The sequence below is a fragment of the Squalius cephalus genome (assembly GCF_949319135.1).
Source record: "Squalius cephalus genome assembly, chromosome: 17".
In the NCBI taxonomy this organism is placed as follows: Eukaryota; Metazoa; Chordata; class Actinopteri; order Cypriniformes; family Leuciscidae; genus Squalius; species Squalius cephalus.
This window is the reverse complement of record NC_137138.1, coordinates 22306310-22444376: the sequence shown is the minus strand read 5'-3', so window position 1 is coordinate 22444376 and position 138067 is coordinate 22306310. Positions and strand designations below refer to the sequence as shown.

The 138067-nt window shown below is 40.0% G+C and overlaps 5 protein-coding genes across 8 annotated transcripts; 2 read left to right on the top strand and 3 right to left on the bottom strand.

Moving 5' to 3' along the window:
* Positions 1-40343: 40343 nt before the first annotated feature.
* Positions 40344-50672, bottom strand: LOC307174509 (multidrug and toxin extrusion protein 1-like; the record flags this gene model as incomplete). Its single annotated transcript, XM_079898376.1, has 17 exons — positions 50626-50672; positions 49627-49728; positions 49476-49544; positions 49252-49400; positions 48944-48986; positions 48014-48058; positions 47739-47836; positions 47539-47636; positions 47143-47256; positions 46937-47004; positions 42641-42761; positions 42366-42441; positions 42082-42151; positions 41767-41899; positions 41380-41474; positions 40671-40749; positions 40344-40561 (listed from the first exon to the last, which is right to left on the bottom strand). Exons 2-17 carry the CDS (start codon positions 49711-49713, stop codon positions 40344-40346), a joined length of 1563 nt encoding a protein of 520 aa, XP_079754502.1. The 5' UTR covers positions 49714-49728; positions 50626-50672.
* Positions 50673-51463: 791 nt separating this feature from the next.
* On the bottom strand, positions 51464-55943 carry med31 (mediator complex subunit 31). Its single transcript, XM_079898790.1, has 4 exons — positions 55463-55943; positions 55140-55214; positions 54823-54919; positions 51464-54246 (listed from the first exon to the last, which is right to left on the bottom strand). Exons 1-4 carry the CDS (start codon positions 55482-55484, stop codon positions 54024-54026), a joined length of 417 nt encoding a protein of 138 aa, XP_079754916.1. The 5' UTR covers positions 55485-55943; the 3' UTR covers positions 51464-54023.
* Positions 55944-56935: 992 nt separating this feature from the next.
* slc13a5a (solute carrier family 13 member 5a) lies at positions 56936-87250 on the bottom strand. Its single transcript, XM_079898773.1, has 12 exons — positions 86964-87250; positions 74290-74418; positions 72430-72566; positions 72165-72352; positions 67167-67344; positions 66943-67065; positions 66631-66843; positions 65427-65533; positions 65000-65121; positions 62740-62901; positions 58506-58643; positions 56936-58291 (listed from the first exon to the last, which is right to left on the bottom strand). Exons 1-12 carry the CDS (start codon positions 87069-87071, stop codon positions 58166-58168), a joined length of 1731 nt encoding a protein of 576 aa, XP_079754899.1. The 5' UTR covers positions 87072-87250; the 3' UTR covers positions 56936-58165.
* A 5031-nt stretch (positions 87251-92281) lies between these two features.
* serpinf2a (serpin peptidase inhibitor, clade F (alpha-2 antiplasmin, pigment epithelium derived factor), member 2a) lies at positions 92282-102496 on the top strand. 4 transcript variants are annotated; one of them, XM_079898774.1, is made up of 9 exons: positions 92282-92413; positions 92745-92983; positions 93891-93962; positions 94095-94287; positions 94415-94558; positions 94718-94906; positions 100649-100791; positions 100911-101115; positions 101281-102496. In XM_079898774.1, the coding sequence occupies exons 3-9, from the start codon at positions 93906-93908 to the stop codon at positions 101724-101726; spliced, it is 1377 nt and encodes a 458-aa protein (XP_079754900.1). In that variant the 5' UTR covers positions 92282-92413; positions 92745-92983; positions 93891-93905; the 3' UTR covers positions 101727-102496. The 4 variants fall into 4 exon arrangements, with proteins under 4 accessions (XP_079754900.1, XP_079754902.1, XP_079754901.1 ...); XM_079898776.1 differs by having other exon boundaries at positions 92323-92413; positions 94718-94831; XM_079898775.1 differs by having other exon boundaries at positions 92335-92413; positions 92857-92983.
* Positions 102497-102581: 85 nt separating this feature from the next.
* On the top strand, positions 102582-114146 carry serpinf1 (serpin peptidase inhibitor, clade F (alpha-2 antiplasmin, pigment epithelium derived factor), member 1). The gene is made up of 9 exons (XM_079898782.1): positions 102582-102720; positions 104256-104319; positions 104398-104587; positions 104698-104853; positions 105470-105673; positions 105985-106124; positions 110558-110768; positions 110886-112420; positions 113491-114146. The coding sequence occupies exons 2-8, from the start codon at positions 104257-104259 to the stop codon at positions 111149-111151; spliced, it is 1230 nt and encodes a 409-aa protein (XP_079754908.1). The 5' UTR covers positions 102582-102720; position 104256; the 3' UTR covers positions 111152-112420; positions 113491-114146.
* The last annotated feature ends 23921 nt before the right edge of the window (positions 114147-138067 follow it).

The window sequence follows — 138067 nt, the reverse complement described above, 5'->3', positions numbered from 1 at the left end:
CGGTAATTCGAAAATACTACAGGTTTTCTACTAATACAAAGCTTAATGCTAAATCCTGAAGTATCCCTTTAATTTTGTATTTATTGTCAACGCATTGCAGCAGCTAGCAGAACTAGAGCGGTCTTACTAGCGTGCTCATTGGCTGCCCTGCAGCAACTGCAGCAGCCTACCGCTGAGCCCTGCGTGATATCATGCCCAAGGAGGGCGCTTCGCGCCCTCAAGCGTCAAAGCCCGCCAGAATGGGTGTGGCTTAGCGTATAAAGGACGGGCTCGGGGGCTGCTTACTTGATTTTCATCTCTTCAGCGAAGCTTTCCGCATCGCTGGATCTTCTGAGAGAAGCCGACGCCGTCTGACTCAAGCGACAAAGCACGCCCAGAACAGTGCCTGAAGAAGCCGGATGATTCTCGCCGCCTTCAGCCATCCGTGCCTGCTACGCTATCCACCGTCATATCCTTTTACTGCCTGTGTGTGTTCGCCACTGCGACACACACTCTCTCTTCTTCTAAAAGAGAAATTTCCTTCGAGGCGTTGTTTCAAATGCCTCACACGTCGGTGGAGACCGTCACATCCTCTGCGCTTCCTGTCTGGTCCGTTACCATCCAGAAGCTGCACTCGCTAAGGGCGGCTGCCCTGAATGTGACGAGATGGATCTCCCCACTCTGCGGGCTCGACTGGCTATTTCGCCTATTACGACCCCTCTTCCCGCTCTCTCTCCCTCCGTTGAGCCGCGCAAACTGCACCGTTCACAAGGGATGTCAGAACGGACGGTCTCGGGGCTAGCTTTCTTTATGTTACAAGAAAGCTACCCCGCCCTTGCGCCCCATTCGTGTGCGTCACTCACCGGCGAAAGGAGAAAAGAGTGTTTTAGTCCCGCCGAGGCCGGACCAACCTCCAATTCTTACGCATTTCTCAGTCCCCTCTTAAGTTCAGGCGGCTGGAAATATCAATATTGCAGTAAATTAGTCTGTTATAATACATGCACGCCTGCAAGCAAACGCCAACACAAAACGTGATGACGCTCTCTGACGCTCTCTGGCTATTCGCCTATTACGACCTCTCTCCCGCTCTCTCTCCCTTTGTTGAGCCACGCAAACTGCGCCGTTCACAAGGGATGTCAGAGCGGACGGTCTCGAGCAAAGTTCAGGCGGCTGGAAATATCAATATTGCAGTAAATGAGCCTGTTATAATACATGCACGCCTGCAAACAAACGCCAACACAAAACATGATGACGCTCTCTGCACGATAACTGAAAGCTTATGTGTTTTCCCCCTGTGGTTCAGTTGTGAAATCTTAGGCTTTCGCGCCAGAGACCCGTGTTTGAATCCTTATGAGCGTTTAAACATATGAGCCCACGCCGACCCTGCGCCCCCGCGTGGCTCACTTTTTACAGAGATTGACTTTTCTCTTGTGTTTATCCACAGTCTCTAATATTTCCCCAGCTCAAGCTGGAAGTCACATAAATGTAGCGCGTGTGCCTGCTGTCATGCACGCACCCCTGCACTTAAGCACTGTCCCCACAGTCACAAGTGTCTCTCTTCTGTGCAGCCACGGCGCTACCATTGGGCCCGGGTGGGCCTGGGCCCACCCATTTTAGGTCCGGGCCCACCCATTTTCTTCTATGGTTTTGTACGTTTCTTTGGATCTATTTGCGATCCATTCCATTCTAAACAAACAACGCAGTTTACATGCTTCGTCCTTGTTACATTATTCATTAAGATAATAATTAATAACGCATAATTGAACTTGATATATGTTGCAATTTGCACCAAATGCAACACTGCACTCCCTTGTGAAGTCGATTGGATGAACGGTTCTCGAAATAATCAAAATGCAAACAGACAGACAGACACATAAAGATTCCTGCCTTTATTAGAGAGAAGAATATGTTCAGCACCCTCTCTCCGAAGCTTTGAATATTCGATGTTCAAAAAATGGTATTCGGACCAGCCCTAGGGGCGGCACAATTGTTTTTCGCCTAGAGCGGCAGAAGTGCACTCGCCGGCCCTGGTTGCAGATATGTTTTACTATGCATGCACAAACAAATGCCTTTCAACATATGCGTGCAAAATTCAGAATAAAATGAATGTGTAGCAATTTGTACAAATAGAGAGTCTGAATGCCTACTAAATGTGTTGTAGCCATTAAATAAGCTCATTTAGTTTCATATTTGTTAAAATATTATAATGTTATTTTTTCATCTATGTTGATTATGAAAAGTGAACTGCACGAGTAAGATAGCTGCGCAATATATCGAGAGATGTGGGTCAGACATGATTTTGACCACTTTTTGTTTTGTAGAAAGCCTTTTTTTAAGTGAATTTCGTTTTGTATAAATTGTATCTTAATTTTAATAATTTAAAATTATTTAGCAAATAGGCTATAGCAGAGACAATATAATCATGGAGGCGCCCACGCGGTCACTTGCATTGCTCGTGAAGGAGCGCATCTCATCCTAACTTAACGAAACTCAGCGTATGCCTCACAGACATTAAATATATCTTAAGAAAGCTTGAAATGTCTTTTTAACAATTTAAAACGAAAAGAAATAGGCTACTCTCTGATTATGTAATCCATGATGTGCATTTCTCTCTATAGGCACGTTCACTATACGGATCGTCAACTTCATCTTTACAGCTGTTGTTGCTGTTAATAAACTAAAAATAATAGGCTTATAATTTTATTAAACAATAAATTAAATGAAATTGTAATTGTATTAAAAAAGCAACAAAAAAATACGGTTTAAGTTGTTTTATTTTTTTTAAACCTATGCTAACTATAGGCTACGCATTAAATTCAGGTAGGCTAGTGAGTCGCTGTCCTCAGTGCCTCAGAAAAGCGCTGAAACGGAGATGAAGGGGAACCCGTTTTTTTTTTTTTTTGGCTTATTTTAACTGGCCCATCAAGTTTTCTGGAGGCCCACCTACAATCAAAATCCTGGCGTCGCTAGTGCTTCTGTGGCTCAGTGGTGGAATCTGAGACTTTCGCGCCAGAGACCCGAGTTCGACTCTCACCGGCTATGTCATAAGACCTGTGGCTGCCTGCGAGCCAGGGCCGTTTGAAGGAATTTGGGGGCCCCAAGCAAAATGGACATGGTCATGGACATGGACCCCCCCCCCGACTTCGTGATAATCTTAAATAGATTATCACGGTGGAATAGTTAGTATAGCATGCTATGCCACTTTCATCAAAACCTATTACAGAGCTATAGCTATAGCAATGTCATGTCATTAAATACGATAAACAGTGATTCTGGAACAGATCTACGTCTTCCTTATCCCGTTAAAAAACATATTACAGTATGTAACCATATTCCGTCCGTTCCAAAAAAAAGTTGCACTAACTGTTCGTTAAAAGCAGCATTTGCCATCAGGCAGGTAGCTAACATAAACATATTTTTGCTAGCCTACCTGCTGCAAAATTACACCAGTACAAGACAAGTAGAGCTATTTTATCCAGTGTAATTTATCACTTACTAATATCTTGTTTTTTCTTATCCTACTCTTCCTTTCTCTTCTTTCTTTTCTGGCTTCCTGAAGCATAATTCCGCTTCATGATGACTGCCAGAGGAGGTTTTGTATTTTTCCGGCAGCAGAGATCACGTGGTTGGCTGGCTGCTGTCAGCGACTACTGAGGGGGGCCCCCTTGAGGGGGATTCCGATAACAGTGTCATTGCACTTTACTGCATTGACTATCAAAGGGTCGCTCACACAGTTTGTCGTTGCATTTTATTCTTAACCAGTTGTTGTCTTGGTGCCCCAGGCCAGCTCGGGGCCCCAAGCAATTGCTTGGTTTGCTTGCCTTGTCGCGACGGGCCTGCCGCGAGCACTCACGCTTACTGACAAACACACCATGCCAGCGCTACACACGCGCCACAGGCTTTTTCACATGAAGCGCTCCCCATCCAAGCTGACCGGGACGTTACATGCAAACTGGCCTGCCGCCGTTCTCAGCACGCCGCTGTATACAAGCACCGAGAGCGCACTCACAGCGCCAATGCCTCAGACTCAGGTTCACGAGCCCACACTGTGCGGCGATCGGTACCAAGAGACCATTCTACCCCTAGCCATGCACGCAGAGGCGTGGGAGGCTATTCCGGGAGTGTATCTCGCTGGATTATTACAATTAATGGCAAAAAGAATGTTTGGAAATGTAAACTGATATTTCCTACTGACACACTACAGCAAAAGGTATAAATAACTGACTTAAAACCATTTTTGGGGACATTTTTGGGGTGGGGATATTAACATGCCTAAGACTTTTGCACAGTACTGTATATCAATACACCGTCCTCCTGTTTGGCCTGTCCCTAGCACCCTGTACATTTACGAAGTGCATGGACGTGGCTCTCACTCCCCTCAGAAGCCAGGGCATGCAAATATTGAATTACTTGGACGATTGGCTGATTCTAGCGCAGTCAGAGATAGAATTGATATCTCACAGAACACGGCTTCTCAGCCACCTGGAAAGTTTGGGTCTCACAGTCAACTGGACCAAGAGCTCATTACTGCCCAGCCAGACAACCTCTTTTCTGGGGATAGATCTGGACTCTGTGTCTATGACGGCCCGCCTGTCGACGCAGCGTACGCGCCGTTTTCGACACCTGGCCGCTTCATTCCGGACGGGCAGCCTTGTTCCCCTGAAAACTTTTCAAAGAATGCTAGGCTGCATGGCTTCAGCCGCAGCGGTGCTTCAGCTGGGTTTGCTGCGTATGCGCCTGCTACAGCGCTGGCTGAGTGCACGAGTACCACACTGAGCTTGGGCTTCCGGCGGTCTGCGTATCAGAGTGACTCAGAGCTGCATCTCAGCTCTGGAGCTCTGGACAGCGGCCGAGTGGTACCAGTCGGGGGTAACGATGGGAGCTATCTCGTACCGAAAGGTTATCTCGACAGATGCCTGCAACCTAGGTTGGGGTGCCCTGTTCGAGGGCAGACCGGTCTTTGGCCAGTGGTCAGACCAGGAGAAATGCCTTCACATAAACCGTCTGGAGATGATGGCGGTCGAGAATGTGCTGAGGCACTTCCTCCCACACCTACGGGGCTACCACGTGCTGGTCCGCATGGACAATATGTCAGTGGTAGCCTACGTGAACCGTCAGGGCGGTATCAGATCCAGAAATCTCAATGCTCTGGCAGAACACCTCCTCGTTTGGGCTCAGCACTCCCTGCTCTCGCTGAGGGCCGCGCATGTGCCTGGACGCCTAAACGACGGTCCAGACAGACTGTCCAGGGACAATGTTCACCTGGGAGAATGGTCCCTGCATCCTCAGACAGTCCAGCTGCTGTGGCGCCGTTTCGGCAAAGCGAAAGTCGACCTGTTTGCGTCGAAAGACAACGCTCATTGCCCACGGTTCTTTTCAAAAAACGAGGACGCGCTGGCCCAAGCGTGGCCCAGTTGCCCGCTGTACGCTTTCCCCCCGATCTCGCTGTTACCTCAGGTAATCAGGGGAGTCAGAGAGGCGGGCCATTCGGTGCTCCTCGTGGCCCTGCGATGGGAGAACCAAGCCTGGTTCCCAGAGCTGATGCAGCTGACCGATCTAGCCCCATGGCCAATACCGGTGAGAAGGGATCTCCTCTCTCAAGTCGGCGGTTCAATTTGGCATCCTCATCCAGAGCTCTGTCTCTGCATGCATGGATAATCAACGGTTACCCGTTGTCCTGCCAGAAGGGGTGGTGAACACGATCACGCAGTCTAGAGCTCCCTCCACGAGAAGGCTCTATGCGTCGAAATGGTCTGTGTTTACTAACTGGTGCGCGGGGAAAGACCTGGACCCACAAACCTGTGGGGTCTCTGAGGTACTTGTTTTCCTTCAAGAGCTGCTGGAAAAAGGCAGGTCCCCTTCCACGCTCAAAGTTTACGTTGCGGCCATTGCGGCGTTCGCTGAGTCGACGCACGGCTAGGCAATAGGAAGGAACGAACTCGTCATCCGCTTCCTTAGAGGAGCCAGGAGGATGAATCCCCCGCGACCCCCGTCGGTTCCTATTTGGGATCTTTCTGTGGTCCTAGAGGCCTTGAAAGCACATCCCTTTGACCTGTTACAGACCGTGGATCTGAAATACCTCTTGCTCAAAACTGCTTTTCTGATAGCCCTGTCATCAGTTAAGCGCGTGGGTGACTTACACACGTTATCTGTTAACGCCGCGTGTCTTGAGTTTGGGCCTAATGACTCTAAAGTCATCCTCAAGCCGAGACATGGTTATGTCCCCAAAGTGCTCGGCACTCCTTTCAGAGCGCAGGTTATTACGTTATTTACATCACGCGTTCCGCCACCTTCAGGCGCTCGGAGCAGCTCTTCGCTTCGTTCGGTGGACGCACTAAGGGTCTCGCCACCTCGAAACAGAGTCTGTCCAGGTGGATTGTTGACGCTATCGCGGCAGCATATGCGTCTAAAGACCTGCAGTGCCCTTTGTCCGTTAGGGCTCATTCCACTAGAGGCATGGCCTCTTCGTGGGCTTGGTCCAGCGGGATTTCTATTCACAACATTTGTACAGCGGCAGGCTGGGCCTCCCCCTCTACATTTGTTAGGTTCTACAACCTAGAAGTTGCGAGTATGTTCTGCTCAGGTTCGATCACGCGCAGGCTGCTCTCACGCTAAATTTAGCTCCCCTGGCTGAACTACACTGTGAGGATAGTTATCCACGTGTCAGTATGGACCGGCTGTGCCGCTCTGTATTCTTTGCCACATGTTACTGTGTGCTTATGTACATGTACTGGCCCACTCAGTTTGGCCGTCTTATTCCCACTGATCTGTGTCCCCCGGGTGCGCCCTTGGGACTATATGTGGTTGATGCTGGCGTGCACGGTGTTGACAAGGGGTTCCCGTAGCGTAAGCAACTTACGCAATACGAGAGAACCTCTCGTAAGAGAACGTACTCGGTTACTAACGTAACCTCGGTTCTCTCTAGAAGAGGGAACGAGTATTGCGTAATCTGCCGTGCCAGCCTCGAGCTGGTATCGCTTCAGTCGATGAAAACCAGGTAAGCAGCCCCCGAGCCCGTCCTTTATATGCTAAGTCACACCCATTCTGGCGGGCTTTGACGCGTGAGGGCGCATAGCGCCCTCATTGGGGCGTGACATCACGCAGGGCTCAGCGGTAGGCTGCTGCAGTTGCTGCAGGGCAGCCAATGAGCGCGCTAGTAAGCCCGCTCTAGGTCTGTTGCTGCAACGCGTTGACAATAAATACAAAATTAGGGATAATTTTTGGCTTCAATATCTCGAGAAAAGATGACTTTACCCGTAGCGTAAGCAACTTACGCAATACTCTTCTAGAGAGAACGTCTCGGTTACGTATGTAACCCTCGTTCCCTGAGTAGGGAACGGAGACGTTACGTCGGATGACGACGAATGGGGTTTCGCTTAGAAATCCTATCACCTTCGAGTATATAAAACGAGCCAATGGCAAAGAAATGCCATGGGTCTGCGGAATTTGCATAGCGTAACTCAGCCCCACGCAGGGGGTATATAAGGTAGTGCACGAGCAACATGCAGATATGTCTTCGCTGAGGAGCCGAGACTGAACTCAGGCGTTCCAGCGGTACAGCGGAAGTGGCAGGGAGACGTAACGTCTCCGTTCCCTACTCAGGGAACGAGGGTTACATACGTAACCGAGACGTTCCCTTTCGTTGTCACTCCGAGTTACGTCGGATGACGACGAATGGGGTTCCCAGTGTAATCACGCCACCTCTCGACTGTCTTCCAGTGCCCTGCGTAAGTCTGAGCTCCCTGTCGTGAGACTAGCACGGACGAAGGAGTCCTACTTAACACAGGAATACCAAGGTACACTGGGAAGCATATCCAGTGGAAATATGCAATCATGCCCAACCCGAAGGGGGGGACTTAGAATACACATATGACCCCGAAGGGCTGCATACGGAGTAACACTAGGGTGTCCAGCCGCAGGTGGAATATTTCAACCCCAGGGGTGGCAAGGTGGCTTGCCAAGGGAAAGACACATGCTCAAAGAGGCTTACAGTGGAATACACATGTGGGGGTCACCCAGAGGGGAACCATGCACATGGAGGCACCTAGCCAAGCGCGAAAGCTGCCGATGGCATAACTCTGGCGTTGACGTCGTCAGTGCTGGAGGAGACTCAGGGCTTATTAGGCTCACCTGAGGAGAATATCGCCCGTATCCCGTCCGTGGAGAGGAATGGCGAGCAAGCGAAGACACCTGAGCAGAATCTCTACCGGCTAGTTGAAGCGAGTACATGAGAAGAAACTGGCTCCACTCGGAGATTATAGAATCTCGCGAATGTGTTAGGTGTCGCCCAGCCTGCAGCTCTGAAGATGTCTGTTAGCGAGGCGCCATGCGCTAGAGCCCAAGAGGATGCCACACTCCGGGTGGAGTGGGCCGTCACACCAAGGGGGCATGGTCGACCTTGCTGCTGGTATGCCAAAGCAATGGCGTCCACTATCCAGTGAGACAACCTTTGCTTGGAGAGAGCCTTTCCCTTCAGCTTCCCACCATGACAGACAAAGAGCTGGTCTGAGGTCCTGAAACACTGCGTCCTGTCAACGTAAGCACGGAGTGCGCATACTGGACAGAGCAGTGCCAAGGCTGGGTCTGCCTCCTCCAAAGGCAGCGCTTGCAGGTTCACCACCTGGTCTCGAAAGGGTGTGGTGGGAACCTTGGGCACATATCCAGGCCGGGGTCTCAGGATCACGTGAGAGTTAGCCGGTCCGAATTCCAGGCACGCTTCGTCAACCGAAAATGCCTGCAGGTCCCCTACCCTCTTGATGGAGGCCAATGCAACCAGGAGCGCTGTCTTCATTGACAGGAACTTAAGCTCCACTGATTGCAGAGGCTCAAAGGGAGCACTCTGCAGGGCAGTTAAAACCACTGAGAGGTCCCAAGAGGGTACGAGGGGAGGACGAGGAGGATTCAGTCTCCTGGCTCCCCTCAGGAACCTGATGATCAGGTCGTGCTTTCCTAAGGACTTACCATCAACTGCGTCGTGATGTGCGGCAATGGCGGCAACATACACTTTCAGGGTGGAGGGAGACAGCCTTCGCTCCAACCCTTCTTGCAGGAAGGAAAGCACGACACTGATGGGGCATTTCGTGGGTTCTAGATTTTTAGAAGAACACCAGTTGACGAAGAGGTTCCACTTCAACGCATAAGCATGTCTCGTGGACAATGCTCTAGCGGAAGTGATGGTAGCCACCACCGCTGGTGGTAGGGTACTCGCATACTTGCGGAGGCCCCGCGGCCAGCTGTGCGCCAGTGCATCCGTGCCGAGCGTGCCCTCGGTCAGGGAAGCGTGCCCTCGGTCCATTGCACATTGCGCCCCAGCCCGTGGTGGAGGCATCTGTTGACACAACAACATGCCTGGACACTCGTTCCAAGGGCACTCCGGCCCGAAGAAAACTGAGGTTCGACCACGGGGTGAAGGTCTGACGGCAGGTCGGAATCACTGGGACTCGGAGCGTGCCGTGATGCCATGCCCACCTCGGGACTCGATCGCAAAGCCAAAGCTGAAGTGGTCTCATATGAAGCAACCCGAGCGGCGTGACTGCGGCTGCGGATGCCATATGCCCCAGGAGCCTCTGAAATAGTTTCAGTGGAACCACACTCTTGCCCTCGAACTGACGTAGGCAAGTCAGCAGTGACTGCGCGCGCTCGCTCGTAAGCTGCGCGCACATGGCGACCGAGACTCGGTCGCCATGTGCGCGCAGCTTACGAGCGAGCGCGCGCAGTCACTGCTGACTTGCCTTCATCTGCACTGGGCAGAGTTTGCTCTTCTCCCAGTTGACCCGAAGGCCCAGACGAGCTAGGTGCCGGAGCACTAGGTCCCTGTGTTCGCAAACCTGGTCTCGAGAGTGAGCTAGGATCAGCCAGTCGTCGAGATAGTTCAGGATGCGAACCCCGTGTTCCCGAAGGGGAACAAGGGCTGCCTCGACGACCTTCGTGAAGACACGAGGAGACAGGGCTAGCCCGAAAGGGAGAACCGCGTACTGGTATGCCTGCCCCTCGAAAGCAAACCGTAGAAACGGTCTGTGTCGAGGAAGAATGGAGACATGGAAGTAGGCGTCCTTCAGGTCGATCGCTGCAAACCAATCCTGCGGCCGTATGCACTCGAAAATGCGTTTGGCCGTGAGCATCTTGAACGGCATCCTGTGAAGGGAGCGGTTCAAAATGTGCAAGTCGAGGATTGGTCGTAACCCACCGGATTTCTTTGGTACAATGAAGTAGGGGCTGTAAAAGCCGGACCTCATTTCGGCTGGAGCGCACTGTCATCCGGACACTCTGTGTGCTCAGAGATGGGGGAGTGAGTTCTTTCTTTAACCACATTAGGGTGCTGCCCGTCGTGGGACGAGCAGCGGGGTGGGGAAAACCAAGGATACCGTCTCCTGGGAAGAACTCAACGCCATCTCTGAGCAGCCCGTCTCAGGAGCGCCGCTTGGCCTGGCGTTTAGCGGGGCACGGGGCGGGAGAGGGCTGTGGCGCCTTCCTACGGCGTCCTCCACGACGCGACCCGGATGGAGGCTGCTGCTGGGGCCGTGCGGGAGGGGCGGGAGCCGTAGAAGGGCGCCCTCGGCGGCGAGCAGACTGAGGCACCTGTGTCGACGGCTGGGTGGAGGCAGCAGCTGGCCGTCGGGGCAGGACGTGTTTGAGAGCCTCAGTCTGCTTCTGGGCGGTCGAGAACTGCTGGGCAAAGTCCTCAACCACCCCGCCGAAGAGGCCAGCCTGGGATATGGGAGTGTCGAGGAAACGGGTTCGCTCGGCCTCACGCATATCGGCCAGGTTGAGCCACAGATGTCTCTCCTGGACCACGCAAGTGGACATCACCTGACCCAGGGAGCGTGCGGTCACCTTTGTCGCTCGGAGAGCAAGGTCGGTGGCGGCACGCAGCTCATCAAAGAGTCTTGGGTCAGTCCTCCCCTCGTGCATGTCACGCAACATCTGGGCCTGGTAGAACTGGAGTGTCGCCATGGCATGCAGTGAGGAGGCCGCCAGCCCCGCAGCTCTATAGGCCTTCGCCACAAGGGTGGAGGAGAACCTATAGGGCTTTGGAGGGGTGCTTTGGGTCACCGCGAGAAGAAGCACTCTGAGGACACAGTTGCATCGCAACAGAGCGTTCAACCTGGGGAACCCCAGTGTACCCTTTGGCGGCCGCCTGATCGAGAGGAGGCAGGGCGGAGGAGGTCGCCGAGCGATCACGAGAAGACAATGGTGCCTTCCAGGACCTCGTGACCTCCTCATCCACATCCGGGAAGAAAGGCATTGGGGTCGCGCGCTGACGAGGATCAGCGGCGGCACCCAAAAACCAATCGTCCAGCCGCGAGCGCACCGGACCAGGTGGCGGGGACCACTCAAGCCCAATGGCCGCGGCTGCCCGGGAAAGCATGGCAGTCATCTCGGGATCAGACTCGGGCAATGCTGGCACACCCGAAGGTGGCAGCACAGCCGAATCCTCACTTCCCAAGGACTCTTGCCCACCCTGTGATGCAGCGATCGACATCGAATCTTCCTCTGGAGCGCCAAATGAGACCCGCGGCAAGTCAGAGGACTGTACTGCGGGCTCATTTGAAACACTCACGGGTTGCACGGCGCTAGAGGACGGTGTGGAGCGTGGAATAGTCGGCGCTTTGTCCCACACCGTAATCCTCAGGTCACACTGGCCGCCAGCCGAAGTACTAGCTCTCGCGGAGCCCGTAGATCGCGGTGCGGATGAGGGGACTCTACCATGAAGGTCATCGAGTCTCGACCGTAACCGTGCGATGGGCATGTTCCCGCAATGGGAACATGACTCATCCACAAACGCTGCCTTAGCGTGCTCAAAGCCCAGACACACAAGACAGCGATTGTGCCCATCAGAGTCAGAAATGAATAGACCGCAACCAGAAGTGCACGGGCGAGGCATCTTTAAAAAGACGTGCCGCGTGCAAGCTCTTTTAGAAAGGAGATTTCTCCACAAATGCTGAAGCGACCAGGGAGAGAACACACAAACACTGGCAAATCACTGCGCAGATAAGCAGGGAATGTGCACTCGCTGGAACTCGCTGTCACACCAACACTTGGAGAGAGGCTCGTCTTGAAGAGAATGAAGAGATGAACTCAGGATTGGCTGTGGAGTGAAGTACATCAACTTGGCTCCGAAGCGAAAACATATCTGCATGTTGCTCGCGCACTTCCTTATATACCCCCTGCGTGGGGCGGAGTTACGCTATGCAAATTCCGCAGACCCATGGCATTTCTTTGCCATTGGCTCGTTTTATATACTCGAAGGTGATAGGATTTCTAAGCGAAACCCCATTCGTCGTCATCCGACGTAACTCGGAGTGACAACGAAAGGGAACCGAGGTTACGTTAGTAACCGAGTATGTTTTAGCAATTGAGAAAAACTGTAACAGCTTGCAGACACTCATAAAAGTAAAGTTAGGAGGGGACTTTCATTGAGGACTGTTGCACTGCAGCTGTCTTCTAGCCAGGTTTCATTTAGAAGCATAAAATCCAGGTTGTTTGTGGTTATTAAGTCGTTGACTAGAAGTTATTTATTTTTAAGTGAGCGGATGTTTAAAAGTTTTGTTCCCACAGCAATCTTAGTTTGACGTGTAATAGGCACCAGATTAGTTGGGTTTGCTGTATGGCTATTGAAGGCCTTAGACTTTCTATCTTGTAATAGAACAGCAATTAATAAAATTGAATTTTATTAATATTATATAAATGTTTTATAAAGATATTAATAGCTCTATTATTCTTAATATGGGAACCTCTAAAAGATTTAGGATCCATCATGGCATACGCCAAGGCTGTCCAATCTCTCCCTTTCTGTTTTTATTAGTGGTTGAACTTCTTTCTATTCACGTTTAGAATAATAACATTCTGGGACTGAAAATATTTGATAGAGAAAACAAAATTTCTCAATTGGCAGATAACACTGCTTTATTTCTGAGAGATAAAAGTCCAGTTAAAACGGCCCTGGAATGTATCCAAATTTTCCAAATCCTCTGGTTTATTGTTAAATAAAACACGATTCTATGGATCTATTAGTTGAAAGCATACCTGTAAAGGACTCTGTTAAATACCTTGGCATTCATATTTCTAAAAATAAACACGTGAACAACAGAATTTTATGCCTAAAATAAAAAAAAACTAAAAATATTCTGAATAACGGGTTACAAAGGGATCTGACTTTGTTTGGGAGAGTTTTGCTTTCCAAAGCTGAGGGTCTTTCCAGATTTGTTTACCCATTCTCTCCCTTTATGTCAGTGATAAAACTTCCAAAGAAATTAATAAAAGCTTTCTCGACTTTATTTGGAAAATAAACCTTGCAAGTTAAAAAAGGACATTATATCAGGCAAAAGAGCTGATGGTGGCTTAGAGATGTTAGATTTTTTTTATACTAACAACTTAATTGGTTAAGAAACTGTCAAAGATATGAAAATTCATTATGGTTCTTTATTCCTCAGTCCATTTTCAAAAAGCTTATAGGCTTATCTTTTCTACTGAGATGTAACTATCTGCCTGGGAAATTACCAATTAAACTATCCAAATTTTAGTTTTAGTCCAAGTTTTTCTTGATTGCTTAAACATATAACCAGGCTTTTGAACTAAAATTTCAAAACCATAATGCCATTTATCAGAAAGCACACCCATTTTCCTAAACTATAAACACTATTCCCGTTTTGACATGAGTCAGATTTGCAATTTATAGGGTGGTTGTGTACACACACTGCCAACACAAATTTATGTTCAAATACCATGTAAAAGTGAATTTTGCATAATAGGTGCCCTTTAAGGTTCTACATAGAACCTTTTCTTCTAAGAGTGTATTGCAGGCATATCACAAACTGTGCTCTCGTGACTCATCAGAAACACTTTCACTCAATCAAATCATCTTAAAGAGTCACACAGTAAACTACTGCCTGGTGAAATATTAAAAAATAGAGGTCATACTGGGCATGTGGACATAAAATGGTTACATATTGTTCTTGGGCTAGGGTCTGGACTTCACTGACAAGATAATACTTAGTAAAATATGAACATAAGTCAAGAATTAAATAAATTAATACTATCTGATTCCTTATGTAATTATAATGTTTTAGTAGTTTAATAGTGAAATGTGTGATTAGATGAAAGAGGAGGCAGGGAAAAGTGCAGTGAGGGGAACTTGATGCATCTTCATTTAATGTTTATACAGGGAAAATGTGTTTGCTGCAGAAGATCCTCGTTAAACATGCGATTGAACAAATAAGACTAGAAATGTGCGTGAGAGTTAGTGCAATGATTATGTTGGTTTAAGTAAGTCAACATACTGAAATGCTATTTCAACTTATGTTGGCCTTAGAAAGCCAACATGCTGTTATATTATTTAAACGTTTTATCATAGTTATGTTTGTTTGATAAATAAATGCTATTTAAACGTATTATGTTGGCTGTCTGTCTGTCTGTTTTTCTGATATGCTGTATTGTCTTAAAAACCTTTAAACTTTACACTTTAAAAACACTTTTAACTTACTTCAAACTTCAAGTTTCAAACTTCAAAGTTTGTTTTGACTAACTTTTTATGAAGTTCATTTTGATCTTCTATTTTTAAGCCTTGGGTGTTTTATGCCTTAAACCAGCAATAAACAACAAACCAAGGTCCCTTAATATAAGTCAAACATAATCTAAACAGCTTCTTACGCCACACCAAGATCAAGCTGATGATACAAAAAGCAGACTGTAGTCATTAACATAAAAAAAAAAAAAAAAAAAAGATTACATAATCATACAAAAATTAACTTGAATCCTGAAAAAGTATGTGAAGAGAAATTTTGTCACTGCATTTCCCGATAACGTTGTATCTTAGCGTAAGGTATAACTTAATTAAAGGTATACCATTTCTATGCGTGTTCCCCGAACCATACCTTAGGAAGTAGCTTAAGACAGACCTTCTTATGTGCGACGTTACCAGGTGCTGTCCGTGGCGATGGTGCTGAATTGGCTGATATCGATGGCTCAAGAATCAATTATTCTCTCGTGCAGGGGCTGCTTCACTGCATTATGTGAGAAAGCGGTGCTCTTTATAAAAGAAGCACTTCAGAAATAGTTGAAATTTAATTTATTAGGAGAAAAAAGGAATCGCCGGTGCAGCACAGATGTCTTCTTATTCATTAAGTTATTTAAGGTGCATAACAATGACTAACGTTTCGATGTAAAGTTACATCTTCATCAGAGTCCTTGGAGAGAATGGGCAGTGAAGCCCTTAATAAGGATCATCAACAGGTGTGATTGTGCGTAAAGGGGGTGTTGGCCACCCAAAAATACACCCATCTAAACCAAGGTGCCACACTCACAAATCAGTCATTAAAGGGCAAGTGCCCACACACAGGTCAAAAAAGATTAAAAACAATGTAAGTAAGTAACAAGCATAAAATGTTCACAATACAATGGGAATAAAAGTATATTCATCTTACATACTGTATTTTTATATGCTTAAGTGTTTAGAGAAAGCATGTTAAGCTAAATTCTTCATTTAGACCTAGAGGTTCTAGAGTTTTGAGTGTATGTATCCAAAACGCTTCCCTGCATAGGAGTTTATTGATAATATCACCACCTCTGGGTGGGGGTGTGATTTTCTCAATTCCCCAAAACTTCAATGATGCAGGGGAACCATGATTGGCCTGCTTATAGTGCCTCACCATGGCATATGTTAAGTTCTGGGTACGAATTGCTGTTTTGTGTTCAGCTATCCTTAATTTAAGTTGACGTTTTGTTTGACCTATGTACACCAGTCCACAGGGACACTTTAGAAGGTATACTACATGAGTACTGTTACAATTGATAAATGCCAGTGTGGGGATGTGAAAAATCTTTCGCATTGGTCGAATTGGAGCATTGCGCACAGTTGCCACATTTATAGAAACCCAGGGGTGGGCTGGGGAGCCAAGTAGTCGAGGGTGGGGTAGTCATATCTGAGTGGACCAATCGGTCACGAATGTTACGGGCGCGTCTGAATATGAACCTGGGCGGCTCAGCGCAGATGTCTTTAAGTGTTGGGTCACTGTTAAGAACATGCCAATACTTGCTAATAATGTTTTTTATTCTTCCTGCTGCTGGAGTGTAGCCAGTGGAAAAAAATACTTTGGATGTCGTGTGTGGCTTAGGTTTTTTCTTTAACAATGAGGCGCGTTCTGTATTTAGAGCCCTATCCCATGCTTTAGTAATGTCAGATTTATCATAACCTCATTGTTCGAAAAGACGAGCTAGATAGGCTGCTTTTGACATAAATTCACTTATGGTACTACAATTTCTTCTGACTCGCAGGAACTGGCCCACTGGTATATTGCGAACCAGATGAGGCGATTGATTACTATCTGCTCTTAACAGGGTGTTCCTGCTGAGAGGTTTGCGGTAGATAGTGGATTGTAGGATATTATTTGCATCCTTAGAAATGGTAAGGTCTAAAAAATCAATGGACTGCTTGTTAAATTCCATTGTAAAAGACAAATAATCTGTAGTAGAATTTACATAAGTCAAAAAATTATTTAACTCATTAGGTGTGCCCTTCCATATTAATAGAACATCGTCTATGTATCTGCGCCAGAGTGATATTTTAGAATGGAATGGGTTATTTTCAGTATTCTGTATTTATTTTTCTTCCCATAGACCCATTGTCAGAATGAGAGTCGTAGATCAAAGTGCAAGCAAGCAGTTTATTGAAGACAGGTTGAAACAGGGATAATACTCAAAACACCACGTATAGCAGGCGGGCAGCCAGGATACAAATTCACAGGAGAGGATGAGTGATATGAATAAACCCAGCGTGGATGCCAAACTGGAACTGGATGAAGAGAACTCCAAACGATCTCCAGAAGTCTGGAACACAAACGAGATTGATCCTATTCCATTATTCCTAACTGCGGAAATAACTCCGTAAGGAAACTCAGACACCGGAACTGGGTAAGAGAGCACAAACAAGAGTGACAATAGTGACAAACAGACCCCCAGCAATAGAGTTCTCAACGGGCCTGAAAATTACAACCCGACCCGACCCGGCCCGTGGCTTTTAAAGCCCGGACCCGGTGTAACCCGACACATAAACATGAATTATCTGCCCGAACCCGACCCGCGGCCCGACGCCGCGTCAGTTTTTTTTTCTCTCATACACGTATTATCATGACCAGCAGACGGGAATTCAAATCAACCTTTAATGTTCACGCCTTTTAACAATACAAACAATACAAACAACTGAAACAATACACTTTAAATATATAAATAGGCTGTAGTAGCGACGGTGAATTCACCTGCGGCAAGTTTACTTCTCACCAACTCCATCTTCTTCTCCAGGCTAAAGGCGTGTACGCAGCGGCGTCAGGTCTGCCCCCGCCCCTCTCCATGATGCACGTTACACGCAGCAGCCAGACTTTCTTTACGGTGACCAGCAGCGATGATTAATAAATGTTTTTTTGTTTTTTTTACTGAGCGGAAAAGATTAAGCCCGAGGTCCGACCCGACCCGAGTCATTTGATTATATTTTCGACCCGAACCCGGCCCGAACCCGCGGGTCCCGTCGGGTTTGTCGGGCCGACCCGACCCGTTGAGAACTCTACCCAGCAATAATCACTCCCGCTAGACAAAGCAGCTAACAACAGAAGTAACTAGCTGCAGCTGCGGACTGATTAAGTGATCATCTGGTTACTAAGCAACAAACAAGCACTACACACTCAGAGCCCACACCCACAACAACCAACAGATACACAAAATGAACACATGGATCGATGAACCGTGACACCCATCACCAAACAGGGATATGAGGGTGCAAACGAGGACCCCATTGCTGTCCCCTGAAGTTGTAAATAGAATTTGTCATAGTATTTGAAAAAATTATTAGATAGAATGATCTCGACAAGATTTACAAGAAGTTCTGATGGGGGCAGGACATCAGTGGGGCGTTTGGTAAGGTAATACGATATGGCTTGTAGGCCTATATGGTGGGGTATGCATGTATAGAGACTTTGCACATCCAATGATACAAGGACATCATTGCTTTCACACTTCCAATTATCAATCAAATTTAAAACATCAGTTGTATCCCCAAGGATTTATTATGCATTTATTAGGACTCATGAGATATAATAAAAAATAATCCAAACTATAATAGCCTAAAATAGCCATGCCTACATATTTTAAAATTGTATCATATACTGCTGCCACAATAATCATTTCAAATGTTTACCTTTGTTAATTATTATTGCAGAGATGGGGTTTGGGGCTGGGTCCGTGGGACTGTTTCTGGGGATTCACTTTTTATTTTGCCTACCTTTTGTCTTCTGCATTCTCCTTACCATTGTCTCCTGTTCTTCCCTCAGACTCGTTCCCCAGAAACAGTCCCACGGACCCAGCCCCAAACCCCATCTCTTAATAATGAATAAAGGCTGGTTTCTAAAGTACTTCTTCCTGCCTCTATGTATTAATGCTCATGGGTAGCCTAAATGGGTTCCATTCAGACCTTAACATTAAGGGCCCTATTTTAACGATCTGAAATGCAAGTGTCAAAGCGCAAAGCGCAAGTAACTTTGTGGGCGGGTCTTGGCGCTGTTGCTATTTTCCCGGCGGGATAAATGACTCTTGCGCCAGGCGCAAATCTAAAATGGGTTGGTCTGAAGTAGCTTCATTATTCATAGGTGTGGTTTGGGCGTAACGTGAAATAAACCAATCAGAGCGTCATCTCACATTCCCTTTAAGAGCAGGCGCGCTTGTTCTAAAGCGGATTCCTATTATAACGGCGGATTTGCCAGACGCACGCGAGGAGCAGTTCACAGCCGAGGAGAGCAACGCTCTCGTCAGGGACGTTGGGGATGGAGAAACCCACCCAAATTAACTTCGGTTAAAAAGGCGTATGATAATTTGGGTAAATGTGTAAGCTAGATGTATGTTTTTATAATAAATTATCTATCTATCTATCTATCTATCTATCTATCTATCTATCTATCTATCTATCTATCGTAATAATGTATGATTTACAAAAATGAAAACTGCTGCTTCTGTGTAGATGAGAGAATCAAAGTGTATGCGCGTTGTGCACACGCTACATTGATTATGGCCAAGCATGCGCCCTTAAAATAGCATATGAATAACATGCGCAACGCGCCACTGACTTTAAACCATTTTTTCCTGGTTAGTGGCGCAACTGTTTTCTAAACCTGCAAAATAGCATGAAGGAACGTTTGCGCTGGAACACGCCTCATTTTTTGCGCTGAACCGCCCAGGGAGCGCAAGTTCATTCCCTAGTTTAGCGACGTGCTTCTGTGGAGGAAAAAACGCGCTTTGCGCGGGTGCAAAATAGGAATGATACATGCATCGGTGTACAAAGTCAATTGCGCTGGGTGCAAGATAGGGCCCTATGTATTTTATTGTAATGTGTCAACAAGATTCAACAAGACATTTTCACCTGGCTATACCCAATGTTTAGATCTGTTGTGGTATTTATGCAAATTAGCACATACGTAATTAGATTATGCACCATTTGTCCATGTTAACAAACCATTTAAAAAAACTTATAATACATTTTTTGTTTGTCTTGATGTAAGTAATCAACTCAGTAATTTTCATGGTGATATCTAAAGGTTACATTTTTTTTACCCTATTCACGTAAGAAAAAGAATGAATAGGCGTACAGTATGAATAGGCCATATTTGGGTCTTTTTAGAATCTTTCCCCTAATGGGATTCTTCTGGGCTTTTTTTCCCTTACTTTATTGAGGATACAAAATCAGTTGAGTTTGCTTCTGTTGCAATTTGTTCAAGTTTGACCCCCATTTTGGCTTAAAATGACTGGACTAATAGACTATTAAGCCTTTAATGGTTTGCCAGCTGATGTAACTTTGGATAATATAATTAAAAATCTAAAAACAATCAGTGTAATGACAATTTTATTCTTTGCATGAAAACACTTGAATTAGCGTAATTGAACACTGTCTGGGTGTATTAAAACTTCAGAATTATATTCGTATAGACCTGCAACAGTGATAAGGTAAAGCTAAGAGTGGTCCAGACCAACCTTAATAATAATAATAATAATAATAAATTTTATTTATAGGCGCCTTTCTGAGCACTCAAGGTCACCTCACAAAAATAATAAAACAGTACAGCAATAAATCAATACAATTTAACAACTATAGGTACAGTGCATAAAATCAAGGTACATAACAACTAGAACAAGATTAAGAAAGCAAGATCACGTGGGATATGCCAGTTTAAAAAGATATGTTTTCAGGTGAGATTTAAAAATAGAAAGTGAGTCAATGTTACGGATGTCTGGTGGAAGGGTGTTCCAGAGACAAGGGGCAGAGCGACTGAAGGCTCTGAACCCCATGGTGGTCAAACGAGCCGGAGGTACAGTGAGATGTATAGAAGAAGAAGACCTAAGAGTACGGGTGGGAGTGTTAATATGAAGAAGGTCGGTGAGGTACAAAGGAGCGAGGTTATGAATAGCCTTAAAGGTCAAAAGCAAAACCTTGAAATCAATGCGGTATTTAACTGGGAGCCAGTGAAGCTGCTGAAGGACAGGAGTAATATGATTAATAGAAGGTATTTTAGTGATGATTCATGCAGCAGAGTTCTGAACCAGTTGAAGTTTATGTATGGATTTGAGAGGGAGACCAACGAGAAGAGAATTACAATAATCAATACGGGATGTAACCAGTGTGTGAATGAGAATGGCTGTACTAGTGGGTAAGAGAGACGGTCGGAGGCGATTAATGGTACGTAAATGGAAGTATGCAGACCGAGTGACATTATTAATGTGAGCTTGAAATGAAAGTGTGCTATCTAGGATCACACCCAGACTCTTGACCTGAGGGGAGGGGGAAACTGTGGAGTTGTCGATGGTAAGAGAAAAACTGTCGGATTTAGTCAATGTGGATTTGGTGCCAATGCGGAGAACCTCGGTTTTGTCACTGTTAAGTTTGAGGAAGTTGCAAGAGAACCAGGATTTGATTTCCGTTAGGCAGTCAGAAAGGGAAGTGGGTGGGAGAGATGCGGTAGGTTTGGTAGACAAGTAGAGCTGGGTGTCATCCGCATAGCAGTGGAAATGAATGTTAAATTTATGAAAGATATGGCCAAGTGGAAGCAGATAAATGATGAACAGAAGGGGTCCCAGGACAGAGCCCTGGGGAACACCGGTAGTGACAGGGGATAGGTCTGATTTGAAATGTTTGAACTGAATAAACTGAGTGCGACCAGAGAGATATGATTTAAACCACTCCAAGGGTGTATCAGTAAAACCAATAGAGACTAATCTGTCAAAGAGAATGTTATGAGAAATGGTGTCGAAGGCAGCACTCAGATCAAGGAGGATAAGAATAGTTAGTTGTCCGGAATCAGCTGCCATAAGAAGATCATTAGAGATTTTTATCAGAGCTGTTTCTGTGCTATGGCAGGGACGGAAACCAGATTGAAATTGTTCATAAAGGTTATTGTCAGACATGTGGGCATGAACCTGAGATGCAATTGTTTTTTCTAGAATTTTAGAAAGAAAAGGTAAGTTAGAAATAGGACGAAAATTGTTGAAATTGTTGGGGTCGGCACCAGGTTTCTTAAGTATAGGAGTTATTGCAGCTGATTTTAAAGATGAGGGAACAATACCAGAGGTGAGAGAAGAGTGTATAATGTTAGTTATTCGGGAAGCGAGAGAGGGTAAGCAGGCTTTTACTAAGATGGTAGGAAGAGGGTCAAGCTGACAAGTAGTTTGTTTAGAATTTCTAATAGTGTCCACTATTTCAGCAGCAGAAGGAAGTGAAAAACTTGAAAATAAACGAGATAGAGGTGTCAAGAGAACTGGAAAAGACAGACTATGAGAGGTATTAGTAGTCAGTTGCTGATGAATCTTGTCTACTTTGGAATTAAAAAATGACATTAAAGAGTTACAATAAGCAGATGAGTATAGATGCGACGTAATAGAGTCCGGTGCTCGTAGTATGTTATTGACCGTGGAGAACAGGGTTCTGGTGTTACCTTTGCCTGAACTGATTATATCTGCATAATAGTTGGATTTAGCTGTAGAAAGAGAGTCCTTGTAGTGGAAAATATGTTTTTTGTACATTTCTTGGTGCACAACGAGACCAGTTTTTTTGTAAAGGCGTTCCAGGCGACGACCCTTTACCTTGAGCTTGCGTAGTTCAGGTGTAAACCATGGGGCAGAATGGGTGAAGGAAACAGTCCGGGTTTTTAAAGGAGCCAGAGAATTTAAAATGTTTTGTAGACCATCGTTGTAATGAGAAACCAGTTCATCAGGGTTGGAGAAACAGTTTATACTGGGAAGGCAGTCAATTTCAGTAAAGAGAGTGTTTAAATTAATGTCCTTAATGTTTCTGAATGAAATGACATGTGGCAGTTTTATTTTGGACAGTGTTAAGTTGACTTTAAAGGAAATTAACATGTGATCAGAAATGGGGAGGTCGGCCACAGTGCAAACATGAGGAGTTACACCAGTGCAGCAAACCAAGTCCAACACATGACCTTTGGAGTGAGTAGGAAAGTTAATATGTCCAAAACTATCCAGGCAAGATGTAAATTCCCTTGTGTATACATTAGTGGTATTGTCCATATGTATATTAAAATCCCCCAGAAGTATTACATTAGGGGAGAGTGAGCAGATAAATGTGAGAAAAGCAGCAAATTCATTTATAAAGTCAATATTAGGCTTGGGTGGACAATAAACAGTTGCCACTATAGTTGGAGTAGGGCCGTTCAGTTGTAGGGCGATGGATTCAAATGAACCATGATATGGTATAAAAATAGGTGAGATTTTCCACTTCTCGCGGTATATTATGGCGAGACCTCCCCCTCTACCTGAGTCACAGGGTTTACAGATGTAAGTAAACCCAGGGGGAGTAGATTCATTAAGCTGTGAAAAGTCATTATGTTGTTGCCATGTTTCAGTCAGACACATAAAATCAAACTTACGATCGCTCAGAAGATCCTGGAGGAGAGGACCCTTGCCGGTTAGAGAGCGGGTGTTGAACAGTCCGAAGCTGACATTGTTGTAGTCATGCTGAATGTTGGCGTTAGCCGACCTGGCTATGCTGGCTATAACACTGTGGTCAACTTTCCATGTGGGGTTCTTGGAAGGATGACGAGTAGAGGACCAGATGGATTGTATTGTTTTGGAGTCGTCAATGTGATAACTCCGTCGGGATCCACGGTGGATATACTTCCGACGGGTATGACGAGCATAATCCAGACATCGATACTGCGTCGTCAGTGGATCAGACAAGTGGAAGTTTAGCTGCAAAAGTTTAGCCGCGGTGTACTGAAGTATCGCTATAGTTGGAGCCAGGATGAAAAACTGGGCAGACCAGGAGAGGACAAACCATACAAGCATCCTGTTCATCCACATTGTTGCCGGCGCTGGTGGTAAGTCAGACAGCCAGGCAAAGAAAACAGCCAAGTGGGGAGCGGGACCCCCGGATGTAACGTTACAGGTAAATTCAGCTAGTCCACACAACTACACCGAATAGTCCAATATGGCACACCCGTATGGCAATGTGGCCAGATCAGATTACAACTTTCAACAGTCAGTTAAAACAGCGTAAGATCAAGCCAGAGTGCATCAGTTAAAAGAATAAGTTAAAAGGCCGGAGAGTACTGCCCTACAAAGGCGAAAGACCTTAAGTCGCTAGAGTGTGGAACTGAGAAAAATGACTTTAAAGATTTTTAGTTGTCCCGCCATATTAATTATAGGTAGGACACTGGAAATCTGGCAAATAGATGTTTAAGTAAAAAAATCTTGAGCTCAAACTTGACTTTTGACCACTATTTTAAAGTTACTGTACTCTGCCTTTGTATTGTCAGCAAAAAGTGAGAAGTCATGCCAAGGCAAAAGGCAGTAACTTCCACATTATCAATATTTAGTTGCTGATCACCATTTACAAAATCATTATAGTAACACCTGTATAAAATCTAGTGATCATGGCATTTATTTTGTATGATTTACAATTATTTATAGCCATCTACTTATTGCTATCCTGTGCTTTGGTTGCATTCTGATGGCATTATTAATACATTTGACATGACAAAATACCTCCATAGATATATTAGTCCAGCGTTGACTCGACCGCGTTTAGGGCGGGGCTGAAGGCGAAGTTTTGGCACTCTGCCAGCTAGTTTGCCAAGCTTTAATTCTTGGTTGTATTCATCTGATACGGCAATGTGTAACGTTTTTCTGTCAACTCTGCATAATCCTTCGCGATCGATATCGCACGTTTGTCGATGGAGCGGGTTCAGGCCATACTAAATGTTCTGACCGCAATTGTGCAGGACAAAGCTCTGAGGACATCAGAAGTTAGAGGGACTGATGGCAGCTGTACAAAGTACACAGGCTACACCATAATTTTAATTTTAATGGACATTAAAATAAAGGCAGATAACCGTACAGTCTGGTAGGTAACATTATCTGATAGAACACCGGCACAGTAACTTCATATTGACGCGCGGCTGAACAAAGGCAGTACCGTAACTCAATTTGAGCGTTCCAAAACAAAGCCAAAGAGCGGTAACTGGTGTTACGGTGGTCTGCCTTTGTTTCTCATGGGCTTTTGGAAGTTACTGTTAAGACAAATCATTATTTTCTCGAAAAAACAACGGAATTGATTCAAGATACTTATCCACATGATAAAGAAGGACTTGAATGTGCCAAAAATATAAATAACTCATTTTCGACCAAAAACAAAGTTACGGTCTTTTGCCTTTGCACGGCAGAGTAGCGGGAGCTAACCGCGCCAGCGTTCACTCAACATGCGCAGCCTGTGCAATCTGTATTCAACCTTCGTATGACTTGCAGAAGGTATACTTAACTAAGAACGTGTCGGGAAACACATATTAATGATAAGGTACAGCTTAAGGAACTCCGCCTGGGGACAACGCATCCCCTGCCGCTCCCAAGCCCGGAAAAAGGAGGAGGGTTGACCAGCTGCCCACTGGTCGTAAAACCTAGGCTCGAATCTGAATGGACAAAGCTCAAGTACGAAACCCGAAAAATGCTACCGCATCCGGGGCAGCCGAGGCGTCGACGTTGGTCACTTCCCAACCCCAGGACGTCGTATGCTACTAGAAGGGGAAGTCAATCACCACCTGGTCCACCGCTTTCGACCAAACGCCCCGTCTTTCTCGCCACATGGAACATCATAACCGGATATGCAGCGGGACCACGAGAACAGGTGGCTCAAGAATTGGCCAAGTACAACGTCGCCATTGCGGCCATCACAGAATTGAGATTAACTAATTTTGGGAACATGTCAGTCGCTGTCCCTCATCAGCGTATGAACTTCAAGCTCTATTTCTCCGGCAGGACCAAACATGTGGAAGGTTTCTTTTCTTCGTGGATAGCAGCCTTAATCGATATGTCGCCGGTTTTCAACCCATTTCTAGTCGAATTGCGGTGCTCTCAATCCATGGTATTATTATCTCGAACCTGGTAGTAGTCTATGACTGAAGTCAGCACAGATGCGGCAAAGGACGATTTCTATTGCCAACTTCAAGACACCTGGGATACATTACCTCGGTCTGACATTAATATACTCATGGGTGACCTAAATGCTCACACTGGACGTGACGACCATGCATGGCCTGGAGTACTAGGTCCTTTTGGTGTGGGCTCCATCAACGACAGTAAAACTCGTTTCCTCTCGTTTGCCGCAATGAATGACCTTTCGATCGGAAACACGCTCTTCCGTCACCCACTTCGACATCAATTAACATGGAGATCTGCCAATGGGAAGGATAGAGCTTGTATCGACTTTATAGCGATTTCCCATCGATTTAGATCCTCGTTACAGGATGTCAGAGTGATGCGTGGTGCGGACTGTGGCTCGGATCATTACATGGTACGCGGCAAAGTTCGCCTAAGACTGAAACGTCCTCCAACATCACCAAAGCATGGGAAGAAACCCAATGTCGCCCTTCTATGGGACCCTAAAGTCCATGAGGCCTTTCAAATTGACCTTCAAAACCACTTCAATGCCATCTCCATTGCGGATGAAAATGGCGATCCAGAAACATCAGTGGACAGAGCCATGAATGAGCTTACCGAATTGATCTCTGATTGTACATCGGCAGTGTGCCCACCATCAAAGCGCAGATCCAAGCCTTGGATCACTGGGGAAACATTGGCCCTCATTGAACAACGAAAGAAGAATAAGCTGGCTAACCAGGATGAATATCATCGCCTTCATAAGATCATACGAAAGAGGCTAAAGAAGGAATGTGCCACCTATTGGGAGGAACTTGCTGAGGAAATGGAAACAGCAGCTAACCGCAAAGAATTCCGTACCTTATATTCAACCATCCGGCGTTTAGCAGGGAAGAACAAGCCACTGGTCAATAATATCAAAGACTCAACGGGGAAATTCCTAAGATCAAATGAGGAATACCGATGGAAGGAGTACTTCCAAGACCTGCTCAACCATCCTGCTCCTCAAGGTCCGACGACAGATCCAGACCCAGTTGAGGATCTGAGCACCTATGTGGACGACCTAGAACCCTCTTTACCGGAACTACGAGTCGCCATTAAATCATTAAAGAACAACAAGGCTCCTGGAGTGGATAGCGTAGAGGCAGAGGTCTTGAAACATGGAAGAGAAGTTCTGGAAGGCCGCCTACACATGCTGCTAGGACTGATATGGAGGATTGAAGTTATTCCTACTGCTTGGAAACGGGCGACCATCATCCCGACTTTCAAGAAAGGGGACAAGTCTGAGTGCAAAAACTATCATGGCATCAGTCTCCTGTCGATCATTGGTAAGAAGTGTTTATGAAGATCATTCACCGTCGGATGCTCAAACGCCGTGAGGAAGCAGCTAGAGAAGAACAAGCGAGAATCTGGCCAGATCGCAGCTGTTGCGATCAGATCTTCTCTCTTCGCCAACACCTAGAAGAGAGGATCCGATGTGGCAAAAGAACAGTGATGGTTTTCATTGATTTCTCTGCAGCCTTCGACAGCGTGCACCGCCCAGCCTTATGGAACACACTACGAGCGGAAGGGTATCCTCCAAAGATCATATGCCTCCTCCAAAACACCTATGAGGGGTCTACCAGCCATGTACGAGTTCAAGGAGGAGTGACAAGCGACTTTCAAGTGAATTCGGGAGTTAGACAGGGCTGCATTCTCTCCCTCAGCCTGTTCAACATTGTCGTGGACTGCATCATGAGGCGGGTCTTCTTTGGACGACGCGGAGTGAGATTTGGAGCCTGGTTCGCCGAATATGCCACCGACCTTATGTATGCTGATGACAGTGTTTTTCTCACCGATGATGATGTTGAAGCCTCCACAATTATCCAGGATATCATCGAAGAAGCTACAAGATTTGGGCTTAAAATCAAAGCTGTCTAAACAGTTGTTATGATCTCAGACAACTCTCTGACAGTTGTATACCTCAATGGGATCCAGTTAGAACAAGTCGAGACATTAAAATATCTGGGGTCGACCATTCAAGGTAACAAGATTGCAGCATCAGTTGACATTACCCACCGAATCGGATCTGCAACTTCGGCCTTTGGTTCGACTTCCTGGTGCATCTGGAAGAAGAAGACTCTAACAACAGCAACGAAGGTCCGTCTATACCACACTCTGATCCTACCAATTATCCTATATGGAGCAGAAACTTGGGTACTCTTAAAGGCAGACGTGAGAAGACTGGAGGTATTCCAAATGCGCTGCCTCCGCCGGATTCTTGGAGTCACACTCCTCAACAAGATCTCGAACGAGGAAGTTCGCCGCCGCTGTTCTCACCAACTGGAAATCAACGTCTTGATCAAACGCGCCCGCCTCCGATGGTTTGGACATGTTTGCAGGATGGATGAGCACCGTCTTCCATACCGCACCCTATGGCGAACCAGGCCTGATGGCTGGAAAGTATTAAGAAATGCACCTAAGAAGACGTGGATCAAACAAGTGGAGATGGACCTAGCAGCGTATGGTATTTTACCCGATTATGCCAACAAGAATGTGGCTCAGGACAGGAAACGATGGAGAAAGATCGTGGAGTTCGTATGCGAAGGCTATTTCTGTTCAGCACCCACGGTTCCATATAACCTACGGCCACGTTAGGACTACGGAATCACGGGAGAGAAAAATAAAAATAAAAATACAGCTTAAGGTGTAACTTAAGAACGATGTAACGTTAAGAAGGTTTTGGGAAACGCAGCCCTGTTTTGACATTTTTTATTTAAAAGAAATATAACCTTTTCACCATTTTTATTCTGATTTATTCTTTGTTTAATATTTTACTTGCATCAAGAAAACAGCTAACAATATGTTCTCATCAAATATAAATGAATTATAGTGAACACTGGGGGAAACTAATCACACATCATTAGCTCAAGGAAAGTTTTAAAGTGTTCATTTCATTAGTTTGTTAGGCCATTAAACAGTCCATGTTCTCTTGGCTTTAAACAGTCCATGTTCTCTCAGCCTAACAACAGTTTATCCTGTGTGAGTGCAACAGTCCCTTGTTTGACAAGTTAATTGCAATTAATTAAGGCAGTCAGTGAAGGTATGATGGCAATTTGTGTCATTGCAGTCCTGCAATGCCATCTGAGACCTGTTTAAGTGAAAGTTCATTCAGTTTCTTTACTTGACTGGATAACAGATAAGTGAGGGCTGAGAGTAGTAAATTGACTACTCCATCCCAATAATTCATATTTGGTGTCCATGTGTGTATGGGGTGTCGGTTAATGTAATTTCTTGCATTTTGCACACATGTAGGAGTTCCAAAGTTTTCAGATATGAATCTCTAAATCGATCATAACTCCAGTAAACTATGGAGTGCCGCAAGGATCTGTGTTAGGCCCTCTATTATTCTCAATATATATGCTTCCACTTGGAAATATTATAAGGAAACATGGAATTAGTTTCCATTGTTATGCTGATGACACTCAAATATATATTTCATCACGGCCGGATGAAAACGCTAAATTATCCAAATTGACAGAGTGTGTTAAAGATATAAAAGATTGGATGACGCGCAATTTTCTTTTATTAAATCCAGACAAGACAGAGGTAATACTTATCGGTTAAAAAAAACGCCCACAAAACCTCTCACAATACAACTTTAACATAGTAGGATGTCCTGTTACTTTATCCTCTACAGTAAAAGACCTGGGTGTTATACTTGACTGCAACCTGTCTTTTGAAAATCATATTTCATATGTTACAAAAACAGCCTTTTTCCACCTTAGAAACATTGCTAAGCTACGTAATATGCTATCTGTTTCTGATGCAGAAAAGTTAGTTCATGCGTTCATGACCTCGAGACTAGATTACTGTAATGCTTTATTAGCTGGTTGTCCTGCATCCTCAATAAACAAGCTACAGTTAGTCCAAAATGCCACCGCTAGAGTTCTTACTAGATCAAAAATTTGACCATATAACACCAATTTTATCATCACTACATTGGTTACCTATAAAGTTCCGTATTAATTACAAGGTATTGCTACTGACTTATAAAGCCCTAAACAGCTTAGCTCCAGTCTATTTAACGGATCTTCTATCGCCCTATAATCCATCGTGCTCTTTAAGATCACTAAATTCGAGGCTTTTGGTCATACCTAGGATATCCAGATCAACCAAAGGAGGGAGATCATTTTCACATTTAGCTCCAAAACTCTGGAATAGCCTTCCTGATACTGTTCGTTGCTCAGACTCGCTCTCCCAGTTTAAAACTAAATTAAAGACGCATCTCTTCAGCCAGGCATTTATATAATATTTTTAATCTTACAGTTAAATCCGGTCTCTAGTTCATAAACGCCAGAGGAGAACTGGCCCCCGACTGAGCCTGGGTTCTCCCAAGGTTTTTTTTTCTCCATTAGGTCACCTGATGGAGTTTTTCGGTTCCTTGCCACTGTTGCCTTTGGCTTGCTCAGTTGGGGATACTTAATTTAATTAATCAATCAACAATACTATTGATCAGCATTACCAAACGTGGACGTTTTACACTAGAAACAAACACTGATGTACTATTTTATTTAATACTGTGAAGCTGCTTTGATACAATCTGTATTGTGAAAAGCGCTATATAAATAAAGTTGACTTGACTTGACTTGACTTGACTCTATGGTGGCCATCGTTGTCGAGCTCCAGATGGTTCCTCTACAGCACAGGTGTCAAACTCAATTCCTGGAGGGCCACAGCCCTACTGAGTTTTGTTCCAACCCTGCTTCAACACACACTCACCTGCAGTTTTCAAATAAGCCTGAAAGACTTGATTAGCTGATCAGGTGTGTTTAATTAGAGTTGAAGCTAAACTCTGCAGGGCTGTGGCCCTCCAGGAACTGAGTTTGACACCCCTGCTCTACAGGATTCCACTGCACAGTTAAGTGTTGTTCAGGTAAACGTTGCTCTTCAGCAGGTACGTTTTGTTCAGGTACGTTTTTTGTTCTTTAATGGGTGACTGTTGTTCAGGTAACGACATGTGCTAGTACATCTTGTTCCAATTTAGCTAGATGTGGCAACACCGTAGAGTTAAGCATTTGTTCTGACTGTTCTGATGATGTTTCACAGGTAACAGTTGTGGTGTGGTTTCCACTTCTATCTGGTTATGATTATTTTGTTGGGCCCTAAACTGGTAGGGCTTTACTTGGACATAGAACTCATCGTCACTTTCACTGTCATTCTCTAGCTCATGTTCCTCCCTTCTCTTGGAAGGTGAAGCTGCGTGTTTTTGTTGAGTTTTCGCTTCGGTGTAGTGTTTTGAGTCTGTGTAGTAACCAGAGGTAAGTGATCACAGGGGAGAAGATGATTTCGATGCAACACTCTTGCTCTGCCTTTGCCCTGTTCTGGCTTCACTTCATAGATTGGAGTATCCTCAGCAGCCTGGCCTATGACAATATGGACTTCATCCTCCCAGTAATTTCGAAGTTTCCCTGCAGAATAGTTGAATAGAATGACTGCTGCGCTTGACAGGGCGCATATAAGAACGAGAGAGAGAGAGTCCCAGCCGCACGCGCACTCTCACCGTCTTCAAACAACACGAGCGCTGTCTTGCTCTCTCTCCCTCGCCCATATTAATCAAAATCAATTGACACAATAGTAAAAGGTCGGAAGACCTAAGTTTCACGTGGAGCATTCGGAGATTTTCTTTCTATTTGAAAGTGTGGAATTCTGGAATTCTGCTAAAAAAAACAAAAACAAAATGTTGCCTTCTCTTCTCTGAAAAGCATTCCGCACATTCAGCTGACATAAACCACAATTTCAGTAAACGAAAAAACAGTGATGAAATGTTTTCTGTGTTGACACAAATCTAGTGCGATGTACTAAACTGCCGAGATAATCACACAACGCGTGCCGTAGGCTATACATTTACTATTACAGTTTTTTTCAATTGCTTAAGCACAATTTTGAAAACAGGGCCCGGTTTTTCAAATCTCTTCACACAATTAGCACAACACTACACCAAAGTAGCACAACACCTCAGATCATTTGCAAAATGGAACACTTTCATCAAAACTATACAATTGTCTTATAAAACCTTATTTTGTTGTCATAACATAAACACAACCATCATATGGTCTAATTCTGTTTGAATCAGTTAAACACTCCTGTGCTCAACCTAAAACACTTTAAGCATTTACACAGAGAGAATGTAAACACCACATGACACCAATTGTGCAGACCAATGAAAATATTTATTTATTTTCATGTACTCAAGTCAGCCAATACTGAACATTTCAACAAAACATTAACAAAACATTTTCCAGTTTTCATACAGTAATACCGAACATACCCTTGTACTGTAAGCTTACAGTAATACTGTTACATAAAAATACAAATCCAGTTCAATACTGAATAAAAAAATAAAATAAAAAATAAATCTCTCCGCCTAGCTGGATCTGGCCACAGGGGCTTGTCAACATCACAGGCTATATTTTCATTTGCAAGGCAACGTGGGAAGAATCTTTTGGAGTGACGAATTCACCTCCCTCAGTATTAGTCCGTGGTTTATTACATGGTCCACAATTGTTTCCAAAAACGAAAACGAATTTCGTTACACGGATTTGGTTGTCTTCCCTCTCCCTCTCCCTCTCCCTCTCCCTCTCCCTCTCCCTCTTCCTATCCCTCTCCCTCTCCCTCTCCCTCTTCCTATCCCTCTCCCTCTCCCTCCCTCTCCTCTGATACCGTCCATTTTTGTTGAAGACAGGTGAACTTACCTGTTGCCTTTTTATAGTGCATAAACCTGATTGGTGTGTCTACAATTAAGCACCAGTGTGTGTGCACTCCTGGTGAATGTGCTTAACCAATTGATTCATGGGTGTGTTCATTTGAAAGCCTTTGCTTTGAAATTGCAAGGAAATTACATCATGATAAATTTCTGTCAAATGTATACAAATGTGTTTAGTGTTTTGCAAATCACTGTGTGTAATGTTTTGCAAAAAGTGTGAAGCTGACCATGTGCTTACAATCGTGCAAATCTAGGCCGATGTTTTGCTCCATGAGTGTAAGGTTTTGCTAATTGTGGGAACGTTTTAATTTTAGTGTGTAAGCAATTGAAAAAAACTGTAATAAACTGCACTTCTACAACATTGTTAATGTTAATTTCAACATTTAGGCTACTAATAGCCTACATTATTGAAATCAAAAGTTGTACTTGTTAACATAGTTAATGCACTGTGAAGTAACATGAACAATGAACAGCTGTATTTTTATTAACTAAGATTAACAAAGATGAATAAATACAGTAACCAATGTATTGTTCATGGTTTGTTCATGTTGGTTATTAGCCTAATACATTAACTAATTTAAACAAATCAAACCATATCGTAAAGTGTTACAAACAAATAATTTACTCAGAACACCTCTTAAAATGAGAATGTAAGCAAGATTTAACCTTAATGAACTAGTATTTTCAGGTTATATGACTATGTGTAGAAAAATTACCTTGTAGAATGGGGGGTAAAATGTGTAGAAAAATCTACCGGATCTACCGCCAGCAGTCGATTTTGATATTCTAGGTATTATTAACTGGCCGGAATTTTGAGATCGCAATAGACGTGGAGGACTATAATGCGTTAAAGGTCCCGTTTTTCGTGTGTTTTTGAAGCTTTGATTGTGTTTACAGTGTGCAAAAACATGTGTTCATGTTTCGTGTGTAAAAAAACACAGTATTTTTCACACAATTTACTTATCTGTATACCGCTGTTTTCACTGTCCTAAGAACGGGCTGATGACTTCCTTGTTCTATGCAGGCCCTCCTTCAGAAATACGTAACGAGTTCTGATTGTGCCAGCGGTTCCTGTGTTGTGATCATAGACTGTAAAATGTTGTGATTCGACAGCAGCTTAGCGCATGTTGCCCAGAAAGGTCACGCCTCTTACCATAACGTGGAGATGCATGCGCATAAATTGTAACCATTGATCTCTAAGTACAGCGTCCCTGGGAAGGCCAAACAAAGGTGATTGGACTCCGGGATGAAAATAACAGCGTCTCGACGACATGGCGACAAACACACTCTATAAACGCAACTCTTCCTCTTCTCCGTGGGAGCGCAACAAGACCACGCCCCCTTTTTTGTGTATTCCTGTGGGCGGAGGTTAGTCAAAAAACTGTTCTAGTGATGTCATTAAATAAGGAAGTAGAGGGATGTAGTCCAAACCGGCCGTTCACTGTAGGCGACTTCTGTTAAATTAAATATCTCGCTTGGCATTGAACTTTGAGCTTTATAATTTTACAGACATTATTTATACTCTAACAACAACATTACACACTAACTAAAGTTTGAAACATGGGATCATGAAGAACGGGACCTTTAAGAGATCGCTCAAGTACTGCGGAGCTAAACCATTTAGTGCTTTGTAAGTAATCCACAATATTTTAAAATTTATGTGATGTTTAATAGGGAGCCAGTGCAGTTTTGACAGAACTGGGCTAATATGGTCATGCTTCCTGGTTCTGGTAAGAACTCGAGCTGGTGCGTTTTGGACCAGCTGCAGTTTGTTTATTAAGCGTGCAGGACAACCACCCAGTAGAGCATTACAATAATCCAGCCTTGAGGTCATGAACGGATGAACTAATTGTTCCGCATTTGTCATTGAGAGCATATGACGTAATTTAGATATATTTTTAAAATGGAAAAATGCGGTTTTACGTGACTTTCAAATGAAAGATTGGTATCAAAGAGCACACCCAGGTTCCTAACTGACGACGAAGACTTAACAGAGCAGCCATCAAGTGTTAGACAGTATTCTAGATTATTACGTGTGGGAGTTTTTTGTCCAATAATTAGAATCTCTGTTTTTTTCAGAATTTAGTAGTAGGAAATTACTAGTCATCTAATTTTTTATATCAGCTATACATTCCGTTAATTTTGTGAATTGGTAAGTTTCGTCAGGGCGTGAAGAAATATAGAGCTGAGTATCATCAGCATAACAGTGAAAACTAATGCCATGCTTCCTAATGATATCTCCTAATGGTAGCATGTACAGAGTGAACAGCAGCAGTCCTAGTACTGAGCCTTGTGGTACGCCATACTTAACTTGTGATTGATAAGACATCTCTTCATTTACTGCTACAAACTGATAACGGTCAGATAAGTATGATTTAAACCATGCTAATGCAATTCCACTCAATGCCAACATTATTTTCGAGTCTATTTAAAAGAATGTTGTGGTCGATAGTGTCAAATGCAGCACTTAGATCGAGTAACACTAATAGCGAGATACAGCCACGATCGGATGATAGGAGCAAATCATTTGTGACTCTGTTAGGGGTTAACAGTTTAGGACCCATGGACCAGATGTTTGAAAGAAGACCCGGAGTCAGAATTATAAAAAAATGAAGAAAAGTTTTACTGAAGATAGTTTGCAGTTTCATCAGCAGAAGTCAGCTTCAAGACTCACACAGGAGTTCGTAGGCCGCCCCGCTTACAGTTACAAAGATCACAGCAGTTATACCATTTCCAAGGTCTAAGCTACGTCATTGCTTACAGGTTGAATGATTCTCATTGGCTAAGAAACAGATAAACATAGTAATTTTCCACACATATACAGATAGACAGAAGCATATCTCCATAGATTATGTAGCTGACACTCGGACCCTGAAGTTAGGCACGTCATGACCTTCCAGGTCGCAGATTTGGGTGGCTGGGTGCCAGCTTGTCTCGAACAACAACTCAGTCAATCTCCGTCAATCTCCAATAATGCCAGTGGTTCCTTAATCTGTAAGCAAGAAGACTAACACACACACACACCGACACACATCTTTTCCAAGGTTGGATTTGGCCAGGCTCTAACTATAAACAGGAGTCTCGTCTCAAAACATCAAGATAACAAGTTCTTTCTCTCAGGATAGGACACTTTAGTCTAAATGGAAAATATAGGCTTTAACTGACAAATGGTCCCTTAAACTATAGACTTCAATGACCCCTATATGTTTTAACATGTTGAAGACCTTTCTCAAACACAAAGTCAAGTCAAGTCAAGTATATTTGTATAGCACTTTTCACAATACAGATTGTATCAAAGCAGCTTCACAGTATTAAATTAAAATAATACTGTGTATTACTGTGCATTTTAATATTAAATAAAAACAAAACATTTCATTTCTGGAAGCCGGGATAAATAGGCAAGCACTGTTACTGCATTCAGATATCAAATACAGACATTAAAGAATACATGAAAAGAACATTTCAGTAATCACACTGGTAACTTCTATAACAAAGTAAAATCTCCAGAGAAGTCATTCAACTCATTTGATATTTAGAAGGAAAAATATTGATTAATACCTTGATTATAATCACTCATTACATATACATTGAAGCAGCAGTGGATTCCAATCCACCCCCTTCAACTCTGATGAGAGCAGTCTCGGTACTATAGTACGGTCTAAATCCTGACTGGAAATCCTTGCAGATATCATTTCTTTCTAAAAAGGAACATAGTTGTGAGGATACTGCCTTTTCTAATATCTTTGACAGAAAAGGTAGATTCGAGATCGGCCTGTAATTGACTAATTCTGTATGATCAAGTTGCGTTTTTTTAACAAGCGGTTTAATCATAGCCAGCTTAAAAGTTTTTGGTGCATATTCTAGTGACAAAGATGAATTAATGATATTAATAAGAGGATCTATGACCTCTGAAAGCATCTCTTTCAGTAGCTTAGTCGGTATAGGGTCTAACATACATGTTGTCGATTTAGATGATTTAACGAGTTTAGTAAATTCTTCCTCTCCTATAGCAACGAATGAATCAAATTTTTCCTCAGGGAGACTACAATGCACTGCCTGATGCGATACTGTAGTAGACGGTTGCATAGTTATAATTTTCTCCCTGATATTATCAATCTTGTTAGAAAAGAAGTTCATAAAGTCATTACTGCTGTGCTGCTTGGATTTATTTCTCGTTAGTTTAGCCACAATTTCAAATAAATACCTAGGGTTTTGTTTATTTTCTTCTAATAGGTTTGAAAAATAAGCAGATCTAGCAGCTTTTAAGGCCTTTCTGTATGCAATCGAGCTCTCTTTCCATGAAATGCGAAATACCTCTAGTTTTGTTTTCTTTCAGCAACGCTCCATTTTTCTGGCTGCTCTCTTAAGGGCCCGAGTGTGCTCGTTGTACCACGGCGTTGGACTATTTTCTTTAATCTTCAAGCGCAAAGGAGCAACTGTGTCTAAAGTGCTGGAAAAGAGAGAGTTAAGAGTTTCTGTCGCAATATCTAGTTCTTCTAAGCTATCCGGGATGCTGAGATGATGAAACTGATCAGGAAGATTATTGACAAAGCAATCTTTAGTGGCAGAAGTGATAGGTCTAACATATTTGTTACACGGAGTCAGCTTTGCAGCCTTGGTTAAATGAAGTTTACACGAGACTAAATAATGATCTGAGATGTCATCGCTCTGCTGCAGAATTTCAATGGCATCAACATTTATTCCGTGTGATAATATTAGATCTAGAGTATGATTACGACAATGAGTAGGTCCTGACACGTGTTGTCTAACTCCAATAGAGTTCAGAATGTCTTTAAATGCCAATCCCAATGCATCTTTTTCATTATCTACATGTATATTAAAATCACCAACAATTAGGACTTTATCTGCAGCCAGTACTAACTCTGAAAGAAAATCAGCAAATTCTTTGATAAAGTCTGTATGGTGCCCTGTATACAGTAGCCAGCACAAATGTTAAACGTGATTTATCATTTACACTAGATAGTGTTACATTTAGCAACAACACTTCAAAAGAATTATATTTAAAACAAGAATTCTCAGTAATTCTGAAGATATTAATATAAATTACAGCAACACCTCCCCCTTTGTCTTTCAGAGGAGGTTCATGTTTATAACAGTAATCTTGCGGGGTGGACTCATTTAAAGTAATATAATTGTCTGGTTTTAGCCAGGTTTCTGTCAAACACAGCACATCTAGATTATAGTCTGTAATCATATCATTAACAATAAGTGCTTTTGAAGTAAGGGATCGAATATTCAGCAACCCGAGCTTTATCATTTGTTCATCCGTATTATATCTGTTTTTTATTTGTTGAACATCAATTCAATTTTTACCCTTGAATGGGTTTAGGAGTTTCTTGTATGTCCTAATTTGGGGAACAGACACAGTCTCTATATGATGATATCTAGGTGAAACAGGCTTTATGTGATGGGATTTATGTGACCTTGGTGACGTGAGACAGCTAGCAGACGGTCGGTTAAGCCAGTCTGTCTGCTTCCTGACCTGAGCCCCAGATTGTCATGTTTGAGTTCTAAGACTATGTCCCATATTACTAGAGAGAAGAGCAGCACCATCCCAGGAGGGATGAATACCATCTCTTTTCAACAGGTCAAGTCTGCCCCAAAAACTTTTCCAATTGTCTATTAATTCTCTAATTAGACAGCCAGCCATTAAAGGGGCATTCCACCCATTTGAACATTGTTTTTTATTTAAAGTGGGTCATATATATAGTCGAAATGTAAAATAAATTTTGAATTTGGTGCCTTCGTGACCGAGGAAAGACAAAAAATAACTTCAGGACGCATTTGTATGAAAGACAACAACTCCCACATTGCACAGCCCCGCAAGCCACTCCCACTAATCCAGAAAGCGCATATCTGCCTATAAGAGAAATCGCTCTTCCGTCTACAAGGCTAGCTACCACCAGAGCTTGAAATTCATTTCACATTCACACAAAATGTCTAGTTAGTTGGCGAACTCATTAGTGCATTACTCCTCGTTTGTATTTCTTTCGAAAAGGTGAATTATTGCATGGTACCTGGATGTTCAGTCAGAACATATGCGGTGCGAAACTAGGATAGTTCTCAACACAAACGTCCGTGTCCTCGTCTGATTCAGAGATTTCGTACAGGAGAAATTGTCATCGTTGAAATTCTTTGCCGCAGACGGACTCTATCTCTGTGTTCGTAGTTGCATCTTACAGTCTATGAGTTGCATAGTGAGATCACCGGCGCCACCAGTCCGCCCTAACTCGAGCCGGGCTCCTCGTCCGCGGCAGGCAGGTCTTCTGCCTCGGCTGCTCTTCGCTATAATGCGGCTTGTAAAGGTAGCCACAAACACCTGATTCAAGCATCAGACTTCCGAAATCCTCTTCTTCTATATCATATTGAGCACTCTCCTCCGCTATTGTCATTACTTTACATCTGTCTCCACAGCGCCTGTTAGCTTAGCTTCAAACAAGATGGAGGATATTGCTTTCAGTTTCAGAGATTAAAGTCCCACCCACTGATCTGTAATAGGTCTGTAGCGTGAGCGGGTCCCGCCCCCTGGGAAAGATGAGGAACTAGTGCTTGTAGTCTCAACAGAAATCCCCCCCTCTTACACTTCCTCCTACAATGACGCAAAATGACGATTTTTGCGTCATTGTAGGAGGAAGTGTAAAAGGTAAATAACGGATTTCTCCCGTCTCAGGGGAAAATGAGAGAGTGTTGCACGACCATTCAATAGTATGACTGGGTTTCTAACAATGCAAAGCTTAATGCAAATGGGTGGAGTGTCCCTTTAAGTGAATATAATCTACTAACTATCTCATCACAGCCAGCCATTAAGTGAATATAATCTACTAACTATCTCATCACTCCTGCGAACAGGAAGGGGGCCAAATTACAGTGCCTGACATCGTACTTGCAAGTTCACACACCTCTTTAATGTTAATTTTTGTGATCTCCGACTGGCGGAGTCTTAACATCATTAGTGCCGACGTGAATAATAATCTTAGAGAATTCACGATTAGCATTAGCCAGCACTTTTAAATTTGCTTTGATGTCAGGCACTCTGGCTCCTGGCAAACATGTGACTATGGTGGCTGGTGTCTCTATTTTCAGGTTCCGTGTAATAGAATCGCCAATAACTAGGGCACATTCAACAGGATTCACAGTGGGTGTTTCACTGAGTGGGGAGAATCTGTTTGATGTAATTGGAACGGAAGAGCGGTGTTTTATCCCGCGACTACAGCGTCACCCAATTGCCCTGCTGCATGGGCTCTACTTCAGCTGGAACCGAACAGTGTACAGAGTTCACTAAGCTAGTCGCATCCAAAGCAGTATCTAAAGCCCTTGCACTCTTACAATTAACCTCGATTAAAGTTTGGATGCGTGTCTCTAGTTCTGAAATCTTCCCCGTCAGCTTTACTATCTCCCTGCATTTATCACATGTAAATCCTGTGCTGACGGAGAAGGCTATGCTATACATGTTACATGAGGTGCAGGTGACAATAAGAGGAGATGACATGACTCACCGTGTTTGTTGACTGACCAGTTTTTTGATGAACTCTTAAAAGGCGTGAGAGAAAAAATAAAAAAATAAAATAAAGAGCACACGGAAGGCGCGAGCGCGCTAGAGAATAAATAAATAAATAAATAAAGAGTGCACGGATGACACGCTAACAGGCTAGCGAATTACTAGCGTGTTGTGCTAGCAATAACGATTTAGATTGAAGCTAGCAATGTCAGGTTAATATGTGATGTTGATTAAGTTATATGATTAAAACAGAAAGATACAAAGCTTACAGACACAAACTAATGCAACGCAGCAGCAGCAAGCAGGGTAGCAGCAGCAGGGTAGACAGGAGCAGATTATTTTCCTCTAAATAATCCTATAGGGGCCTATATTATACATAATGATATTTTCTTTTCTCTTTTTTCTGTAATATCAACTGTGTCAGCTGCTGACACTAGGGGCACACTCCTGGGCAGAACCCGGTGTCTGAGGCATGTGTACAAACACGCCATTCAACTCACACCTGATTCAACTCATCAGCTCATTAACCCATGTGATAATGAGCTGATGAGTTGAATCAGGTGTGTTTGATTAGGGAGACAAAGAAAACGCAGTGTTGGGGGTCCTCCAGGACAGGTTTGAGAACCACTGCTTTAAACATCCTTTAAAAGTTTTTACATTTTCAGAGCAGACGTTTCTCTGTGTTTACTGTCCAGTGAGCACCTTATTTAACACAATCCCTCCAGCTAGGATAAGCAGCATGAAGAAAACCGCTAGTCCTCGACGAACAACCAGCTGTTTGGTGGTCAAAACCGCCCCAACTGTGACCTTTTTGCCAGCGTCTGTTATTCCTTTTCCTCCTTTACTGAGTCCTTCCAGGTCTGTGCTGGCATCTGTCTGGCCTTCTTCAGTGTGCTGGGATTCTGTACAATAATCGGTCAACATAAGCGAAAGTCCATGATGAAAGAAACATGTTTTTGTTCATCATTATGTTCATCATTAAGGTCATCATATACCACAGACAGAAAGTACCTTCTGTGCAGCCCTTATTTTCCATAGCGTAAGATTCATCTTTGGTCTCAGGGGCTTGAACACCTGCTCTGATCAAGGCCTAAAAATAAGAAGATAAAGTCTAGAGTCATCTGTTCAATCATCTGTCCAAACAGACTATATGCTTTAAGTATTACAGTGCATCTCATCCTCATGGACTGCAGCAGATTTTCCAGTTCTTGCTGTGAGATGTTACTCCAAAGCATTTGCAAGTAACATACAGTATCTGGGGGACATACAGTTACACGTGGTTTGGCACTGCAAGGACAATCAGCTGTCCTCCCTGTAGCACTGACTTCTTACATTACAGTTTATTGCTCTGGTCAAGTCTGCAGTCTGCAGCAGGACTAAGGCATGTCCATGCAGGCTATCAGGCTGCTTCTTTTTTTTTTCCAGAGTCAGTAGAAAGGACTCTTCAGTGTCCTAAGTTATGGGAACTGTGACCTTAATTGTCTACTGCCTGTAAACTAGTGTCTTAAGGACTGTTCCACATGTGCATGTGCAATAATTGTTAATGGTTCAGTGAACAAGCATGAAAAACATTGTTCAAACCCTTTCCAATAAAGATCTGTAAAGCTTATTTGTATTTTACAAAATTATCTTTAAAATACAGTATCCTGAAAAAGGGACTTTTTTTATGCTGAGTTATACAGTATGTGTGTTTGTGTGTGGATGATGAAAAATGGCCCACCTCTTGAGTCGCTTTTTTCCAGTCTAGTTTGTAAATGAGGATGCTGAAGAACAATGACTGTAGGAAGACACACCCAAAAAACCCAATCCACAGACCTAACAACAGAGAGAAAAGATGTGAGTAGATTGATGGATGTGTTTAGTGTGGCACTTGAGTTTATTGGCTCTGTTACAGTAAAATAGTGTACAGCATTGAGCAGTTGTGTCATTACAAACAGCATCAGAACATACAGAAATCTGTTTTAAAGAAGCTGCATTCACATTTAGAAAAAAAATATTTTGTGTTCTAAAATTATCAGGGCAGCATTCAGTCTTACAAATCCCAGATTACTATTTTTAATATTTCAAAATTAGGGAATAGCTTTAATATAGCCAGCTACTTTCTTACCAATTATGCCCATATTGAAGGCAAACATCAGAGACACTCCAATTGGTAATCCCACAAAATAATGTCCCACAATGTTACAAAGAGCACCAAGCAGCTGCTTTCCTGCACCTCTGACAATGCCACCTGTAATAGCCTACAATCAAAACACATTTGGGTGATTATCAAAAGGAAAATATCAAGATATATACACAAAATGAGTGAAATACAAATAGCAGGCCACTTAAAATTAATAACTAAAAGTGTTACAAAAAGAAGCTTTATGTTTCTTTTTTTAATTCATGTATCTATAAAGAGGTTTAAAATCAATATACTTACAGAAGTGGCATCAAACAGATAAACAAAGCCATACATTATCATGACCTCTGAAACTCTGAGGAGAATTTCCCTGCAAGATATAGAGAGTTAATGAGACCAGTTATAATGTTATTCTCCATAATTTGATCCTGATTTGATGAAAACCGCTGACATAAAATACAAAAAAAAAAAAAAAAAACTGTACACAACATAATTCAACATTCACGTGTTAAATGCTGATGTTCTTTAGAATAAAAAAAAAATAACTATGCAGTGTTCAACAGTAACTTTCTCTGGTAACTTACTCATCTCTGCTAAAGATGTATCCAATAATGTTGTTAGTGCCTCCAATTATTGTTGCAATCACACAGGAAACAAGTACTACAGCAGCAAAGAAAAGAAACAGGTATTGATAGAAAATGACTGCAAAACGTAATATGAGTAACAATAATTATAGTGATTATCATTTCATGTTTCATTTAGACAATAATGGATTTAACACCCTGCTATCTTATATCAACAGGTTTCCAAAAAAAATTAGACATGTTAAACAACATAGACATCAGTTAAAGCTGTTGACATGACAACATACGTCCACAGGCTAAAGACACTTTGGCGGACAGCTTGGCTTGTTCCGTGTTTCCAGCTCCAAGAGCATTTCCCACCCTCACACTGGCTGCCACTGCAAATCCCAGTGGAAACTGAATCACAAAGAGAAAACAATGAGTTGTGTTCAAATGCTACCCAATGGATTCCATTAATTAATTGAGCTACTATTTGAGTCAACTCTATGAAAAAAATAAAAATAATAAATTATCTCAATTTACCCAGATTAATCCTAATACACCTCCATTCAAACAGTGGAGAAGTCACTTATGCTCACCAAGACTGCATTTATTTGAAATACAGAAAAATACAAAAATACAATAAAAACAGTAATACTGCACTGTAAAAAATATGAGCAGTAAGTAATGGCAACCTTTGTTTTTACATTGCAATTTTTTTTATAAGTTGCAAGATTCAACTGAATTTATTTAAGCCAGTTTAATATAATTTAAGTTGAAATGACTTGTACAATCAAGTTGACTTAAAAATGTAAGGCAGCAACTGAACTTAAGTTTTTAAGTTGAAATAGGTGGACTTTTTTTTACAGGGTGTGCAATATTATTGCAGTTTGAAAATGACATGTTCCTTTTCAAGGGGACTCAATGCTGTGTCAGAAAGTTGACGCTTTGGAAATGTATGTGTGGAATATCACTCCAATCTCATTGGCCAATCATAGTCTTGTGATAAATGATGGTGCATCCCGGAGGCTATAACTCCAGGACCAAACATTATCAGCTTCTGTGTCTTCTGTAAGTCTTCCTCTTTGTAAGTTTTGAGTGTTATTTGGTGTTGTTTGTCACTATTATTTAATTAACGACGAATAAGCAGCAGTTTAAGATCTGCGAGTTTCCCTGCCCGTGCTACATTACGGGAGGTGACACACTCTGTGAGCATTCACAGTCAGCTCTCGAGGGGGCTGATTGTGTTCATTGTGAAAGGCTACCGCTGAGAATGCTCCGCTCCCGTGTGGCTCTCTTTGAGGAAAGAGGCCAGGCACATGCCCAAACATGGGTATGGGGCGATGCTTAGGGTTGAAGAGACACTTGCAAGTTATCGCTCCTCTTGAGTCGGCATCGTCCTTAAAGGCTTTGACACTACCTGCAAAGCCATATAGAACTACATTGTTTTTGGTGGGTAAAGCCTATGTGGGATCAAGTCAGACAGTGGCATGTCTGCCCACAATGGCTTTACTGCAGATATGTCAGGCCAACCTGCTTAGGGACTTGGATGAAGGTGAGGGGAGGGGCCCGGATGCTAATAAAAAGCCGGGCTTGGCTACATATTTAGCTCTCTGCACCACCAAATAGACAGCCCACTCAATCGGCCATTCTATGGCAGCTATGGTGGCCATGCAGAGGCACTTATGGTTGAACCTCTTTGGAATAAAGGAAAGAGAAAAGTTCTTCCTCTTGGGTGCTCCGCTCTCCTGTCCTGGCCTCTGCTGCGACACTGTTAACACTGTTGTGTTCCAAAGGTATATCCCCCACCGAGTCCAGGTACTCGGGGTTGCTCCCAAAGAGCAGCCCCAGCCAAGCACAAGAGGAGAAGTGGCCCACACCAAGTTTAAGTGTGCGCACTACTTCTCTGTGTCTTCTGGTGTTTCGGGGAGAAGCTGTTTCCAGCTAGATCATTGCCCAGTCTCTGCCAGCAAACATTGCAGATCTGGGATGTTCGCTCCCTCCGAGGAGGGTATTGGAGAAGTATGTTTGGTTGTTCCCTGCCGGCAGGCCGTTTCAGGGCATTGGGCATATTACTCAGCCTTCAACAGAGGTTAACCTTGAGAGACTGAAAACCCTTTCAATTTATCTGGCAGCATGGCAACTTCTGCCAAATGTGTCTCCATGGGTCCTGCAAATTATAGAGAAAGGGTACTGAATTTGGTTTGGTTCTCCTCAATCCTGCTTTAACGAAGGACTTTCCACAGTGGTCAGCTCAGAGCAGGTGTTAGAGCACGAAGGAATGCATCCAACGTGATTACTTTGGGGCTTCTTCACAGGAGACCATTGTAGTGATGGCTCAAGACTAAGGCATTTTCCCAAGACCAAGGGGTTACATGCAGATGCGTTTGTACTCTAGTGATGTGGAAGAAGCCTTGGTTCTTGGTTCAAGGCCCTGTGCTGGGGGCATCCTGTCATGAGAAAACACTAACGACAGACACTTCCCTCACGGGCTGGAGTGCACATAAATTGCCTGGGATGATGGCTGTATTTCTAGCACTAAGATGCTGGATCCTGGATCTCAGAGGCCACCATGCCCTTGTCCACTCAGACAGCAACTTGATAGTCTCATACATAAATCACCAGAGGGTCTGCGGTTATGCCCTCTTGGTGCACCAGATCATCCTCTGGATCCAGGGCAAGCTGCTCTTGGTGAGTGCAGTTTATATCCCTGGGCACCTAAATTGGGGAGCAGACATCTTGTCGAGGCCGGGGCCCGGGGAATGGAGACTCCACCCAGAAATGGTGTAGTTGATTTGGAGGAGGTTCGGCCAGGCAGAAATGTATTTGTTTGCATCAGTAGAAACGATGCATTGTCTTCTCTGGTTCTTCCTTAAGCATCCAGTTCCGTTGGGGCTGGATGCCATGGTTCAGACGTGGCTGTGGCTACGTCTGTATGCATTTCCCCTGATTGCTCTGCTCCTGTGAGTTTTAGAGAGGGTTCGCCAGGACGGGGTTCATCTACTACAAGTAGCTCAGTTCTGGCTGGCCAGAGTGTGGTTTATGAACCTGATGTCTCTCCTGGACGGCTCTCCATTGGAGATTCCCATCCAGAGGGATCTTCTGTCTCAAGTACAATTTATCATCCCGACCGGAGATATGGAAATTGAGGGTTTGGCCCCTGGGGGGAATCAACTGTTGAACTCTGGTCTCTCAAATGGGAAACAAATTAGTTTTTGCAAGAGGCATCCAAAACCATACATTATACTCTAAAAAACACTGGGTTGTTTTCAACCCAAGGGTTGGGTAAATAAAGGGCAAATTGGGTGTTTATTTAACACAACATTATGGGTTGATTTAATCCAGCATTGATTCATTTTTACTATTAATTTTTACTTTTTTTTACTTCATACATGAATTAATGTCTACGGATTAACTTAAATCCTCTAAACTTTTTAAAAATACTCAATACAACCACTGGCTTGTATGATAATTCCTTTATTTTCAATCATATTTTACAGTATAGTATATTTTACATAATTTTTAATACATATTGCCAACATCTAAGCTCGTTTAACAAGTATTATAAGTAAACATTTATAAGTGTAATCGACCAGTCTCTGTTGTCCCGTTTCCACCGTAACGGCGCTGGATCTCGTGCCGGCATGTTCAGAGGGGGAACTTCTAACTTCAGACCGCCGTCCTGCCGAAATATGCGGCAACTGGCTCCATAACCTGGCCATAAACAAAAAGTGTACAGTTCAAACATATTTTAACATCATATCTATTTATATTCTGTATTATTTTGAATAAAATCATATAATTTTATGCAAGGCATCAGGTATTTCCATCACGCAAAAAGTCAGACGCGAGTCATGCGACACTAGGTGACTTACATCGCACCCCTATATATTGCTTTGCATAAAATTAAACAATATACCTTATTGACTTTTTCACAATAAGGAATAGATCAAATAAAATGTACACAAACCTGTTTTTACCGAAGACATGCACCATTTTGATGGAGCTGTACTGCTCTCTCCTGAAGAGGTCGCAAAAAGCCTGCGATAAATAACTCAATCCCTGGGTTGTTATGTCTGACCCAAGATCTGGGTAACACAAAAACTACCCAAATACTGAAAAAAGAACCCCCAAAAAATACCCAAAAGGCTCAACCCAGGATTTGGGGAGAAAAAAAATAACCCAAGATTTTTTTAGAGTGTAACCTTCATATCCTGTTAAGAATGACTTTGCTGTAAATGTACAGTCCCAGAAACCCAATGATGTGTGGGTAAAAACAATTCATTTTCGCATCACAGATGCGAAACAGCACGTGGTAAAAAAATAACCACGACCATCTTTGTTGATTCCAGCAGAACATTCCTATCAAATAAACAGATTTATATCCTTTAAAAGACTCACGATGAGACTTGAGGTAGAAAATAGGGACTTTAACATTACTTTTATCAACAATTTTTTTTCCTTCTGATTTTAAAAGTAGTTTTGGATAAAGATAGGGATAGAGTTTTTTTCCAGGGCAAAAGAGGCTGATTCAGGAACACATGCTACTATGCAGAATCAGGCCAAATCACACCATGTAAAACTGTTAGTACCAAACACATAACGCTGGCCAGTTCACAGACGACAGACTGAGCGCCCAGCTCAACCTCACTGATGAGTCCTGCAATAAAAGTAGGGAGGGAGGGAGGGAGGGAGGGAGGGGGGGCATAAAAATACACCAATATTCATCATATATGTCCAATATTGTTATGACATTAAAATAAAATCAATTAACTAAATACATTGATAGTTTGCAAACCTGCCAGGAATCCACCAATGTCATATGTCCACCACTCCACACAAAGCATAAGCATGCTGGGAAGAGCCAAGCAAATGAAGCCGCCCCATTCCTGCAGACAGTCACGAGACCAGCCTAATGGTGTGTGCGAGGCAGACAAATATCAGCAGGATATATGGGACAAATACAATTTCAGATAAAAAAAACAAAACATTAACAAGATAATTAAATACTTGAATTTAAGCCAATTTTATTGTATTACTTGAGCCGTATAACATGACACAGATTGAACATGAGGAAACTAGTCATGTGGACTGTTCAATAAAACTAATAAAATCAAACAGGTGTGCTGTCAGGCATTTTTAGGATGCAGAACGAGTAAACAGACCTCTGCAGAACTGAACAGCAGAGACTCACCATCCCAAGTGTCTTTATGCAGGCCCATACATTGGATGCACACATAGAGAACCACGGCCAAGGAATACTGGGAAATTGCATTTGCAGCAGCAGATCCTCTGTGAACAAATCAGGATAACACACAAATGTGAGCTGAATGCAGAAAACAAGAAAACATGGTCTCTAAATATGAGATAAACTGAATCCAAACAGGTTCTTACGCCACACCAAGATCAAGCAGATGAAGGAAGATGTAGTTTATTAAAGCGTTGAGGATGTTCCCTGCTACTCCTGTGATGACCTGAGGCCAAATAATACCCTAAACAAATATACAAACAAAAACCGACCCTCAGCCTCACAGCAATATATACTCAAACAGCAGAGCATGGTGCAAGCAAGGATCTTGATTACAGAGGAAAGCATAAAATCATTAAATGTCCAACTTAGATATGTCACAAATGCATAAATTTAAGAACTTCAACAAAATGGAGGTAACCTGATTCAGAAGATACAATCCCTGCAGCTGATACATAAATACAGCCTGAAGATAAAATAGGAAATAAGAAAAAGGTTGTTGGAAAATGGCAGGAAAACTGAAATAATAATAATAATAATAATAATGAAAGACTGTCATTATTTACTTGTGGAATTTAAGATATTCACTGAAAACCATATGTTTAATGTAGTATTAGCTTTGAATAGATGATGATAGAATTTTTTTTTTTTTTTATGAACTTTAAATGTCCCTTTAAATACATTTTAAATGTTTTTAAAGATGTTTCTTATGCTCACCAAGGCTGCATATTGTGAAATATTATTACTATTTAAAACAACTGTTTTGGTGATATATTTTAAAATTTAGTTTATTCCTGTGATGCAGAGCTAAAATTTCCGCATCATTACTCCAGTCTTTAGAGTCACATGATCCTTCAGAAATCATTCTAATACTGATTTGGTGCTCAAGAAACATTTCTTGTAATTATCAATGTAAATGGTGGTGCTACTTAATATTTTCGTGGAAACCATTATGCATTTTTAAAGAATTCTTTGATGAATAGAAATTTCAAAAGAGCAGCATTCATTTGAAATAGAAATCGTTTGTAACATTATAAATGTCTTTACTGTCATTGCAATCAATTTAATGTGTCCTCCTTGGTGAATAAAAGTGTTAATTTATTTAAAAAAAAAAAAAAAAAAAAAAAACAACAACAACAACCTTTCTGACCCCCAACTTTTAAAGGGTAGTCTACATACAAGATAGTTTAATACTAGTGTTAGATAAACTACAAGCTAGCAATATTCGAGATACGCTGAAAAAGCTACAAAAGCTTTTGAATGTTTGTCTAAGTGGTATACTGTTTATTTTTTATAAAGTTACAGTACTTGCAGTAAGATCCTTTTTGGTGTGCAAAAAGGTGTTACTCACAGGCAAAGCAGGCATGAATATTTTTACATAGAGTTGTGACAGACTGTTGAGAGAGAGAGAGAGAGAGAGAGAGAGAGAGAGAGAGAGAGAGAGAGAGAGAAACAATCACACACAGTTAAAGGAACTCCACATACACTGGCTTTAGGTCCATGCGACTGCCACATGTCTGAATTATATGACAAGTTATTACACAATACTATAATTTCCTTCTATCACAAAATGTTGACAACAGACTTTATCAGCACAGCAGACTCAGGTAAGTTTTGCTAAACAGAACCATAACTTAATGTGTGTTGAATGCGTCAGACCTGGCCACACTGGGACTCTGCCGGACAGCCAGCAGGATCGGCTCTGTGTTGATGAGAAGCGCCCAGCAGGGGAAACAGGCCAACAGGAGGATGAGAGTCCCTCTCTGCAGTATCACACCCACCCGCTTCAGATTATTACCCCCAAACGTCTGCAGGACACAATTCACTTCAAATGACACCTGAGCACAAATGACACTCACATTACTGAACATTGACTATTATACCTGAGAGATGAGTGTATCGCATGCAGACGCCAATCCAAATCCGATGGAGATGCCGGACACATTAATAACCTGTGAGCAAAAAGGACGTATTTATAAAGGTGATGGGTGTTTTAATGAATGCCACTATAATAAAGTTATTTTGTGAACTCACAGCAATAGCCAGAGCCACACCGGCCAGTTCAGTTTTCCCCAAGTGTCCACAGAACACAGTGCTGATGAAGCTGATCAGAAAGATCATCAGCTGAGATATAAACTGCATTAAGAGGGGAAACATTCAACAGTATATAATAACAGCTAAAGTTTTGCCAAATATCAGTTAAAATTCATTACATAGACTTAAATTGACTCTACACTGCATCTTTAAGGGATAGTTCACCCAAAAATGAAAATTCTGTCATAAGTACTCACTCTCATCTCGTTCCAAACCCGTAAGACTTTCGTTCATCTTCAGAACACAAGTGAAGATCTTTTTAAAGAAATCTGAGAGCTTTCTATCACTCCATTGACAGCTACGCAACTACCACTTTGACGCTTCAAAAAGTTCATAAAGAGCTCATAAAACTAATCCTTATTGAGTGGTTTAGTCCAAATTTTTTCTGAAGAGACTCAATCGCTTGATATAAAGAACAGATTTAATTTAGGCTTTTATTCACATTTAAACATTGATCAGAAACCATAAACAGAAATTCAATCTTGCTTGATGCAGGTTCGAACCTCTAGCACAGGGGTGGGGAACGTTGATCCTGGAGGGCCACTGTCCTGCAGAGTTTAGCTCCAACCCTGAAAAAAACATTCGGCTGCCTGCAATTTCAGTAATCCTGAAGACATTGATTAGCTTCAGGTGTGTTTGATTAGGGTTGGAGCTAAACTCTGCAGGACAATGGCCCTCCAGGATCAACGTTCCCCACCCCTGCTCTAGCAGAAGCTCAAACATGCTGCGTAACACATGAGAATGAATCTCATTTAAGAGGCTTGTTATATTTAAAAAAATAATTTATATATGTATATGTGTGTGTGTGTATGTGCTATTTGTTTGGCTCAACAAAGTTCTTATAAGGTGCAGTTTAAATAAAATACAGAATAATTAATCCAATTGATTTAGATCACACTGAGTAACACTTAAACTTAAAAGTCAATTTAATAAACTCACCACTGGTCCAGACAGTTTTAGCAGCTCTATAATTTCTTCTTTATAATTGACTGGCAAAAAACTTCTGAGTTTTCTTTTAAATTCAGTAACAATCCGTGAGCTTGAAGTCAACTGAGCATCATTGCTTCTCTCACAGTTTGAGTATTCATTTATCTGAGTTTCTGTGTTAATACTGTCCGTTTCCATTACTGAAGCAAGTCCCCTGTAATCACAAAGCATTAACTTTTACTTTGTTAAACATAGACCTAATACATCTGGATACAAAAAAATACATTAAATAAAAAAAATAAAAAATAAAATACCTTAAAGGACTTCTACAGGCAGACCTTTCAAGAAAAAACTGTCAGACATTAGCTTCTTCCTGTTGTAGTACAAAAGGTTATAACAGCAGTCACTGAATGTGCAGGTCAGGTTTCATTAGAGGGACACCAGAATCCCGACGAAGAACCCCAAAATAACAAGCACTGAACACTAAAAGCTCCCTCTGCGCTCGTAGCAGGCAATGCTGATAGTCGTGTGAGCAGGTAGTTACATTTGCATTATGAAAACCTTGCAGTGTAGATCCAGATAACATAAATTTTACTAAAGGACTTTTATATCTAGGACGCTTTTGTTTCTAGAGATCAAGCACTCATTTATTCACTGAAAAAATGGTAACATCTAACTGGTCTTATTCAAGTTATCATATTATTTAACATCACTGAACCAACATATATACATTCATTTCTACCAACAAAAATGTTTATATATGTTAAATCAGATAGAAATAGTTTTTTAAGGTAACAGTTTCAGGTTATCTCTTTTTACAGTGTAAGACATACAAGGAATGTACATTGAGGCACTTTTTTAGTAGTTCAATCATATGCTGTGTATATTTAGTTTTATAAATGTAATGGAAAAGGTGAACAACATATATAGTCAAATCAGAAGCAGTTTCCAGAGCTGATGTCAAGAGTCCAGGCTGGGACCAAAATTGAGTCATATTATAATTCAATTTATTGTTCCAAAAGGGTAAAGCTTAACTGTAATTGATGAAAAAAGGTCCTTAAATGATAATATATTCAGCATGGCTTCTGTGCTTCTTCTCAGCAGCCACTGGAGGTCTTACTTCCCCCCTCTTTCAAGTTTGTAAAAGGCCTTTTGTGTTGGATACACTCAAGAATGTGAGGTGCTTGTGGTCATTTAACATAATCCTGAGATGGTCCTGTGAATATTACTGATGTTCATATGTAAAATGTTAAGGAGTTCAGGGGACAAAGACTGTGTCAGATCATATTAAAGGGATAGTTCACCCAAAAATGAAATTCTGTCATTTACTCTCCCACAAGCTGTTCCAAACCTGAATGAGTTTCTTTCTTCAGCTGTATGCAAAAGAAGATATTTTGAAGAATGCGTGTAACCAAACATTTGATGGTCCCCACTGACTTAGTATTTATAAAATAATAAACACAACTGGAAACCTTCAAGTTTCAAAATGTAGGCTAACAATTTCAGCAGCTCTTCTTAATAACACTTTACATTAAGGTCCCATTTGTCAACATTATTAAATGCATTAGCTAACATGAACTAACAGTGAGGATTTTTTTTATTCACTTATTAATCTTATAACACTTCATAATAAGTACACAGTAATGAAGTACTTACAAATCATTAATAATCTATGAGCTTATAGTTAGGGCCTGAGCACCGATGGTGTGAGGACCCTCTTGGAATTGCTCCGTTTATTAATACATTGTAATCTCTACATTGTTAATATATCAGGCTATACACAAATAGTGAGTTCTTCATTCATTGTCACTGTAATTAAAACAATTATTATTGTTTAATTAGCTTGTAGTAGAGGAATTGTTCATTGGTTATTAGGAGTAAATAGTTCTCACTTTAGATTAAGTCACAGAAAATGTCATTAATTAAGTGCTTTAAACCAACCTTTATTAGACATTAATTGCATTTATCTTCAGTGTTCATTAAAATGTTTACAAATACACACACACACTTTACTTTAGGGTCCGAATCTCGCTATTATCTGGTTGCTTATTAGCATGCATATTACTAGGATATTGGCTGTTTATTAGTACTTATTAAGCACATATTAATGCCTTATTCTGCATGACCTTATTCTACATCCCTTAATCCTACCCAATGCCTAAACTAAACAACTACCTTACTAATTATTAATAAGGAGTAATTAGGAGTTTATTGAGGCAAAAGTCATAGTTGTTAATAGCAAAAATTGGACCCTATAAGTGTGACCATTTCTTTAAGGAACACTTAATAATAATAATGCAATTAATGCCTAATAAAGGTTGGTTCAAAGCACTTAATGAATGACATTTTCTCATTTTCCATGCCTTAATCTAAAAAGAGAACTATTTACAGTTAATAAGTTAACAAAACATAAACAAACATTATCTACCTTTACATATGAGCTAATTAAACAATAATAATTGTGTTAATTACAGTGACAATGAATGAAGAACTCACTATTTGTACATAGCCTATTATTAATATATTAACAATGTAGAGACTATTAACTATGAATTAACTATAAACTAATAGTTTGGAAATGATTTTTAAGAACTGTATAACTATATACTTATAGTTACCGCTAATCTTTGTAAAATACAATTCTTAATTGTTATTCATGTTAGTTCACAGTGCATTAACCAGTTAACAATGCACTTTTGATTTTAAAAACCTATTGGTAAATGGTGAAATTAACATTGACTAATAATATTATTAAATGCAGTAGAATTATTTTTCATTGTTATTTCATGTTAACTAATGTTAACTAAGTGTTACCGGTAATACTGTACAATAAATTTTCATTTGTTAACAGTTACCGTATTAACTAATATGAACTAACAATGAGCAACACATTTGTTACAGTATTTATTAATCTTTCTTACTGTTATGTAAAAAAAATAACAGTCATTCATTGTTTGCTCAAGTTAGTTTCAGTGCATTAACTAATTTGAACAAATACAAGTTTTTAATGTATTAGTAAATGTTGAGATTAACATGAACTAAAATGAATAAATGTTGTTGAAGTATTGTTCATCAATTCTTAGTAATGCAATGAAGTAATGCAAATCTTTATTTTGGATTTGGGTTTCTGATTTTGTCCAAAATGCATACATAAACATAATACAAATATTTATAAGATACAGCATGTGGCAGGTGGAGGTGGAGCTAGCAACTGTGAGACAAGACACACTGCTCGACAGCAATCTATTTCACTCTGCCCTTACCTTCTTTTGAAGCTATTTTATCTTTCTCTCCAGTCGTATATAAACAGATACAACATTAGGAATTTTGGAAAAAGCCCATTTGAAAATGACTTTTTACAAAAATGTTCCAGTGAAAGAGTAACTGGCAGCAGGAGCATGTTAACTGCCTCATTTGGAGGTGGTGTTGCCATGGGATGGAGCCTGTGGCTGCTGTTGCTGCTGCTGCTGCTGCTCCGCGAGCGCTTGCTGTAAGCGCGTGCGCTTCCGGGAGTAATGCTGCCAGTGTAGGATCTGCTGTTCATCTATGAACTTGGCACACTGCGCATTCACCAGCTCCTTTCGGAAGTGTTCATACTGCAACAGCTCTAACATGTGCAGACAATGAGGATATCTAAGGGGAAAAAGATTAAGATTTCTAATATGAGAAGAGTCTAATATGTCAATCACATAATCACCATGAGAGGAATTTTTTTTTTTTATTGAGAAACATCGCAGATGAGATCTGTTGAGGAAAGTTACATTTAAATGTAATGCATTACAATATTGCGTTACTTCCTAAAAAAGTAACAAATTACATGTAATGTTAAATTACTTGCGTTACTTTTTCCTCCATCTGACTCAGGCTCAATCTCTTCCAGCCTTTATAACATACAACTTCATTTTCTTTTAAAAACACATTTTAAATATTTTTATATTCTGACCACTTAGAATATGTCCTGATACCTACAGCTATACATAGCATTACAAAAGATCTCCTAACATTACAGGTTACATATCCGCTGTACAACACTTTTTATTAAAAGCTGAAAGTAGTGTTTTTTTTTATGTTTGTACTTTTCGTCTGTTCCCATGCATGCATGAGTGTCTACATCATGGAGAAGACGCATTACTTTAATCGTATATGTATGTATGTGTATATATATATATATATATTAGATTAGTAGAAAATGTACAGCATACGACTTACTTCAGGAATTTAGCATATTCTGGTTCTTTCCAGTAAAGTAGATACTTCAAGTAATTGACAAAAGGCTTCTCTCTCAGGTAACCTCTTTGAGCCAGAACTGCAGGATAAAAAGCAGGATGTTATATGACATATTTAAATGCACAACGCATGTGGAAAAAAGCATTTATAAGACCAATCTACGAAATTAAACCATAGAAACAAATTACTTTCGATTTAGTGATTCAAACTGCTATAGATGAACCAATAACTTAAATATCTGAATTACTGTAACAAAGTATTTAAAATAAGCTTGTAACAATGTCAACGTTTGTTCTTACAGTTCAGATAGTTTGGGTTCGCTAGACACTGAACAAACTCCAACTCCAGCTGGAAACGGTTTCTTGCCTGCTCCTCTGCGAAAGTATGATTTTTAAAATGTTATTATTATTCATAAGGTTATTTTATTATTATAAAAAATGCTTGAACGAAAATGCAACATATTTCGGTACAACCACCCCACGTATGAATTTATTTTCGCATAATGTAAATGGCATATAATACACAAGAGTATTGTCACAATCAGATCAAACTTGTTTGCAGTCGTGCGAAAGAATCTTAGTGAAATAACACGTTCATAGTCAACATCAACAAAATTACAAACCTGTTTCCATAATCCCAGCCATGACAGACGACGGGAGAGAAAACGATGTTGAAATATCTTGAAAATGTCTATATTTAAACGGATCTATAGAGAGATTCCTAAACCAAAATATGCCGTTTTTGTTTGGGAAGACCTACGGAGACGCCATATTTACCAGAAAACCAGTGCGTGTGTCGTAAAATTTTCCGTCGTTGTGCAAATGCGACAGTACGGTGTCATGACAACGGCCCTGCCAGTTTTTCAAATTTGCATACAGCTTTGAAGCTGCAAGTAGGGAGAAAAACATGTAATGGCTATCGTGGATGAATATAAACATTAAAGCTACATTACAGACATGCCTAGACATCAAGTTAAACTGCTAACTCTTAGTTAACCATTAATATATCCTGTCAAACAAAGTGGCGAAGATGTCACTACTAGTCACAGATTGGATAAAATAATGTAATTTGTGTAGCGTATAATCAGAGAATGTCTAATAGGAAGAGAATTGGCACTCTCTGCTTACTTCCGGTTTCTGGACTGGCTGCAGTAACACGTCTCTGTCCATGCGGGGGCGCTCGCAGGCGAGTGCAGAATGAATGGAGGTCTATGGCGAAAAACCCTCAAAATCCACTTTTCTCAGGATATAATTTTTTGTCTAGTAATTTGAACGTTGTATTCGAAAGGAGATGCAAAGAAATTACACATTGCTTGGTGTTAGATTTTTTAGAGTCACTTATTTGGTTTAAAAAGTCTTTTAAAATGTCAATGACGTCAGAATGCTGACGTCATTAGCAGAATGCTAGCGTGTTATGGGCAACAACAACTCAACCTGTAAGAAATCGAAAAGAAATAAGTACTCGTTCATTCAACTTTCGACCTATAACCCATGTTGAACTTGCAAAACCTACAATAAAATCTGAGATTTCTCAACGGCAATCGGGTGAAAGAGACACATTTAGCCGTCTAGCCCCATTGACTCCCATTCAGTCTGCACTCGCCCGCGATCACCTCCAGTGGAACTCTAATGGAACTGCAACCAAGAAAGATACAATGGGGCTAATAGGAAGTGCCAAGGCTCTCCGTAGACGGGCTCTGGTATAATGGAATAATGGAATCATCGTGCGCATGCGCATTTACACTTTCATGACGTAATCGAAACCTACTACAGCGCATGCGTGTTCAAACGTGAACTACGCCAGAGCCCGTCTACATTCAAATTACTAGACAAAAAATTATATCCTGAGAAAAGTGGATTTTGATGGGTATACTGCCATAGACCTCCATTCATTCTGCACTCGTCCTGTGAGCGCCCTCATATGGAATCAGAGTGGAACTGCAACCAGTTCAGAAGCCGGAAGTGTAGTGAGAGTGAAACTTCTCGCCATATTAGACATTCTCTGACTACGCTATGTCTTACTGCATTGTTTATCCTCCAGCTCGCTTTTTTTGGGCTCCTGTGTTTGGAGATGTGAAATGCCGTAAAGCTTGGCGAACAGTGAATAAATTTTATTTTATTAACAAAGTAAAAGAAGTCTCTTTTAAAATAATACATAATGGCTATCCAGTAAAAGTATGCTACTGGAACGCTTTAAATTAGATATTGATAACTCTTGTAATTTCTGTAAAGGTGAAAAGGAAACTATTTAGAAAAAAAATCCCCCATTGCATACACAAGTTTAATTTTTTTCATTTGCATTGTATGGTCTGAAAACTGAATTATGAAGCATTACACGGACCTGAAATGTTCACCTATTTTTAACTTTCCTCTTGACAACAGATGTCACTAAATCTCATTTGAGCACATTTCTAAAATGGCAATGTTTTTTTCTAATTTTAATACTTCATCTGGTCATCACTCATCAATATCAATCCTTTAGGACTTTACCAGGCATTATAGATTCAATGTGATTACATTTAATGCAGTTCATTTTTGACCTACACAATTTGCATATTAAATATTTATTTGATGGGTAATGGGTAAAATAAGCTTTTTTTTTCAATACTCACAGAAATATAACATATTATAATAGCAAATATGTTTCAATTTCTACTGTTTCCTCATATAGGCCAAACAATCTGGATGAAACATCATAATCTTCTATTCTTAACTTGTTAAACATTTTCTGTCAATCCACTTTTTTTTTTAAAGTGACATATACCCCATTTTCCCCTACAACAATCATTGTTTATTTACGTAGATGTGTTCCTTTATAAATATCCCTAAAATGTCCTTAACATAATGTAAATTTGATAAAAAAAAAAAAAGAAAAAAAAAATCACAAAAGTATACTGATTTAAAACATTGGCTATATGCAGGTGAAGGAACAAACAGTGTATTTAAATGTATTAGTAGGAAATATGAAAAAAAACCAACAGTATTTTAATTTACATTATTAAATTTACATTGCAATAGTGAGTTTTAATGAATCCTAAACTGTACATAATCACACTATTCTGTCAAAACTGGCCTGCATGTGTGTACACAGTTGTCCACTGTTTAGATATTTGTGTTTAAATATCCACATAAATATTATATCATTTTATTATGAATTAAAAAAAAAAACTGAACTGCACAGTCACGGCACAAGTGATGACACACTATCATCTCCAGTGAAACCAGCCACTGGCTCTGACCCTGCCTGGCCTCCTCAGTTGGAAACATGGTGAGAATAGTGCTGAATGGTGCAGTTTGACAGCAGACAGAAGGAGGGGTTCAGTCTCTCACACATCTGTAGTGTTTGCCCAGCTGGGAAAGGTGTCTAAACTGAAGATAGCTCTGCCCCAGCTGTTTATGGCTAAGGTAATGCAGAGGATGCCGATGATATTCATGACAATCCCTGTCCTGGCCTGCGGATAAAAGCGAATATTTGGATAACCGACATTAATAGATCTACATTCATATCAATAATGTTTTTCCAATTTTATTTCTTCATTTCATTTAATCTAACTGACAAAGCATTCCATTTGCATCAGATATCGCTGTGCATTTTGGATTTAATCATTTACAGTTGTGTGACGGTTCATATTTAAAAAATTTTTTTTATTAATGGCTAACACTCACCATGTCAGACACTTTCAGGTATCCGTATGAGAAGACTATGGCGTTTGGAGGGGTGGCTACTGGCAGCATGAAGGCAAAAGACGCACTGAGGGTGCAGGGGATCATGACATACAGAGGGTTGATATGTATAGACTGGGACTGAAAAAACCAAAAAAAACAACAACACTGAGTAAGACCAGCTTATTTTACTGAGACATATGGAATTGAATTTAATGCTATGTATTTGGTCCCTTTGAAATATATTTGAATAATAATTAAATATAGGCCTATATATAGTAATAATGAGAAAATACATAGGTAGAATAGTTAAAATTATGTATTTAGCTGCACTCCGACCAGTCCGACACAGCAACATCGGCTCAACCAGTAGTTGGTCAGTAGCATTATTGCAGTAGGCCTAGTTATTTTTCAGATTTGTTTTTCTGAAGTTTTTCTGTGCATGTTATAGCTTCCTGTGTTTAGTTGTGATAGGAAACAAAACTTAACGAAACTTTGACTCAATTTAACCAATTTTCACAAAACGATTTTCTGTTTAAGCACTCGAAACGCCACACACTGGTGACCCCTGCTGGTCAGAATGCTGAACACCTTTTCACAGAAAACAAAACAAAACACCTTTTACAAACCAAATGCAAATGTTTTATTACAGTTTTTCTCGATTGCTTTAACACATTTCTTGAAACTATGCCTCGTATTCTCAAAACTGTAAACACAAATCCATAACGTCTCACCCAATTCCCCAAACATCCTATTTTCAGGTCAAAATGAAGCTCTACACTCAAAACCATTCACTCTTGCTGAAAAACCAAACTTTGCCCTCAGACAGGACACACAAGCCCTCAAAATCACACACACTACAACATAGTCTAAGACACTGGTGCAATAAATTCAAAACAACATTTCCAAAACTGGTAAGTTATGTTGCTTTATCTATCTATTGAAGGATCTGGTTGATGTGTGTTAAATTTTGACTCTTAGTGTTTCCACTTGGGTAATTGTGTGCTAACTGAGCTGAAGCTGTGCTGACTTGAGTGAACAATTTTGAGTGCTAGTGCTTTCTAAATGACAACATGGTCTAAGCAATGAGAAATGAAGGGATTTGTGTGTAGAGTTTTGCAGTGACAGTTCAACAAATCTGACTCATGTGTCAAAACAGGGAATAGTGTTTATAGTTTAGTGAAATGGGTGTGCTTTTTGATAAATGGCGTTATGGTTTTGAAATTTTAGTTCAAAAGCCTGTTTATAGTGTTTAAGCAATCGAGAAAAACTATTAAAGTGTAATCTATTAAATGCAATTAACAAATCGTTTAATGGCATTCAGTATTAAGTGTTTATAATGTGTTATTTCATTAAAGTCCCCCTGTAGTCAATCATGTTATCCCTTAAAATTACACTTTGATCACCAAAATGACATTTTTAAGCGTTTTTTTCTTTAAAAATTATTCATGCCCTAAAATAGCATGAATGTAACTCTACACTCCTGCCTCACTTTGTATATGTGGATCTATGAATATATTAAGCCCCGCAAATTAGCCCCGCCTCCACTCAATCACACCAGCTCAGAGATCCAATCATTGACGATCATACGTTAACGTGATTGGTTACAAGGTGTGATGTCAGAAACACCAGTGATTTCAAATTGCGTTTTTAAAACGCTCTTTAGTTCACTGCAGATTTAAGGACTCAGCAATGGTGTTGACTTATGGATTTACACATGGTTTGTCTAAACACCACAAAGACATATAAACAATACAAAAACCTTGATTTTCACCACAGGGGGACTTTAAATTGTAGGGATTGTTCTATGGAGAGCTTGGTTAATCTGGCCAATAAGAGACCAACTAAAACTCTTCCTTTTTATTATACAAATGTGTAATTGAAACCACTGAAATGTATCTATCACATCATTAATGTTTAGTTCCTGTTTCCTTGGTTGCCCTGGTTTCTGTATTACTGACCGGTTCGTCACCTATGCCTAGTCTCGAGTCTTCGTTATCTCTGTGAATTATATTGTTTATTAAAAAAAGCTGCAAAAATTTCTTCTTACCTGAATGTTACAGCACACTTTTAAATAGAACATTTAATTTACAATACAATAAAATCATTTCTTTATTGCCAAGTTTGCTCAAACAAACAAGGAATTTCTTCAGGGAACAGAAGCTTTCAATACGGCCTGTATAATCGGCCAATAGCAGACAGGCCGTTCAGGACATATATTTGAAAAGTCATTATTGTTGATATTTGTTATTGTATCAAAAAACCTACTTTCTACAGTGATATGGCTCTGAGCTCTCAAAGCTCAGTTGTGTTACAGGTAACAGAGGAGAATGAACAACGCTGGCACAAACAGAGGAGCATCTGCGTATCTGCCTTCAGCAACGAGTGAATTAGCGCCGAGTTGAAAGCCCTCGATCTTCCCCCAATGCCCGTTCTTTCTCGTTCTTCCTTTCTCTTTCTTTTTCTCAACCTGACAACAATGACACATCTCCATGGTTCTCCCATATGAGCCACTTCAGCTTACAAATCCCTCCATTCACAGGCTCTCTTGCATAGGCTAATTCATGAGAAGAGGGCAGGACGTGCCAACTGCACAGCAAGAGACAAGAAAGGTGAAACCCAGTGAGAGATTTATGGAGGAAGAAGCTGTGCTTATTAAAAGAAACCTTCACAATTACGCAACTTGTTCATTTGTGTCTGGTATAATACAAATAACAGATAAACAAATAAATCTTTCATTCCTTGTAAAATCCAACGTGAATGCAACATGAATTTTTTTGTTATATCTCACTATTGCAAAATCAACATGAAACATGTTGACAAACACTAATAATATATCAATTAGTGATTCAGATCTATACATTGGCCACTACGCCAGCTAAATAAATACAATTAAGTTGACATTAATGAATACACACACACAGCCATTCAAAATTTGGGGTCCGTAAGATTTTTTTATTATATATATATACAGTATAAAATGTAATTTTGTCCAGGCAATGCTGAATTTTCAGAAGCCATTACTCCAGTCAAAAGAACAGCATTTATTTGAAATAGAAGTTTTTGTAATTTTGTTTCAATCAAATGAATGTCCTTGCCAAATAAAAATATTAATTAATTACTAAAATCTTCCTGACCACCAACTCACTCAGATTGTTATTCTAATTATATAATTTGTAAAAAAAAATTTTTTTTAAAAAATGCTTAAAGGTCCATTGAAGTGCTTTGAAACACACAGCATTATTCAATGTGTAGACGTAATTTCCACTAAAACAAGAAGACAGGGGCGGGACATATCGAACAGCTCCTCCTCTTTTTAAATTAGCCAATAACGTTTTGTTTACATCACAGACAGCTGGGCCAGAGCCGCTGAGCTCGGTAAAGCTGCAGTTTCCTCCTAATCTCTAACAATTTCTCCTCCATATTGCTTTAAATAGCATTCTGTGCAGAATTCAAATGGGTCTGATATGTTCTTCTAGTCTGCACCGACTCGCGCGTATGATCCATCGTCTCTATGGACCGGAGCACACTGTGTGTGACTTCATTCACCCCAATGGAAAGCATAATTACACTGTCAGAATCGTTCCCTATCCCCTATAAAGTGCACTGTAGAAAAGGTAGTAAATGTTTGAACAACTGACCGATTTCAGCTGCAGCTTCAGCGTCTATTTATAGGGGACGGGACGCTTCAGATTCTAGAGAGCATTTGATTGGACAGCAAATCTGATGAGAAGCTGAAGTGCAGCGTGATGTCATCAAAACCATTGATCGACATGCGAGACTGTACGTTCTGAATGCTTAAATCTTCTAAATGCGAATTCTGTCACTGTTTTGGAGCACACTAGCTTATACATGACAGTAAGGCTAACATATTCATACTAAAAGACAAAAAAAAATTATATTTCATGGGGACTTTAAAACAATACTGACCAGTGATCTTAGACTTTTTGGACTAGACTGAATGTCAGTACTTAGTTATTGAAAAAAAGTTTACGGCTAAGAAAAATGAGAAAAAGTCTTAATGAAGTCCAAACTTCATTAAATTACACAATGTTGTGGTCAGAAGTTTTTTGTCAGACATTTCCATAAATGCCTGCAGACTTTCTTTCCATTTTATTGACTGCGTCCTGCGCACATTTCTGCGACCACAAAGGTGTACGAGGAGCATGCATTTATTTATTTGTGAGCTTCACAGTTTAAGAATATAAATCATGGTGAATATTAGATGCGTACGTACCATAGATGCGAGTATAGGCAGAAATAATGTTGCTGTGGCAACATTGCTGGTGCATTCAGTGAAGGTAGCTATCATCAGACACACGACAATGGCAATCGCCCAGGGAGGAATACTCTGAAGAGGCGACAACTGATCTCCAAGCCATTTTGACAGCCCTGAGACCTGAGCATTGACCAAGATAAAAGTAAACAAAAACAGAAGGCATGACAATTGAAGCTGACCTTTTATATGGTGTTTAATTAAGAACTGCAGATTATCTTTAGTCTTTCTCATGTCCTTTCATTAAAGCATTATGTGTTGGCTTTCAAGCAGCTCCCTGTTTAAACCACTAAGATGTGGGTGATATGACCAAAATCTTTTGATTTTCAACCACATTAAGGAACAACATCACAATAAAGAGATCCTGCCTGAAATCAGAGATGTTACTAATTGAAATAAAAGTCTCTTTAACAACTGGCGTTTTTTTTTTTTTTTTATCACCAAAGACAAATTGTTGTCTCTGTATTGATAGTGTACAAGAATTGAACACTCTTGCTTAGAACAAAAACATCATGTTAATCTCTGGTCACACTTTGTATTAGGTGTCTTTAACTACTACATTTACATTTAAATGTATTAATTTTGCCGACGCTTTTATCCAAAGTGACTTACAAATGAGGAATACAGCAAGCGATTCACCATAAAGAGGCAAATACAAGAAGTGCTCATAATACAAAGTTTCAGACATTGCTTAGAGTAGCATGAGCAAGAATAGGGAGGGATTAAAGGAAAGTGCAAGCATACATTTATTTTATGAGGTTAAAGGGATAGTTCACCCAAAAATGAAAATTACCCCATGATTTACTCACCCTCAAGCCATCCTAAGTGTATATGACTTTCTTCTTTCAGACGAACACAATAATAAAAAAAAAAAAGTAATTGCTCTTCCAAGCTTTATAATGTAGCGAATGGTGGTCCTGATTTTGAAGTCCAAAAAAAGTGCATCCATCCATCATAAAAGTAATCCATAAGTCTCCAGGGGGTTACTAAAGGCCTTCTGAAGCAAAGCGATGTGTTTTTGTAAGAAAAATATCCATATTTAAAACTTTATAAACTAAAATAACTAGCTTTCAACAGACGGCCTATGCAAGCCAACTTACGCCAAAAGAACCCCTGACACGATGTATGACGTAGGATGTAGGAGTAGCGTAAGCTTTGACGCCTCTTGCGGTTCAAACAATTAGGGCTGGGCAACAAACTCAAGCTCCTCTTCTATTAGATCGAAACCCTCCGACATTTCTCTATAAAAATTCTCGTTTTAGACTTCTAATTCATGACTGGTGTTTTGTTTTGCTCTATCCTCTGCACTTCTGCGTTCATCAGTATGTCATGCGTCAGGTCAGAAGTTACTCTTTCGCCATAAATCGATGCGTACGGCCGTCTGTCGGACGCTTCGTCTGTCGGCCGCCTGCATCGCTTTGCTTCAGAAGGCCTTTATTAACCCTCTGGAGCCATGCGGAGCACTTTTATGATGGATGGATGTACTTTTTTGGACTTCAAAATCTCATCCTCCCTTCACTCCCATTATAAAGCTGGGAAGAGCCAGGACATTGTTTTAATATAACTCTGATTGTATTCATCTGAAAAAAGAAAGTCATATACACCTAGGATGGCTTGAGGGTGAGAAAATCATGGGGTAATTTTCATTTTTGGGTGAACTATCCCTTTAAGTCAAGGAAGAGATGAGTTTTCAGCTGTCTTTTGAATATTGTCAGGGATTCTGCAATCCGGATGAATTACAGGAATTAATCACAGATTTTATCACTTGCAGGTATTTATTAAATAAGTATTAAAAAATAAATTAAAAAATTTAATAATTTTAAATAAACAAACATGTATATGTTCACAATAAATGCATTGTATCAAATTATTAATTTAAAATGTTAATAGTTAAAGACACTTAATATACAATGAGAACAAATCTAATAATTACTCTTGAACATCAGACCTTTTTTTTTTTTTTTTTTTTTTTTGTTAAGAATCACTAAGACTCACATTGAACAAAAGCAATATTCAAATATTTTAATAGAACAATACAGACCATACTATAAATACAACATACTAGCTAGATCTTCATTTTGGAAGAACATCATTATTGTCATATCGCCCAGCCCTAAATCTTGCTCTGTGGTAAAGCAATGAGGGCTATAAAAATATATCTGACTTGAATATACTCTCAATAAAATACACAAAGACAGATTTTGAAAAGCATTCGTTGTACCTCACTGCCTTTAGCCAGGGCAAAGCCTCCCCCCAGCAGCAGGACGATACTCCAGGGCATCTTCTTCTGTGTCACACTCCATGTCAGCAAAGCTGGAGTCCGGCTACTGTCTTGCTGGGGCACTGACATAGACCACAGTCATATTTATTCATATTATTTATTTATTTATTAACTTTTTTCATTGACATTTTTATAATAAAAAAACAACAATAAAACAACAACAACAACAACAACATCAACAAATTCTCAAAAGCACTCTACAAAAAAAGGGGGGTTTTCAGATAATGTGGAAAAACAAGATTTGTACAATGATTATGCTAATTGATACCAACAAATATTAATATATATATTATCTATATTATATATTAGATACACTATCTAGCTTAATAGTCAAACAAGACATCAGCTAAGCGGGTGTTAAACTGACCTGTGTCAAAGCTCTGTGCTCTCCAGAAGCACAAATGTGGAGGTTTAGAGGGGAAAACAAAAAGCAGGGCAGCTACAAACACCGCCACTGTGGCATCTGTCACAAACCTGCACAGAGGTGAGCCATGAGGTTGAACAAGGGGTTAGAGGTCATTACACAACAGATGATTTAAAAAAGTGTTTGTGTGCAGATTCTATTATGTTCTGTTCTTTTTTGGTTCAGACCTTTCACCCAGAGAGAATCTCAGTTCACAGTTTTAAATCCTTAAAATCTTAGTATGTGATCGTCATCAGGAAATGTACACAAATGTTGTTTGCAATGTGGGGCAACTCCATTCACATTTTTGCTGGACATTTGACCTACAAATAAAGGAACACGCCACAGCTGATAACAGGAGAACACGCTGTGTGTGTTAACCAATGGTTCAAATTGACAGCTGAAACTGACATTACTTGGGTTTAATGTTAGAGGTATTTTGCCCATAGACCTGAGGTCATTCTGGATATTAATGTTTTTCAACATTATGTCTATTTTGTCAAGTTTTTGTTCAGTTTGGAAGATCCTTAAAACTGGAAATTGTTTGGAGTTTGTTTACCCTCTAACGGTATCAGAGGACATTTCACAGTGCACAAAATATGTAATTGTGATTCATTACAATTAATGATAAGCAGGGTTTGATTGAAAATCAAGCCACATTGTAAAGTGATGTTACTTCGCAAAGGTATTATTATTTTACAATGTTCTGTAGAAAATGAGAATGTCGTTTTTGCAATTGTTGCCTCAACAAAAATAAGCATAGTTTTAACAGTAAGAGACTGTAAAAATGCCACAGTAAAAACCTGTTAATTGGTTAACAGTAAGTTTTTTCCTTAGCTTGTAAAAAAAAGCTACTTGTGATGAACTTTGATTCTACATCTGGCTTTTTCATTAACATCTCTTTACCATGTTTTGGTGGTTGTCAGTATATTATAAAGGTACAAAACAGATTTGACTACTTCAGTAGGTTGGTATTTAACATTACAAGTTAATACACAGATACACACACACACACACACACACACACACACACACACACACACACACACACACACACACACACACACACACACACACACACACACACACACACACACACACACACACACAACCTAACACCACTAAAATGGTTTCTGTGTCTTATCAATGATAGTGTTTTTATCCTTACTCTTTTTCAGCATTGAAAAAGTTTGTTGCCCAGCCATCCACAAAGCCTGGATCACGAGTGAACCAAAGCACCACCAGGAGGATGAAGAGGGCAAGGACACTCAGCTCCCCAAAGGTCATGGGCCCAAGACTCCGGTGCTCCTCTTTGATCACATTATAGGCAGCAATCTCCTTCTCTGTCTTCACCATCCCACAGCCCCATGTCTTTCTGAAGCTTCATTTACACAGTAAATGTTAGAATAACCTACTGTATATTATATGATAGCATAAGCATGATCCAGCTGAGTTTAATTCATTAGGTAATAACACTCACTTTACACCCAGAAACACAATCTGTAGCCACAGCCAGGCCAGTATGAGCATGATGATCATGTTGGGGAAGGCAAATCCAAACCATGATGCAAAGTTTATGATGTCAGGGTTGTCTGGGAATAGTCTGTAGGTCAAACAAATGTTGATTTAATATGCTTATTAAGAATGTAATATGGTACGTTTCCCTCATTCCTAGGGGAAAAAGCTCTAATGTGAGGTACCTACTGGTTCATCTGTCCCATAAGAACAAGGTTTGGTCCAGTGCCTGTGAGCGTGGCTGTCCCACCAATGCTGGCTGCGTAGCACACACATAGTGTCAGGCCTTTACACATCTTTAGTTTTTCTTCTGCATCTCGAGAATGCTGGTCGGATTCAATTGAAAGGCTGTGGCCATTCAGAACCACTGAGCACAATAAAACAGAAGTTTTGGGACATTTTATACAATTTGAAACCTTTACATCTCGCCTGTACAAAACATGAATATGCCATTAGACTGCGCTGAGAAACTTTACAATGTTACATATTTTTAAATGATACCAGTAAACTTCGGTAGCCCTAAAATATTACAAATAAAAACATTTTAGGGTTACACATGTAACCCCAGTTCCCTGAGAAAGCATGTGTGAATTAACGCCAAACTTATTGGTCGACGGCATGGAGCCTAAGACGTTCCCTTTCGAGGGTACTCAATGCTAAGTCAGTTGCTGCTATGGGAACGTTAATACCCACTATACGCCATGCTGACCAAAGCCTGCCTGTGTGCTGTGAAGGTCACCAAGCACAATATTGCCAGGCTTAAGCGCTGAAGGACTCGATGGGCCTTGACCCAGAGAAATCTAAATGTGTCAGCAACCAATTAGGACACATTAGTGACACTACAGCCTTGTTCCCTAGAAAGCTCAGTACAGGCACTAGGAAAAAGACCCATACCCTCCATGCTTAACCGTTAATGAAACGGGGACTCCTGCATTAGACCAGTGCGAGCCACAGCTACATAGGGATAGGAAGTCGCTCTCAGCAGTTCTACGTATAATCAATCTAGGCCTGAACCCAAGCCTAAGGGAGCTGCGAACTGAAGGGAGCTGGAGAGGCAACAGAGAATGGGTCGCTAACTGTGATATCCCACTACATTCTATCAGTCTGCTCTTATTTCTCACAGCCAACTGCTTAACACCTCCAGCTGTGCTGGAGAGAGGAACACCGAAGAGTGAAGGGGTCGCATCATCTCACCACAACCACTCTTTCAGACAAAGGCTTCCTTAATAGTTCACAGCTAACACCTCCAGTTATACCAGAGTAAGGTCAACTGAAAAGTCGCCGCTACCCCTCCTTCAGTAAGCAGCTACCTAAACAGTTCACTGCTAACACCTCCAGTTATTCTGGAGGGAGGACAACCATAAAAGCGTGGCACCTAAACGGTGGTCCTACTTCGTACAGTGAGATGTTCAAAGATGGCCGTTGTCATGGTCTTACAACCAAAGATACCCTTACAAAAAAAAAGTATACTTCAAGTTCATTTTATGAAGTATACTTGAGTAATGTTCAAGTATATTTTTAAGTATACTTTATGTAGTAAGTATACTAATGTCAATATGTACTAGTAGTAAACTTACTATTTTACTACCGCTTGGGACTAAATTGGCCCACTTGAAGTATATAAAAGTATATGTTTAAGTGTACTATAAGTGTAACAGTAGTAAACTTCAAGTGCACAACTAGTTTTCTTTTAATGTACTCTCAGTAAACTACTAGTTTGATAGTTTTATACTACAAGTTTTCTTTAAGTGAACTTAACATCATGCTTATAGTTTACCATTTATATATTATTTTTACTCTTTTAGTGTACTCTCAGTAAACTAATAGTTTAGTAGTTTTATACTACAAGTTTACTTAGAGTACACTAAAAGAGTAAAAATAATATATAAATGGTAAACTATAAACATGATGTTAAGTTCACTTAAAGAAAACTTGTAGTATAAAACTACTAAACTAGTAGTTTACTGAGAGTACATTAAAAGAAAACTTGTAGTTTAAAACTACTAAACTAGTAGCATTCTTTAAGTGAACTTAACATCATACTTATAGTTTACCATTTTCACACCAATCATAAACGTTTGAGGAGGAATTTACACGATACCGGCAGCGCAGCGACGCTGAACGAGATTTATAAATCACAGTACTCTTAGCTTTTTGCTATAACTATTGTGCCTTTTAAACTCCCAGTTATAGCAGCCAGAGAAAACATAATATTTAAATATCAAAGGCTAGAGCCCAACTAAAGCCAACACCTTTCACCATCATGGTGACTACAAATGAAACAATAAATAATCAACATCTAAACCTCTGTTGATTCTCAACTAGATATTTTGTAGACGTCTGATAGAAATAAAGCCAGTCTGTTTAGTAATAAGTTAAGCTGGTAATGTTCGACTTCGGTTCAATCTTGCAATGGCACACTCTGCGCACTGTCACCTGTTTAAATAGGCCACGCCCCTCCCTTACAGAAGCTTAACATTATCTCAGCTTAACATGATTAGTGCAATGAATCTTTCAGCTAAATAGTACAAACAACTAATGTTGTTTAGTAATGATAGCAGGTTTTTACTAAACATAAAAGAATAAGTAATGATTACTCGTAAGTTTAATTAGAAACAAAATCTGGGTTTACAGTGCTTCATCGTTCTGATTGGTTTTAAGACTATCCAATTGCGCCCAGAGGAATTTGAGCTACGTCGGTTGGTGACGCCCCTTTGGAAATGATTTGTCTACATAGCTTCTCCAGACCCTACACTCACTGAGAAGGGTCTGGTGTTAACCAGGCTACCATTTATATATTATTTTTACTCTTTTAGTGTACTCTCAGTAAACTACTAGTTTAGTAGTTTTATTCTACAAGTTTTCTTTTAATGTACTCTCAGTAAACTACTAGTTAAGTAGTTTTATTCTACAAGTTTTCTTTAAGTGAACTTAACATTATACTTACAGTTTACTATATACAATTTTTGCAGTTGCAGTAGGCCTACAGTATACTACTATGTTCAAATGTTATTTTTTTATACTTGAAAAATACCTTTAACTCTACTTTAATTTTAAAAACATTTTATTAGCTTCATCCTTTTTTATCAACACTTGAATGTCAGTAAGTTTCATAAAGAAAGGCAACATTTTGTTAAAATGTTGAGAAAATAGTTGAGAAAATCACATATTTGTCAAAGACTACGCCTTGATCAGATCCAGAACAATGATCAAAACACAGGTGGAGCAGATCGAGTCCAACACCCCCAAAGATTCACAGTCGTTTTCTCTTCATGGGTTAGGCCTACGCTTCATTTCATTTGGAAACATTAAACAGTTTTGATTTACAAGCTGTTTAATGTTTGATGATCACATTATTTTACATTTGAGTGAGCAATCTTCTATCACATGGTTCAGCTTCTTCTTCTCCTGTGTTTTGATCCAGAGATTCTGTACTAGAACTGTCATAGCGCTCCCTACCGTATACCAGTGAAAACATGGATAGCTGGAAAATTCAGTCAATGGTGGGGAAAAGTTGAATTAAAGTAAATATGTACACTACCAGTGGACTAGCCTACACAAAAATTCAGATACGCAGAATTAGAAACATATCTGTTCTATATCAACATTTTAATCAATATTTTCAAACAAAGTTTCATAAGACTATATGAAAAACTATGTAAAAAAGTATATTTAATAGGCTACTCGATCAAAAGAGTTAACACAACTACAAGCCAAGTATACTTTGAATAATTAAAATTTTAAGTATATCTCGATCAAAAGATTGAGTACAAGTAGAGGCCAAATATACTTGAACTTTTCTCTCAGTATAAGTCAAGTACACTTAAGTGTATTTAAGTATATTTTTGAGAAGTATATAAAATGTAGACTGAAAGTATGCTTTCTTCTTTTTAGTTTAAAAGAAGTATACTAACACTTGAATAAACTTATTTTCCATGCTTATTTTATTTACTCTATAAGCTATTCCACCCGAAACTTTGTTATATAAAGCTGAACATGTTAGTTTATAAGACGCTGTGTAATATTATGTTTTTAAAAAAGTATTTAATAAGCTACTCAATTAAAATAGTAAACACAAGTACAAGCCAAAAATACTTAGAATACTTAATTATACTTTTAAGTATATATTGATCAACAAGTATAGGCTAAATATACTTGGACTTTTCTCTCAGTATAAGTCAAGTACACTTAAGTGCAATTTGAAGTATATTTCTGAGAAGTACATAAAGTATATTTCTGAGAAGTATATAAAAAGTATACTGAAAGTATATTTTCTTATTTTTAGTTTAAAAGAAGTATACTAATAGAACACTTGAATAAACTTATTTTTCGTAAGGGTAGCCTGCTGCTAAAATTTAGCATGATCCTCTCACAGTGTGTTTGCTGCTAAGATCTACGTCAACTGACCATCCAATAGAAATGCAATATTAAATGGCGATCAACACAAAATGGAGCTAAAACTTAAAACTACTTAGCTCCATTTGCAAAATTGGCATGCCAAGTTGGCCTCTTTTCCCTAGCCATGACTGCGTCCATATTCTCCTCTTTTACTTCCTTCTCCTTTTTTCAGTGCACATAAAAACCACAATTGCCAAAATGCGATTCATCTGGCTCTATTTGTTTACCACTAGTGCATGCTGATGACGTTTTATTCTTTATCCTACGATACAATCGGTGTCATCATCGTACAGTCTACATACATGTCATACCTAAGTTTATTAGATACATGTCATACAGTCCCAGCAAACATTTGGACGTTTAATGACCGTTGAAAAGATGTCCAAAAGATGGTTGAAAAATAGTTTCAAAATGAAAGTTGAATGGACGTCTTTGACGTTATCTGTTCTGTGTTACATATTTTTAACGATTTATGTTTACATTGCCAACAAACCAATGTTTGCTGCTGTGTGATTTGTAATGATCCTATAGGGTCTGTTTTTAAAGAAAACTAAACTAATACAAATGACAAAAACAACAAAAAATTACTAAAACTTTTAACTAAAATGAAAATGGAAAATAAAACAATATAAAAAAATATAATAAATATTGATAAAAAATATAATAGTATGATACTAAAATAACACTAATTAGAACCCCAAATCAGATAAAAAGTGCATACATTCTTCACTATTTATGTCTGAACTGGGTAGTCATATATCTTCAAGATATATGAAGATTATTTCTCACCCTGGGTTTCATTTGGTTTCTCAGTATTCTTCTCTTCATTCTCTGGAATGGAGGTCTGCTCTTGTTCTGCTGTATTGTTGAGCTGCTCGAGCACAGCTTGAACGATGGGCACCATCATGGCTGTTGTGGCCGTGTTACTGATCCACATGGAGAGGAAGGCCGTTACTCCCATGAAGCCCAGCATCAACCTGCAGAAAGGCAGAAGAGGTATTACTGAGACTGCTGTTTTCAATGAGCATATTCCCAGAAGATTTTAATTGCTTACAGAGCTGGTCGTACGCCCACGATGAGCAACACCCGGAGTGCGATTCTCTTGTGTAGGTTCCAGTGTTCAACAGCTACAGCCACCATCAGCCCACCCAGAAACAGCATGTTGGTGTCCTTTAGGTACTGCATACATACCTATCAGATATATAGTCACATACATAATGTTTGAGTCACATACATAAGTTTGAGTCACATACATAATGAAACACCAAAAAAAAAAGTGTACCATATTGAAGGACCAACAGAGTAAAGCATCAAAAAACATCTATATGAAGATCTTCATTCCTTTAGGATTAAGATTATAAAAGTATGATGAAGAAACATAACGAGTAAAAATGAGTGATGTATAGTTAAAAAGAAAAATATACATTAAAGCTGCAGTCCGTAACTTTTTTTGGGTTAAAAATTATCCAAAATAAATTTTTGAGCAAGTACATAACCAGCCAGTGTTCAAAACTATCTGCTTGCCTTAGCTCGATTCAAAACGGTAAGCTTGTAATAATGTTTTTAACTCCAGCGGTACTGGTGGATTTCCGCGGGAAATTCGATTATGTCTTTGCGTCATTACGTCATATCTGTGCACATAAAGAAGGGGCCTCGGCTAGTAGGCTATATTGCGTGTGAGGATGTTGGAGGTGGAGATTTATAGCCTTTTCTCACAGCACTTGATATAAACTTATCAATTTGATGGCGGATCCAGAAAGGTTCAAATTACAATCACCAGTGACAACTGGAGATTCACCCGTTAAAATAAAATGAAGTAAAATGAGTGGCTGCAGAAAAAAAGAGACTGCAACCGGGCCCATGCAAAAACAAGGATAAATATCGCGGCATTAAATGTAGTCACGCAATGCTTATGTTGTTTACGTTTGACGTGATATGATAAGTGATCGTTAGATTTAATCAGCGCGATTTACTGCAATGCTTTTTTTCCCTTAGTTGGTCAGAACAAAAGTGGATGTTACTTACTTGTTCAAATGACATTTTCCTGTGAAAATTCTTATGTTGGTCATACTTCCAAAAGTAGAATCTGTGATTCCGAATGAAAGCGCGGTGACTAACAGCCCCACATTCTCCTCAAAACATTGGATTCATCCTCGCTGTGCCGTGCCGATGTACCCTGGAAATCGAGAGTTCTCGCGAGAGCACAAGTTGAATTTGCTCAGTGAGTTTACTCTGGCGTCGAGTAATGATGCTCATTAAATATGCCCTTGTATCTGAACTGCACCAATCACATCAGGTTATCTGATATAGGCGGGCCAGAGGCGAGCTAAACAGATGACGACAGCGCTGTGACGTCGGTCGAAGTCATTAGTAAACATTGCAAGATGGCTATGGATGAACACCAGTTGTTTGAAACGGCTTTGGCCGCTACAATGAACGAGTTAGACTTTGCTTTTTATCTAAAAGAGGAACAGAAGACGCCGCTCGAATCGTTCCTTTGCAAGAAGGGCGTTTTTGCTGTTTTGCCGACCGGATATGGTAAGAGTCTAATCTACCAGTTATCTCCGCTGGTAGCCAAGCGTATGGGGCTTGTTGTGATTGGTCGTAGTGTTATCCAATTGCGTGCAGTGAGATTTTCAAATGCATACTTGGTGCCGCCCCTCGAGCTGGGCAATTTTCATTAGTCGACGCCAGACCATTAATCTTTCAGATTTAGGTCTGGATTTCCAGGCTAGTGCTGATGCACAACCCAAGTAAAGTTGATAATTCCGCGAATAACTGTAATTGTAGATTTCGAACAGATGGCGACAAACAGGAAAAACTACGGACTGCAGCTTTGAGGTAGGAGACATTACTGAAGGTAAAGTCAGTTATGCTAATAAGATGACTTTGGTTTATAGGACCTGAAACCTACATCTTTGGACTCCATGATTCTGAAGAGCGGAAAGAGCACAGCAGGCAGGAGAGCAGTGATAGCCAGTGGAAGCACCTCTGTACACCAGTACACTGCCATCAGTGCAACTACATAGGCACATCCAGCCTCCTGCAGATGAAAAACACAACACAGCCAAGAGCATGAATATACGAATCATTCCAAAGTTTGGAGTCAGTCCGTTTTATTTAAATAACACTGAAGACTGGATAAATGACAGTTAAAAATTCAGCTTTGCCATCACAGGAATAAATAACATTTTAAAACATATTAAAATAGAAAAAAAATTGTAATTATATTTAGCAATATTACTGTTTTACTGTGTTTTAGATAAAATAAATGCAGCCTGGGTGAGCATACAGTAGTGCATTGTAAAAGATTGCCAGGAATTTACAGAGTATTTAAAGAGTATTATTTTACAATAAATAACTGTAGTCAGAAATTTACAGTGAAATTAATCATGCTGGGTCATTTTCTTATGAATTAGTGTTAATCAACAGCAAACTGATGCTGATATCAAAGTAATTTACTGCTTTTGTTTTATTGTGAATTCACATTATAAAGTTGTCTTTAACCATGCCACTGTAAGAAATTATATTGCTTAGTGATGTAATTGTTTTGAAGTCACCATAATGGTGATTAGTGTTCAATTTGCTTGGGATCTTGGACCTTGTAAATTCATATTCAATTTTCTAGCCAAGTCAGAACAGAAGTGTGACACATGAAAACATTTGTTAAAACAATGGCAAGCTAGAGTATAAAATAAGCTAATTGCCGGGTTTTAGGTTAGTCAAATTATACTATTATTAGCATTATTTCAGCATAATAATTTATCAATATCTTACTTCAAATTCATTATTGTTTGTAGATTGATATATTTCAATAGTAAAGCAGCTGCTGAGATTTATCTTTGAAAGGTGTGACATTATCTTGCAACACAATTTTTTTTTCTCCCATCACAATGATGCACAGACATCAATACTCGACAAACAAAACACAACAATGGTAACACTCAACAATTAATATTAATAAAAAAGATAAATTCAGAACATTACAAAATAAACAAACAACACAAACTGCTAAAAGTGAACCAAAAATAAGTTAAACAGATAAAACCAACAAGAATCAAGAAACTCCACCGCATAATCTATTCATGCCACACTGCATGCTGGGTACCTTCATAGTACATATACACTGTAGAAATACAGTATGATATTGTAGATTTTATAGTGCATTTAGATTCAAGAGAAGTCCTACTGGATTACTGTGAAAGTACGGTAATTATTATCCTCCCTGGTTATAAAAATAAATACATTTTAAGTATACTCTCAGCCAGACTAATTTAGTATACTTCAAGTGTGATAATGATTAGTTAACTTGAAGTGTGCTATTTTGAAACAATTAATTATGAACTATACTTGAAGTATATTTTAGCTGAAAAAATTACAACCTAGATGTTGATATTTAACAAATAAAGCATAACTTTAAATGTATTTAGTGTACTTTTGTGTACTAAATTTGAACAACTTTAAGTATATGCCTGTGTAGAGACTAAATACATGCTTGATTAGTGATACTAAAGTGTATATATATATATATATATATTTGTAAATATTTATTTTTGCCGTTTTTGCCTTTTATTAGGATAGGACAGTAGATAGACAGGAAGTGAAGTGGGAGAGAGGTTTGAGAGTGACCATCAAAATATGAGGGAAATATTTTATACATAAGTGAAGAACACAACAATAAACTTGGTTAAGGTACTTGTCTAACAAAATTATTTACCAATGAAAGGCAAACTACAGCTATGTTTTTGCATTTGTTCATAATTTCTTTGTATTAAAGCCTTGGCCTAAAATTATGTCCTCACAATTTGGCATGTTTCACTGCATTATTAAATAAAACAATCGAATCCAAGCGCAACTAAATATGCTTACAAAATCTTTAACAATTTTGTATTAATATTTGAATAAAGGGTGAATACGTCAATTTACATAAAGGCTGGACATCACTTTTAGCCTGTATATCTAACAGTTTATATTCATATTTGAAGGGGACCCCTCGCAATGGGATAATTATATTTGGGTGTCATTAATATGAAAAACAAACGCCTGGAATAAGGAACTTATGCAAACACTGTTAAACTTTTCATCAAGGTAATACAAAATTGTAATGTGTAACTGGCGGTGTGTAAACTGGCGGTGTGTAACTATGTGCTTTGACTTAAGAAGGGCCTGAGGTGCAAAGTTCCTTTCATTAGTCACTCAGAAACACTATACTGCAAAAAGATCTGATAACAATCAGACAAGTGTCAAAATAATGCTATAAAGACCTTAACACATGATCAAATTACGAAACACTGCTACTGAGATGAGACTACATTGTGACATAGGTTGTTGTGATTAGGCTATATGACCTGCACCTCCATGCTGCTGCTGAATGAGAACTTATCTAGCCACATTTTGTTATTGTTGGTGCTGTTTTTAATTGAGTGATTTTGTAAAAATAATTATGTTTATGAAGTAACTAAATCAGGTTGGTCTACCATTTTGTTTCTAAACTAAAAAGTGAACATGAGCTATGAGAAATGTAACATGTGAGTTACATTGACCCAATATTCAATTTCCAATAAAGCTCCGGAAGGACACATTCGACACATGCGCACAACGACTGCACACCAGACCTAGGCAGGATATAGTCGTGGCTCGTGTCAGCTACAGGACATCTGCTCTGAAGGACAAAGAAGAAGAAAAGGTTTGTGTTGGGCTGCTCCTTGTTGACCAGCGAATTTTGCTTCAATGAGAAATTGTGATTTGGGGTTATTATACACATTATGTTGCATCAAAGTGAAAATCACAAATGAGATTATAAAACAAACATACAGTACACTCAAGTAAATTGTTCAATTTAATGAATTAAAATGTGCCAAAGTAACACCATTTAAAATTTTGTCACAACTTAATTTAAATGTGTTCAATCCTAATCTATTTTACTTAATTCATTTTACTAAAACTACATGAATATTTTTTGTTGACATAACTAACTGGGCTCCGTTTCCCAAAAGCATCGTAAGCCTAAGTAGAGCTTTGTTCATGGTGCTTTTGAGAAACGCAGCCCTGGCAGTGGATCTGTAGTTCCCAGCATGCTTTGCAAAGGACTACATTAGGAGAAAAAATGTAGGGATTAAGTGTTATTTTATGTGTTTTTCAGTAAAGGGAAAGATGTTGGTAGTTTATCTTAATGCTTAATGTTGTGGGTACCATTGTGCTAAAGAGTAGCGCTTGTGTTTAGGCTAGGCACTCAGTATTCTACGCTATACTTTTGACACCTGGCTTAGTGGATCCATTTAAATTGTGTATAATAATAATTGATAGTAGGCAACATATTTGAGCCTAAGTAAATTAATGGGGTGGTTGATTATGATTTCACTTTTCTAACTTATTTAGTGTGTAATGTTGCTGTTAGAGCATTAACAACATCTGCAAAGTTAGAATGCTCAAAGTTCAAAGCAAAGGGATATATTTTCTTTTAAAGAAATTGCTTTTTAAGGACTACAACAAACGGCTGGTAGTGACTACACGAGCTTCCTCCCGGGTTAAGTCGGGCATACACTGTGCGATGTCTGTGTGATTTCAGCAAGGTTACCTACTCACACTGAATGAGTAGATCGCATGCGATGTTAAAGCCAAAGATCAGAATACGTGCTCACACTATACGGTCTGAACGTCGAGCTGCGACTTGACAACTCATCACACTTTACGTGAGAAATATGCGCGATAAACCCCCGTGCTGGGTTGCGCCAATAGATGATATCATGCATGTATCCAGAGATATTGTCAAAACAAGCATCAGCTATCAATATCAAGATGATTTAGCATTTCCAATTTATGTATTAAATTATTATTAGTATTATTGTATTATTATTATTATTATTATTATTATAATAAGGGAAGGCTAGGCTACTTTTATTATTAAATTGATAGGTGTATATAATTAATTTGCCACACAATAATTTCATAGCGCATCACTACATAACCAACGCGCTAATAAAAGATTAGAAGCTATAGGCTACTCCTCATTGAAAATTGTCTAAAACAGTCTAAGACATTTAGGTCGATTACAATGAATCATAGGCATATAATTAAAATTATTAACAATAATATGTTCGAACACTGCAATAATTAGTCAATGAAAATTAAAAACAGCTTTTTCAAAAATATTAATTGTTTAACAAATTAATAAAAGTCCCATGGTGTAGATACATCGCAGTTGGTTTGGAAGACGTGGGTAATATATGGTTAATCCATTTTGCAACACAAACTGGAGGTAAGCAACAGTAATTTTTAGCTAGTTTGAGCTACAGAACTTTCTTCTTCTTCTTTATTATTTATCTCAAACAATCAACATAGTTATACAACATACAAAAAATAATTAAAACCACGAAATAAAACAACCATCACAAAAACAAAAACAAAATAAAAGTAATAAATACATAAATAAAAGATAATAGTAATAATAATAATAATAATAATAATATCAAAATAAAAGATTTGTTTGAGAAGGAGCAGGCAGAAGCAATTAGCTTATTTAAACCTGCCCCTATTTAACAACATAATATTACAAAGCAAATTAATACGCAGTTAATACATTCATTTTTCTCAGATCTTACATAACTCACAACAATACCTTAACCACAACACTATCACATTGCAGATTTAGACCTGTGTTTCAATCTTTGCTTATCTATATTGGTCCAATAATGATTTCTTTAATCTATTTTTGAACCGAATGATATTAAAACTCTGTTTGATGTCATTATCCAGTCCATTCCATAAGGTTACCCCACAAACTGATATACACATGTTTTTAATAGCAGTTCGCACAAGTGGTTGTTTGAACATACAATATCCTCTTAGATGATATCCCCCATCTCTTTCATTAAACATTGCACTTATGTTACCTGGTAAATTATTTTCTTTGACTTTAAACATAAATTGAGCAGTTTTAAATGTAACAATGTCCATAAATTTTAACAAATGTGAATTTAAAAACAGAAGATTAGTGTGCTCGTAATACCCAGTATGATTTATTATCCTGATTGCTCTTTTTTGTAGTGTGCAAATATTTTGTAAATTGCTTTTATAGGTATTTCCCCAAATTTCCACACAGTATAACATATATGGCAAAATAAGTGTGCAGTACATAATATGTAATGTATTTTTGTTCAATATGTATCTGGTTTTACTCAATATACCAATACTCCTAGCCATCTTCATGCACAAATTTTTGATGTGGGGCTTCCAGCACAATTTATGGTCAAGTACAACACCCAAAAATTTACATTCATAAACTCTTTCAATTATTTGGTTATCAGTTATCAAACTGACATCTGTATTTATAATACGATTCCCAAATACCATAAATTTAATTTTGTTCAGATTGAGAGATAACTTATTAGAATCAAACCAAAGTTTTAATTTATTCATTTCAATTGTTACCTTTTCCATCATCTGTTGCAGATTGTCCCCGCAACAAAAAACATTTGTATCATCAGCAAAAACAGTAAATTTAAGTAAATTTGATACTTTGAAAATATCATTTAGATAAAGAATAAAGAGTTTGGGGCCTAAAACTGACCCCTGTGGGACACCACAGGTAATACTGAGGCTTACTGACCGATGAATACCCATTTGTACAAACTGACTCCTATTTTCCAAATAATTTTTTATCCAATTATAGCCCACACCTCTGATGCCATACCTTTCCATTTTTTTTAACATAATTTCATGATCAACAGTATCAAAGGCTTTTTTTAAATCAATGAAAATCCCTACTGCATATTTTTTATTTTCAATACAATTTGTTAATCGGTCTACTAACTCAATTAGTGCCATAGACGTTGATCTACCAGATCTAAATCCATACTGACTGTCCATTAATAAGTTGTTTTTATCAATAAAATTATCTAGCCTTTTAACAAATAATTTTTCAAGTATTTTTGAGAACTGAGAAAGCAAGGATATCGGTCTATAATTATTAAAAACATGTGAGTCACCAGCTTTATATAATGGGATAACTTTTGCCAACTTCATCTTTTCAGGAAATACTCCTGTTTTAAATGATAAATTATATATGTATGTTAATGGCTCTACAATTCCATCAATTACTTTTTTTACTAGTGACATATCAATGTCATCACAATCTTTTGACGTTTTATTCATATATTTACTTACAATCTCTATAATTTCTTTGCCTTCTATATTTCCCAAAACAAATGAGTGTGGATTTCTGTCTACTTGATCCATCACAGAGTATTTCATCCCTGTGTACTTTATATCTTTGGCCAGTTGAGGGCCCACATTTACAAAAAAATTATTGAATTTGTCAACCACCACATTCATATTTGTCAGCTGTATGTCATTGTCCTTGAAATATTCTGGATAATTAAATTTAGTTCTAGTTCTCTTACGAGAGATTCTCTCGTACTGCGTAGAATAAGCTAGGGGAAAATCCTTTTCCACGAGAATACTGAAGCCAAAAAATTATCCTTAATTTTGTATTAATGTAAAACGCGTTGCTGCAGCATACAGGCATAGGCGAGACAGCTCGCGCGCCTATTGGCTGGTCTGCTGGCAACTGCTTGAGCCTATCGAGCGAGACCTAGAGTGACGTCATACCCAATGAGGGCGCTTCGCGCCCTCTGCGTCACGTCCCGCCGAAACGGGCGTGGCTTAGGTCTATAAATATTGCTCGCGGGCTCATATCTCTGATTTTTAATCCTTCAGCGAAGCAACTCACATCGCTGGATCCGAGAAGAAGCCGCGCTGTTTGAAGAAGCATCTCAGCGGGATGAGTCGAGAAGCTGCTGGCCACGTCGCCTTCCTGCTGCGCTATCCAGCGCCTATATCCTTTTTTCTCTGCACTGTGTGTGTGTTCGCCGGCGCGACACACACTGACTAAAAGAGCTCGCGTCTTTTTAAAGATGCCTTCCTGCGGCTCGTGCAGAGCCACTCTCAGCGACGGGGACCGCCACGTGATTTGCGTTTCCTGCCTGGGTGAAACTGCCCTCACTGCGAGCTGTTGCCCATAGCGACTCTGAGGACTCGCTTGGCATTCTTCAACGAGACTGCGCCCACACCTGCTGTAGTGCCGCGCCGTAAAAAGCGCCGCGCTCAACGAATCACGGAACCTTCTCCCAGCCGCCAAAGCTCGCCGGTGCGCCCGCCTGCTTCACCGGCTTCATCAGTTTCGCTTCCTGACGGACAACGGCCGCGGTCTGCCGCCGCTTCTGTCGACGAAGCGGATGAGATTGACGCGATGCTGCGAGAAGGGGATTCCTGCTCTCTTCTGGCATCAGGCAGTGAAGGCTGGGCGAGCTCTGAGGATCTCGCGCCCCCTGCCCGTGCTTCGGCGGGAAAGAGAGCGAGCATTGAGGCAGAGCTCGTACGCGTACTCACTCAGGCCACGGCGAGCCTCGGCCTCGATTGGGTTACACCTGAGCAGCCCGCTCACAACCGGCTTGACGGCTACTTCCTGCCCGGGGAGCGCACTTCGCCTGCATCCAAGCCAGCGCCCTTTCTTCCTGAGCTTCATGAAGAAGTCGCTAAGTCTTGGAGCTCCCCTTTTTCGGCCAGGACACGATCCTCTGTTTCTCTGGCGTTCTCCGCTGTCGACGACGCCAAGAACAGAGGATACCACTCCCTGCCGCCAGTCGAAGAGGCTATTGCAGCGCACTTATGCCCGCCCTCCGCTGGACGGCGTGCTAAGATGGCGCTGCCCTCAAAAGCCTGCCGCACGACGTCATCCCTGCTCCGCCGCGCTTTCTCCGCCGCCGGGCAGGCCGCGTCAGCGTTGCACACCATGGCCACGCTCCAGATTTACCAGGCTGATCTCCTCCGCAAGCTGGACGAGAAAGGACCTGACGCAATCTGCGTGCCAGACCTGAGGAGCGCTACAGACCACGCTCTCCGCGCTACCAAGTCTGCAGCACAGGCCATAGGACGGAGCATGGCCTCGCTCACCGTGTCTGAGAGACATCTCTGGCTAACGCTCTTGGACATGTCTGAGTCGGAGCGCACCGCGTTCCTCGACGCGCCGCTTTCCCCTGCTGGCCTCTTCGGAACCTCGGTCAAAGACTTCACCGACAGGTTCACTGAGGTACAGAAAGCGACCCAGGCCATGAAGCACTTCCTCTCGAAGCGCTCCAGCTCTGCAGCAGGCCGTGCGAAACCGTCTGCTCAGAGCTCACAGCCTAAGCCTCCGCCCGCCGCCTCCTCTTCACAACGCCGCCAGGCCCAGAGCTCGAGACCGCGCTCTCGCTCTTCCAGCCGCCGCCCTGTCCCGCGTGGCCCGCGGCCAAAGATTGCGTTGAAGCCAGAGGCCCCGAAGACGTCCTAGCACGCCTAGGAAAGCGACGGTGTCCAAGTCCCGCTGCGGCCGAACTTCCACCAAAGCTTGCCGCTCGTCCAGTTCCAAGAAATGTGACTGGTCCAGCGTATTTAGCAGCCAACAAGCCGGTTCCATTACCCGCTTGCCTGCACACAAAAGCCGTTTTTATGGCTACCCAGATAAATCCCTTAAAGAGTGTATTTTCTGGTGTCCCGGCCATGGCCGATGGTGTTTCATGTGTAGAAAAAATGCCCACTACTCAGTGCCCATTCCTACACACAAGCACAGCCCCTCACACAGGGCTCGCGCACATAAAATCGACTCAGATCGATTGCGCATTAAACGTAGCAAACGTGCCCACGACCCAGCGCCCACAAACACTACTTCCTACATGTCTCACGGTTTCTGTAAAAACGAAACCAGTATGCAGGCGCTCTGCTCAGGTGAGCAATGCTATAAAGGTGGTAAATGTGCCCGCTACCCTGCGCCCACGTCCACACACAGACATGACAGTTCCAATCGAACTCGCCCAGCCCTCCCCCTCTCGGTTAACCACCACAGAGGAGTCGAGCGCGGGCATTCTGCCCGCTGTTATCAGCGCGCCCCCTGCCTCAGATGTCATGAGCGCGACGCTTATGTCACAGCTCACCGAAGCCGCTGTATCGCGAGCCGATCAGAGCGTGCTTCGCACCCAGCCCCTAGCTACCCGTGCAGACTCGTGGGCAAAGCTTCCCGGGGTTTCGAAATGGGTGCTAAACATCATAAAAGAAGGCTATTCGCTACAGTTTCGCCGACGCCCTCGCCGCCTCACAGCACGCGTCGAGACCACGGAAGAATGGAAAGTAGCACATCTACTTCGAGCCGAAATTCTGAAACTACTGAGCAAAGGGGCTATAGAACCCTTATCTCAAGCTCAAAGCGAAGGGGGGCTTTACAGCAGATATTTCCTGGTACCCACGAAAGACGGGGGTCTCAGACCCATACTAGATCTGCGGCAGCTGAACAGAGCGCTTATGAAACGTCAGTTCAGGATGCTCACGACCAGAAAAAGGGGACTGGTTTGTGTCAATAGATCTAAAGGACGCGTATTTTCAAATACAGATAGCGTCACGTCACAGGCGATGTTTGAGATTCGCCTTCGAGGGCCAGGCATATCAGTACACAGTCCTGCCTTTCGGCTTGTCCCTGGCACTCGATCACCTCGAGAATCTCGGTCTCACAGTAAACTGGGAAAAGAGTTCGCTATTCCCCAGACAGATTATATCTTTTCTGGGAATAGAACTGAACTCGCTGTCAATGACAGCACGCCTGTCATCTCAGCGCACACTGAACATTCAGCGCGCAGTCGGCTCCTTTCGCTGCGGCGCTGTAGTCCCTCTAAAGAAATTTCAAAGGATGCTAGGTCTGATGGCCTCAGCATCATCAGTTCTCCAGTTGGGCCTGCTGCGCATACGCCCACTGCAGTTCTGGCTCAGAGAGAGAGTGCCTCACAGAGCGTGGGCCTCCGGTCGGCTTCGCCTCAAGGTCAATCAAGCGTGTATTGCAGCTTTGAACCCTTGGGGGGCAAAAGACTGGTACCATTCAGGTGTAATCCTGGAGACTTCCTCGAGACTGATGGTGGTGTCTACGGACGCATCCGCCTCAGGATGGGGAGCGCTGCTCGAGGGCAGACCGCTCTTTGGCCAATGGTCAAAACGGGAGAAGCTCCTTCATATAAATTGCCTCGAGATGTTAGCAGTAAGCAAAGCGCTCACGCGCTTTCGTCCCCTGATAAAGGGGTACCACGTCCTAGTACGTTCAGACAACGTGTCGTTGGTATCCTACATAAATCGCCAGGGCGGCCTCAGGTCCCTGACCCTGTACAGGCTAACCAGACGCCTCCTGATATGGGCTCGCAGCAACCTGCTCTCGCTGAAAGCAGCGCACGTGCCAGGGCTCCTGAATGTAGGACCAGACAGACTGTCCAGGAACCACGTTCCGACAGGAGAATGGTCTTTGCACCCACAGACAGTACAGCTGCTGTGGAAGAAATTCGGCAGAGCGGAGGTAGACCTGTTCGCGTCTCAGGAAAACGCTCACTGTCCAGAATTTTTCTCAAAAAGCAAGGACGCGCTGACCCACATATGGCCTCGCCGTCCTCTCTACGCTTTTCCCCCTGTCTCCCTCCTAACCCAGGTGGTAGAACGGATCAGGGAAGAAGGATGTTCAGTGCTGCTTGTAGCGCCGCTCTGGACGAGCCAACCTTGGTTCCCAGTGGTGATGCAGTTAGCAAGCACCGCCCCGTGGCCAGTGCCTCTGAGGAAGGATCTCCTTTCTCAAGCCAACGGCTCGATCTGGCATCCTCACCCAGAGCTGTGGTCCCTTCTCGTGTGGACCATCAATGGGTACCCGCTGACCTCCCACAGGGAGTGTTAAACAGTACCCTAGTGGCAATTTTGGGAACATGCCATGATAACTTACAGCAAACTATTTTTGTGAAATCATAGCCTACTCAAAATAAAATAAAAATACTGCAGAACTTGGGACTTTAAGACCACTGTGGACATCTATACTTTATTTTTATGAAATAAAGATATTTTATGATATTTACAATATTTCAGTTACACTACACTTGAACAATAACTTTTATCTTACTTCTTAACAGTTGGACAAAAAAAAAGTGTTCATGATGAGTATACAGATTACATCTACAGTAATTTTATACAACAGACATTTTATAAAAATATATCAATAAAACCTAAATCAATGTATTTACAAGGTTTTAATATTATTTTGGTCACCGGACGTCGCAACCGAAATTTAACCAAATATCAACGTCTTATGACGTTATGTGCCTGCTGGGAATAATCTGTTATGTATCATTTAACAGACGCTTTTATCCAAAGCGACAAGTAGGAGAGCACAATCCGGCGCGACGTGACGAGGTCCATACGGGTTGTTCACGTCTTACTGCGTTACAGTAGGTTAAATCATAACAAGGTAACTTTACGCGTGATTTATGTCATCGCGACATACTGTAACACATACTTGTATATACAGTGTGTGTTTGAAAAAAGGATGTAATCGTCCTCTGCTTTTTTCTGGGGTTCATTTTACCCCAGACGGCCAAACAGCAAAGTGACTAAACGAACGAAAATTCGTAAGAGCAACAAGAGATTTGAAGCTCATGGCAGACACGCCCAAGAGATGATTCACGCTGTGATTGGCTGAATGTTAGTTCACTCAAGTCTAAGTAACAAATCAGAGAACACGGGCGGAAATATTGGCGCTGGGTCAAACAAAATGCGGGGGACAGAATCACCTGTTTCTAAAAGTACTAAAAGACACACACGCACACACAAAACGGGGCGTTTTTGCTCACCCTCAACAAGTGACAATTCTAACATGCTATAGCCTATAAAAATATAATTTATTTTGAGCCAAATCAACTAAATTGTGTTGACCCAACTAAACTGGTTTATTTTGAATTAACTAAATTAAATTGTGTGGAAAAGCGGTCTTCAGTTAAATTAAGGGTAATTCAGGGTAATTCATTATTTGAAGTAGCCTAATTCATAATTTTTTTGAGTGTAGGCTACATCAAGGTGGAAATAGACTTTCATCATATCAAACAAAAAAGATTATATCAATTTTAGTAAGTACTTTTACCTTGCTGGAGAAATCAGGTGATAACTACTGACAGTTATGCTTCAGTAAAACCTCTTTTTTTTTTAGGTTGGTTGAATTCAGTTATAATAATCTTAAATCACATATTTCACGTAGGCCTATTTAATTTCAACAAACCACTTTTTGTTATCACATGAAGTAGATGTTATCACATGAAGTACATTTTCTAGGTAGACCTGACAAACATTTTTTTCAGTGTATAAGATTTGAGACGTTCTTGTAATTATTTGTTAGAACGAAAAAAAAAAAAAAAAAAAAAAAAAAAAAAACTTTTGACAGTAAAGGGTTAAGACAAATATAGGGCATTGTGTGTTTGTGGTGAAGGAATGTGTCGCCCCCAGTGTTACGCATGGTCTCGTACCCTTGCTCGCAAGGCACAGAGAAATCCGACTGAAAGAACCTCGAAAGATGTGTAAAAAGTCCAACTCAGGGTCTTTCTCGACTCTCTTTCGCATGTTTTAGACACGCTTGACTGTCAAATCAAATCACTCACTGGCCAGTGAGAACGACACAGCATTTATATTTATGGATCTTCAGCTTTTCAGTTAATCACGTTTTTGCCTATTTAAAACATTTTACATGCATCATAAAATTAGCCTCACCTTTGTTCCAATGACAAGTGGCAAAGGAAGGAGAAGGAATGGGGTGCAAAAGAGAATCAGTCCATTTTTCATCCTCCATATAACGTTCAGAATACGTGAAGCCATCATTAGGACTGTGGGTTTAGGATAACTTTACAAAGTAAAGTCCAAACGGGAGGAAAGGAAACTATGCAAAACTTCTGTGTACTGATCTGTGGACAGTGCAGTGGATCGCGCGCTCTCTCTCTCTCTCTTTCTCTCTCTCTCTCTTTCTCTCCGTCTTTCTCATTCACACACTCACACACACTGGAGCGCATAATTATGCGCGTGCGAAGTTTGTACCGGTTCTCAATTCTTAAATATTAACCTATGAATTTCATCACCAAAGTTCCGTCAACACATAGGCCTACCTTACTTGTCATAGTCAATCAATCGCATGCAGGTCTGGTTTATTCATAATAGACCTGGCAAACGATTTAGAGAGGAGCTTGTCTTGGTTGGTCCTCCTAATTAGCCTACAAATTAAAAATATAGATATGTTCTGTCTTCTCAACAGATCCATGTATAGGACCCTCAAGGACCTGGCTCTAATACAGTAGATATCTGCTCACAGAAGCACAGTGTTTAAGTGCTTCTTCTTCTATCTTTGACATCTCCTTTACTTTTCATAAATCCCAAAATTCATGATTGATATTTCTCACAAAGGTCTTTGAAAGTAAGGGAATCCAGCCTGAATGAACTAAATGAGATTGGATGGGGGAGCGCAAGGAGAAGCTCTTATCTGAGTAGATTTGAATGACAGGGAGATAAACAGAGGGTACAGTGCTGCTTTGCCGAAACTCTACACAGAACCAGCAGGGAGTCAGACTCACAGACCTGCTGAGAGACTGACAATAGTTCTCTGTGAGAGGGAAAGGATGAGGTTTCCTTAAGTCAGTGAGCTGTGGGAAATCCTGATGAACCCAAGTTTTGTGTTTCAGGTGAACTTTTTGCTGTGGCAAGGTTGTAAAAACAATAAAATAAAGTGAAACATCAATAACAAGACTGTTCAGAACAGTCATAAAGGGATTGTTTATTTATGATACAGCCAAATTAAGTAATAAAAGAAAGTTAAAAGTGGTGGATCAAACTCGACTTTGAACAGTTTTGATTTATTCCCCAATGGTCACAAATGCATTCAAGGACATCTTCATGTTTTATAGATTTAGAGCATGGAATTGTGAAATATTTAACAGACAAAACAAAGACAATACAAAGTACACCATAATGTCAAATGAACACTAAACCAGATCCAAGTCTCTTTTGGGATACTGTTGCACAGCTTGGTGGAGCAATTTATTGGTCATTATTCTTGTCAGTATTGTTCATCTGGTCTATAACTGGAACTTGTATAGTGTAGAAAGTTTTTTATACTCCTATTCAGTTCTAATTGGACTCAAATTAATTATTTCAGAAAATAGTATTGGATCTAAAACTGGAATTTGAAGTATTGGAATTAAATTGAACTAAAAATTAAAACTGAATATGTACCCAATAAAAATATTTTTTAAAGTAGAAAAAGACCCAGTTAACAAAAATATGTTCTAAGAACATTTTATGTTCCCATGAAGATATACAATTTTTACATTTCTCTAAATGTTAAAATTTTTAAATGTAAAAAAAAAAAAAAAAAAAAACGTTAAGGGAACACTCCATCTTATCATTTCGCAAACATAATTTGAACTTTACTTTTGAATGTTCTCTGAACATTCTCAAAGTATTAACAATTTAAAAAACGTTTAACTAAATGTTTCAGGTAAAAATATTGGGTTCAGAGGCTGGAGGCGGAGCCAGGGGATCCTCTGGTTTAGGCGGAGATGGTGGCCTGAAGCACCGAAGTGGATCCACACACTTCAGTGCAGGAGATGAAGAGGGGCAGAAGGTTACCAGAGGAGGCGGGGCTGAGGAACTGGCAGTTAGAGGAGGTGGGAGAGGGAGGGATCACAGGAGATACAGGGTTGGACAGAACCAGCGGGGTAACAGGCAGTTAGGGGCTGGACGGAACCAGCAGGGAAACAGGCAGATCAGGGCTGGAGGGAACCAGTGGGGGAAACAGGAGAGTCAGGTCTGGTCGGGACCAGTGGGGACAGGAGAAACAGGGGAATTACCTCCTCAAACAATAGTCCAAAAAATGTTCCAGCAACTATCCCTGGGATCACGGTGGATGAGCTATCCCATCCACTGTGGTGAGGTTGTGGGCAGGGCTTTACTCCAAGCCCTCAAACTCCACTAAAACTCCCTCGGCAGCACACAATGTAGTAGGCTCACGCACCTGGTCAGATAAACCTTGTGGATCAGGCTCCGGGGTGACGACTCCTTCCGTCCTGTCTTCAGGCTCGGCCGACTGACGGCAGACGGGATTTCAGAGCGATCCAGGAGACGGCCATGATTTAGGCGATCCACAGCGGTATTCACAGCGATCCGAGCCAAGGTGGTAATTTGAGCCTGACCGACTGAGGTGATGCAGGGAGATGGTGAGGCCCAGGCGACATGCAATGGACCGAGAGACCCAGAGACGTCACTAGACCTGGAGACCAAGGTGGAGTACCAGCAACGAGAGGCCGAGGTGGAGCCAGTGGGACGAAGGAATGAGGCAACGCCGGTGTGAGTGAGGACCCTGGTGGAGCCAGAGAGATGGAGGAGCCAGATGGAGCCGTATAAGTGGAGGGTGGAGCGCAGTTGACACCCTGGAAGTCCTTGGTGATGGTGGAGCAACGACTGACCAGGGAGTAGCCGATGGAGCCGAGGTGGCGAGGAGCCAGAGCAAAGCCAACTGGTCGACGGTCCAAGGTGGAGCTGAGGGCTCAGAGGGACGAGGTGAAGCTAGGGAATCCTCAAGCCATGTCGGAGCTGGTGACTGAGAATCCCAAGACGGATACGAGTTGCATGGCGAAGCCGAATGGCTGAAAGAATCCAGCAAAGGCGGGGCAGAGGGAATGGCTGGCTACAGTGGAGCGAACAGGAGAGGAAGTGAGACAGACTTGGGGATAGACAGGGATGATGGCGACGAAGACAACACTGTGCTGGATAGAACCAGAGGTGATAAAGAGACATTAGTGCAGGAGCAGACCAGTGACAGAGAAGGTTCGTTGGTGGGCAGAGTGGGAAGAACTACCGTCATATTCCAGTCTATTATCCATTCTTCCTCATCCAGCTCCACTAAAACTCCCACAGGCAAGAATGAAATGTCCGGCTCACACACCTGGTCAGATGGGACCCTCAGGCATCTCTTTCGGGTCGGACTTTGCAGCTGGCACTGACTCCGTTACGGGCTTAGACTCAGGCATGATGTCCATTGCAGGTAATGGCTGGGTCTCACGGTCTGCGGTGGGCTCTTGTTCATTATCCGCATTGGGTATGGTCGCTGGGTCTGTCTCTGGGGTGATGATGGATGGTACGTGGGGCTGGACGCTGGCCGCGGGATACCTCGCCTACAGTAAAAAAAGATCAGTAGACCCAGAGGGTGAAGCTGATGTATTGATGAAGTTGAGCAGGAATTTCCCCCTGGCATCACCAGCTGGATTTAGTCATCCAGTCTGATACAAAACCCCTCCATTAGCGCGATGACATTGCAATGGGCAAGGAAGCTGACGTCGATGAATTCCTCCACATACTCCTCCAGGTCTCTACCTCCATGAAACATACAATTTGTGGCTCCGTTGGGTCTGCTGTAGTTCTCAATTGTGACATTAATGGAGGAAAGATCCATCTTCATTTCTTTTATGGTCCAGTATTCTGTAACTTTGTCAGTCCGAAAATGAAGAGGAGAGGCAGAGAAAATCAAATATAGGTCCTTATATTTAAATAAAGTAAAACAAAGTAAACTCAGGTAATCCAATGGGAAGAAACAGTTACAAGACTGTGTGTAGAACACAACACACAAACAATATATCGGACACCTGAAAGGAGCACAAAGAGGAACTTAAATACACAGTGATAATGACAATGTAACAAACAGCTGTAATGACTGAATAAGTGTCCATGACAACTGATGACTGACGGGAAACTAGGAGCGAAGGAAACACAGGAAACAGGTGACTGATAAATGCAATTTAAAAGTCAATGAAAACAAAACTAAACACACAGATTGTGACAACTTGGAAAACAACAAAGAGTGCAATATGCCGCTGAAATATTTTGCTAAGCATTACTGAGCAAAGCTGAGCAAAACTATTCCATATTTCACTAGAAAAAATACATAATTTTTTATTTCTATGATTTTTCATGACCTGGAAATCACAATGTTAAAATTCACTGATATTTCCAGGACCAGTGTATCACTGTATCAATGGTTTGGATGTTTTGACTATTGACTAGAGCACATTATGAGACAGCAGTCAGTTGCCATCCTGAGATGACAATATGTAATGTGTACAAGCATGTCTGTACTCTGTAAAAATGTATTTTATGAAGTTATGAATAAAAAAGATTATTGGAGTATGTTTTACTACTTCAGTCTTTTATCTTCAAAATAAATTGGAAAATATAATAATTCAACATGTAACTTGGTGGTTATTTGTAATAAATAAATAAATAAATAAATAAAATAATATAAACAAGCAATTTCAGAATGAAAATTGTTTGTGTGTGTGTGTTTGTGTACCTCAAGAGACCCATATGCAGACAGAGTCAGTCTGTCTTCTAGAGCATGCTTCTCAAACCTGTCATGGGGACCCCCACCATTGCATTTTCTTCCTCATCAGACAGAGCCAATTCAACTCTTGCAGACTGTATTAATGAGCTGATGAGTTGTTTTAGGTGTGTTAGATGAGGAACAAATTCAAAATGTGCAGTGGTTATATACAGAGGATATATAGACATGGGTTCCCACAATCTTCAGATATCTATTTGTTTAGCTGTGGCGCCCTCTAGACTCTTATGTAGTGCATAACATTTTCAATGTCCTCATTTTACTATTCTATCTAAAGCATCTAGCTAAAATCACACAGCTGGGCATTAGTGCTATTAGACATAAATTACACTACTGTTGTATGGTGGGTTCTGAAAGTGACCTTTTGATGAACACTGTTCATTTAAGCATCAATGACGGATCATTAAGATTCTCTCATTTATTTTGTATATTGTAATATTATATATTTTAAATGGTACAGAAATATATTTGTGATAATTTCAAGATCTTATTAATTGTCATCATTGATATAACTATCAAAACTCATGAATATTTTAATAACCATTAATGATTTTTTTGCAGGTTGAGGCCTTGTTCTAGATTAGTATGGTGGGCATTGAGTCTAACGGGGCGGGAGTAAGAATTCAAGGTTTTGTGTAGGTGGATAGCTACAGGGTACAGGGTACACTGGACAAATAAAGTCCATTTGAGGCTTTTGAAACTACTTGCAAACATTACAAATTCTAGTAGTACAATTGTGATAGCAGGATTTAATAACATCCTGGAAACTTTGCAATAAATGGTTTGTCACTTTAAAGTATTAGATACATATAATTACACAAAACATTATCAAAGTTAGCTGGAAATAATCTATATAAGTTTGTTCATTAAATAATTGTTGTTTGTTCATTTTTCATGGTCGGGGAATTAACAAGTATTTTAGTGCATTAATTAAAAAGTACTTTTGTTTGTTCATTTTTTTTCATATAATTGAAAATAGGATTATTTTTAATATTGTTTATGTCCTTGGACACAACCTCATTTAACAAACAACTGAATTATTGTTTGTTCTTTATTTTTCTTTCTTTCTTTCTTTCTTTTTTTTTTTTTTTTTTTTGTTTGTGATATTATAGTTATGGATTTCTATCACAAACTGAATAATCTTTATTTTGGTCGTGATTTGGTGGGCTCCTTGACCCAGGATCACATATATTAATATTTACATTTAAAACTAAATGGTGACAGAAGTCAGTGGATGATGAAACATTAACCAGCAGCACAGTGTCCGAGAGCATTCTACTCCAGTCATCTGTTCTGGATCTACATCATACACTCTCCCTGTATTTATCACCACTTTCCTGTCAAAATTGTTGTAAGTGTATCTTTTTTTTATATAAATATATATATATATATATATATATAAGTTGTCAATTGCCTAAATTTATCATCGTCATCTGTGACTTATTCATAAATAATCTGAAACAGGCGTGCACAGTAGAAACAAGTTATGACAACAAAAAGTGTATAATTAGTATATTTTAAGGTGTAGCACATGTAATCGTATGCTTTTTATGTGTTGACATGCAATTTTTTTTAAAAAACATATTTTAATTTTATGAAGATATAGTCTAAGACAACTGACACTAAATTAAACATAAACATTGACACTTTTTAGAATTTTACAAGCAAACTGAAAATATAATATTTTATATTAAAATTATATAGTATTATTTCATAGTATAAACATTATATTTTTAAACATTTAGGATTTCCAGAAGTTACTTGTTAAAATAAAATACTCTCTTTTTTACTGTTAAATCTGGCTTAGGCATTTTTCTATTTACTCTTGTGATGTGCTATGTGGGTTTGTGTCTCTGAGAAAAAAAACAACAACACTTGGCATGCAAATTGAACAATGGTAACAAGGAGCAAAATATGTCATTTGCATCAACATTTATTAATTTCGCAGTGCATGCCGAAAACCTAAATAACTATAAATCTGTAATTACAAGAAATGACTAAATATATGCACAATGCATAATGTTGCTATTTCACAATAAACATTCATGGTATACAGTTGTTGTTTAGTAAATCTTTTTAAATTCTTTGGTGTGAGATCGTTACCTTTGTACACATTTGGCTGTCCCTGGATACTTTGTGTAGAGCTGGAATCACATACATTGATGTTCTAATGACATACTGTGCAATTGCATGTTACTAATTATTGTGGTGTAAAAACATCTGAAGATATCTGATCTGATCTGTTCTGTGTCTTCCAGGCCAAAAGTAAGAACATGAAGCACTGTCTTTTCGTGCTTATATTGCTCTGTTTCTTTAGGTTTGGACTGATGGTAAGAAACTCTCTGAGATATTAAATTATTTGCCAAATCTTACTCATTCACATTGTTTGTTTCAAAAATTCCGCTCTAGTTCTAAAGCACACAGTCTTTTTACAATATTTTCTGGCCCTCTCTTCAATCCAGGCTTCTAATGAAACAGACGTTGGCAAAGGGAATTGCAATGATGTCTTAAGCCTGGAGGCTCAACGAGCAGTTGGTGGTGCAGTGGCTAAACTAGGATTGGCACTTTTAGAAAAACTACAGCCTGGGTCTGAGCAACCGAATATAATCATATCACCTCTGAGTATTTCTCTTGCACTTGCTGAGCTTGCTTTAGGTGAGCATACACAAACACAAACAAATCATTGCCAACCATGCAAAGGGTGATTTTATACATTTTATGTTGTTTGTGTGTGTGTGTGTGTGTGTGTGTGTGTGTGTGTGTATTCATTTACATTTTTTAGGTGCAAGGAACAAGACAGAAGAGAAGTTGTTGGAAATCCTTCAGGCAAAAGAGCTGCCGAATTTTCATGAAACCTTAAGCTGTCTCCAAGAACAACTAACTGCCAAGGCTGTCAAAATGGCTTCTCGTCTCTACCTCATACCAGGTGAAAAACTAATGGTTTGATCAAGCTAAACCTGACATTATTGGAAGATTATTTTGAGCTTGAGGTTCAGAACAAACCATGTGCTGATGTAATATGTAAGTTTTGTTGGGGTTACTTGTGCTTTTTGTAGATTCTGTAGTTGCTTTTGTCTTTGAAAAGGTTTTAGGGTGAACCAGGACTTTGTGGACAGAGCTTTGAACCTGTACAAATCCGAACCTGCACATCTGACCTCCATTGAAGAAGTCAATCGTTGGGTGGAAGAAGCCACCAAAGGTCACATAACCAACTTTATGTCCAGTCTTCCACCTAATGTTGCTATAATGTTGATTAACGCCATTCATTTTAAAGGTTGGTCTGCATTTAAGCTGTCATAAATAAGATAAAACATAACAGAGGGATCAATAACATAATGCTCATTATGTCCGGATTTATTAATTTATTATTATTATTAGAAATATTTTTAAAATAATTACAGTGACTTGAATACACATTTTCTATGATGAGCATGATTTTAATTTCAGGGTTAAAATTAAAAGTATTTTTTGGAGAATGTAAAATATCAGTGTGATACAACTGTCCTGATATCATAATGAAGAAAAGGCCTCTTTAAAGAATGTAATTCTTGAAAAGAAACCTTATAGTAGTTTTATAAAATGATTATTTATTGTTATTATTAATACTTCTCAAAACTTATGATACGTATGAAGTAATACGTCATTGTATAAAATAATAATTTTTTAAATATTTTTTGAAAATGATTAAAATGTGTACACTCACATGTATTCAAGGTGTAAGGAAAACATGTTCCCTTTTGAGGGAACTTAGACGCTGTGTCATTGCGTTGATGCTATGGGAACGCCTTAAGTGTGCACCGGTGTCTGAAGCAAGTGTGAAATCACTCCAAAACTATTGGCTTACAGAGGTCAGGTGAGAAAGTGTGGCGAACCATCAAAACCATTAAAGGGCAAGTACGGCACGAATGAGAGTCAGACATCTGTGCCCCATGGTTCGGGTTCCATGTTTACAGAAGCAGTGCGGCGGCTTTGATCACGAGGATTGCAGGTTGAATTGGTTAAGCTGAGCTTGAGACAGGTGTTCCCCTTTCTTTTGCTCTGTCTCTCAACTCTGTGTCCCATTTTGGATCTGGAAGCTCTGCAAATTCTTCTGATCCAAATAGAGAACTATTAATAAAATGAAAAAATAAATGTAACATGTGTGCCATCATTCCTCTGCTATAACATTCGAGGGATGACGCTCACAATGTGTGTGACAAGCAAACAGTTCAGGAGCGATCTGTGAATGACATTTCCCACTGTGTACATATGTGCACTATGGGGAGTTTCAGATTCAGCTCCGCTCCCATTTGACTTTCTTCCTGAGGGTGGCTCAAAAGCAGGGGTTTCACTCTTGTGACCATCTGTGAGCCATAAGGGTTACACGCCACGCTTGGGAGGGTTGCCGTTGCAGGATTATCATGGTGGATGCCTCTTTTGGAGACTGGGGTGCGATCTTGGATGGCCATCCAGCTCATAATCTCTGGCAGGGCCACCATCTCATACAACATTCAATTGCCTGGAAGATGGGGGCCATAGCAATGGAATCGCTAGGGATCGATAGGCCATTTCTGAGGGACTACCATGTGTTCTTCCTGTTGGCCCCTGTTCATGTTGGAGCAGCAGTACCTGCTCTGGACCAAGAACAGACTGATCTCACTTGGGGCAGTCTATATTCCAGGGCATTTAAATATATGAGCAGACATCCTGTCAAGGCATTGGCTGAGGCCCAGGATCACTCTGCTTCTGAGAGTTCTGGCGAGGGTCCGTCTGGATGAGGTACACCTTCTACTAGTCGCACCATTCTGGCCGGCCTAAGTATGGTTTGTGGATTAGTGTCTCTCCTGGAAAGCTCACCTTGGGAGATTCCAACCAGGAAGGATCTTCTGTCCCAAGTTCAGGGGACAATCTTTCACCCCCGGTCAGAGATTTGGAAGCTGTGAGTCTGGACCCTGGGGGATACCAGTGTCACGGCAGACTACAAACAAAAGGTGTGAGGACTCAAAAGCTGGAGAAATAAGTATTTATTAATAAAAACACAAAACAAAACCCACGAGGGGGAAAAACAGAACTAAGTAAATACAAAAACAATAACAGACTATGAACACTTTGGAAGATCTCGGGGAACAGGAAACAAAAGACAACGTACCGACACAGACTGCAAACAAGAGGGAACTAATAAAGGGAAACTAATCAGGAGGGAACAGGTGGATAAACTCAAACAATAATCAGATAACAAGGGGGAGGGATCAGACAATAACACGAGCACATGGCCCAAAATAACAAAACACCCATGTGCAGCACAAGACAGGACAGGCATGTGACATTACCCCCTCCCTACGGAGCGGCTACCAGACGCTCCATAAGACCCGGACGGGACGGAAGGGACAGACCAGGGCGGGACGGGAGGGACAGACCAGGGCGGGACGGGAGGGACAGACCAGGGCGGGACGGGACGGACAGACCAGGGCGAGACGGGAGGGACAGACCAGGGCGGGACGGAAGGGACAGACCAGGGCGGGACGGGAGAAACAAAATGTTTGGGACACCAGAGTGGCCCACAGGGTTCGGGAGGCCAGGACGGAGCAGGCTGTGCAGACGGCCAGAGTGGAGACGACAGTTCATCTGGCGGCCAGGGCGGAGACGACCCTTCGGGCGGCCAGGGCGAAGACTCTCCCTCGGGCGGCCAGGGCGGAGACCTTCCCTCGGGCTGCCAGGGCGGAGCAGACAGTCCATCGGGCGGCCAGGGCGGAGACGACCCCTCGGGCGGCCAAGGCACAGGAACAGGCACCACCGGCTCAGGAACAGACACCACCGGCTCAGGAACAGACACCACCGGCTCAGAAACAGACACCACCGGCTCAGGAACTGGAACAGACACCACCGGCTCAGGAACAGACACCACCGGCTCAGGAACAGACACCACCGGCTCAGGAGCCACAGGTTCGGCGTCGGTCTTCCTCTCCAAAAGCACAGGCTCGGCGGACGTGACGTGAACAGGCTCTGCGGCGGCCATCCTGTCCGAAGACACAAGCTCGGCAGGCGTGACGTGAACAGGCTCGGCGGAGGCCATCCTGTCCGAAGACACAGGCTCTGGATCGGCAGACGTGCCAGGTCGCTGGGGTGGCGCCGGCAGGGCGAGCAGCTTGGGCGGGGCCGGTAGGGCGAGCAGCTTGGGCAGGGCTGGCAGGGCGAGCAGCTCGGGAGGGGCCGGTAGGGCGAGCAGCTTGGGCGGGGCTGGCAGAGCGAGTAGCTCGGGCGAGACCGGCAGGGCAAGGTAACAGGGCGACGCATCAGGGATGGCAGTCACCTCCGGGATGGCCTCCGGGTTAGGAGCCGCCGGACAGGTCATTGAGGAGGCCTTTCTCTTCCTCCTCCGTCTCCGGACCACCGGAACTGGGACCACCGGACTCAGGACCACCGGACTTGGGACCACCGGAACTGGGAGCACCGGACTCGGGACCACCGGAACTGGGACCACCGGACTCGGGACCACCGGAACTGGGTCCACCGGAACTGGATCCACCGGAACTGGGTCCACCAGAACTGGGACCACCGGACTCGGGACCACCGGAACTGGGACCACCGGAACTGGGTCCACCAGAACTGGGACCACCGGAACTGGGACCACCGGACTCGGGACCACCGGAACTGGGTCCACCGGAACTGGGTCCACCGGAACTGGATCCACCGGAACTGGGTCCACCGGAACTGGGTCCACCGGAATAGCCACGGAGGGGTTGTTCCTTCTCCTCCTCCGTTTCGGAACCACCGGAACTGGGACCACCGGAACTGGGTCCACCGGAACTGGGATCACCGGAACAGGAACCACCGGAACAGAGACCACTCCCCTGGTGATCCTCTCCCGATGGCGAATGAAACCCTCCACCATCGCCTCAAAACTGACATGATCAAAAGCTCTACAGATCAGCCAGTCCATCGGTTCATCCAGCGCATAATTAAACAGATCCCTGCAAGCCTACTCGCCCAGGTTCAGCCTTTCAGCAGCGCGACGGAACCTCTGACCGAACTCCCTCACCTCCATCCCCTGCTGACGGAGGGAGACCAACTCCTGAAGCCGGAGAATCCGCTCCCATTGCGGACAGGAGACTGGTTGCGCCTCTCTTCTCCGCTGAGTCCTCATAATGGTCGGTACGTTCTGTCACGGCAGACTACAAACAAAAGGTGTGAGGACTCAAAAGCTGGAGAAATAAGTATTTATTAATAAAAACAAAGTAAAGTAAATACAAAAACAATAACAGACTATGAACACTCTGGAAGATCTCGGGGAGCAGGAAACAAAAGACAACGTACCGACACAGACTGCAAACAAGAGGGAACTAATAAAGGGAAACTAATCAGGAGGGAACAGGTGGATAAACTCAAACAATAATCAGATAACAAGGGGGAGGGATCAGACAATAACACGAGCACATGGCCCATAATAACAAAACACCCATGTGCAGCACAAGACAGGACAGGCGTGACAACCAGCTCATAGATTCTGGTCTCTTAACTGAATTTGTTGATACCATTCTTAATGCTAAGTCTCCATCTACTAGGTGACTTTATGCTCATAAATGGCATCTCTTTTCATCATGTTATCAACCCAGTTGACTGCCCAGTTGGTTCAGTTCTGGAGTTTCTTCAAGAGCGACTCTTAGCAGGACTGACCCCTGCTACCCTAAAGGTGTCTGTGGCCACTGTTTTGACTTGGTACATGGTACATTAACATTGATGGGGCTTCAGTGGGGAAGCATGTCCTGGTGTCCGGGTTCCAGTGCGGTGCCAGCGAGATGGGATCTCTCCATTGTTTTAGAAGGGTTGTCGGATGCTCCCTTTGGTGTCAGCCTCAGAGAAGCTTCTGACTCTTTAGGTGGCTCGGCTAGTAGCTATAACTTATTTTTTAGAGAGTAGGAGATTTGCCTCCTCCTGTCTTGATTCTGCCAATGGGCTGGTCAGGGTGCATATTGCACCCTAGACTGGACTACATTCCAAAATTGCTTTCATCATTATTTCATCCTATTGTTCTTCAAGTCTTCTCCCCTCCACCATTTCACTCGTCAGAGCAGGAGAGATTGAATGGATTGTGTCCATTCCGTCCCCTTATTACTAATGTCCACCGGTCAGGCCAGTTGCGTAAAAATCATCAACGGTTTGTCTGCTTTGGGGAGTGGTTTCAGATGTGGATTCTCTCGCCTCTAGGAATCAGAGCCCATTCTACTTGTGTGGCTACCTCAAAGGCATTGGCAAAAGGTGGACTTTGCGAGATGTTTGTGCTGTGGCAAACTGGTCCTCTCCGCACACATTCATCAGGTTTTATAGTGTGGATGTGAATGCGACCCCAGGATCTCAAGTCTTTTAGTGCTGATTCTTCCTGTAACGACAGTTTTGTGCTTGTGCACACTTTTCACAACCTGGGGTGCAGGCATCCTCTTACTATGACAGCATTGGTATTAATGTTCCCAAATCGTAAATGTAATGATGCAGCATCGAAGTTCCCTTTGATAGGGAATCTAAGGGTATGTAACCCGATTCCCTGAGATGGGAACGAGACGCTGCATCCTGTTGCCATTTTTCAAATACGCCTGCGTGGCTTATTCAGACAATTAGAATCTGGGGAATCCATGACGTAGATGCGCTTTTATGGTCTTGCACTATGCTTTGTCATCTGACCTCCATCGGTCAATAGGATTTGAATGATTTCAAACATGCTTCAGACCCCAGCTCATGCTGAAGCCGCTCCCATAGTGCCAACGCAATGACACAGTGTCTTGTTCCCATCTCAGGAACCGAACCGGGTTACATTCGTAACCCTGAGACATTATTACTTTTTACCTTGATGGTTACACCACATAACATTTTACAGTCATTAAAGTTTTTAAAAGCCAAATGAAACTATGTCTGAGAACTTGACAGATGTTTAATTTAGTTTTATTTTAAGATACTATTATTATTCATTGACCCCATAAATTAAAAAGAAGTAAGTGGAAATGTAGGAGAAGGAATTCAGCTTCATGCATGTCTTTTCTCTTAGGAGAGTGGCAATCCCGCTTTGATTCCAAGTTCACAGTAAAGGATATCTTTTACATTGACAAAAAAACCTCTGTAAAAGTGGACATGATGATGGGATCCAAATATCCACTCAGCATGTTTGTAGATAGAAAAGATGGCACACAGGTAATCTAGCTTTTTTTAAATTTTGTATCGTAATTGGAATGGATCAGTATTTTGTTTTAAATTTAGCCAAAAGCCTGTAAATAGAGAATTTTGATTTGGTATATTCATACTGCTTTTAGGTTGCAAGGTTTCCTTTTCAAGGAAATATGAGCCTTCTGGTGGTAATGCCAATGCCAGTGCACGGAAATCTGTCAAACACGGCTGCCAAGCTCAACATATCGGGCCTGTATAAACAGTTTCAAAGTGAGAAGTCCATGCATGTGAAACTACCCAAATTCAAACTTGAGTTCAAGCAGGATCTGCAACAAGCACTCACAAGCATGGGTAAGATAAAAAAGAGCTAAATCTACATGTTCTCGACTGAGATTTGGTCAAATCTGCCCTTATAAGGCGATGTCCTTTGGTCTACATGAAGTCGATCAATGTTGTTGTGAAGTGAGGGTTAATAATTCAGTAAAACAGTCACCCACACTCATCTATTTCATTTAGGTCTGGGTTTGCTGTTTACTGGCCCTGATTTATCCAGAATCTCACCAGGTGCATTAGTGGTTTCGGGAGTACAACATGCCTCAAGCATGGAGCTGAGCGAGGAGGGGGCTGAAGCTTCAGCTGCGACCGCTGTCACTCTAGTGCGTACCGTTCCTACTTTTGCAGTCAACATGCCGTTCATCTTCGCACTGGTGGATGATGCCTCTTACACACCTCTCTTCCTGGGTATTGTTACCAACCCTAACCCTGGAGCGACAACGGAACAAAGTGATGACCCCAAAACTGAAACTGAAAGCAGCATGAAACCAAGCAAAGTGCCCCTGAGCGATGGGACACTAAATGATGGTCCACATAGGGAAAATATGCTAAGTTACATGCTAAATATGTGGAAGGACACAGTTCCTCAGCAGTTCCTTGGACATCAGGAGATGGAGGATGGGAACTAATGAGAGGACGGATCTGTCCATATTACAGAACATATTTTGACAACTGTAATGTGAAATGCAGGGTTTTGCTGTTCATGGCCTGCTCTATTGATGGATGCCATTTTTAGTTTGAATGAAAAATGTGGCTGTTCAATGGCATCTACCCTGACTAAGGTTTATGTAAGGGATAATGTATAGTCAGTCGGTCACTACTGCAAAATAACCTCAGACAGGGTGATCAGGAGCCCAACATGGGTTCATTTTGCAATAATGATCGATTGACTACATTTTCTCACGTATTGCATGGCTATTTGCCAAATAAAATAAATATATGGACATGAAAAATTGATTTGAGTTGACATTATTTTATAGTGTGTTGACGCTGACAAACGGCCATTATTTTGAAATATTTTTCCACTAGTGCCACAACTGAGCAATCAGAATCAAGTATTCTAGGGACCTGTGTAAATGGATCTCAACCTGGTATAACCCAATCCCCCTCTAATTATTAAACATGTGCAGATAAACAATTGCACATATAATTACATTGTTATAAAGCTAAAATATAAAACTATCCGAAATAAATGTAGGCCTAGTAATCGAAGTCTGTTTCTCAGTACATAATTTTTTCTATAACAAAATGCTAAAAATAAACGAAACAAGAGGTTTTTTTTCTAATGTTAAAAGTAAATGGTTCTGTATTATGACCTGTACAAAAGTAAAAACTTACTTAATCTGCAAAAAAAATAAAGATTATTTTTTTTCGTTGTCACACATGTTGTCAACGATCAGTCCGAATCCGAACAAATCTTTTAGTGAACAGAACAGATTTGAGACTCGAGTCAACCCTTCTCACCACTAGGTCTATCTCCTCAGAAGTTTCAGACCACCTTCTAGCGTCAGCAAAGGGCGGGATTCTTCACTGAAACAAACACTGCTGATGCATCTGGTCTAGCACAGTTGGCGAAGACAGCTGTGAGCTGAGAATCTGCACGAGACGAAAAACAGAAAACAGGTCAGACCATTTTAAAAATCAATATATATGTGTTGTAATCGTAGAAACAGTTATTTCATATAAATTGTAAAATATATATATATTTTTTTTTTTTTTTTTTTTTTTGTAGCGGCAGAGTTCTCTACTTTAATAGGACTGTTCTGATTGTTTGTTAATTCAGCATATTGTATTATAAACAAAATATATCTTTTTTATCTGCTTTTGGGGATAGGAATCTTCTGTAAAAAAGAGTGTAAAAACTGCTATAGCCTTTAATTTCCATATCTTTCCTCCTAAAGTTTTTTTTTCCCCTCCTAATGATTATTTATTGATTTTTTACTGCATGCAAAGTTTCACAAATATGTCTTTTTCAGATTGTAGGTGTGGAATGTGAAGCTCAGTGGATATGGAATATCGCTCAGCTCTTTTACTGCGTGGCAGATGCAGTGAGGGAGCCATTTAGATGAATGTGGAAATATGAGTGTTAGGATTTTTTTTTTTTTTTTTTTTTCTATTGATGAACAAGAACTCAGCAAGAACGTTTAATGGCAACCAGATGTGCTGAAGGAACGTGGGAAAGTTTTAGGCCTTGTTGGAAACTGCTGCAGGAACAATTCTTGAACCTGTTCCTAAAGTTATTATTATTATTATTATTATTATTATTTTTGTAGCGGCAGAGTTCTCTTCTTTAATAGGACTGTTCTGGTTGTTTGTTAATTCAGCATATTGTATTATAAACAAAACATCTCGTTTGCTTTTGGGGATAGGAATCTTCTGTAAAAAAGAGTGTAAAAACTGCTATAGCCTATAATTTCCATATCTTTCCTCCAAAAGTTTTTCCCCCCTCCTAATTATAATTATTTTTATTTTTTTTACTGCATGCAAAGTTTCACAAATATGTCTTTTTCAGATTGTAGGTGTGGAATGTGAAGCTCAGCCCAGTGGATATGGAGTAACGCTCAGCTCTTTTACTGCGTGGCAGATGCATGAGGGAGCCATTTAGATGAATGTGAAAATATTAGTGTTTTTTTTTTTTTTTTTTCATTGATGAACACGAACTCAGCAAGAAAGTTTAATGGCAACCAGATGTGCTGAAGGAACGTGGGAAAGTTTTAGGCCTTGTTGGAAACTGCTGTAGGAACAATTCTTGAACCTGTTCCAAAAGTTAAAAGTTTTATGCAAAGGATGGGGTGTTAACTTATATTTTCCGTTTTATTGCAAATGTTTGTGGATCATATATCATAAATCATATAGATCATAAAAAATGAATTTAGACCAAACAATTTTAGGAATAAAGAAATATTATTTTGAATGGATCTATATAGTATTAAGTAGATGATATTTACTGTATTATTATTGTTCGGTCATTCTGTTTGATAACACAAATCAGTTTATCTATAAAAATATATATATATATATATTAAGAGGATGGTGTCAAGAATTTTTTTATTTTATTTTTTTCAGATGATAAGCAACAAGATCTGCAGGTTTTTCATCTGTCACAAAACATGGAGTTGCCATCACTGATTCACAGCTTCTATCTTTGTATTTATCAGGATGAAGAAGGTAGTCCTGCTGTTTGGTTTATGGAGTCTTCTCTCCCTCTCACATGCTCAGTTGGTAAGTACTTCATGAGTCCTCAGATGCTTTCTCTTCTTATGTCATTCCACTCTCTGTAACTGTCCAATCCTGCTACAGACAGATAGAGCGGAGCCTGAAGGTGAGGAAGAGGTGGTTGACCTTTTTACCACACCACGCACCAAGCTGGCTGCTGCAACCTCTGATTTTGGCTACAACCTGTTCCGTCAGCTGGCAGCACGTGACCCCAAGGCCAGTGTCTTCCTGTCCCCCATGAGTATCTCTGCAGCATTCACGCAGCTTTCAATGGGTGAGACTCTGCTCCACTATGGAAGGTTATGATTTTCTTGCTGCAGGGCCAATCACCCAATTTTTAAGGCTTGAGTTCAGCAATCTTAAATTTGGTATTATCTGTCATAGGGGCATCTGAACGGGCAGAGAAACAGATTTACAGGGCTCTCCGCTATCACACCCTGCAAGACAGTCAGCTCCATGACACGCTGAGAGACCTTCTCTCCTCACTCAGGGCATCTGCCAAGGGCTTCAAGTCAGCAGAACGGATCCTTTTGGCTAGAAGTGGGTGTTTGTCATTTTGAAATGAGTGTATTTGCGTGTGTTCAAGAGTACGACAGCATTTTGGTGCCACGTAATCAAAAAATAAATAAAAATAAAAAAAATCGAAGATTACGAGAATAAAGTCATAATATTTTGAGAACAAAGTTAAAATTACACAAATAAAGCAATATGGAAATAATATTGTAGCGATACAAGATTAAAGTCATGATATTTTGAAAATTAAGTCATAGCATTGTGAGATTGAAGTTGTAATATTTTGAGAATATAGTCAAACTTATTAGATCAAAGTCATAGAAATACAAGAATTGTATTCATGTAAGTCTTAGCAATATGAAATTAAAGTTGTAATATTTTGAGAATAAAGAAAAAATCATAAAAAGTCAAACCAGTGTTAGATTCAAGTCAAAATTACGAGAACAAAGTTGTACCAATACGAGAATAAAGTATTTAATTTATTTATTAGGGACTTTATTCTCATAATTTTAACTCTATTCTCAAAAAATTATGACTTTACTCTTGTAATCTTTTTTTTTTTTTTATGTGACCCTAAAGTGCTGTTGTACAAGTGATAGAGAGAAGAGCTGTACATGTGTTCTTTCATCCCTGTGTGTTTCAGATCTCCGTCTCAGGCTGGAATACCTCAACAGTGTAGAGAAGCAATATGGGGTCCGGCCTCAAACTCTTGGCGGTGGAGCGCGGGACCTCAAGACTGTTAATGATTGGTTTAAACAGCAGACTGGTGGAAAAGTGGAACAAGTTGTTCCTTCCCCTCTTTCTCGTAAAACAGCTTTGCTGCCTGTGGGAGCAGCCTCCTTCAAAGGTAAATGGACTCTTGATTCTTTCTCCTGCTATTTTATATGTCTCATAGAGTATGTACTTTAACAGAGACAGTATATAGGGGAAGGAGATGGACCACTCATAGCAAAATGAATGTGAGCATGAAAATGTGCAATGCATATTAACTTGGCCAACCTGAAAAAAATAAACTTTTTTAATTGAGAGCTATTGGTTTATTGTGACATTGCTGTGACATTTAAAATGTTATTGAAAATTAATCTTCATTAAGTGTTTGAGATTGATGTCTTTCTCCTAGCAGTAATATGAGTCCTTTTTATTGACTCTTTTTTGCAGGTAAATGGATAACTAGGTTCAGCAAAGCTAATAAGATGGAGAACTTCCAAAGAGATGGAGAAGCGCCAACTCTCATTCCCATGATGGAGCAGGAGAATTACCCAGTGAAGATGGGTATTGACCCTGACCTTGGCTGCACGGTATCAGTACCTGTTGTATTATGCATGTACTATTTGTCAGTTATCATTTATTATTGGTGCTCTATTATTAATTATGGATTTTATTATTATCAATGTTAATTTTTTTTTTTTATTATTTTTTTTTTTACTGCCTAATATTTTTGTGAAAAACATGATATATTTTTTTTCTTGGGTGAATAGAGTAGTTTATTTGAAATATAAATCTTTTGTAACATTAATAAATGTGTTTACTATCACTTTTGATCAATTTATTGTGCCCTTACTGAATAAAAGTATTTTTTTCTACAAAAAATAACCTAAACCTTAACCTAAACTTTTAAATGGTAATATATCATGGTTTCCGCAAAAATATTAAGTAGCTCTATCTCTCCCTCTCTCTCTCTCTCTCTCTCTCTCTCTCTCTCTCTCTCTCTCTCTCTCTCTCTATATATATATATATATAGTGTGTATGTATGTATGTATGTATGTGTAATGTATAATAATAACGAATATGTAATATATAATATAATACATAATGAAAGGTAGATGTAGACCAGTACCAATACAATAAGGTTTCCATACATTCCATACAACTGCACACAAACATCACACAATTGTTTTGTGAACATGTGGAAATATGAAAATGATTGTACTGCTGCTAGGGTTGAAGGCAGTATTTTTGGTGGATAACAAGTTAAAAATTGGACTGTTCCTCACAATAAGCTATTGTATGACTTCAGAAGACTTGGAATACAGAGCACAAATAATAGTAACTTTGATAATATCTATTTATAAAGTTCTGTCATGAAACTCTAGATGGCGCAGGCTGATGGGTCCTTAACTCAATCTGCTTGCAATCACATCATTCTCTATAGGGCACAGCTGATTGGTTCCTGCTGTATCAGTAGCCAATGGGCTTGCTGCTCTACCTTCAAATACTGGTCAGCATTTTCTGTAGCAGTTGCAGCGTGCTTTCAGAAATCCTCTGAATTTCATCATCTAAGATAAGTGAACGGTCTTTCTTATGCTATATCGCCATGCATATTGCGTGGTCTGCTTTATTAATTCCTTATGAAGTAACCATACACAAGGTGTAAAATCATCTATCATTTTAACAGTCGCGTTTTAATGCTTAGAGTGAATTTCTTAGCAAATAAGCAGCTGTCAAAGTATTGCTGGCATGTGAACTTGTAAAGTGAAATACAGCAGCAGCATGTATAGCAAATTCAAATAGCAATGTTAGCAAATATGTAAGCTACTGGGGTCAGGGGCATAGTGAGGGCCCAAAAATGTATTTTGCCTATGTCACAATATGAGGTAAATCCGGCCCTAATCATGAGTAATGCCCTCATGTTCATTCATTCATTGATCTAATGGCATATTCATTATTACTAATAATGCCAATCTAATCTGCAGAATTGAGTGTTTTATAGCACTAGTAAATGAATGGTTGTCACAAGCGGTTGCCAGTAATGTGAGGAAAGGATCTGGGTGCAGCAGAAAACAGTCCTTTTATTCAAACAAATCACTAGAAACAAAATACTTTTCTAATAAACAGGATCAGAACAACCGGTTAAAATCCAACGTAAACTGACAATCAACTGACAGAAACACAGAGCTTAAATACCTAAGCAAACTAATCATAACACCTGAATCAAACAATGAGAAACCAAGGTAACTGAACAGTACATGAAATTGATTGAAAACAAATACACAGAACTGAAATGCACAACCACTTTTGGTGGTAGATCTTCTGGGTGGGGACTGAATCATCACCTTTGTCATCTCCTTTGTTACCTGGGGATTTTCAATGACATACACTTGGCTTGTTTTGTTCAGTATTCATTGTCACCTGCTCAATTGAGGGGTAATTTATGTATGCTAATTTGTACAGCAGCAGTGTGTCTTGTACGTATGTACTGGCAGTAGCAAGTCAGAAGCAGCGATTTAAAAAAAGAAAAAAACAGAAAAAAACCCTGCCTGCATCTGCTGTATAACTCCTTTTGTGTTCCATTGATTTAAGTCATGCAACATATATGAAAGCACATAATGTCAGAATTGGAAATGGAGTGTCTATTTTTTGTGGAATACGGCAGTATTTATAATATTATGATGATTATCCCTGTACATTACTTTTCAAAATTCAAATGTAATCTTTTATTTTAGTAACTTCCCCTCCCTCTTGCAACTACCTCTCTTCTCTTGACTTGTTTGCCGGCAAAAGTGTGGGACAACATGTTTCTCACATGAGATCTCAGCAATAGCAATACTCTATTTTTTTCTTGGTCGATAAGTCAACTAACTAGCTAACCCAATCAGAAATATACACATCCCAGGCCCCTCCCCCCCAAAAAGTCACTGTTTGGATTTAAATAGGCAAATGCTTAAGAGTCTATGATTGGATCATTATTGCAGTGATTATCCTGTTTCTAGCATTGTATGTGTGGGAACAGTTCTTTTATCCCTAATTGATGGAGTACGTAGCTTTTCTTTTCTTAAACAAGCATGTAGCAAGACACATCATGGCCATATTCCAGATTGACAAAGCCTAGATACATCAGGCTCAAACTGTGAAAGAATGGTTGGTAGGGAGCATGATAACACAGTCTCACCCCAAAACGTCACGTACTGACGGGTCTTGACCATACGGCAACATACGACGAAAAGGGTACCCCTAAACGTCCATATGTGACGATTCGGGTTATGGGTAGGTTTAGGTATGCGTTAGGGTACCGCTAGGAGGCGCTGCTGGTGCGCTTATGTCTTCGTCTCATATGGACGTTTTAGGGGTACCCTTTTCGTCGTATGTTGCCGTATGGTCAAGACCCGTCAGTACATGACGTTTTGGGGTGAGACCGGGCTGAGCATGAAGAATAATTTTCACACATGAATCGGCACCTCTGAGTCCAGACCTTAAAATCATTAAAAGTCTTTGGGATGTGCTGGAGAAGACTTTACAGAGTGCTTGACTCTTGCATTATCAATACAAGATCTTGACCAAAAATTTATGAAAATAACGTCACAACTTTTATTTCCATCAAGAGGTGCATACATTTTTGGTCAAGATCTTGTTAGGGTTAAAATGTCTCCAAAAATATAACATGCTATAAACATAATTCACAGTAATAATGATCCTGTTAAGTATTTGCCTATTTTAAATCCAAAAAACGACTTTTATTTTTATTTTATTTTTTTTGGCAAGTAAGTGTATGTCACAATTGATACTTTGCACGTGACGTCACAAGTACTGGCTGGCGGGCAAGAACGTCGTTCTCCAGCAACGAAACCCAGTAAACTAATCAAGGGTCGCCAGTTTTACTATACAAAAGTTGGTGTTTTGAGGTGTAAACAACATGCCAGATAGTTGTTGTGCGATTGGATGCACTAACCGCAGATGAGATAAGCAACCTTCACAGTATACACACGTCTGTGCAAATTACCATCAAAGGTAATTTCAACATTTGTTTGAATACAATGGGTGTATGATCATGTAATTAATCGTGTCTTTAAGTTACTGTAGTTTCGTCAATCAACACCACCAGTATTCACCAGCTGGTTCGGCGAGTCATCTGTTTGTGTTATGAGTCTAAGCTAGACTAACTGTACGTTCACACCGCCGCCGGCGAGAGCGGCAAAATTCATTGAAAATGAATGATTTCCGGGCACTTTGACGCTCTCGCCGGTGGCGGTGTGAACGTACAGTAACAGCTGTCGTCTTTTGCTAACAATAACAGAAGTGTGTGATAGGTTGTTTTGAGGTTTGCGATATCTATGATTTTCAATGAGAACCAGAGATGACCCAACAGTAGAGCTAGATTATTTATGGAGGAATTATTACTGCTCGATTATCTTAAAAAAACTTGTCTGCTTTACACAATTTAGCTACCTTGGAGTTAATCCTAGTCCATAGTTATGCAGCTAGCTCGCTAACAGACTTGATAGCTACTAGAAAGTCCTGGAACTACAGGACTCAACGTTGAAAATACCCGTTTGTTGCCCGCCAGGTATCCGTGGTAGTCACGTGACTGCAAAGTATCAATTGGGAAGAAAAGACTATCAAAACTTCTGTTTCATGCCAACTGTGAAGGTGCACTCAGTAAGTTTTTGTCAAGTCATCATGAAAAAAAAAAAGAAGGTCATCATGGAATTACACTGACACCCAGTGGTGTGGAGGCAGCACCATGCAAATGTTTTCAGTTACCAATGCAACTGTAGAAATGTGCAGACAATTTTTCTCATTTTGAATTATATATTGGCTATGTATGTAGGTGTTACCTTTTTAATTATAAACAGCAGTACATACTCTTAATGAGTTAAATTGGCTGATACCTTTGCCTATTTGTAAGCCTAACGAAGGTCAGTTGACCTAAACATAGTAATGATGCAAGTTTGAGTAGTACTGTATGTGGGATCTATACTTTTTTATTTATTTGCTATGTGCTCATCTCATACAGATAGCCCAGGTTCCTATGGAGGATGGAGTGAGCATGTATTTCTTCTTGCCTGATGAGGTGACTCAGAATCTGACTCTAGTAGAGGAAGCACTTACAGCTGAATTTGTCCAGGACCTCTCCAATACCCTCCACGCAGTGCAGGTGCTGCTTACTCTTCCTGTTATCAAACTCAGCTATAGGACAGACCTGCTGCCTTCCCTCTCTGACCTGGGTGAGAGACAACCACCATTCCACTGTTTTTGCTAGCTAATCAGTTTGTTTTTTTATAAAATTGTAAATAGTTTTATAAACTACTGTAAATAGTTACTAATCATTTTCCTTTTTTCAGGTCTGTCTGAATGGTTGGCAGAGACAGACCTTATCAAAATCACCAGTCAGCCAGTCAAGTTAAATGGCGTCCAACATAAGGTTGTCATGGAGACGGCTCCAGAGGGTGCAGAGTATGCCAGCACCACCCCCACTGCCAAAGGCCAATCGCTGGCTCTTACGTATCGCGTGGACCGGCCTTTCGTCTTTCTAGTCAGGGATGAGCCATCAGGGGCACTTCTTTTCATTGGGAAAGTGCTGAACCCAAGTGACTTGAAAAGGGTATAAGAAAGACATACACATACATTCATAAAAAACAAACAAATGAGAGACCAGTGACTTTATATGAGCTAATTTTAGCCCAAATCTATTAACAAGAAATAAATATTTTTCATATCTTCACTTACATGGGCATTTGGAGCAAAAACCATCAATACAAACTCAAACATTAGGGGCTTTCGCACCGGCTAGTTCTAGAAACTTAGTTCTGGGAACTAGTAAAAAGGGTGGTTCCCAGAGAACTAATGGTTCTCTGCTCGACTGAGCCTGAGCTAACATTTTCCTGGTTGTATTCGCACCACCAGTAGGTACTCTGAAGTGACGTAAGCCGCGCTTGTAGTGACTTTTATTTTGACGGCGCTGAGAACGACTGAGCCTGAGCAAAACAGTGCTCGCACTCTCAGGGTGCTTCTCAATTCTTATTTGTGCATCCTCGTTTCCTTTCCTCGCGTCTCAACTCCACCTCCTGTAGGATGAGAGGGAAGGCTGCAAGGAAAAGACCTGAGGACGGAGGGATCGAATTAAAACTTTTTTTATACTTTGGAATACTTGATCACTCGAGCGTCACTTCACCGCGTCATTCAGCAGCACTCAGAGGATCTGCCCTTATGTTGTTGACGTTTGTTTATTTAAGAAATTCATAAATAATAATAAAGCAAGATACCCTGTTGAAATATGTGAGATGTGTGGTTTATATAAACTGCAAAGGTAAAGTATAAATCAAAATTATTGTGACCGATGTGAAGGGGGAGGAGAATTTATACGTGCGTCACGTTTTAGTCGATAAAACTCTTCCGCATAGGATACACCTGTGCATTCTCGCTCATGACTCCTCAGGAAGCCTCCTCACTCCTTGATCCTCGACTCCTCGCTGTGCAATTAGAGAATTGAGTTGTCCTTCAAGATGGCTGTGCTCGATCGGTTTCCGGGTCATAGGATGGAGGACGGAGGAGAGAGGAGACGAGGAGGGATATTGAGAAGCACCCTCTGTCTTTATTAGTTTACTATTTGTCTAACAGTCCTGTCTTTAATACATCATTGGATAGAACGGTTATACAAATAAAGTAGACAGTATATGAAACGGTATTAGCGTATACCGTGTGGTTGATGTTCAGTGTTGCAAGCTGAGCAGAAATACAAAATCATGTTTGGCTTGGTCCCCTCAAAGCTGCGTTGGATTTTCTCCTTAGCGTTAAGGTTAAGCGTTCCATCTATCACTGTTTTTCATGTTCGTGGAAAAAAAATTGCGTGTGCTGGTGTTTCGCGTGCGTTCAGCCAGTGTACATTACAGTTTTTCTCAGTCGCTTTGGTGCATTTCTCACATCACTATTTACATTTGCACAACAGTTAATGCAGTTCTCAAAACAATTAGTACAAACTGCAAAACCTAGTTGATAACCTGCAAAAGCGTGTCACTTGCTCAAAATGGATAGCTCATTCCTCAAAAGCAAGTATTCATGTCAGTGAAAGTGTCAGTGTCATCAAGATGAAAAGTCCTGACACCATTGTTTATGAACAAGATAGTCAAATGGCTTTGTCATGTTTTCATTATGACAGTTTACTCTGTAAATGTTTTACAATGCAAAAAAGTCAGATCTTGGTGACACTACCTGAAAATGCTCAAGACAGCACTACTATTTGCACAGCCATTTGAAAAATACAGTAAAGTTACACATTACTGTATTTAGTGAGGTAACTGAGTACAAGACACTGAATATGTATGTTTCACATTTTTACTGCATTATGCTCTTTGCAATTCTAATTTGTTCACAGCATTGTGCAAAGAAAAAATACACCCTTATTTACAACAAACATAAACTCCCTTTGGGTAGAGCTGTGCACAACTGTGAACAATATTGCAGTACATATTTGAACTGAACATACAACATACATACTACTGTAATCATTCATGCACATCCAGACGTTCCTCATCAGTGAAAGCTGAGATTCACCTGAGAGAAATTGTTCAATTTAGGAGACATTTTCAGGAAAAAACATGATTTAAAAAAATGTGTAAAATTTGCTTGACAGATTTTGACAACTAGTTCAACATTTTTGCATGTAATGACTCAAGCAATGAAATGAGGACTATTAGTTTTATATGGAATGACTATTCAGCATTCACAAGTATAGTTAATTTTGACTGACATGACATAAGCAAATGATAATGTTATAAAACAGCAGAGAGATGTATGAAAGCAATTGATGCATGTCCAAAAGCATTTGCAATTTGTTGGAAGGAATGAGAAACTGCTATGATGTGCACAAATGACTAAATGTTGTGGAGGTTGAACTAACTGTTGTGCAAATGTAAATAGTGATGTGAGAAATGCACCAAAGCGACTGAGAAAAACTGTAACATCACTGGTAGTTTTAGACCCTAAGTTACCACTGTAAAGTAGGAGCTAAATTTGTTCTTCCAAAAGAAATTCCTAGAACTAAAATCGTTCCTAGTTCCTGCGGTGCGAACGTGCCAAAATCTGGGTACTTCCGCCAATAGTTCTAGGAACTATGAAAGGTTTCTCCGGTGCGAAAACCCCTATTATGTGTACAAAGTTCACAGTCAAGCTATAGTTATGATGTTATGGTCCATTTGTGCTTTTCATTAAGGATATTTTATCGATAGACTCAGATGTTCTGGATCTTAGCCATGCAATCTAAATTTGTTTTGACACATAAGGACTGACGCTCATAAATCTGACAAACTTTTCACACGTTAGCAAAAAATCCCTCGGGTATTAACAGCTGCTATGTTGTTTATGACATTGAGTATGCATCTTAAAAGCATCTTTTGTATAACATTTTATTTGTGTGTTCGATACATTATGACTTATGATTTTAATTATCAGTCCCTCAGCAATATTTAAATTAACCTCAAATTAAGTTTTTGACATTCCTATATGTACATTTACTACCAGCAAGATTATTCTCAATGTGTATAGTATGTTGGCTAAAATAAAAAAAAGTAAATAATAATAATAATAATAAACACTTGCAATCAGTATCTTCTTGTCTCTTGAATTTTGTTTATTCAAATGCTTGAACAAGTGAAATGATAGATAGATAGATAGATAGATAGATAGATAGATAGATAGATAGATAGATAGATAGATAGATAGATAGATAGATAGATAGATAGATAGATAGATAGATAGATAGATAGAAAAGTTGCAAACAGTTTCTTTGTAACTATTTGGTTTGAATTGAAATAATCCAGTTCTAAGTTCAGGTTTTTTGTTCATGTGAGCATTCAGACCACTGAAGGAAAGGCCAATGAACTTCAGTGCAGCAGCTGACTGTCACTCCCTGTATTTTCAATGGAGCCACTGCTGGCATGACAACCTTAATACAGATAATCTTCTTCTGGCTTCACACTCAAAAGATGTTGAACTGTGATTTGAATTGGAAAGACTGAAAGAGGAACTTACTGAATTGCAGCCATCACAATTTTTTAAAAGGTTTTCTTAAGGGTTCTACCTTGCATGTCAGCTTCATTTTGAAGACTTAAAAGTTAATTGAAAGACAGTTCAGTAAATAATGACATACAGTATCGATTTCAACAACAGTTGTTAACATTAGTAAACTACATCAGGTAACATGCTAACAATAAAAACATACTTCTAATGCATTTATTAATCCTAGTTAATGTTAATTTCCATATTTTATTAACACATTCAGAGGCTGTTTACACGACACCATTTTCAACTAAAAACGTAAAACTTTTGGAAAGAGTTTTGGTCTGAAAAGGCAAATTTTTAACAATGGGATTCAAAGTTCAAGTTTTTGAAAATGATATCGTTTCCATGTAAACTACAAAAACCTGAATTTGTGAAAACGATGACGTCATGCGCATACCAACTACTCGCCAACTACTGGCCTGGTAGCGTAATACAACGTTTTTAATCGTTTTCACTGATTCGTTTGAACGAGGATTAGTTTGACAACGTTGTTGTCTGTCCACAAAAAACGCAAAATAAAAACATTTCTGTTTTGAGAATATCACTGTCTTGTAAATGTACCCTCAGTCTTAGTTTTCATTGTCACCTTTTGTCACCTTGAGTTCTAGTCATTTATTAGCTGTCATGGTTTATTACTATGCTAATTAGTTCTCACCTGTTCTATGTTCTGTTAATTATCCTCCTCCTGTGTATTGAAGTTTCTTCAGTTCATTGTCTTGTGTTTAATTACATTGTATATAGTATTCTTGTTCGCTCTGTATTAAATATATTGTTCATTCTGCATCATGCATCATCCTTTGGATTTTACTACATGCCACCCTGTGACAGTGTTGGTCATTAGTTAGTTAATGCATTAACTAATGTTAGTGTAGCTAACCTTAATGTAAAGTATTACCGAAATTTCTGTAGGGTGCATTTCAAACACTGATCATTAATATCATCTAAAGTATGGCAAGCCGTTTTAACTTTTATTCATTTCCGGGATATGAATCCTTGATATCAACAATTAAATTTTCACTAGTTAAAATTATAGTTATTGATATCAGGAGTTAGATTTCTACTAGTAACAATGGCTATTTTTTATATCAGAAATTACATTTCCACTAGTAACAATGCTACTTCTTGATATCCACAATTCAATTTTCACTAGTTAAAATGCTAATTCTTGATATCAACAATTGAATTTTAACTAGTAAAAACTATAATTCACAATGATATTAACAATTTATATCCTGGGAATGGCAATAGGCAAGCCGTTTTGACTTTTAATCATTTGCAGGATATGAATATGGCAAGCCGTTTTAGCTTAAATTGTACCCAGCGTTACTCATCGTCATTGCATTTTTACTAGTAAGAATTCAATTTGAGAGCTCTACAATTGAATTCTTACTAGTAGCAATTACAATTAGAGAGCTCTCTAATTCAATTATTATTAGTAAGAATTACATTTACAGAGCTCTCTAATTCAGTTCTTACTAGTAACAATTCCAATTAGAGAGCTCTACAAATGAATTTTTACTAGTCATATGTCTCCATTGACTTCCATTCATTTTTAATTACGGAGCTGTACAATTGAATTGTTACTAGTAAGAATTCCAATTAGAGAGCTCTACAATTGAATTGTTAGTAAGAATTCCAATTAGAGAGATCTCTAATTCAATTATTATTTGTAACAATTCCAATTAAAGAGCTCTACAATTCAATTATTACTAGTAACAATTACAATTACAGAGCTCTCTAATTGAATTTTTACTAGTAAAAAAATGAATTAAAGATATGTATATTTGCAGAGCTCTGTAATTGAACTAAAGAGCTCTGCAATTACATTCTTACTAGTAACAACTGAATTAGAGAGATCTCTAATTGGAATTGTTACTAGTAATAATTGGATTAGAGAGCTCTCTATTTAAATTGTTACTAGTAAGAATTAAATTAAAGAGCTCTGCAATTGCATTCTTACTAGTAACAATTCAATTGTACAGCTCCGTAATTAAAAAGAATGGAAGTCAATGGAGACATATGACTAGCAAAAATTCATTTGTAGAGCTCTCTAATTGGAATTGTTACTAATTAGTAAGAACTGAATTAGAGAGCTCTGTAATTGTTATTCTTACTAGTAATAATTGAATTAGAGAGCTCTGTAATTGTAATTCTTACTAGTAACAACTGAATTAGAGAGCTCTCCAATTGTAATTGCTACTAGTAAGAATTGAATTGTAGAGCTCTCTAATTGAATTCTTACTAGTAAAAATGCAATTACGACGAGTAACGCTGGGTACAATTTAAGCTAAAACGGCTTGCCATAGACAAAACTATTACAGATATCAAAAATGTAATACACATATCAGCTTTGGATTTCTTACTAGTAGAAATATAATTTTTAATATCAATAATTACATTGTTACTAGTAAAAATGCAAATTCCTGATATCAAGAATTACGTGGTTACTAGTAAAAATGTCTATTCTAGATATCAACAATTAAATTGTTACTAGTAAAAATGTTAATTTTTGATATCTGAAAATGTATTTCTGATATCAATATAATTTCAGATATCTAAAATGTCTTTCTTACTAGTAACAATCAGATTCATGATATCAGAAATTAACATTGTCACTAGTGAAAATGGAATTATTGATATAAAAAATTAACATTGTTACTAGTAGCAATTCAATTGTTGATATCAAGAATAGACATTTCAACTAGTGACAATTGAATTCTTGATATCAAAAATAAAGGTTTTCACTAGTAAGAATTGTATTTCTGATGTGTGAAACTGGAATTTCAACTAGTAAGAAATCAATTCTTGATATCAACAATGGATTTTGAATGGCAGCCTATGGTGACATGTAAATACAATTACAGATATCAAGAATTATAGTTTTTACTAGTTAAAATTCAATTGTTGATATCAAGAATGAGCATTTTAACTAGTGAAAATTGAATTGTGGATATCAAGAAGTAGCATTGTTACTAGTAGGAAATGTAATTTCTAATATAAAAAATAGCCATTGTTACTAGTAGAAATCTAATTCCTGATATCAATAACTATAATTTAACTAGTGAAAATTTAATTGTTGATATCAAGGATTCATATCCCGGAAATGAATAAAAGTTAAAACGGCTTGCCATACTAATGTTTCTGGGGGGAAACAATACAAGAAGAAAATGTCTTAAAGGAGGTACAGCTGTCTTAAATGGATGTAAAATGCCTTACATTCTTCCTTGCTTTAGAGCAAAACCTGGAGGATCTTTCCCCAGAACTCTCTGGACTGTTTTTTACAGGCTTGTGGAATGGTGGGAACAATGAGTTCATTCATCAAAGAAATGTTCAACTGAACTGCCCTAACTTGTAATATACAAGCAAAGCTCAACATCCACTTTATCTATAGTTTGGAACAAACTTCTGGTCCTTTTCCCTTTCTACCTATTCCTACAAGTCATTCTGTATTTTCCTTGATCTTATAAATGCATTTGGTCTCACAGTCTACTGCACAGTGTCCATTCATGCATGATTTTGAGTAAAAAAAAAACACATGCAGCCTGTGCATCAGAGCACACATTTGCACGATTGTAGATCCTCTAGAGCAGGTGTCACCAACCCTGCTCCTGGAGGGCTACTGTCCTGCAGACTTTAGGTCCAACCCTGTTCCAACACACCTGCCTGTAATTATCAAGCAACCCTGAACAGCTTGATTAGCTGGTCCAGGTGTGTTTGATTGGGGTTGGAGCTGAAATCTGCAGGACTGTAGCCCTCCAGGAGCAGGGTTGGTGACACCTGCTCTAGAGTAATGACATTGGAACACATGTACTGAGATGAATTCTAAGAGTTTCTGAGAAGAAACCTGCCTGAATGCATTTTAACAGACTTTATAACGGTGGTTCCAAAACCTGGTCCTCAAGAACATTAGAGAATGGGCCAGGGCTTGCTGTTTAGCCTGTATTACATTTCTTTAGAGCCATGTCCGTAATACCTTTTACCAATGGATGGCGCCATAAGCAAGGTGATAATAAAACATTCAGACAAAACCAATAAGTTATAAATTAAATTAATTAAATAAATAGCTGTTTTAGTCTATATATAAATATAGTTTGTGAAACAATGTTTTGCATTATGTACTTTAAGAATAATTTGAATATATATATATATATATATATATATATATATTTTTTTTAACTGTTTTTCAACTTCATACTTTACCATTGCATTGTGCATAAACATTATTTGTTTACACATACAAAGAAATCAGTAAAGATATAGGCTGTCTATATATGCCATTCTAATAGCCCATAAATATTTTTAAGTTAAGGAATATAATTCATAGCAAGAGTCACAATTTGTTTTCACCCTCTTGACATGTACATTTTTGTTTTGACCTTGAAATGTCTTTGTTACAAGGAAACATTCTGTTTCTTTATTTCCTTAAAAGGAAACACAGGAAACTCCTCGTGAACTCTTTCACAACAGGATGAAAGAAGGAAATGGTCTGGATAGCTTAGTTAAAGTTGTGTTCCAAAAAAAAAATCAGTCAACAAGAGAGCTTATCTAAATTACTGGTTTTAAAAGAAAAGTGGTAAACCAACTTCACCAGAAAGACCATGCTGGTAGGAACAATGACTATGCTGTTTTTTTAAGCAGGGATTTTTATATTTTATATTTGGGATAAATCAACCCGTGAATGGTTACATGGGATAGAAGAAGAGGAAGAAAACACTTTATCATTAAGGAAGTGATCAGAGCTAAATTACTTTTAAGTATTTGGCATGGGTCCAATCTTATGTAAATCACCAGAAGTAAAACTGCATGCATGAGATTTCCAGGGAAAATGTGAGCTTTCCCTTTCTTGCTGAGCAAGTAATGGACAGCAGAGCTTTTTCACTTTTCTCTTTAATCTGTCTGAAGTTCCCCTTGTTTTCTGGGTGAAAGGGAGCTGACACACTTTTAAATTTTCCATTTAAGCATAAATCCTGGATTTACAATAAAACCTGCCATGTTAATGAACAAGAAGTTCACTGAGTTGTGTTAGTGTTTTTGTGTCATATGTGCAGCATACTGTAGTGTAACCAAAGGAAATTCTGACCAAATTACTGTTTTCAAAGTGGTTTCTGAACCCTCCCCCATCCTCCATTGGTTAAACAAATATAGTCTCGCGCGCAAAATCACGACATTGGTTGAGCCAATGTTGCTAAATTCAGATTTAAGTTTATATTGGTCAGCAGTGTTGCCAATTTAGTGAGACTATACAAATCTAATGTCTTTTTGGACTGCTGGATAATGTAGTCAGTCATAATCTTTCCATTGTCTGACAGAAAATATGTAAAAGAGAACAGCTTTATTGGACATTCGGCTATATATTGTATAAAAATAGTGTGTGAGCACGGATTAGGCTTTAGTTACTTTCCATTGAAAACAGTTGGCAACACTGTTGGTCAGGATGCTAAAAGCCAAGTAGGTCAAGTCAAGTCACCTTTATAGTGTTTTATACAATACAGAATGTTTCAAAGAAGCTTTACAGTGATAACAGGAAAATGATTCAATGGTGCATACAGAGTTCTTTTCGGCTGTAGAGCCGATCTAAAATAATATATATAGTGTCATTGTTCAGCTGAATTCAGTTCAGTGTTGATTCAATTCCGTTGTAAAGAGCATCAATTATTAAATTAGTTAATTTCTGCAGAAGACAGTGATGTCATAATCCAGATCCGCTATATTCTCGTCCAATAGTCTCATTGCAGTCAAACCAATAATGCTGAATATGGAAAAACATGTTGTTTCCAGATGGTGTAGTTACGAAATCTTCCAAATTGGGACATACTAAACAGCAGGCTTGCCAAGTCTTTGAATCTTTGAAACAAAACTGTCTGTTTTTATAAAGGAGCTAAAAGGCTCTACACCAGTGCCTCTTCCTCACAAAACTCATCATCCAGCATCCAGTTTTATAATTGGTAAAATATAAATGGGTAAAATATTTCAAATCAAGCATTTCAGTCAAATACAATTCAGACCTTTAAACAGAAGAACAAAAATCAACCCACAGCAACAGTTTAAATTCACAGTGAAATCAAAACAATTCTTGTTTTTAATGGGATAGTGCAATATTTATTATAAGTGATTTATCTACACATATTTTTTTTTTTAAATCAACATGCCTTCATAATTTTGCCCTCGACATCTCCTCTCTTCTCTGATGACATGTTTACTGGCGTGAGGGCGGGACAATATGTCACTCACATGATATCACAGCAATAGCAAACCTATAGACTATAAAAAAAAAAATATGGACGTAGTGTCCGTGACGTCACCCATAGGTTTTTATGAAGAGCATTTTTGTAGCCCAAAGTGGGCGGAGCCGGCCGTCGCCATTTTGGCAACGCATCACCGCATGTCACTCCCGGATAACCAAAAATGGGCAAAGAGGCAGGATTAGGCTCTAGTGGTAAATTGTTGAGTAATGAAAAAGAAGAAGAATAAAGTTTGAGTGTTAGTTGTACACTGCATGGAGTGTGTTCTGTGAAAGGGTGAAAACACCACAGCTGTAAACGTTTTTTTCCATGTCCAATTCCCGATGGACAAAAAGAAAGTCCCGCCCTACATTTTTTTCTTGTTCAAAAAAACCTTTTTCACTCGGATATATACATCTTAATAGGGAAGAGAGAACTATTTCAACTTCTCCTTCAAGCAATTCTGTGAGTAAAACAGAGGACTTGGCAACCCTGCTAACCAGCCAATCCTTCATCCCTCAAATAAACAGAGAAATGTGAAAGAGCAACAGATTCAGAGTGTTTACCCATTTTAAACGTTTTAGCCCACAAATGTCTTCCTTATGGTTGCCTCTGCATATTAAGCTCATATATGAATTTTAACATTGAAAATATTACACACATAACCTTAAAACAGGAAAATAGGTAGGCAAGTTGACACTAAAAAGTCACAAGTAGATTACATTTATTAAAAACACACTACTTGTTTGTAGTCAATTTATGTGTTATGTGTGCATAGGAAGGCTTCGTTTGGGGTAATTTGACACATTGTTTTCGTGTTTTGTCTGACATTCTTAGATGAATTTAAAGATGAATGGCAGACAATTTTAGGCAAACAGATTAAACATGCATTCCATTCTAATCGGGCAAAGATCTCAATATATTTTATATCTACATGTTGTCTTTCTTGTTTTCTGGCTTAATGTCTGGTTTCGACTTGTTTTAGTCATACAGTTATCTGCGCTGATAGCCATAAATAGGTGATTCAAGTATGCAGCAGACTCAGATGCTGAACATAAGAAATTAAGATAAATAGCAGAGGTGGGACTCTGGAGCAAGGCACACATGTTCAAGTCTCAAGCAAGTCTCAAGTTACAGTACACACAAACCAAGCAAGTCAAGTCAAGTCAAGTCAGTGGCTCACCTCATGCAAGTCAAGTCGAGTCCTGCAAGGGGTCTAGTCAGGTCAAGTTAAGTTACAATACCAAACAGAAACAAGAAGAGTTTATATTGGCCTTGATCCCTCAGAAATGATTAACTTTCTTAATTATACATTTATACCGTAATATTATTAATAATAATCATATAATTTATTATAGTACATATTTATAATGAATACAATTTTTAATTATTATTATAATAATTATAAAAAAATGTTGAAGATAAAACAATTGAAGGTAAATTCAAAAGTGTGATTCATTAATTATATTGGTTTTACAATAAATGTCATGTTTAATTTTGATTATCACCGGTAGAAAATTTCTACCCCACTATCCCATTAATGGGAAACTCAAAGCTTGCACACGTGGGGCCGTCATGCTGCACACAAAAGAAACGGTCAGAAAATCCGAACATACGGATTCCACTTATGCCTAAAACACAACTTGTGATGTCAGAAGTAGCCTAGTGCATCATGGCGTAGCGTAAATATCAGCAGTACGTCGCATTACTCGCACAAGTTTTTGGGTGAACTATCTCTTTAATGGGATATGGTCTCAAACCGGTTCCACGGAGGGCCTAGTGTATGCAGGTTTTCTCTTTTACCTTGAACCAAACTGATTGAGTAGGTCACTAATTGGTTAAGATCTCCCCTCACCTGGTAGTCTAGGTCTTAATTGGGCACTAATTGAAGGGAAAGACCAAAAACCTGCATACACTAGGCCCTCCGTGGAACCGGTTTGAGGATAGTTCACCCAAAAATGAAAATAAGCCCATGATTTACTCACCCTCAAGTCATCCTAGGTGTATATGACATTCTTCTTTCAGACGAATACAATTGGAGTAATATTAAAAAATGTCCTGGCTCTTCCAAGCTTTATAATGGCAGTGAATGGCCGTTTCTGTTTTGAAGTCCATAAAAGTGTATCTATCCATCATAAAAGTGCCCCACACGGCTCAGGGGGGGAAATAAAGGCCTTCTGAATGCTACAACGGGACCAGATAAAATGTTTCAATTTTGGGGAGGTGGGTCATTTAATTCGTGCTTGTCCTGGTAAGAATAAGGAAAATGGCTCGGCGGCTGATGGCATTGTTGATAATGTTGAGTACACCTAGATGTTCTGAAGAAGTATTAAAGAAGAATTTTATATTAAGTTCAAGATTACTTCTAATTCTAGCGTCAGTCTCTCTCAGAGTGACTTCTCTAGCCGCAGTTATGAAGTGGATGACATTAAACTCTTCCTAAAAGCTATTAAAAACAGGAGAGGGGTGCATGTAAATGAGTATTTTTCTGACACAAAACAGTTTGTTGATAAAACCAAGCTTTTTATGTCGGAATGTTTGCTTATAAGCAAGGAGGGATATCAATTAAAAAAGATGTCTGACAATGCCAATGAAGGTAGTGAGAAAGCCTAATAGTCTAGCTATCAATGTGGTTGGTGTGTATGGAGTGCTGCTATGTTTCTTAGTCTCTTTCAGAAGCAGAAACAGAAGTGTTTGAGGTGGTTAAACAAAAAAGTAAAGATGTTGTTATGTTGCAAGAAACGAATAGCGCCTTAAAGGTGGGATCAGTATTTTTTTTAAAAAAACACCTTTGAAAACTGTGATGGACCGACAACCAAAACTTGTAACCAATCAGCAGTAAGGGGCGTATCTACTGATGATGGGGAGGAGAGAGTGCTCAGTGCACACAGCACAGATATTAGCCGAACGACTACAGAAAGAGAGATGGCAGATAAAAAACAAAAGAGGAAAATGTCTGTGGAACTTAAAATTAAAAAGAAGGCTTACGATCAGGCAAGAGGTAGTTAATATTGGAGAAGCTTACCAGCGCTGGAGAGAACTCAAGGAGCTGAAGGCCTAACATCGGAGGCTGAGTTTGCTTTATTTCTTCTTGATAGGTGAGAAACATTGTTTATCTTTGTTTCACAGAACTAATATGCTGGCCATTGCTTGAATATGCTCATGTGTCATCTTTGCTTGTTTTTTCATTTGCGATATTATTGTCGTTAGATTCAGCTATGAAAAAGACACATTTAAGCCTGGCGCGTTTAAACCTCCTCTGTCTGTTTCAAGCGTTGGCTCCCAAAGTGTGTCTGAAAAGTAAGATAATATAGGCTACTCCTAATGTTTGTTTCCTTTGGTTCCTCATTAGTGATCGATATATAACCCCCTAATCTTGTTATAGTTGTAATATATTCGTTACTATGACTGTCGTGCTCATGCTATCGAGTTGATCATGATAACTTTGTGGGTGTTGAGCATCTAACACGTGAAACGGAGCTGAACCATTGACGCGTTAAAACACACATTACTAACAGTTACTTAAACACATTCGACATGGATTACCATAGTAACACCATAGACAGTATATAAATTGGACACAGCGACCCCATAGGTTTCAACGGAGGAAAGTGAAGTCAATTAGAAGCTCTCACTTCCTGATGGCCGAGCGTACTGCGCAGACTCAAACTGAGCTTGACGACGTAGATGTGACGTGAGCAACCCGTCTGTCTTCTAGTAGCTGTGCCAAGAGAAATCTGAATCATTCCCTTCCGAAACTTGCAGAGACGGAGAGTGTGAGTAGGAGGTGTCCATGAGCTAGGAGCAGGAGCAACTTTTGCTAAGTATTCTGATTAATTACTTTGTCATTTTGCCTCCACATCCCCCCGATTGCCCGCGAGCTTCTCCTCCTGTCCATACGGTAATTTCTCTACTGTGCGACAGAGAGTCGCGTGGTTATGATGCAATCGTTAGCCTATTTTTACAAAAACTGCATCTACGGGGCCATAACGTAAGATACAAGGTAATGGAGCCGTTTATACATTTTCGTGTTTTTTTTAGAAATAAATAATGGACAAATGGAGTCTTTAAACGCCTCAGATGTAAAGTTATTCGCTGTCAAAGTGACGCCAAAATGAATGGGAGTCAATGGAATGCTAACAGCAGGTGGGGGTCCGCTAATCAATGGCGGCGCTCGGGGAAGCTTCAATGTTTTCCGTAACACATTGCTTTCACTACCCTCGGCTGGCAGGTACCACAGATACCGCCATAGTCGTTGCCTGGGTTACGGTCGGGTACATATGTGTGGAGTGGAGCTATCAAATTTGGGGCGAGATCATTTTGGGGTAGGGACGTGTTTGTTTTGGTGATTTCAAATATCAGCATTGGCCAAAAGTGTTTTTCAAAAACTACTGATCCCACCTTTAAGGAATGCTGCTGAATGGGCTGAGGAGTGGGATGGGGTCTCTGTTTTGAGCCACAACACCTCCCTTAAAAGAGGGGTTGCTATTCTTTTTGCTAAGAGTTTCAGTCCGACTTCTTATCAGATTGATGAAGTAGTTAAAGGTAGGCTTTTAAAAGTAAGAACTAATTTTGGAAATTTTAATTTTGTTTTTATTTGTGTGTACATTCCAACTGAAAGAATGTTGTTTTTAAATACTCTGTGTTCTGTTTTGCAAAAATGCTGTGTAGAAGAATATGTATTCTTGGGTGGTGATTTTAACTGTACAGTGTTGAACTTGGATATCATATTGAACCTCACTTGCCCTCTCGTAATCGGTTAATCTAGCTTGTCAAAACACGAGTTATGTGATGTTTGGAGACAGTTTATGAGACACAAAAGCAATATACTTGGACTCATTTTCGTGACAGTGTGATTTCTTTGGCAAGATTGGACTGGTTCTATGTTTTTAAGCATCACTGTAACGTTGTAAGAAGATGTTGTAAGAAGAAGTACCCCACTGAGTTTTTCTGACCACAATATGGTGCAGTGTTCTGTGTTTTTAAACTCCATTAAACCAAAGAATGCATACTGGCAGTTAAAACACTACTTTGTTAAGTGACAGGTATTTAAAAAAATATGTTTAAACTGTTTTGGGATGAATTCAGAACCATAAGGGTATCTTTTAAGTCTCTACGACAGTGATGTGATTTTGGGAAAGCCCAAATAAAGCGATTCTGTTTACAGTATAAACGTCACTAGAGAGAAAACTTTGAGTATGAACATCTTGGAGACCGACATTTCACAACTTCAAGAATTGGCTCAGTCAACTGGTGCCCAGTTGTCAATCTTTGTCAAATAAAAGAACAAAGTTGGCTAATTTTGTCACGATCACCAGCTGGAGTAGCCACCAGATGGCACTCCTCACCAAACTATTGCCACACCATCTCGGACTACATTACCCATAACTCACTGCCCAGACTTATCAACCATGATTGTTTACAGCTGTGTCTCATTAGCTCATTAACGCACCCTATATAAGCCTTTTATCTCAGTCATTCATTATGAAGTCTTATCTAGTGTAACACTGCCATTCTGAGCATTCTCATGGTTTCATCTATCTTGGGTTTTTTTTATTTTTAATTTTTATTTAAACATTCTGCCGGTTTTTTTAATTTTTAATTTTTTTATTTCCTCTGTTTTTGTCTGTATCCCTGTGACCCTGTTATTGTTTGGACTGGTTACCTGGGGCTAGTGGTGGGCAGATCGAGGCTTCGTGAAGCAATGAAACAGTTGAACCAAATGGGCCATATTGTTTCGAGGCTTCGAATCAATCCGACACCCGTCTCAACGGTGACACCTAGTGGTCACTTGCAGGTGTTGATCTGAAACAACCTTGACGAGCCATTAAAAAAATGTGTTGTTTTTTTTATTAATGTATTTTTCTAATATGTGAAGCTTGTAACCTACAGTATAGGCTCCTCACTGTGCATAATGTTATTTTGGTCCTGCAAAATGAATATTAATAAAAGGAACCAAGCCACAATGTATAACTTTTTTAGAGATTTTTATTCAAAAATATTAATTTCTCTGCTGTGGAAGTACTTAGCCTATTTCTTTTTTTACAGATCATTTCTCCAGCCTTTGAAAAAAATCCTCTCACAAGGGACACTTGTTGCCGGCATGCAAAATTATTTTTTAGCTGACATACAAATGAGGAAAGATTACTGCTCTCTCTTTCCAGTAAGTTAGTGGATCATGAGTTCTGGGCAAATACGCATCGTTGATGTATTTTTTCACTTCCACTGTGGCATCAGCTGTAGCATTGTGTGTCTCATAGACCTATAAAATGTATATTCACATAATATTATATTATATTCACATTGAAGCTATTTTTAACATGATTGGCAGTTGTGATTGGGACATGAGATAGTAGGGCATAGGGCTATGGACTTTCTAAACAGTGTCCCAAAAGTTTGTAATTATATTTCAATTATAATTATATTTCAAACAATGCATACCTTGCTTAGATGGCCCAGCAGTGTCAGTAGCAGGCCTAGGTACAGGGGGAATGCCATCCTCTGCACCCTGCAAAATGGCAGGATGAGTGCTCCTCAAATGGCGCATCATGGAGGATGTATTGTTGCAGTATACAGGCTAGCTGCCGATCACAATACACACATCTCACTTTATTTGGGGTTTCTAAACGGAAATGCCTCCATTTTATCTATCTATCCAAATCTATATGAATCTATCTATGTATCTAGATATGTGTCTATAATCTATCTATGTATCTAGATATGTATCTATAATCTATCTATGTATCTAGATATGTATCTATAATCCATCTATGTATCTAGATATGTATCTATAATCTATCTATGTATCTAGATATGTGTCTATAATCTATATATGTATCTAGATATGTATCTATAATCTATCTATGTATCTAGATATGTACTATAATCCATCTATGTATCTAGATATGTATATATAATCTATCTATGTATCTAGATATGTGTCTATAATCTATCTATGTATCTAGATATGTCTATAATCTATCTATGTATCTAGATATGTATCTATAATCTATCTATGTATCTAGATATGTATCTAGATATAACCTATCTATGTATCTATCTATAATCTATCTATGTATTTATATATGTATCTATATAATCTATCTATATATGTATCTATCTATTAATCTAGCTGTCTATATATATTTATATATGTATCTATTAATATGTCACTATATGTAGGTATACTCTGTCTGTCTCTAGCCTATCAGTCAATGTGTTGTGTAAATTTAAATGTAAGCCTAAATAGCCTATAACTAATCAAATCGCACTGTCACTATATCATCAAAAATCCGCTATCTCAAAATCAAACTCCTCTCACAAAAACCCACGAGGTCACTTTTATACAGATGTGCGATTGTGTGGTCTGTTCCCGACCGTGTCAATCAAACGCTGATTCGGCGGTCCACACCTGATGAAACACTTAGTGAAACACTTCGAGGCTTCGTTTGGCCATAGTCACGTGACATGGGTGTTTTGAATCACGCTTCGGATCAGTGTTTCAAAACATCTGCGCTTCGGGATCTCGCAAAGCTTCGGAACGACTGTTTCGCATCAGCCATCCCTACCTGGGGCCCGTTCTTCGTATGTCGCTAACTCCGTTAGCTGGATTTGATTGTTGGCGATTTGGCATGATCTTGGATTGTTTGGTTCTTCGACGTTCATCCTGGACTTGCTGTCATAGCAACAGGTGCGTAAGCTTAAACCTGCTCGGGAGCTGGCTTATTTCATGTAAACAGGATTAGATTGCGGCTTCATAAGCGGAGCTGATATGGGAAGTCCAGCGCAGCGCGGACTTTCTGAGATATATATTTTTTCTCGTGACTCGTGAGTTTGTCGTTTACATTATTAATTTGTTGGAAGCGCACATTTATTTTCGACTTGTCGGAGTCAGGCTTTAACTACAGCACAAACTGTTTGCATTGCCCTAAGATTATTTGCGAGTGGGTCTTTCCTTTACACTATTGGAGATGTGGAGAACTTGATGGAAAGTGCTGTCTGTCGTGTCATTCGGAGTTTACCTGGCGCTTTTAGGTTTAAAAAACAGTTTTAGGTTTTTTTTGTGGCATTTCCAAGCCACTTAAGACCCAATGTTGTAAAGCAGTTTTTTTTAGGCTATCATCATTTATGATCATGCAATCATGACCATGCCGATTATAGTATGTCACTCAGGCTTCGCTAACGTGATTGGTACCATAGACTATAGGCTCCATAGACTGCCATCAAGGCCTCAATGAAGGGGAATATGTGAACAGAAAGGGGATTCACAATGTAAATGTGCAGCCCAGTTAATATTGTGATTCTTAATATTCCAGATTAGTAATATTATATCAAATAAAAAAAGGCAGTTGACTAAAATCTTCCATATCACAAATGTGAAAGCAAAATGGCCAGGATCTGTGCTTAAGAATTTTCAGAGATTCACATTTATGCACATGTATTATTTGAAAGTGGTAAGGAAAGTTCCACAATTAAATATCAAGCTGTATTACATACACTTATGCTGATCCTAACAGAACTGCATTTTTTTCATAGGTGATTATGACATGTTCCTGCCTGCAGACAGATGTTTTATGACCCCATTCCCTGACCCAGACCAGTTACAATGCAGCTCTAGCCAGGACAAGGGCACACAATGAAATGAACTTTGGCTAACTAAAGGGAAGATTTCAGTGTCTGAAAAGTCTGAGGGTTGCACACCTGACAGGGCCTGTGACATTGTTGCATGTGTCATATTACACAACATTGCCACACAAAAAAACACTTTTCATTAAATGTTTAATAAAAGACAAATATGCTTAGTTCCTTGAGTTTTATTTCAATTGTTCTTTGTAAAGAAAAGCCAGTGGTCAAGTGCCTGCAACAAGAGATATTAGACACATGCCTCATGCAACAAATAAAAAGGAAAAGTTGGCTATACACTGCCCACCTGTAGGCCTATGTCTCCTCTGTCTGTGCAGACTCTTCTGTAGGCCTTTCTGTAGATGTGGATTCCTGCAACTTATATTGCAGCCATAAAGCATACAAGTATAAATGAAGTAAAGTTATTTATGCACTTGCAGGTAGGCTAGTTCCTCCATATGACAGTTATCTGAGAGGGTTTATTCACTGTCCAGTGCAATGGAAACAAATGGACATTACAAAGTCTTATACTTTCTTTCCTTTGGAAAGTTAGAAAATGTCCACTTACTGCACATATTTCAGCCACCACTTTCTTGGGAACAGATACAAGTGTTGGTGTATTATGTAAAAGTGCACAAAAGAGGAAAACACAATGTCATTACAATGAACTACACTGGGGAAAAATGTGATCAATAACTCATGGCAAAATATTTTTACATTAACATAAGTTCATCAGTTTTCACTTTCACAAGTCAAAGCAATTCATCATTACTCAAGATTTAACAGTTGAAATGACTATACAGCCTTAATTTAATGCAGCAAAAAATATTTTACAGTGTAGGCTACTAAGATCTTTTCTTTTCTTTTTCAGTCTTTTTCTTGGTTGCTTTTATAAACAGACAACCATTTATTTAACAGTGCCTTTTATAAAAGAGACTAAAATATAATTAAAAATTACCATTATGTAGAATATTTTTGTACTTCACTTTTATTTGTTCCCATGTTCTAGTGTGGTGACTCTGACATTACAATGAACAAAGTAATTATGCAATTATTAAAATACAAATATATAGGCTAATAAGTGATAAAAACATCTAACATGGCCACTTCTAACGGATTTAAATTGTCTGCTACTTTTTGCCAGCCCTTTCTCCTGGCTTTTGCAGACTTTGAGGTGTTCCCTGGCGTTTTGATTAAACATTAAAATTCCGAATAAACTTCGACTATTAGTTCTTGCTCTGCTGAGAAGAAAAACTGAGTGCGCTCTTTGGCCACGCTGAGCAGCCAATAGCAGCGTTGCTGATCAATGTTTCTACTATCGATACATATCCCCTTTTAAACCAGCGCATTAAACCAGCGCAATTATCTCAGATAACTCAATCCAGCGATACTAATCTTATCCGGCAAGTGTGTTCGAAGAACCTAATTAGCCAGATCATGATTAGCACGATGATATCATCTTGGATGTGTAATTTGATCTTGGATGTTTTAAGCAACGTACGAAGAACGGGCCCCTGGTGTTTATGACCTTTGCCTGTTTTCGACTACGATTGTGGATTACCCTTTCAATAAAACTGCATTTGGATCCTCAGCCTTTGTGTCTCTGAGCATTTTTTTTTTTTTTTTTTTCAGATGTAGTGGGTATTAAAACACAGCGGGCTTTGGTCAGGTTGAGGTTCCAGAGTGTGATGATCCATCCAGGTCCTTTTTTTTTTACTTGGAGCCATCCATGCTCTGCGTTCTGAGTCTGGAGGACTATTAACAGACCCTGTGGACATTCATAAGAGAGCAGTTGGTTTTTTTTATGAAAACTTGAATAAAAATTTACTTGGGGCGGAATGCAGGAGTGACAGTGAATTTTTCAACGACTTACCCCAGGTGTCAAAGTCAATGCTGAGATCTCTGGTGCTTTGAGCATGGGTGAACTTTACAAGGCCCTCCAAGGAATGGAGTCTGGAAGAATGTGTTATTCTTGCCTATGGAGGAGGGTGGACACGGCCTAATACATCTTCACAGTAGAATAGTAACCTTTTGGTTGCAATTCGTACAAAGTCTACTATTTGGTTCAGTTGAATTTAAATGGTGTGCTGTTGCGTATGTGATTTTACATAAGTTTGAGAATCTGGGACTGGATAAAACTCTTTCTACTGGACCCTACGAAATTGAACACTTCTGGTCTACCAGTGTTTTATAGGAACCTCTTTAAGGTTTGGAGTCTCTTTGGTTTTAAAAAGCAGAGAGTTCACAGTCTCTTCATTGGCTATCAGAAGTGGGTGCCACTTGTTACGATCCGTTTCAGATAGGGGCAGGAAAGGAAGGTAACAAAAGTTGCGGGGAGAGAGTGAGAGAACTCCCGTCTCCAGGTCCCAGGACAAGCACAAATTACAAGGACACCAGTTTGAAATGTAAAAAGATTTCACAAGTTTTATTTTTACATAATCAGTGGGATATAAAGATAGGACTTCAGGAGGGGAAACGGCCAAAATAACAAACAAAATAAATTCTTACTAAAGGTTTTTAGAAATAACTTACCTTGCTTCAAAATAAAATGAATCAAAAGACAAACACTTCCCTTACTTCCTCTCTATATAACACAGGAGAAAACTAATTCTCAAATAAAATGGCATATGCCTCCCTACAAATTATCCCAATAAAGAAACAACCAAACATAATATTAACTTAATAGAAAAACACTCCAGTAAGATGATGTTAACTAAAAACACAAGGTTACCACAAAGTCACATAGAAGTTAGCACACAGCATACCTTCTTTTAAGGCCCTTGCCCAGCTGTTTGTTTGCAGTCAAAAGTTCATACTGTTTATACAGGTTTAAAATTCATTTAACATTCTTCAAACAGACAAAATTCCTGTTCTATGTGTTTATTTGTTTAAAACACAAATTGCCTATGTTTGTGAATATCCATTCATATTTCAGATTTGATTCAATGGTTTCAATGTTTATTCATGAAATATCACCGGCTAAAAAGTAACTAGTACTCTGAATAGTTTTTGAGAGGGGTACTTTGTACTTTTACTTAAGTAAATTTTTAACACCAGTACTTTTACTTGCAATTGAGTATTATTTCAGCAATGTAACAGTACTTGTACTTGAGTACAAATTTTCAGTACTCTTTCCACCACTGGTCAAGAGATGACATAAGAATAAACCGGCTTGTAGTGTGACTGGGATTGTTTGAAGTGTAATGCCTTCACCAATGGGTCAACCAATGGGTATCAACTGCTGTGATGTTTGTGGATGGTACACATGGAATTGTGGGAATGCGTAGCTTCTGAACCAGCTCATCATGAATTAAGTTGATTGCAGAACCGGAATTAGGTAGCGATCGAGGACCCACACACAATCGTGGACACACTCTAGATTTACTTATCAGTAAGGGTCTAAACATTTCATCGATTGTTATTAAGGATGTAGCACTGTCTGATCATTTCTGTATTTTCTTTGATATATTGATCTCTCCTGCCACTGAAGCTAGATCTGTGTCTGTCAAGAAGAGATGCTTAAATGAGAACACTAGTGTACTATTTATGAAGGCTATATCCTTAACACCAAGCATATCTGCAGACTCTGTTGATTTTCTCTTTGATTCTTTTAACTCAAAAGTTAAAAGTGTAATTGATGATATTGCTCCTGTTAAAGTCAGGAAGAAGAGTGGCAGACAAAAAGCACCTTGGAGAAACTCAACAGCAGTGCAAAATATGAAAAGACAATGCAGAAAAGCAGAGCGCATATGGCGGAAGACAAAACTTGTAGTCCATTATAACATCTACAAAGACAGCCTTCATGCTTTCAATATGGAACTAGGCAAAGCTAGACAGTCTTTATTCTCAAATATTATAAACAGCAATTTAAACAACACACACACTCTTTTTGCTACTGTAGAGAGACTGACAACCCCCCCCCCCAAGCCAGATTCCCAGTGAAATGCTCTCAGACAACAAGTGCAGTGAGTTTGCTTCTTTCTTCTCTGAGAAAATCAATAATATCAGAAAGGTGATCAGCACATCCTTAAGTTGCACTGAGGTCAGACAGATCAAACCACCTGAGAAAGTAGTTACTATGTCTGATTTCAAAGAAATTGATCAGCTTCAATCTTCAATCAGCTGAACAAATTCTTATGCTCGAATGGATACTTTGACAATTTTCAATCTGATTTCCGACCGCACCACAGCACAGAGACAGCGCTCATAAAGATAATAAACGATATTCGCTTAAATACTGATACTGCCAATTATCAGTGCTAGTACTACTTGACCTCAGTGCTGCATTTGACACTGTCGATCATAGCATGCTTCTTGACAGGCTGGAAAACTGGGTGGGGCTTTCTGGCATAGTCCTAAAATGGTTCAGGTCATACTTAGATGGGAGAGGTTATTATGTGAGTATAAGAGACCATATGTCTGAGTGGACATCCATGACATGCGGAGTCCCTCAAGGCTCAATTCTTGCGCCACTCCTGTTCAACCTGTATATGCTCCCAATGAGCCAAATAATGAGAAAGAACCAAATTGCTTACCACAGCTATGCGGACGACACACAGATTTACTTAGCCCTATCGCCTAATGATTACAGCCCCATTGACTCCCTGTGCCAATGCATTGATGAAGTCAACAGTTGGATGTGCCAAAACTTTCTTCAGTTAAACAAAGACAAAACTGAAGTCATTGCATTTGAAAACAAAGATGAGGTTCTCAAGGTGAATGCATACCTTCACTCTAGGGGTCAAACAACTAAAATTCAAGTCAGGAATCTTTGTGTGACACTAGAGTCAGACCTTAGTTTCAGTAGTCATGTCAAAGCAATAACTAAATCAGCATACTATCATCTGAAAAATATTGCAAGAATTAGATGCTTTGTTTCCAGACAAGACTTAGAGAAACTTGTTCATGCTTTCATCACCAGCAGGGTGGGTTATTGTAATGGACTCCTCACTGGCCTTCCCAAAAAGACCATAAGACAGTTGCAGCTCATACAGAACGCTGCCGCCAGGATTCTGAGCAGAACCAGAAAATATGAACATATCACACCAGTCCTCAGGTCTTCACACTGGCTCCCAGTTAGATTTAGGATTGACTTTAAAGTATTAAATCATTCAATGGCCTAGGACCTCAATATATTGCAGATATGCTCACTGAATATAAACCCAACAGATCACTCAGATCATTAGAATCATATCATGGCATATCATTATGCCAGCCGCAGCTGGAACCAGCTTCCAGAAGAGATCAGATGTGCTCCTACAGTAGTCACTTTCAAATCCAGACTCAAAACACTTCTGTTTAGCTATGCATTTACTGAATGAGCACTGTGACCACTGTTTGTCCGACTGTTTGTACTGTACTGTACTGTATTTTATTTTATTTTTCTAAACTGTTTTAATTATTCTTATTTATTTTTATTATTTTAATTTCTTCTATGTAAAGCACTTTGAATTGCCATTGTGTATGTGCTATATAAATAAACTTGCCTTGCCTTGCCTTGCCTAGCGCAGCAACACATTGCGAGACATTAGCATATGTTATAGTGATGGGTAATGTTAAACATTGGGTTAACATCCTTGGAAAAAATATACTCACTTAAGCTTGGGGTGCTTTGTTGGGGCACATACTACATTGATGCTCTGGTTGACGAGTTTTTTCAAAAGTGTGTTAAACTGTTTAGAAGTAGATCTCCTAGAAGTGGTAAATGCCTCACTTCTCTCTGGGAGTTTTCCAAACTCCTTGAAAACTGCAGTTGTTAAGCCCCTCCTGAAAAGAGCAATCTGGATAAGACAATTTATCTCAAATCTTCCTTTCATAGGCAAGATCATTGAAAAAGTTGTCTTTAATCAGCTGAACAAATTCTTAAGCTCGAATGGATACTTTGACAATTTTCAATCTAGTTTCAGATCACACAGCTCAGAGATAAAGATAATGAACGATATTCGCTTAAATACTGAGGCAAATTATCAGTGCTGGTACTACTTGACCTCAATACTGCATTTGACACTGTTGATCACAACATACTTCTTGACAGGCTGGAAAACTGGGTCTGGCTTTCTGGGATAGTCCTAAAATGGTTCAGGTCATACTTAGGAGGGAGAGGTTATTATGTGAGTATAGGAGACCCATGGACATCCATGACATGCGGAGTCCCTCAAGGCTCAATTCTTGCGCAACTCCTATTCAACCTGTATATGCTCCCAATGAGCCAAATAATGAGAAGGAACCAAATTGCTAAACACAGCTATGCAGACGATTTACAGATCTTTAGCTGTGCATTTAATGAATGAGCACTATGCCACTGTTCGTCCGACCATTTGCACTGTATTTTATTTCCTTTTTATTCTAAACTGTTCTTATTTCTTTTGATTATTTTAATGACTTCTATGTAAAGCACTTTGAATTACCATTGTGTATGAAATGTGCTATATAAATAAACTTGTCTTGCCTTGCATAGAGAGCCTCGAGCAGTCACAGTTTTGGTCTGTTTTGGTCACTAGACAAAGGTGAATGACTAATACCATTGATGTCCGCTTTCATGCTTGCTCTTTCTAAAAGTACTTTGAATCCCCATAGATCTGTTTACACTTGAATAAAGTAAAACTATCTCTACTCAGAGGTCATGACCACTACAGATATAAGCCGACCAATATTACTTTCTCTGATTGCCGTTTTGATTTGGCCATGGTTTCCTATGTACACTTAGCTAGAGTAACATTACATTAAACAGAGGTAAGGCTCACCCTATTTAGGTTGGTCGAGCAACATTCCTAAACGTAAATTCCCCTTTTAGCTTTTACAGTCTAAGTACACTTAGAACCAGTGCCAAGTGTTAGCAGGAGCTATAAAATTTCAGTTGGTGCTCCACTCAAAACTGGACTTTAGTCTGTTACTAACCTGACGCAGATTTGCGTAAACATAAGCCCTCACTTAGTCTACTTGAGGAATTAATTTTAGAGTAAGTCGAAATAATAGAGATTCAAATCCAGTTCAGACAATAGAAAACATTAATTAATATCAAACATTAATTAATACAAATGAAAATTTGGAAGCATTTACCTGGCAATGAGAACTACACACAATGATCGTGCAGGAGATCTGTCTACAGATTCCATGAACCCTTTGCCACCTTCCTTTAAATATCCAAATAATTCACGGATTTACCAAATGGTGTTGTTTATTATAATAAACATTTGGACATTTCACTCAGTGGGTTGTAAGTGAGGATTTGCTTCAATTCCTGATCTTAACTGTGTTTTTTTCCTATCGTTAAGGGAATGAGACCTTTTTACCAGATGCACAGAAACCTTTAAAATGATACCAAACATGGATTATCACACTTTTGTTCGTCTTGATTGAAACATTTGCTTTTAGGTGAGTTTTGGAGTGTCCTGAGTTTAGAAGATAAGGAGGAGGAGAGAGAGTGAGAGTGAGTAAAGAAACAGATATTGGCAATCAAGAAGTGAGGTGTGACTTCTGTTTTCACCCAGTGGGGTGAGCTGTCTTTGATTTGGATGTTAACATCCTGCGAAAGTGTTCAGATGTTGATTCTCATGAGAATTATTTGTTTTCTCAGGGAGTGGCCCTCTCAACTGGTTCAGACATCTTTGTACCAGCCTTACAGTAGTTATTGATTAGCTAATGAACTACCACATTCAACTGAGCACTAATACTATAACTTACTAATTTAATAATCAGAGTTCCCTTTCGAGAGGTCTCTCGTATTGCGTAAGTAGCTTGCGCTATGGGAAAAACACCTTTTCTCCAGAATATTGAAGCCACATTTTTAAAACGCAGTGCAGCTGCACAGCAGACACATAGCTAATGTCTAGCACAGTCATTGGCTACGCTGCGGCAACTGCACGAACCTATGGCGAGGCGACTCAGGCGCGCAAACCAATCAGGCCGCTTCGTGCCCTCGCACGTCAGAGCCCGCCAGAATGGGCGTGGTTTATAGCTATATTTGCCCCCATTCCTGCCATAAAATCAGATTTAATCTCCTTCAGCGAACTTTCCACTTCGCTGACCTCTGGATTGAGAAGCCTTCTTCGCTGCCGTCGAAAAGCCTTTCAGCAGAACGAGCGACCTGCGGAGCAGTCTGAGGAAGCCGGCTTCCTGGTTTTTCAACTGAACGCTGCCTTCAGCCCACCATTCTGCTGTGCCATCCGGTGCGCTATATCCTTTATAGCATAAAGTGTGTTCGCCGCTGCAACTCACTGTTCGAAGCGGTGCCTGGGACCTGCCATGCAGAAGCTGCACTCTCCACAGGCGACGGCTCTTGCTTGAGAGTATGCCGCTCGTCCCCTCGTGCCCGTGGCTAGCTCTCTCTACGTTCCAGAGAGCTACCCCTGCCCTCGCCCATACAGAAAAAAAATATTGAAATATATTTTAAAGTGTCAAAAATATATGTGGCATATATTCCAAACACATTGAAATATATTTGCATTGTTGTTCACTTATATTTATCATTTTGAAATATATTCTGAAATATAACAAAAATATATGATGTTAAGTGTGAAATATATTTACATTTATAACATGTAATGTAAAATATATGACAAAATATATGGTCATAAATTGTTTAGGAGGTAGATGAGTTTAATTTTTTAGGTATTGTTTTAGAT

What these genes read in the sequence shown, in the direction of transcription:
- serpinf2a (XM_079898774.1), top strand. Translation starts at nt 93,906, where the DNA reads ATGAAGCACTGTCTTTTCGTGCTTATATTGCTCTGTTTCTTTAGGTTT. An exon ending in TCGTCTCTACCTCATACCAG is followed by an intron (nt 94,559 to 94,717) that starts GTGAAAAACTAA and finishes GTCTTTGAAAAG; the next exon opens with GTTTTAGGGTGAACCAGGAC. An exon ending in ATAGAAAAGATGGCACACAG is followed by an intron (nt 100,792 to 100,910) that starts GTAATCTAGCTT and finishes TACTGCTTTTAG; the next exon opens with GTTGCAAGGTTTCCTTTTCA.
- slc13a5a (XM_079898773.1), bottom strand. Translation starts at nt 87,071, where the DNA reads ATGATGGCTTCACGTATTCTGAACGTTATATGGAGGATGAAAAATGGA. An exon ending in GAAACCAAATGAAACCCAGG is followed by an intron (nt 67,345 to 72,164) that starts GTGAGAAATAAT and finishes TATTGTGCTCAG; the next exon opens with TGGTTCTGAATGGCCACAGC. An exon ending in CCCTGGCTAAAGGCAGTGAG is followed by an intron (nt 62,902 to 64,999) that starts GTACAACGAATG and finishes GTCAATGCTCAG; the next exon opens with GTCTCAGGGCTGTCAAAATG.
- med31 (XM_079898790.1), bottom strand. Translation starts at nt 55,484, where the DNA reads ATGGCTGGGATTATGGAAACAG. An exon ending in GGCTGGGATTATGGAAACAG is followed by an intron (nt 55,215 to 55,462) that starts GTTTGTAATTTT and finishes ATACTTTCGCAG; the next exon opens with AGGAGCAGGCAAGAAACCGT. An exon ending in GAATATGCTAAATTCCTGAA is followed by an intron (nt 54,247 to 54,822) that starts GTAAGTCGTATG and finishes TTTTCCCCTTAG; the next exon opens with ATATCCTCATTGTCTGCACA.
- serpinf1 (XM_079898782.1), top strand. Translation starts at nt 104,257, where the DNA reads ATGAAGAAGGTAGTCCTGCTGTTTGGTTTATGGAGTCTTCTCTCCCTC. An exon ending in GGGAGCAGCCTCCTTCAAAG is followed by an intron (nt 105,674 to 105,984) that starts GTAAATGGACTC and finishes TCTTTTTTGCAG; the next exon opens with GTAAATGGATAACTAGGTTC. An exon ending in GCCTTCCCTCTCTGACCTGG is followed by an intron (nt 110,769 to 110,885) that starts GTGAGAGACAAC and finishes TCCTTTTTTCAG; the next exon opens with GTCTGTCTGAATGGTTGGCA.